Source organism: Parus major, chromosome Z (genome assembly GCF_001522545.3).
Source record: "Parus major isolate Abel chromosome Z, Parus_major1.1, whole genome shotgun sequence".
Classification (NCBI taxonomy): Eukaryota; Metazoa; Chordata; class Aves; order Passeriformes; family Paridae; genus Parus; species Parus major.
Window position 1 is genome coordinate 62,706,816 of NC_031799.1, and position 144,179 is coordinate 62,850,994.

Genomic DNA, 144,179 nt, shown 5'->3' on the forward strand with positions numbered 1-144,179 from the left:
AACAATGCATGGTGGGACCTTCAAATATCAGGATACACAATTGGCAAAGGCCACCTGGTTAGTCAACATCAGAGGACCTGCCAGACAGGCTGGCCCAGCAAAATCAAAATTTTTATGTACTGTGGAAGGGGATAAAACTCCTGTAGTACACATTAAAAACATGCTAGGGGAAACTGTTTGCATTATTCCTGCCCCAGACAAAGGCAAACCCATCAGTGGGATGATGTTTTTGCTCAAGCACTGGGGTGAAGCTTTGTGGGTAATACAGGACAATGGGGAAGTCCAGGGTATGGCCCAAGGGGATTTGATTTTGGGTGAGAATAGCTGATGATTGAAACTGAATTATGTTAATAACTACAGCACTGTGAATTACCACTTTTGTGATGACTACATGTGCATTATTTCACTGAGCACCTCATTTTTACTGCTCAAAAGATTATTATCAAGAATGAAAGCAAAAATCATGGACTACATTAATTCAAAATTTTGTGGGAGTTTCTGGTTGATATTTTTGATTTAAGTTTTGATTCATTGGGTTGTTTTGGGTTTTTTTGTGTGCAGACATTTTATGAACATTTGCCAAAGGTGTTCCGTAGACTTAGAGACTGATATTTATATGCATATCAATCAAAACAGAGAAGTAGGAAAAGTGATGGGATATTGAGGAGAGTGAAACTTGGCATGACATATATAGTATGGAACTAGGGGTGGCTCCCATCATTGTTTTTGTGATTTCAGGTGGGGTAATTTCTTAGTGGAAGCTGCTACAGTGCTGTGTTTTAGATTCAGAATGAGAATGGTGTTGACACACTGATGTTTTGGTTTTTTACCAAGTTGTGTTTATCCTAACTCAAGGACTCTTTTTCCTTATCTGCCAATAAGGAGGTACACAAAAGAAGCTGGAAGGAAGCACAGCTGGGACTGTTGGCTTGAGTTGCCCAAAGGGATATTCCACACCATAGAACATCATGGCCGTAAACCACGGCCATATATAAACTAGTTACCTGAAAGATAAACTGGTCTGGATTCAGGAAGCGGGGCTGGCATTGGTCAGTGCATGGTGAGAAATTTCATTGTGTAGCACTTGCAGTTTTCCCCCTTTATTTCTACTACTACTTCTACTACTTTTATTACTATTACTATTACAATTATTTGCAATTATTATTGTATTTAACTTTATTTACTACTATTGTAGTTCACTTTATTTTCAATTATTAAACTGTTCTTAACTCCACATACAAATTTTAATTCTTATTCCACTGGAGTGGAGAGGGAAGAAAGGAGGGTTTGAGTGAGTGGTGACATGGTTTTTCCTCTCTAGCTGAGTTTAAAATTCCTGCCTTATGCAGGCACATTCTGAGGAAAGGGTTGGGAAACTAAGTGGTACTTTTAACTCCTGCATTTGCCATGGGATCACTTTTCATCTGGTTCAAACAGATACTAATTTTTGCTTCTCACTTATATTTTGATGTGGGAGGGAAAATCAGTTCTTTAAAATTTTAGAGACAACTACAAAATAGAAAAATTAACCAGGTCTTGAATAGCCCAGCCCTGAAGGGAAAATACTTCAGAGGCATGGGTTTAATGTTTTGAAATAAGTCCTTCTGTGTCACATTAAAAAAATACATTGGTTGAAAAATATGTGCTGAACACACATGAAGTTCATGTTAAAGCAAATTTAGTTCAGGAATATCAGTGGTTCAGAAAGAAGGACAACGAGCTGTCCATGAGCCAGCAGTGTGCCCTTGTGGCCAAGAGGGCCAGTGGTGTCCTGGGATGCATCAGGAAGAGCACTGCCAGCAGCTTGAGGGAGGTGATCCTGCCCCTTTGTTCAGCCCTGGTGAGGCTCATCTGCAGTGCTGTGTCCAGCTCTGGGCTCCTCAGCACAACAGGGACATGGAGCTCCTGGAATGGGTCCAGGGGAGCTGTACAAAGAGGATGAAGGGACCGGAGCATCTCTCTTATGAGGAAAAGCTGAGGGAGATGGGGCTGCTCAGCCTCAAGAAGAGGCACTGAGAGGGGCCTTATCAATGTCTGTAAGTAGCTGAAGGGAGGGTGCCAAGAGGATGGAGCCAGGCTCTTGTCGGGGGTGCTGAGCAATAGGACAAGGGGTAACGGTCAGAAACTGATGCACAGGAAGTTCCACTTGAACATGACAAAGAATTTTTTACTGTGCAGGTGACTGAGCACTGGAGCAGATTGTCCACAGAAGGTGCAGAGTCTCCCTCACTGCAGACACTCAAGAACTGCCAGAACACAGTCCAGTGCCATGTGCTCTGGGATGACCCTGACTGAGCATGAAGGCTGGACGAGAAGGTGGTCCCTTCCAGACTGGCTCATTCTGTGATTCTGTCAAGCTCCTCGGGCACAACTACACAGTGAAAGAGTTCTCTCATTTACTGGGAGATGCCAGGCTCCAGTACTTGTTAAGTTTGGTTTCAGTTTCTCTTCTGAAGCAAATTATTGAGCTGCTTGTGATAAAAAAAAGTCCATCCTTCAGGGGAATTCATCCTTCAGGGGAAAACCTTGTGGACTTGTGAAGAAACTGCACTTTTTTGCAATTCTAGCAGGCTTCATTCCTTCTCAGCAATTATCAGTGTTTCAGACACTCTAGAAAAGGTAAACAGTATTACATGACTTCTGTAAGTTGGGATTTTAAGTTTATGCATAGAAAATATCATCTTTAGGAGACTGGGGAGCCAACCACAGGGCATCTCAAGCACTCTGCATTTTAAAGGCTAATCTTAAACAGTGTGGTCAAAACCCACTCTGTATTATTTGATCCCAGGGACCAAGGTTTCTCTGGAATAGATGAAACATGGTGTTCAGAAAAAGGAGGCTTGAGTTTTAATGGATTGTGTAATTCAGAAATACAGTGTGAATTACTCCATTCTGTCTTCAGCTGGAATAGAGTGTGGATTACAAATGGTAGACAGTGGGAAAAGTAGAGGAAGGAGTAAGAACCTTCAAAATTCCCTACAAGCCATATTAGTTGAATAGACATAATGACCTCCTGATTGACATTTTGGGCTTAAGTTTCCAGAACCAGAGTTTTCAGATTTTTAACAATCTTGTATATTCTTTTCAGCTTTTACAGGAGTTTTGGAGATGGAATCAATGGAGAAATGCCAGTACTCCAGAAAACTAAGTCAGGAGTCCAGTCAGGATTTTAATTTTCTTTTGCCTTGCTAAGTAAACATTTTGATTTACATTCCTTATTTTGGGGAAAAATAAATAAATAAATAAATAAATAAAAATGTCCTTATTAGGCTAGTGTGATGCTGTGGGAGGTGTTCTCTAGCAGGAATTTCACCTCAAGCCCAATTCCAGCCTCTGAGGTAGAAAAGTAGCTCTAAATACTTCCAAGGTCAAGGCATACTTCTTCCTGTGTATTCAAACAGCCCCACATCAGCTGTGACTCTTTTACTCATTACTGTGCATCTTTAAATATTACTGTACTACTGTGAATGAATACTGGAAATGTTAGTAAATAATTTCTACTTCATTCTGCAGTTATATTGGTAAAAGGGGCCCAGTATGCTCTGTCACCCAACCTCCACTGAGGTGCTCTAACACGTCTTCTGTGGATGCTCTCCAAGGTGTTATCCCCTCTAACTAGATCCAAAATATCTAGTCATACTGCAATTATTCCTCACTTCAATGCAATACAGGTCACTGAAATGAGGCATTTCTTGCTCTTAGATTTTGCTTACACTGAGCCACTGTGCAAGTATAAAAATTCCTCATAACCCTCTTAGCGTCATTCCTGGAGAGAAGAAATCATCCAGCAGTCTTGTTTTTTTCCCCCTTTGAAATCACCTATCCAAAGTCACCAGAGTCCCTCCAATTTGGCACTATTCACAGAACAGACCTCAAGGTTGCGTGGCTGCACATTAAATAGTAGTAGATGTTTAACTTTACCTTTCAAGTACAGATTGTTTGAAATCTCCTGCAACACAGGGTTTTTTGAAGACATTGCCAGAATCTTAATTTTTATTGACTTCTATGTATCTCATTATCTTAGTTTCTTATTTACTTTGCTCTGACACAGATCTCATCTAAGGTTTCTGATTCTCTTCTGTGTTACACTATTTTTTTACTGAATCCACCACTATACTCAGTAAAATGAGTAACACAGTGTTGCTATTAATTTATGATGAATTTTTAATTTTAAATTATTGAATAATATTATTATCAAGTCATATAACACAAATAAAATATAAACATAAAATATAAACATTTAAAGCCTTATACTGAGTTTTAGTCTAGAAATGGAATACCTTGTGAGCTGAATTCAGTGCAAAATTTTATAGCTGTTATCTGTATAACAAAAGCAGATACAGAACACTGTCCAGAAAAGTGACTAAATCATTAAGAGCCTGTGAACAGGAAATTGCTTTTAAAAGGAACAAGAAACTTCCAGATACTAAACACCAATACAATTTTACTGTTAGCAGATAATGAAAAAAGTTCATTCTTATTTATATTTCACCTGAGCTTATATTTCAGTTAAATTCATCACACCACTACACTAGTATGACTTCACTGGTCTGTTGTTTATGTAAAGGTCTGGCTGAGACCATGATTCCCAGGTATCACTGCTAAATATAGGCAGTGCTTAAGCTACACAACTACACACAGAAGTAGCTTTATAGATTTGTGATGTGGTTATACAGGCTTGAATAGGACTCTAGACATTTCTCGTACAGATGTGATAAGGACAAGCCCTGTAAGCAGTTATGAATAAACAAAGCAAACTGTTCAGATGATGTCTCAAGGTAAAACTGATGGTAAAATTGACAGTTTTACAGAAAACTGTCAGTTTCAGTAGCTGCCACCTAGTACATTTCTGCTCTGAACTTCTAGAAAAGAGTGCTCCAACAGCTCAGAAGCAGATTAATGTTCCTAAAAGGGTTGACCAAATTGAAGCTTATGAAAAATTCCACAGTCAAGCCTCTTCTTCTGGAGCATGCTTGACCTGGTGCCCATGAATTCGGAATCCAGACTGAATTTTTTCTTTGTTCTCCCTTCATTGTCTCTTTCATGGTTTCTCCTTGAAAAGGTACAGATCTCATAATAACGAGAACCTGGCAGTTTTAAACAGAATTAAAAGCATAAGCACAAATATGAGAGGTATGCTGCTCAGGTGAATAAGATGTATAAGAACTTTTATCACCAGTGGGACAGCCCCCTTTTCCTTCCTCTCTGTTAATGAATTTTAGGATCCAACAACATTTAGAAGCAGTGCTACCAGTATTCAACTAGTAGCAAGGCAAACAGTAGCTAAAGGCATTGTAGGAGCACTGAAAAATAGTAAATAAACAGCCATAACTTGAAATCCTCAAATGATCCTTTTCATTTTTTTTCATGTTTGATTGCAGATATTAATTTTCTCATTTAACTTTATTCTACCATGTTGAGTAGAGAATGATTGTAAAAAAGTTAAAAATTAATAGGTACAAAATACATTGCAATTTGACTTCAGACAATCTTCAGAACTTTATGAATTATCCTCCTTTAAGCAGTATATATTTATATTTCAGGCAGGAAATTGTGAAGAGAGACACCTGCCCACAGCAGAGATATCAGGTTTCTTTACCCCAGAATGAAGGATTTCAGTATCAGTAAGCTAAGGGCTGGGAAGAACAAGACAGCCATTCAACAGTGCCATTCCAGAGAGTTAAGGATCATGGAGTTAAAAGAAACTGTGAATGTGTTATTCTTCAAGTTATAGCAAGGGCTGGAAGGTGGGTGGAAACGGGAATTAGGAAACAGGTTCTTATATTTTCTAACACTGTATGTTCCTGCCTCCCTTCCTTCATGTGAGCCAATACCACCTATCTATTTACACATGTTCTGAAAACCTGGACTTTCAGGCAAAATTAGTTTTGCCCTTGCTTTTTAATGAGATGGAGAGTCCATCAGTTATAGCTTATCACATGCCTTAGTACATAGGAAGTTCAGAAAACAGAAAATGGTTAAGCAGAAAGCAGGGCACCTTACGACTTAATATGAATATGAGTTTCATAGAATGAAATAAACATAACAAAAAATTCTTATTAAAAATACAAAAATAGTCCCAAATGTGAATGGGAAGAAATTATAAATAAAAGCACAAGACATTCTAATGACTAATTGTGAAGACAAATGTGTTCCATCTGATAAAACAGTTACATTCTAATTTCTGATTATGTGTGAGTATTACAGTGGGAAGAAAGAACAGAACTCTGGTAATGCAAGCTCCTGATTAAAGTGATAAACATTCTTAGGAGATAATGCAACTTGAAGAAAAATGGTGTTTCGAGAAACTAACCCAAACTTCTGCTGAATGATTTGATCAAAGGAACAAACAAGCAAAGTCTGTTACAATAGGTGCCTTGTTAACGTTCTTGCTACATTTTGCTATAAGATTTAGTTTTGGAGTTAAACACTGACCAGTTTTTATCAAAAATCCCTTGAAGTCTTATTAATTAAAGAAGATATGAGCAAGCCATGCTTAAGCATTATTTATAGCACAGAAACAGAAATAGTTCAATTTTTAAGTACAATATTCAACCTTACAGTAAGTCGAGCTTTCTTAATCTTTCTCCAATAGGTCCTATTCTAAACTATATTCTACACAACAGCAAACCGACCTCTAGGTCCTGCTACTGGATGTTAAAATAAAAATAACTTTTTTCAGGTTGTGTACATACAACTGATTTTCTATAATATAGTTGATTTCTACTTTGCTGTGGGTTTATTTTAGACTAACAATTTTAAAACAACTATAAGACTTTCCTCCTGTCCTACTTTGGTTTTCTTTTTTCAGTGCCTAGCCACAAATTGAGAACTCCTTAATCAGCCTCTTGATGACAGAGATGCACACACAACCTTTGCCGTGTCTGTAACTGTGACAACAGCACCTCCAGGTCTCCCAAAATTTGACACGGTCACTATTTTCACACTGGTTGTTTACAGTTCATTAAGACACACTTTAAAACACTAAAATTGAATGACAGACACTAAAAGGATTGAAAATACTGCAGGCTCATCTTGCTCCTATAAATATAATGTCTCTAACTGCCTCTCTTTTTTACTTTTTTTTCGTTTTGGGGGGGTTTTTGGGGGGTTGGTTTTTTTGGTTTTTTTTTAGAGACAGCAAAAGTTAACCAGAAATTATCACTGAACTTCTTTTTGTTGACCTACTGATAGAATATCTGGACTGGTAATGAAAGTTAGATTACCTGATGTAAGGAAAATGAAAAGATTCTAGGAAGGACAGATGCAACCTCAGAAGAAAAACTGTTGCTACATAGAGCAATAAAACAAATAACAGTTATTTTCGATTGAGAAGTCACTTCAGATACCTCCTGAAAAATGCTACTGATAACTATTAAACAGAAAACTGAACTTCAAGATGTTTCTCAGATAACTGTAAAAAAACCCCAAAATAAATGATTATTAACTCTTGGGAATCTGACTATAACAGTTTTGATTATGTAACATAAAAGATACAGCCATAACTGCTTTCTTTACCACAAACCCTAACAACTTAATTTTGATTACATATGCTATAAATTTAAACTGTTTCACTGATAGTCAGGATTTGATAAGTATGAACATAAACTACATGAGAACTGAGCCTAAATTGGTATGCTTTCCATTATTCCAAAAGAGATTGTATACAAATAATATCTTAACAAATCCTAACCACACACACAGCATTTAAAATGTTGAAAGTACATTATAAACAGTAATGAATTGGCAACACCACTGCAGCCTTTTAAGCAACCTGAGTTAACTCAGGTTTAAGGGATTTCAGCCATAAAAGTTAGTTTTTGAAATCAACAAATTCTTATCAATGGAAACAGTGAACAGATAAGAAGGACAAGACCTGTAATTTTACCAAAAACTTCTTAATATTCTGTAGGTAATGTTTATAGTATACACTGCATTAATTTATCTGATTGTCAGGAATAAAAGTGTTTCTATAAAATATAGACTGCAAGGTAATTCACTTAACATTTCATTCATCTATATTGCAGTTTAATACTGCCACTTGAAAGAAAACATGATGCAAGAGTGATGAGGATTAAGCATGTACACACCAAAATTCTTCTGTTGATACATTAACAAATTATTATCATGGAATCTCTGTAGAACTTTTGAGAATATTTAATTCTGAAGAAAAACATGTTAAAATTGTAATCATAGAGCAATCATGTCAGCTGACTACACGGTGTTAAAATACCTTTGGGACTTGGACAATATTAAATCAGCCCACCAGTTTCCCAGGAGCAGCAAAACTTCTTCGAATACAAAAGTTCTTTTCATATAGAAAATATCTGACTTGAGTAGTCACACTCAAGTAACACTTTAGAAAGCAGCTGTCCTTGAAAAAATATAAAATGCAAGAAAATATGAGCATTCATAAAGGTAATGAAACTTCACCTAAAAGAATGACTAAAGAGTCAGCTAAATTAAATCCTTTTGATCAGTAAAATCTCTTCTTCAAATTTATCATAGGTGGTCATCCACAGAAGGAAACAGCAACTGAAGCGATTTTTTTATTCAGACACATTTCTGTCTTCAGAGAAAAACAAGAATATAAAGGCACTCCTAAGAATAAAATAATAATGAAAAAAGTATGGGGGCTTGTTAGTATGAAGGAATGGCACATAAAGCTTCATGTGACAGGCTCATTACACAGCTTGGTTAGCTCCAATTCAACTAAATTTACCATGACAAGGTGAAAATTGGTCTCCTCACAGTTAACTATTCATGCCTTACAAAAAAAAAAAAAAATCAGAAAAACAAACTCCAAAATTTTAAGATTACTTTAAAACTGTAATTAACGTAAACACTTCCAGGTTGAAGGACAGACAGATTGCCCTCCTGAGAGATCCTGATTGTCCCGTTCTGGGAATCCTAGCTTGCTAGGCAATCTGTTGGCTCTCACACTACCAGTCTGAATAGTTCTGGGCTCTGGGGATTTCATCCTCTCTTCCTTCAATATGTGACACTTCATAAAACTCCAGGATTTTACTGACAGTTCTGGTCCTGTCCTTTCCTACCACAAGGCCACTAACTGTAAAAAGCAACACAAAGGCTGAAGTATTTCCCATATAATTGTCTGCTGCACTAATTTTCCAACAATCATTAAAGACTCATCCATTGCTTTTGTTTTGGGGAAAAGTCCTCTAACTGAATTTTTTATAGAAACATGACCATGGGTTTTAGAGCTAGGGGTTTGTTGCTTGGCAGCAAATTCAGCAGTATTGTGTCTAGAATTTTCCTAGACAACTGCTTCTCAGAGACAGATATGCAAGATTACTACAGCAAACTGAACATTTAAGCATTTTTGTCTTACTGTGAAAATCTTAATTACAGTTAATATGAAGCATGTGCTAAATATCTGTACTATTTCTCAGCATGCTAAATTCTGTCTTTAGGGTACCAGACATTTGCTTCTTACCTTAATTTCCAATAGATATCAAGTTAAACTAAACTGTACTTTATATGATGCGTGAATGTGACACACTGAGGTGTGTTAGACACATAGTTCACTTCAAGAGGCTGTCTTGTCCTGAAAAAAGTTCAGTAAAAATGGTATGTACTGTATTACACAATTTTTGCATTTCCTCCAAACTAACATGCCTTGTTTTTTTCTGGTAGACATACCTGTGCCTGAAATTAACCCATGATAAGTGATGAAGTTGAAGATTCAGTCATGCCAGACATTATTTAGGGGGTGGACTTGTCCGAATTCCCTAAGTTCTTGTTAGATTGACTTGGAGACTGCTAGTACATTCTACAGTAGAACAAAGACAAAATCTGATAGACAAGAGAAAAAAAATCTCTTGTCCTAATTTAACTTTTCATTTATTTAAACAGATTTTTTAAAAATTAATTTAAAAACCCAAATATCCTCAATACTCAATCTGCAAGTGATTGAATGAAAAAATGATGAGCAATATGGCAATTTCTCCACATGTTAACACATGGCTTTACCTCTGAGTAATAAATACTCTGAGGAGAACATTACTATCTTCTAGGAGATATTCAACTTCTGTGAGCACAACATTACACCACATTTATGTTTCTCAGGAATTCACAATAGAACTAATGGAGACACAATAGGTCTTGTAATATTTTCCAACTGTAGAAACACATCCAAATAGTAAAAAACACAACCGAAATGTAAGTCACCTCTGGTTATATAGATCTGACCTTGTTTCTCTGCTGTAGTATTTTAACAGTAGTGTGACTAAACTCACTGAGTTGTGCTGATGTAAATTTGGTGTGACATTAGCTTCAGGCATATGTCTACATTGAGCACTGATAATTATTTTAGAGCTTTCAGTACTCCAAGACTAGAAAAAGAAAGATGTAGAAAGGATTTACATGAAATGCACGGACTTAAATCTTGGGTATGTGTTGCCAAATGCTGCATCATTCAGGTAATTGCTGCATGTATGAGTGGGTAGGATAGTCACAGTCCAGTCAAGTGCTGACATAATTTAAGCAAGATGTAGACAGTTGTTAATAGTGAATGGTAAGACTGCTGACTGCTCTCGAGTGTTCACATCTGTCTGGGCACTAGTGCCTGTGCTTGACAACCTCATGTCACAAATTAATTACTAGGCTGCTTAAAGAGCTGTCATCAAAACTACTGGCAAAAGAGCAGATTTTTATATAAATTTGAGAAAGTGCAATCTTAACAGAGCTCAGTGGCAAGTTTCACTGTATCACTTATGGATAAATCATACATAAGGAGGTCAGACTAGAATCCTTGTAGAGTGATTAATGTAGAGACTCTAAGAGGGTTAAAGTACAAAGGATGTGGATACAAGAAGTTAAGGGTTCAAAAGGGTATAGTAGCACTTAATCATTGACTAATTTAACATCTATACACTTATTCAAATAGATATGCTACAATAATACAGTGACTTAATTATGAATGCAAGATAAGAACATTCATGCCATAGCCAGCTCTCACACAGGAGAAGGGTTGTATACATCTACATCTGTGTGTTTAAAGGAACCTATCAAAAATTCCCCTCAAGTTCAGTCAAATGCTCACATCAAATCCCCTAGCATCTCTTAATGGGCCCTGCTGTACCTCGAGGGGTATGTGTGTGCTGGGACAGAACCAGCTGAGGCCTCATAATCAGTGACAGTCTTTCAAGTATTGCCCACTGGAGAGCTGGCAGGCTCCAAGAACCATTCCAGTGGGTTGGGGCTACTGGCACAGGTGCTGTGCCTCAGGGGAGCTCAGAGATCTGCTCCCAGAGAGGAGCTTGGACTGATGGTCATGGGGTTGTGAGACAATTTGTTTTAGTTATCGGTGATTTTCCATGCTGACCAAAACACAAGCTGGTAGCTACTGGACTTTTCCCCACAATGTCCAGTAATGATGGTAGCATTCCAGCTGGGCTACAATACATTTTTTCAAAAGACCTCCTGACACCGGTAGCATTTCACTTGAGTTACAATTCAGTAGGAGTGTTGGAGAACTAACTTTGCTAAAGCTACTGCTTACTGCTTTAGGAAGTTCCTGCTAGCACAGCATGCTAGAACACAAAATAGTAACAGAATAGAATACCTTTTGATACAATAATTATTAAAAATTGAAGGTTTCATATCATCTTTGTTGTAAAAAGAAAGCTTAGATTTGTTATCTGTTATTTTTTACAGCCTCAGCATTTGCAAAATAAACAATGGAGACGGTATACTTCAGATACTGGTTCTTTTTCATGCTCTCTGAAGTCTCAGAGGTGCATACTCATACAGACTTACAGAGCTCCTGCAGTCTTTGCAGAACAACACTTTTTATAGTAAAATGTAAAATTCAATGCTCCTGTAGTTGCTGATGAATCAATATATCTGTGGGATATTTGCTACCATGCAGTAAGATACCTGTTGAAGGTATTTTTCTGTTACAATGGGGAGTTTTGATAATAGATTTCCAGATAAACTTTTTATACTGTTAGAATATTTATTGTCTTTTAAAAGCAAAATTTATTTATTTATTTATTTATTTGCCCAAGAAGCCTGTGATAACTATCATGCATAAAACATTAATAGTCTGACTTTTCATATGTCACCTCAAAACAAATGTTGATTGAGTAATTTAAAGATAATTACATAAGTTAAAAAATAATATTTTGATGTGAATGAGAGGAATGAAAAATTCCATATTATTCAGTGGAATTCAATCTTTAATGAAAGACTGCTACATGTGTGTAATACAAGTATGCAGTAGATTAAAATTTTAATCTAGTGTAACTTCATTCACAACAACCAGTGACTTGAATGTAGTTCTTCATTATTTACACGGTGTGATATAAGTATTTCCCTTTTTCCCTACATTAGTATTATAACAGAAGTGCACATTTTCACTTCTTTTTTTTCCTCTTCTTTGGGTGTTGGATGTTACTTTGTGTAAATTGGTATTTGGAGATTGCATCTGCATATATATATATATATAGGTTTTTGAAAAACTTTTAGTTCTTCAGGCAGTTGATTTTAATTTTTCTGCATTCATTCCTATTACTGTGTCAGTTTGGAAAATGAAAGACTAATCTAATACTCTTTTAGAGAGCAGACTGGCAAAATGTACAAGTGGAGGCTGTAACTCCTCATCATATCCTCAATCCATTTTCATCCTTCCTGAGAGCAAGAGAAGTCAAATACTTGATGCCTAATCCTATGGAAATCTAGTTTCCAAAGTCTCACAGCAGCTACAAAACTCCATTTCTGGCAGCTTTTTCTGCAAGGGTATCCATGGTAAAAGCAGACTGTTACAGCTTCACTTAGCCAGAGTTATACCCTGGTGTGGTCTAGTGAGACAGGACTGTCAGCATTAGCATTGTGTAAATATGTAGTGCAATGTGTGTGGAACAAGTTTAGTACCTGTTCTCTTCAGAGCTTTGCCTACTTGTTCTGGGATTTCAGCCAAATGGTCATCACTTTTCCCTTTTCTCCTGCGTTTTCATACATGCAATTTTTCAGGTGGCATGAAACATTCATCTGGATTTACGAATGAATGCAAAGGTCTTTTTGATAAAGGGGGTGAAAAAAGTGATTGTACGTTGCATTTAAGTAAAACCTTACAAAGGGAAGGCCTTGGGAAATCATGGCTCAGGCCTGCTACTTTACTAGGCAAAAAAGGACTATAAAAAAAGTGAGTCAGCTGAATTAGAGGTAGAAAAACAAGTTATATAACCATTACATGTTCACATAATGGTGTGCTGTGGTAGGTTGAATTATGTTTGTTATGATTTGAAAGTATGTAACTGATAAAGGCCTAACTGCTTTAAAAGGCCTTTTTACAACAAAGCAGCTCTCCTTTGTTCCTGCCTGAGGACTCTGTGTTACTACAGACCCTAGCTCACCTCACAGTTGTACACTGTACAAAACCCATTCCAGAAAGATTAGTTAATTAACAACTCTGTAAATCTGATCTTTCTCATTTACCTATGTGTGCACACAGGTGCAATACAGAAGGTTCTACCAGTTGAAACTGGGAAAAACATTGACCAACTATTTTGTTTTCTTTGTGTGCTCTTAATAGATGTTTGGAACCAGAGATTGGAACTGAGTTAATCTGTTCTCTCACTATTACCTTTATTTTTTAGGAAATTATGATAGCAGAGAATGCAAAACACAATTGTCCTATACCTACACATGTATTCCTTCACAGCTCTGTTGGCTAGGTTTTAAGCCAACTAGCTTAAAGATTTCCACAGTCTGCAGTCTCCATGACAGGAACTGTTTAAAGGTAACCAGAATTTTCTTTCCCTCACTTTTGATTTTAAGGCTACAATTCACACTCTTCTTTTGCTTTGTTGAACAGCTAGTCTTAGATGCAGGTTAAAATAGAACACCTCTTGACATACTGCAACAGCTTCTCCTGAAAGTTTTCAAGAGAGATATATTTGTAGGTAAGTAAATTGTCTGGCCCATGTGGACCTGGACATATACAAATGCAAAAAGAATATTCCCACAGCTGCACTATCTACGACATGTTTCCTTACAATTATTGTGGCCATATCTGTTCACCAATGCCATATGTTAAATTCCATGGCTGTCCAAAATTTCTTAGTAATTGCAAAGATACAGGTGCTCATATGTCTGGGGCACATATATCAGGCTGTTCTGTTGCAGAATACATTTCAAAAGCTAATTTTTGTATCTCTCTTATACAGGACATATCCTGCTCCAATGGGAAAAAAAAATTGGAATAAAAAAACAAAACAAAACAAAACAAAACCCAATTAAAAAATCCTTTGTTGGTAATGAGATGATGTTAACATTTTTGAAGTTTGTTTTCTGAAAAAAAAAAAAAGATGCCAAAAATTTCCTTGGGGAAAAAAAAATAATCTAAGAAAATCTTGGTGCAATGTTCAGTCCTGCACTGGCTGAACTTGCAAGTAAATTTGCATTTGTGTTCAGTCTAAGACAAGGTGCTGTAGGTCTCCCTTTGCCATCCTCCCTACCCAGAGCCCAAGCCCAGGCAGTGTCCAGCACCCTGTGGCCACGCTGTCCCTCCCCTCGCTGTCCTGGGGATGTCCAGGGTGTTTAGGATTCATCAGGTCACACCTCAGCCTGTCAGGACTTGGCGGCACGTCCTTTGCCCTGCCGCAGCCCACTGCTTCATTTCATCTGCACACAGCCTGGCCTCCTTACGTGCAAATAACCACAGACTGCCAAAACGAGCTGGCTATTTTCTTCCTGCTTACCTGTCACATCCCCATGGCTTTTGCTAGACTATTCAGGGTTGTTATTAACCCCAGTTTGGGCAGTGGTAAAGAAGGGAGCACTACATGCACTTGTGCACATGCGTGTGCAGGCACATGCAGGCATAGGGCCCAGCAAGAGCTTCTGGTTCTGGGATGATAGCGGTGGGAGCTGGGCTACACCCCAGCCCTTGCCTCTCCCAGCTCTCTCTTTTCCCCCTTTCCTCTCCCCAAAGCACACTGCCTGCTAAAACTTCTCACACAGCTCCATGCTGCTTTCTGCCTCTCACTGCTTTCCCAGTGTTTCCCTAATTCTGCTAATGTGGAAGTTTAACTGATTCTGTATCTTTCCACTCCCTTGGTCTGCCAACCTATTTTCTTCACGGTGCTTCTTTCTTTCAACTCAGTGAATTCCCCCACCAGCCTGCCCCTCGTCCCTGTCATGATTTGGTTTCCCCTTCTACCTCTCTTTGCTTTCTGCCCCACTTTTCTCCTGCCCAACCTGAATCAATGGAGCTGACACATCCGTGGAAGAGGTGAGGTCTCACTCCAGCAGTCCTACAGCCTCAGCTGCAACCACAGCAAACACACTCTTGCTGTCCTCTCTGCCTCCTGCAGGCTCCCATCTTCATCTTGGCTCCTAGAGAAAGGACATCAGGCACAGAAATGTGGGAGCTTTGGCCAGAGTCTTCTTCTGTGCCTGGAACAAATACGTACCCTTCTAAAAACGACATTTCACATTATATGTGCACACCTGAAAATAGACTTTTACTTGCTTTATCTTGAAACTGGTTTAATTAGGGGCTGTGTTATCAAGCCAACAACTTACTGGTATCAGGAGAGTGAGAGCAGAACCAGAACAGTAGTGGGTGCTGAAGTAGTTTTGAAGAAGAAACAATAATCTAACATTAGTCCAATATTGTATTGCTTATGTTTCCTTGGTGTTTTTGCAAGACATCTTTGACTCTTGTTAGAAATGAAAGACAAATCTGTTCTCAGGCAATTCTTCTCCCCTACTTTGCAGCCTTAATGGTATTTGCATCTCCTCCCCCTTCTTCTTTTTTCTTTTCCTTTCTCCATCCCCTTTAAGTTGTAATTCAATCTCTTCCAACACATGATCTCTTTTCTTTTTTTGGCACTCCCTCCACCCATTCTCTCATTAGTTTGAGTTAATTAGGAATAGTAGGCAGCCCTCAATCTGTTATGTGTTAAAACAGAACAATCCAAAACAGAGGCGCAGACACAACTACGTGATTTCATTGTCTAAGGGAGACAGAAAACCAGTGGGGATTCTCTTATCTAGACTAACATCTTCCCAATGGTTAACCTAACTGGCTTTAAAATGTTCCGCAAATGCAGATCTGGACTAACAATCTTTCCCTGTTTCCTTTCCTTTTTTTTTTTCTTTTTTTTTTTTCATTTCATCATTGGCAAGAATGAGTGAATTGGATTGACGTGGAGGTGATAGAGGAAGAGAAATAGTCTACATGTCAAAATGACAATTTATATTACATGGTTAACAGAATGAGTGGTACGTGCAATGGCTGCGGGTATTTTCATCTGCTGTGTTGTACAATAAGGTCCTTTTTTCCCCCTGAAGTGTATCATCAAGATAACTCCCAATTCAATGCAGACTGTTTGCTTGAAGGATCTCTTTCTAACAGTAATATCATTTGATAAATGTTAAACTGAAACAAGAATCTAAGTATTTGCTTGTTTCTATTAGTGAATTGTATATATATATATATATATATATACAGAGGTCATGCCTGGTACTTTTTCTGTAGTGCTGATCACAGACATTAGGGCAGAGTGTGCTGTGGAAGTGAAATACAACACATCTGAGGAATCAAGTCCTGATTCTGAAGGTAAGGCCTTAAATTTTTTGACTGACTTCATACCATACTCTTTGGATGAAATGCATGCTTAGGAAAGGTATAGCTGTGCAACTAATACAAAAAATACATGCCTGCATTGAACACAAATGTGAGTGCTGTATTTTTGTGAGTCTATTTATATATGTATATGTAAATGCACAAATATGTAAAGTTTGAATCTTCAGAAGTTGTTGCATAAGATTCATGAGCTATAGGTAACCACTTTTATGGTAATTGTTACATTAAATTGCTAATATAGTATGTATGTGTCTCTATTCATACAAAGTTGTGTGGCAGTAATTTGTGTCAATAATTTATCCATTAATTAGCAATGCTAATGCAATAAATCTTCAAAGTTAAACAACTTTCAATGGTCTTTTTTTAAATCTGATATCCAGAATATAAAACCTATTGGAAAAAAGGAAACAGAGACATTGAAAATACTGCCATCAAAATGTCATTATACGTATTAAGAAAAAATAATTTCCTTTCTGCCCAAAACATCTCTTTATGACAGAGAAGACATCAGACTAATGAGACACAAAAGGAATGCTTAATGAATGACAAAGTATAAGCTTGATTATCAGAACATACCAGAGTGCTACAGCACTGGAGAAGATAATATCCTGTCAAAAAGATGTCCTCTGAGGCTTTACTGGGAGGTAGGGGGGCAAGAAATTTCTAGCTGGACATAGACAACATAGACAACATCTCTGTAAGGAGATGTTGCAAGAATTTTAGGAGATTTTTGCAATCTATTTTTAATATACCATTTGTTTATTAACTTCCTCAGCTATTGGTACAGTTATGTGCAAACTGCATTAAATCCAGCAAGGAGACAGTTTTGGCCCTTACATTGTTCTTCTGTTTGATCTTTGCTTTCCATAGTAATGCAAAAATGTAATGATTGTGTGGGTCTTTACACAGAATGAAAAGGAAAATTGTTTTTTTCAAAACAATCGATGTTTTGAAACATCAGATGAAAAATTGTTCTTTTTTCACCCAAGGAATTAAAAGAATTTACATTAACACCTCTATTTCAGTATTGGCAATTAAGGCAATTAATTTATACAATCTTTCTCTTTCTGTATGTGTTTTAGATTAAAGTGTAAGAGTGGCATAAGAAAAAGGTATAAATATGTACTTTAACAAAACTCAGGACTTTAAAAATCTCTAAACTAGATGACATTAATAATTTTATGCAGTGATGACATTAATAATTTTATGAACTTTTGACATCTGAGACTATATAAGTTCCAGTGGTACAAAAAAGTCATAAAACTTGTATGAACTCATATAAATCCATTTATTAGTCAGAAAGAAAAATATTAGGGGGGAATAGTAAAACTCAGTTAATCTAAAGTCTATCAAAAAGATGTCTAGAAAGTTAAAACTTTTAAAAAGTGAGGAAATCATTTCCACATGTATAGTAAACAAACTGGTGATTCTTCAAGAGGAAATATATTTATTCCTTCACATGCTTATATCAGAACCATGGTTTCTATCTTATCTTGTAGCTTCCCTCATGTAAAACCAATAGGCCTGCCCCTGAAATTGTTCCATGCCTAAAACAGCATGATTTTCTGTGCAATGCACACAACCCCCCCATCTTCCATTAACTGGCATGGCAAGAGTAGGAGCAAGATAGTGCTGTGGGGTAAGAAGTTTGCATTTTAGTATGTCATGAACCAGGGAAAGCATTTGTCACTAGCTGAGGGGAATGACTAGAAGATTGTTATGTAACACAAAGCAGAACCCACAGTCCCAAGTGCTACCAATTCACTGCTATCTCTGAAGCTCAGCTCAGACACAGTTTCGACAGCAAGCTCAGCTTGAGCCACTCTCAGTATGACACTTTGTGAAAGCTTCAAAATGCAGGGTAATTTAAACAGCTGCAGAACCAAGAGAAAAGTAACTTCTAAAATGCCCAGGTAATGCAAAAGCATCTGTGTCCTGTAGGTGTTAGTGGCACATACATATGATTTATACTTGTGGCTATCTAGCCAGGGATATTACAAAAGCACAAAGCATATTGTTTTATAAATTATCCTTTAAGAGACACTGCTCCTAGTGGATTGATGACTTTGGTACTAAAAACTGCTCTAAATCAGTTTGTCATGATTAATAGTTTATCTTGTGCTGCTAATGCTTGCATTGCAGTTGATTTAGACTCACTTTTGAGACATATAGAGGTAAAATCATAGTGATAAATATATATGTAGGATGAACCAGTGGTATTTTGACACTAGAAATGAGCATCTTTTTTGATTTTATATAGTGCTTAAATTCACTTCAGAATTAAAACTCAGATTAAGTATAATTAAATATTCATTGCCTATATGTTCAGACAAATTGCTAGAAAGTACATAAAGGCAGATATTCTTAGCTAAACAAAAAAATCCAGAAAAACAGAAAACAGGTAATAAAAGAGTAAAGGCAACAAAGCTTATAATGTTTGATCTGTAGCAACAGAATTTGTGAACTCAAAGGATTTGTTTAGCCTATATAAAAAAGTGCTAACTATGATCAACCTGAATGGTCTTGTGGACAGGTACGTGCAGAATACTAATTGGATTGCTAATTTCCTCAGAAGCCAGAGGTTCATTAGGAAATTTTGATGATTGGTAAGCCTTAAACTGTTAATAGGAATGCTGGAAAAATATTTAGTGATGGTGAGTAAAGCTTGCTGTATACAGAAATTTTTGCATCTTCATATAGCAGCATAAAAATCTATACAAACAATTTTTCAGCTTTTAGCCAGAGAGTTTTGAATCCATTTCCATTTTTATCATGGAAACAAATAACTGAAATTTTTAGGACAAAGTAGGCATATTCTTACTGTAATGGAGTTACTACCCAAATATCCTTTCAGTCTTTGCTGACCATCCCTTTTTACAAACACTTCCTTTTTAAACTGCTGCATGGCATTACACAGACTGCAGGCTTCTGCAAATGCTCACCATCAAGCAAGTAATTTCCATCATTAATATTCATTCTGATTTTTCTCTGTTGGCTGTACAGCTACAGGCACAAACCTATATGAAAAAATGTCTTTACGTAATTCTCAGGTTAGTACCTTTTCTTGGTTTCTAGTGTCTTGCTTAAAACTTGAGTCAATGAACTTAATTGGTCTTCTTTTTAAATTTCCATTAGCATTAATATTTATTCCAAAATTAAAGAAAATTTAGTAGTAAATAAAATTTAGAGCCCTGAGAAGTAATATCTTTTTAGATCAAAGAAAACAGTTTTTCTTATTTTGTGGTGAGGTCTGGGGAAAAATAAAAAATAACTCAGAGAACTTTTATTTGGAGGTATTTGTAAAGTTATGACATTTTTGCATGTTTGAAATTTTAAAACTTTTTCTGAAACAAATTGCCATGGCTATTTTTAAGATATACTCTTTGTGATATTTATATAAACTGAACAATACTAAAGCCTTCGGAATATGTTGTCAGTGTATATTATTTAACTAATTTTATACTTCAGTTCATGATGGAATTAGGGACTGGGTAGGAAAAAACGGGATGGGTTTGAAATGTCTTATTGAAACTTTACTCTTATTGACTCTTAGAGTTGTCACAGAGATAGCATGACAAAATAGCTATTTCTTTACCCTCATAAAAAATAGTTTGTGTATTTGATGTTTTCTTGTTTGTAAATGCTTTATTTGTGCAACTGTAGCTACACTAAAACAAGACTTTATAGTCCAATAGAATAAAATATTCATATTATTTTGCTTTACTTGCTATGACAAAGAGAAGAAATAGGAAAAAAAATCATGATAAAAATATTGTCAAAGCAACTTTTGTACTTTGTCTTTCAGATCTTCTTAAATTGATTGTCCTTCCATCCAAAAACTTCTATGATTAAATAGTTGTGATTGTATTAAGTAAACTGAAAATGCAATTCCTCAAGTACTGAACTTTCCTGAGCTGTGAGTACTAAAAGTATTGATCCATCCTGTGACAATTTAACAGTGCTCTTTGACTTTATATGAACTTACATGACTTTTCTGGCTAGATAAACATGCTCTCATTTAAAAATTTTTCTTCCTCTTCATTGCAAATTACAGCACTTGAATCACATGTAATTTGTCCTTAGTGAGCAGCTATTCTGTAGATTTTCTCAGAACACTCCTGAGTAGTGTTTTGAGAAAAACTAATGAGTAAAAATTTTCTTTGCTTTTCACAGGGATATGACAGTATTATTTTCCATCATTAAGTGTCCTTGGCAATGGAGGACACTTTTAAAAGAAATGTATAGAGATATTTGAGCTTCTAAGAACTTACAATGTTGGAAAATATTAGACAAATGTTATACAGATACTGCATAATTATTGCATGTACATTTTTATTGTTTTTTAAATTTGATTTCTCACAAGAAATCAGCTAAGAGGATTTTGCTGAAAGAGTTGTTATTGATGAAAGAATAAAAAAAGAAAGTTAATCTTGTGAAAAACAGACAAGAAAGTGAGGACAATATTCTCCAAACTAATGTTGCAGTTTCCTCAGTGCAACAGTGACCTGTGAGAGAAGAACGCAATAGAACATATTCTAGTGTATCTAGTATGTAGCTGTCAGCTTTACCACTTTAACTTCTAGTGTACTGCAGTGGTTTAAAAGAAGACACAGGGAAAGCAGATTTATCAAGGAATGGTGAATAAAAAAGTGAGAAGTTTCATTGTTAGATTGTGAGCCCTTGCATGCCCCCAACTACTGTGATTAACTAGAGTACAGTGGAAAAAAAGTTGTTCTGCCCAAAAAAAAAAAAAAAAAAAAAGTTTCTGCACGGAAAAGTGGAACTGCAGTTCGAGCTCCAGCTTCCAGCAGCTGAAAAATTGGACAATTGCTTTGGGAACATTTCTCTTCAAAAGATGCATCACAGAGGTATGGATGTTTGTCCACTGCAAGGAAACATAAATTGTGTGCTTCTGCTCTCACTGAGGTGGCAAAAGGAGTATTTAGGTGTCGTTAAGCTAGAATGGGAAAATATTCAGAGTGCAAACTACAAAACCGAAGTTTTCTAATGAAGTTTTGCCTAATAAGTTTGCTTACATTCACTCAGGTTGTTTAAGTAGATCGATACATACAATTCTCTCTTCTAATTCATCTCTTAGCCCACAGTAGCTAAATCTTCATCTCATCAGAACTTTATTTTGATTAGTGTTCAAGCTACACTTCAGCTCGTATGCAGTTTGGCAATCTCTTTCCTCTGCTAATTCTCCCTTCAGTCTCTCCATTTTATTACTTTCTGTAATATTAGTAAAAGTTTTCCTGCTTGCCCATGCTAAATTAATACAAATTTTCAGGGGACATTTTGAGAAAACACCAGAATTTTACTTAGTTTTGAGATGAAATTTTAAATCTTTCTTGACAATGATGAAAGGAGTAATAAAGGAGAAGTTTTATGTAAACCCTATGAAAACCAATAGCAAAACAGCTATGAATTCATGTTGGTTATGAAAGATTAAATACTCTCTTCCACTGCCTGCAAAACTTCTGTGTCAGTGGAGTCTAGCAAGATAACGAAACAAGAAAGAGAAGTAATAGTGTTGCTTTTCAAGCCAGATTTGTAACTTTAACTATATGCTGCTGGTTTTTCATTGAAAATTGGTAAGAAACAAACAGTAACTCTGCTTTTGACCACTGTCTCCTGCCTTTGATTTATTTTTGCCTCTGCTTTCTCCAGCATGATGTGCTGATCATCAAAGTAAATTTCAGGTTTTTTGCTATCATTATTGCCCCAGAATACAAATATCATCCAGCAAATGTATAATTCTGAGATTTTTTTTCAGTACTTAGTATAATTACTGTGCATAAAACTTGCATTCTCACTACCAAACCAATATGCCAGAAAATATGTATTTGGCAGGCTTCAGCAAGATGTTGAAAAATGCACTGAAATCTTATCAAAATACTTATTTATATCAGTAATAAAAAATCTTTATGTCCTCAGTCTTCATGCTTTTTCTTACACAAATTGAAAGAAACAAGGAAGTTTTTAATTATTCTACTGCCTTGTAATATGTGCAGTTAAATTAAAATACCTATAATTTTAACTTAATTTTTTAAAAATATATAAACCTCCTCCGACATTTGCTTTAAAGGTCTGAACTTTTCTTGGGACACTTTGGCAGAAGATGATGTTGCACAAAAATCATCTAAAAAAGTAGTTTACTTACATTCTTAATTACATAGGTTATTAGGGCTTTGTCCACAGATGATCAGAGCATCAGCCTAATGTAACAAAATATCAAATAACAGGAAAAACACACTGAGGCTGTAGGTTTCCATGTGTTTATGGAAAGAGAAGCAGAACACATGCCACACTTCTTGGACAAGGAAAAAAAACAACAACCAAATGTTACTCTTATTTGCTTATCAATTCTGTAACAATGAGAAAATATTTGCAGGTATTTTTTTCCCTCAGAATTACAGTAAGTTAGATAAGTACTGTAACATTTTCTTGGACTACAATGTTCCCATTTCAAACATTCTTACTCATTTGAGAAAGAATTTTCCTTCTTTTTCTTATTTTCTTCTAAGAGAAGTGAAATACATTTATTGAATCAGTCCCAAAACGTGAGTCTAGTTCTGTCTATCTGCAATAAAAAAACAAATGCACACACAGGTATCATATTCACAAACATACTTTTAATTTTAAGTGAAAAGGGAATAATGTCACACACCACATACAGGAGTATGGTTCTCACTGTAAGTTTTGTTCCTTCCAAGATTTACTGTTGCTGGGTTTGCATTTGTAATTCTGCTGGCTACCACATTTCTGTAACAAAGCTAAAACATTAGTGCCTAAAGTGTATGTTATTAACCTGATTTCCTGTACTTTGTTGTTATCATCCATTTTCCATCATGAAATGCATTCCAGGCATCTTACAGGAACTAACAATATGCTTCAAATTTCTCACAACTCATGTTCCTTTTTAAAAGCAATTACTTAACTAGATGATTACCAGGACTTAAAACTGCTCCTGAAAATTCACAAAACAATGGGAAAGCTCTTGACAGGATTCAGTGGATGCTAGAATGACCACATCTTCTTTTTAAAAACCCTAGTCTACTGCTTTAGCTGTTAATTCTCATTCAACAGTGGCACTAGTGAGTAGCATATGTACAGTAGTAAAATATTTCTACCAAGCATGAGAATTGGATTATAACCATTTGGATATTAGGAAGAATTTCTTTACAGAAATGGCAACTGGGCATTGGAATGGGCTTCCCAGGCAAGTGGTGGAGTCACCACCCCTGTACATGTGCTACTCCGTGTCATGGTCTGGGTAGACAAACTGGTGTAGGGTCACAGGTTGGGCTTGATTACCTCAAAGGTCTTTTCCAAATTAGCTGATTCTGTGTTTCTGTAATCACAACAAAGTAGAGAAAAATGGGAATAACAAGTAGCAAGATAATGTAGTCAACTCACTACATCTAAACTTGAAATTAAGACTTCAAGTACAGAACAGGGGATATTGTAAATCTTACTAATTACGTTAAAAAGAGAGTAGACTCTATCAGCTGGAAAACAGAGACTCTTTATATGTGCTGCAAAAGTTTTATTCTATATTGGAATTTGAATTCTGAGTCCTAGTCCCCCAGACCAGAGATAAACAGATTTACACCCTGGTTAAAGTTCACTTTTCATTAGAAGCAGCAATCTCTGACAGCATCCACAGAAACCTCCCTGACATTTGCAAACAAAGGCAATTGCTTCATGTTATTTGTTTGTTTGTTTAAGTTAAACTAAAAAGTTGGGAAACAGAGGAGTTGGAAGTCCATCAAAATCCTCCACTGACGTTACAATACAAGGAAAGTACTTGAGTGTCACAGTCAATTTGGAAATGCTGTGTGATTAGTCACTGTGCCAAATTTTTTATTCCTAATAAGTCACTTTCCTGCTGCAGATATGGTTCCTCCTTAGCAGTTCTAATTACATTTCAAGTATTATAAAGGGAAATTTTGACCTCAAGATTATTTATCTGTTCCATGTTTTCTAGACAGTTCTCTAGGAACTTCCTGGAAATAATAGTATAAATAATAAATAGCAAGTTAGAGTGAAGAGGGGGGTGAAAGGATAAAAAAATAGATAATCCTGGACTTCGTATTAGTTTTCCATCAGTTTAGTTGCACCTTCAGTAGGCATTTGCTTAATGCCTTCTATTAATTGCAGTTTTCAAATTCTGTTCTAGCAGTTAACTACCATGATATATGAAAAAAATGCTCATCTCTTGAGTAAAAAGACTTGAATTTTTTTCACTGCAGAGAACTCAAGACATAATACATCCTATATCAAAGGACACAAAAGTAAACCTTTCAAAAATACTGTATTTATGGTGATGTTGATAATTAATATAAGACAGTAACATGAAAATAATAAAAACTGATGTAAAGAAATTAAGGGATATTAATTCAGAGAATTGTTTCTAAATATCAAAGAAAGAGGTAGATGTTAAATATACCTCTGATTATTTTTAATTTTAGCTGTACAGCGACTTCTTTTAAATTCTCTTCAAAACTTTAAAATTAGAAAGAAAGAGGGTGTTTTCACTTTGAGTCTTTCATAGCTGAAGAACATAATTACTACACAGAGGCTTAAAAAGCACACATAGCAATTATGTAAAATCAGTTGAGGCTGTCTAAAACTTGGCTTTAAAACAAAGGCTCATGGAGGAAATGCTGAAAATTACTTGGCATAAATTGTTGCTAACAATGTAGGTTAATAACTAGTGTTGGGTCTGATTCTGATCTAACACTGAACAGCTTTTTTCGATTGATTTCCTTCAAACTATTCATTAAATTCACTGATAAGAGCTTTTATTGTGATCTGTGTCATAAATTCTTTCTCTTTATTCGTAATAAATCATTTGAGAGACCTTCAAACTATTGCATTACTTATTACTTGCTCCCTCATTTGAACCGTGTACCAAAAGAGTTTAAAAAAATAATTTTATTTTTAACAGGAAGAACAGGAATACATTTGTTCTAGTTCACAAAAAGATACTCTAAATATAAGTCAGTCTATGCTGCCAAGACTGGACTTATAGTCTCTAATAAAACTGTACTCATTTATTAACTAATGCATTGTTCTGATAATACTGTTCTATTCAGAGTTCTCCTTCTCTTGGACCAGAGAGAATTGCAAAAAAGTATGCAAAAAAGATATGAATGTTGACTTCTATCATAAAGTTAGAAATACTATTGACATTTACTAATTAAAATTGTCCTGTTGACATGAAAACTAATTTACCCTAATTGAAAAACCCATAACTTTTGTCATATGATAACTTTTTCATTGACACTTTCTATGACCTTAATGGCAAATATTTGATGTCAGGATTGAATAATAAGAAGGAATTAAGAAAGTATGGAAAATTCTATTGGTATGAGTAAAACAGAGTTGCTTATATTCCATTTCCATTATTTCAGGGCAATGTAGAGAAGGACCTCTACAAGCCAGTTATGGTTTTGTACAAGTCTTATTCCAGTTTTGTGAGAATTTTCTTCTTTCTCTAGAAATAGATACAATTTTGTTGCAGCAGACTATACTGAGTTCTTTGTATTTGTTTCTCTTTGACTTTAGTGCGTTTCTTTTTAAGATAAACTAAAAAAACCAAAAATCAATTTTAAGTAATTTCAATTTAAGGATGCAAAATCAACTACATTCTACCAAATATTCCTGCAGCTTTTAAGAAATGTTGTAATGATGAAATAGTCTTCTAATTTATATCATGAAGTATATTACTACCTGTAACTCAAATGGGTTCTATAGATAAAAGTATTTTAAAATGATATAATAATTCCTGCATTGCTACTCAATCTTTCATTGCCCCATAATATATCCAGTTCCTTTTATTTTAGTTTGATGTTTTTATGATCATATTTTAGTCATTATTTCATGTGTAAACTGTCCTATACACAAAAATAAAATGTCTGTCTCCAAAAATCAATATACTTAATTATTCATGCTACAAAAACACATAAACTACAATGACCAGATGTCCAACTAACAGAAAGAGAAATGAATAATTCTAAAAATTTATTTAGCATCATAGAATGATCAAATTACTTGTATTGGAAGAGACCTTAAGAATCATCTAATTCAACCCCCTTTGCCATGGGCAGGGAACTTTCCATTAAACCAGGTTTCTCAGAGCTCATCCAACCTGGCCTTGAGCACTTCCAGGGATGGGGCACCCACAGTTTCTCTGAGCAACCTGTGCCAGGGCCTCATCACCCTCACAGGGAAGATTTTTTTCCTGATATCTAATCTAAACCTGTCCTTTTTCAATTAGAGCCATTACCTCTTGTCACTACGTGTCCTCATGAAACTTCACCTTTCCAGCTTTCTCTTGCCAGGCCCCCTTTACTGATGGCTGCCATGAAATCTCCCCAGAGTCTTCTTTTCTCCAAGCTGAACAGCCCCAACTCTCTCAGTGTGTTTCCCTGCAGTCAAAGCTGTTGATATTCTTATCCACCAATACCCTCAAGTCCTTCTTCTTAGGGTTGCACTCAATCTGTTCTTTGTCAACAGAATTTTTGTGCTTTGGGTTGCCCTGGTCCAGATGCAGGACTGTTGAAGTTTATGAGGCTCTCACAGATCCACCTCTCAAGCCTGTTCAAATCCCTCTGGATGGCATCTCTTCCCTCCAACTCACATGATGAAATGCAGCAGTCTAAACCTACCCACTGTCACAATTTATTCTTGTACTTTGGAAATGTCATTGTGAGATGAAAGCCACAGAAGCACAGAAGGGATCTCACTGAGTTGGAAGGGACCTACAGGGATCATCCTGGCCCTGCACAGGACACTCTAAGAGCAACACCTTGTGCCTGAGAGGACTGTCCAAATGATTCTTGAGCTCTGTCAGGCTTGGTGCTGTGAGCACTTCCCTGGGAGGCCTGCTCCCAGTCACCCTCTGGGTGAAAAACCTTCTCCTGATATCCAGCCTAAACCTTCCCTGACTCAGCTTCATGTCATTTCCTTGAATCCTGTCACTTGTCATGAGAGTGAAGAGAATGGAGAAATGTATTTTTTTGTACACTCTTATTGTCTGTGTTGTAAAAGGGAACAATTTTTCATTAGCATAGTTCAAATTTCACCCTCAAATAGATATGCATCTGTCTACTGCCTCATTCCATGAGTATATATATCACAGAAATTTCATAATAAGTGAAAAACTGCTAGTTGTGCCCAGAGAAACTGATAATAAAATTAAAGGAATGCTTGGATTGGCAGAAATGCAGGATAGTCAGTGTCCTGCAAAAGGCAAGGGAATTTGCTCTGTAGCCTTGAAAACCTTGTCATTTTACTTCAGTGCTTTGCAATAGGAGTTATGAGAACTTGAACTTTCTACCCAGATTTGTACTCTCAATTTGGATGGTCCAAAAAATGAATTTCACCTTAGTTTTGCCTCTTTTATGATACGTCTGCCTTTCCACATCACACTAAACAGCAGCCACTGTTTCTGTTCTACTGCCATTAATGCAATGTCATAAGGAAGATTACCAAAGAGCCTAGAGAATTTCAGAACGATAATCCAGTGATTTTGCAAATCTCAAAGATTTTGACTTTCAAAACATATATTACTGCTTTTGATCCTTAGATCTTCCACTTATAACTTAATGCTTGATCCTGTCAGAATCAACAGATCTACTCAAATCCCTGAATAATCCCCTTTCTGAACTCCCTGTATATTCTAAATTTGAAAGATATGTTTGAGATAATCAAGATTTTTAACAATATTATTGTCTCAACAGAAATTTTTCTTTTTCTTTTTTAATTTGTGAGGTTTTATAAAGCCTAGGGATGTACCTCAACATTCAAATCTCAGTCTGAATTCAGCACAGATAATGCAATATAACTACAGAGTGCAGCAGTGTGTCTTGTGCAACTCCTATTCCAGGGAACTTTGGACAGTACTGTATAAGTCACCATGGAAGATTGTTTATCTCCAGTGTTTTAAATTATAGGAACTTTGCAGAGGTTTCTTAGGTTTCTGTCTTCCCTTTTAAAAGGCACTGTGGAATTCAGGCTGTAATTCTGATTGATCAGTGGATCAGAGATACTCAGTTTGAAAAGTTTCCAGAGCTGTAAGTGACAAAACCCAAAGTTAGAGAATATCTACTCTCTGTTTACCTGCAATAAAGTCCTTGCACTCTAACGTCCTCTGACATTAGAGGTGGTTAAAGCTAATTACATGCAATCTTATCTGATTACGCACCTTTGAGCATGTCTAGAACAAAATAAGAATTAGATTTCTTTAATGATCAAATAGATGAAGGACAAGGTTTTTTCTATAGAAATCTATGGGACAGATTTTCTTACTGCTGTGATTAAAATTTCAGCTTTATACAAAGATTAAGTCCATTGTCTGCTATTGCTGGAGAATGGAGGTATGTGGACTGTGGTAGTTTGACGACAATATGACAGTCATTGAAAAAAATGACAAAAACAAATAAAAAATAAAGGAAAATAAAAGAGAAAAAAAAATGTTTAGAGAAAAAAAAAAAAAGCTTTTGCCTACTTATGGGGTGTAAAATCCCAAAAGTTTATGGCCTTTACAAAAATGAAAGTAACTTCTGGATAAACAAAATTCTTCTACAATATAAAGTAAATATTTTTCTATGAAATAGTAGAAGGTCATAGAACAAAATCATGGCTTTCAGACAGTATTAGCTCAGCATACACTGATATAAAAATGCCAAGTAAAATCAAAAATTGCTCCTGGACTGATATCTCAGGGCAGCTAGGAAAGGACAAGGCATTACAGACGGAACTAGCACTGTGTTTAGGGATAAGAGTCCAGTCACAGGTCACATCTCTGACACATTGGTTTCATTAGTTGTCTTTCCAGCTAGCCCAACTAGAAGCTCTGCCTTCATCTGTGCACTTCTGGCTATTAAATTAAATCTTATATGATGAATATGGGGCTGCAACAAATCTTAATATATGCCAAATAGTTTGCTCACCGAGACTACAACGAACACAGTGAAAGTGTTACAACATTGTTGATGTCCCACTGTAAGGTCAGATATGAGGAGAACTTGTAATTTGGTGTGCTGTATTTGGTTCTTAATTATTTTTTTTCAGTCTTTGAGAAGAGACACATAGAAAAACTATTTACAACTTTTTTCTAGCATAAAACTTTTACTTAACTTCCTGACACAGAGTGACAGAAGTCAGACCTAAAGTTCATGCAGCCATTGGTCTTGCACAGTGGACCTATACTCTTGTTCCCCTCTGAACTTGTATTAAATAGGGGAATTCAGTAGCTTTGAACAGGAATAAATGTTATGCTTTGGAATATAGGAAGCACTATCACAGAGTCAGAAAATACATCATATACTTTGCCTGGGTGTGGAGTCTTTAGTGTTCCTGCCTTCAGCAGTGAAAAGGTAACAACTAATGACCAAATTATTGATCAAAGGAAAGGAAAGAATTAGATAGAATACAACATTTCCAAGAAAACATTAACAGCAAAACTATGTAAGCTTCAATTCAAGTGTTGCATAATTCACTACTTGAAATAATAGTGCAGTCCTAGAACTAGTTATAGTTCTTGAACTGCATATCATTATTTAGGTGAAATGTGAAAGAGTTTGTGACTCAGGATGGGGGAAAAAGTCCTAGAATGAAAATAGCAGAAATCTGCAATAAACAGGAAGATGTCATATGAGGAAAATAAAATACTTTCTACACTAGGCTAAAAGCATTCCTAAGATGAAAATAAATAGGAAAGTGAAGATGATTCATGAAATCCAAAGGTGAAACAGAAAGAAAAAAAGGAGGCTAAAAACTAAAGAAAAACTGCAGAAAACTAAGCAGTGATTATCAGCATGTTTGGAAAAGTTGAAAGTTTTCATCCGGCATCTTTAAAGCCTGCCTGCTGAGATTTCAGGTTGTCCTTTATAGATATGGAAAAAAGATATATGTTATCATTTTCATAAGAAGCTATAATAATTAACTGCTAGATTAAATGGTTGCTTTAAAAATTAGGAATACAATGGTACCTAAATGAGAACACATTTAAGCCATTCTCATCTGTGTGAAAGACCTTTGTTTTACCTGAAACCAGAGAAATCCACTGATCTCTGTTTTGTATCTCCAGTTTGGCAAATTTGAGCAATTTGCAGGGGAAATAGAGAAACTGTTTGTGGTTAATGGAGAAGTTAGTGTCAGGAAGATTTCTAGAGTAGACTTTAGTGTCTAAATCTAGAAAAAAAGAATTCTACACAAGAATAGGACTGAAAAGTAATATTCCAAATAAAAATAAACAAACCCTATTTAGATATTCTGTTTTCTACATGAGACATGATTCTCTAAGGCAGACAAACACTGTAACCCAAAATATTAAAGTTTGAGAATGCTGCTCAAATTCTTTCAAACATACTGTTCTGTGTTCAGATGCCTTCAGCCAGACAGAAAAGGCAGAAAAGCTGACAGATTCATCCAAAAGTAGATAAGTGAGCAGGTAACCTTCATTATCACAGTGTTTTTAGCAATGGGAATGGGTGCTCTTCATTCACAGGATAAGGTGAATGGCTGAAACTTGTTTCAGTCCACACATCTCTTTACGTCTCACTGAGAGATGACTACTGTGACAGTAGAATTCTCTGTTATCTGGAAATAACTTAAACTTAGCTAAATTTCAGAAACTGTTGCTAAAACCATGTGTCCAAACACAAAAATCACCAATAGCAATTATGGCATGAACTTTAATTCGGAAACCACGTGAAACAGAATTAATGCATGGTAAGCTCATGATATGTCCTACCTCATCCATCAGTTAAAAGTCCTTCATTGACAGATGGTTTAGATGATGCCTGACATGTGAAATAACTGTGAGCAGTGAATTCTCCAAGCATTTATGTAGCCTCAGTGAAAGCAATAAGATAATTTTATTCAATTTCTATGGCATGGATCCACTGTGCATTAATCAGAAGCCCAGCATATAAAAACAGGTTCTGTGAGATCACTAAACAGAAAAGGCAGAACTTGAAAAAAAAGGAGTTTCTTGTATCTTATAAAATTATTTGCCTGTGCAAGATATATGATTTTCTTTGAATAATCAAAACAGAAAAATGAGTTCCATCCAGGGTAGAAAATTCTAATCTATTGAACAATTTGTTTTGGACTTAGGTATTCCAAAGGGCACTGTGTTAAAAACATTGTCCTTAAATTTGTGGTGCTGTCTAGAAGAAAAATAAAACAACAGTTTTTGCTTAGTTCTACCCACAGAGAATTTTTTTCTGGATTGATCATTTTTTTCCACCTTCACATTTCATGAAAAACACATGAAGGATTTTCTGTCCTTATTTTTTTTATCATCTTTCCTTAAACAAGCATTAATTACAGTACTTCTAATGTACTCTGACCATATTAAAATGTAACCCAAGGTGGCTTTTTTCTTAATGAATGTTTTCTTACTCTGGTAATTATTCTCATTAACCTTCTAGTAAGAAGGGGCTGGTTTGTTTTCAGAGCTAACAAGTGTGTCTTTACCTTCAGAATTGCCTTCAAGTACGTGAGGAAGTTCCCCTAGGCTCTGGGTACCTGCCTGCTGAGAGAAAGCAATTTTACAGGTAAGATGAAATGGCCTTAAACTCTGTTCCCCAGTAAGGAATCTGTGGTGTCTGCCTAGGCAGATTGTTTCAGCAGCATGTGCTTCCTCGAGGTCTCAGCTCACTGGAAAGGCTGTAGCTTTTGGTCATAAAAATAAGTAGTGTCATTTTCTCTTCGCGATGAATTCTTTCATCCAATCATATTCCCGTATGCAAATATACCACGGCTGGTTCAGATAAAAAAGCACAAATAAAGCCAAGAGCTCAGTCAGGGCAAAAATCACTGTATTCCCTTTATACCTTTTCTCACCTGTGTTTCAGGAACGTCTTCAAACTTCTCAGCTGAAAACATGAAGAAGCAAGGCTCAGATGGCAATCCTGCTCCAGTTATGCCAGCCCTGCCAGAACCATTAAAAGATCTGAAAATTAAGTATACCAAGGTTAGTAACACTTGCTTTTCCTAATCTTCCTTATGCATTCACTTCAGACAGGAGGATGTGCTGATTTTAACTTTATATGAACTATGGAAGCCACTGTAAATCAATGCTTAAATTGTTTATTCTGGCTGAATTCTGATTTTACACATGTTAGCAAGTGATGTTCGATGATCCTTTTAACCTAATTTAAAGCACCTATATGTGCATGCATGATAGAATAGTTCCATATTTCACTTGGTGTGGGTGTTGTTTCTCTCCTGAAGCAAATTTTCATCAATTATAAGTTTTCAAAAAGTATAAATGGAGCAAAGAAGGAAATGTTTCTACTTTTTTTTTAATTATTATTAAAATGAATTAAAATAGCAAATTAAAATATTAGCATATTGCATTTTGTTATAATCAGATTCAAATAATTATACCAGATAAACTTACATGGAAAGGGATGTGTGAAAATGAAACTAAAATAAAATTAATTCTGGTCACGTATTTACATTAGAGAAAATGAATCTGGTTCTGAATTTGTTTTTCAGGTAAACAAGCAGCTTATAACTAGATATAGTCTACCAATCTAACTATGCAACATTACCATAAACTTCTTGAAACAGAAAATTCTTTCCATATAGAGTAGGAAACATACAGATAAAGAAAGTCTGGATCCAGACTTATGTTTTCAGCTTTAAAAGACTCTTTTGCTGGTTGTATATCATAATATTGTATGGTAACACACAGATATCTGCTAGAACTTTGAAAAAGTGTTTCCAGAAACTTTGCCCTCTGAAACATGCAGGTTTGAATTGATCAGAAGGGACCTCTTAATTCTGGAGTTTTTTGGTTACTGTTCTTTTATTTTTCTTGGTACCATTGCAAGGGAAATAATTTTATTTTCTAGAACCACTGTTTAGTTTCATTTCCTAAAGCAGGTATTCATCCAAATTAGGTCTTTTAAATTTCATGCTATACTTTTTTACTAATGGAAAAAACTTAACCATGTTCCACTACATGTCTTTCTTGAATAAATCACACAGGATCTTACTTTGTAAATATTTAACAGAAAGATATGTAGTTCTGCCATGCGATAGTCTGCTACTGCTCTTCCTGTCGCAAAAAAAAATTATTTTACTCTGATTTTTTTTTAGTTTTCCAGTAGAAAACAACTAATATGAGAAAAACACCAACTGATGTAACTGAATATGCAAGACACAAATTCCTGTAAATATTTCCATTCTTCTAAAATATTTAATTATTAAAAATCAATTCTATTAGTACAAAAAATGCAACCACAAGACATTACTGAAAAGTCTAGTTTGTAATGTGCAGTCAAGGAGAGTGTCACATAATAAATGTCTCTTTTGCCTTGACAATAGCTGGCATTTCCTTAAAAGCTGCATATTCTAACTCTGTAGACATGCAATGCATTTATTTACAAGATCTAGCACATGTCTGTGGAGGCTTGATATTTGCAAAGCTTTCCTCCTCTTTCAAATATCACATGGGATTTTTCTGAAGCCCCAGCAGTGTGCTGAGGGACAAGGGAGTTGGGAAAATAGAAATGTCACCCCATATGCAACACTCATCCCCCAGTTTAATAAGGCCTTTGCACTCTTGTGTTCTTATGCATCCCATTCCTCTTCTGTCCCATACAAGTTAGAACATGGGATGTAGGTGATCAGCAACACTGGAAGGATCAAGATGAGGGAAGCACTACTTACTGCTGATGTATTAACCTTTCTCTCTAAATCATCTAGAACCAGTCATAACCTCCAATTTCTCTTTTTTCTACCATTGCATCATACCAACAGTCAACACAAAAGGACCTGAAGAGAGCTCTGCAGGAGATGTTCCAAGGACTCTCTTTATTTAACAGTCTCTATATTTTATTTTCTATGATTGGGATCATTTGTGGCTTTTCACAGGGGTCACTTAACTAAATGAGATTGATATAGCTATATTTCAGAATAAAATACTTATGCATAATAACACTCTTCATGAAATTTGACTTTCAGGCATCAAATCAAATGTATTTTAAACACTGAAATTTGCCTGGATTTTGAACCATAAAGTAATCTGGTATTCATTTCATGTATGAACCTCCTTTAAAGATATTTCCATTAACTCAATGAGTATTGGTAGCTAGCTAAAAATGTGTTGGTAAATATTTTACCTAGTCAACACTGAGGAATTAGACAATGATTGTTTGACAAATGCTTTCTGTCATGATGCTTTCACATTCACTAAACCCTGTAGTACTCCTTTAATCAGAGAAACTCAGATTAGTTAATTATTAGGTTGTCAAATTACATCAGGGGGAAAAGAGGGCTGAACATTCTCTTGCTAAGTTACATGTGGAATATCAGGAAGTGTGGAAGGGTAAGACACTCTGAGTAAAGAAAAATTATGGTTGAACATTAAAATGCTGCAGCCACTAGCTTCAAGAACAAAGGCTAGGCATAAAAGCTAAAAAAATGTAATTGGAATATCTGGGGAAAGGTAATAAGCTAGAAAGGTATTATAGAAACTTACTCTTTCTAAGATCAGCTCACTTTGTGGACACAGAGTGACTTAGTGGAAAATTAGGAAAATTACATAATATTTAATAGAACGAATATGTTCTCTAGTTATTAGTTCATTGCAGCATTAAAATGTAATTCCTAAATCAATAATAGCATATTTCAAGAGAGGGAAAAAAAAGTTGCATGAAATATTAACCAAATATAAAATTCTTGTTAGGAAAAACCTGAGGGGAATAAAAGAAAGAGATTTCACAGCAGCATCTGTATTGACATATTTGTTTAAAGCTTAAATATTCATTCTTTGGTAGTACCTTAAGAAATGCCACATATTTTAATTTTGCTGCTCAAAGAACATAGTGAGATTCCATTATATAGTTTGAGACTGGTAAATTTGAACTTATAGCACTTGAAATGGGCCTCCTCTTGGGCTACAAAACTTAAAGGCTTGGATGTATCTATAAAATTTACTGCCAAGTAAATTTTTGGTGAGTTATAGTACTCAAAAATACCTGAATGGCTGTCACAATCAATATAATCAGGACTGAACAGGTACAACAGTTATTCAGCACTGTGCACCACACCACACAAGCGATGCTGAGCTGCCTCCAGCAGCTGTCCATCCTCAGCCCTGGTGTCTCCTCATTGCTCCTGGCCTGTAAAAATGTACTGTTTGTGTAATTCCCTGCTTCATAGTCCACACAAGAATGCTTGAGAGCAGCCAGATGAGCAAGGGTTCAAATCTGGTGATCACTTTCATCTATGCAAAACAGGAAACTCTTTTGTTCATTTGAACTGGGCTCATTTGAAGAGCATTGTCAAGAAAAATTTTGCTATAGCCAGGGGCAGATTTAAGGTGGGAGGAAGTTTTGGTTTTTTTCATACTTAAAGTTTGGAAGAGTTTTTGATATCTAAACAGAAGATAGCTTAGACCTATAGTTCCATGTTTAAAAAGCTGTCCTTAACAGCTAAGTTAGGGAACATCCACCTTTTAGTTAGTTCCATTATCTTTCTTGACTACATCTCTCTATGAATTACAATGTAAATCAATATTAGTGAATTATATAAAAATTCCTCCCTAAAAAACAGTGAGTTTATAGAAAGATGCTGAATATGGGATCAATGCAACAGCAGAAATTTTCTTTTTAAGCTGTACTTTTAAGTTATTTTACAGCGGCACTGAAGCCTGAAATCCTGTACAGACTGCATGATATAGAGCCCACAAAAAAAGGCAATCCTTATTCTAAGGAAGATTAAGCAAAAAGTTGTATTTTATAAGATGATGACACCTAATGTAAAGACCAAGAAATTTCTTTCAGCAGAACTATGGTGTTGGTTGTCTGTACAGAGGTAAATTCTTTCTTCCCTCATGCAGTACAGGCAGAGATATGGCACTTCCCATCTAGCAGAAACTTCAAAATTAATTCACAATTCACTCAAAGTACTCCAGAACTGAAGGAGAAAAAGCCACTGGGAAGTCAGAGAAAAAGGCAAAGTTCAGGTCTTGTGTGTCCATTCTCTGCTCAGGTCATCTGAGTGAAGAAATCAACTGTGTTAACAAGGACAGAAATACTGTAGTCTCGAAAGTTACTTAAACACCAAATGGATTGTATTACATCATTTGAACTGAAATCAATCGTTTCAGAAATGTAAGATTTTATTCCCCTATGACATTGAGGAATAAAAACATTTGAGGGTTTTTGACTGATGTTGTCTGTGCTTTATTTAAAATACTAAGCTCTAACAGTGTACAATCTCATCTACTGGAAATCTGTATTTCCAGTTCTACTGCGAAGAAATCTGAACAGTCATTCACTCTTGGGGTTGTTGAAATAAAAAAATCTTCTCTCCTAAAATTCCAGCGAAGTAACAGTCACAAAACATTGTAATATTTCCAAATCTTTGCAAAATACATTTGTGGCCCTAAACCTCGTGGGCCAGAGTCAGTCGCCACAGACAGCCTCCTGCACAGCACTTGCCACAGAGGGGTAGGTCCTTTTCATTTGTGCCTGAAGGGCTGTCAGCAGAGTTCTGACTCACTGACAAAACACTGTAACCTACTGCAAGATGATCCCAAGCATTGTTTTCCTCAGCAGGTCAGGGCTGTTGCTAGAGGCTGCTGTTAGCTGGTGCTTCAGAGTTGCCTGGATTTAGACATCCATGTCCTGTTTGTAGCAAACACTCCACAGCATTTTACGAGCATGGCTGCATGCACGTTAATAAGTAGAGCTGCCTGAAATGTATTCATGCAGCTTACATGAGAGTTTAGACTTTTTCTTTCCTGTCTTAACCCCATTCTGCAAGGCTGCTTATGAAAGACATCTGTGTAGTTTGATTTATGCAACTCTGATGCAATATTGTATATATATTTAATATAATGAAGTTATGTTTTAAACAAGAATGGTATTAGAAACATTAATAAGAAATATATTCTAAACTAATATTATGGGTGATATTGATTGGTGCAATAAATGTAGTATTTAAACAAGCACTTTAAATATTTCAAAAAATGCTATGTTTTTCTATTATTCCTTTCACAGACAGATATGAATTTGGCATACTGTAACATCATAGCAGTGTTATGTTAATATTTACCTTTTACTTTGTCTCTTTTCTTGGCAATAGCTTTTTTCATATTAACCATTTAACTGCTGTCTTCGTCCTTTCACCACAATTGCAATTTTATGGGGATATTCTTAAAACTTGCTTCTTCACCACCTATCAGAAATTTCCATGTACTTAGATATTTATTTTACCAACAGCTTTTGTTAATTCAGGAGTTTGCTGGTCAGTTCTGATAGTCAGAGATGACAATGGCACTGTATGAGTTGCCTGCATAAAGACAAGCAGAAACATACAGAACTATATTAATATCATACAGGAATATATTAATATATTAAGATATTGTTGCCATATCCATTTAGAGATATTAATTTAATCAATCTTGATGGTTATTAATAAACTATTCACCAACTATTAGCAACTACTCTACAAGTTTTAATACTATGCAGAAAACTTTTCTGATTTGCTCTTTCGAAGTTCCTGCTACCCTAAGCAGCAGCACCAGGTTCTTTGTCCTAATGGAGAGTGCTAGCTGGTATCACTGCTAGACTCCAGTGACTGACTGTGGGGCAAGATGCCTCGACTCTAGAGTAAAAAAACATGTCCTTACAGGTGAGTACCACGGAGATCTGTAGATCTCAGGTAGACCTACCTGAGATCTGGCAGACCTAGAATGCAATGGCACAGGAAGAGAGTGAGAAGGGAGGGCACCAGCCCACCAGCTCACCAGCATCAGGAGGGTGGGCTCAAGGTACTGGGAGGATGACTTAGGATGGCACACCCATTTCAGCACTGACCTGAACTCAGACATGACAGAGGTTCAGGCAGAAAAGGACAGGTGCTGTTAGCTTTGGACTGTATACCTTATGATGTCCACTTCAAGAAGCAGCATACAAAACACTTATTAGCAACTTATCCTCCCCTTTTCAACAGCTCTGCATTTATCAGGTCTTTTCAATGAGTATTCCTTTTCTGCTTCAAGGTTAACTTACAACTGCAAATAAAAAAAAATTAAAACCACTTTGACCACTTTGCCAGCACTGGCCCAGAGATGGCAAGCTTTAACATAGTACAGAAGTTGTGCACCCACAGGTAAAACCCAGGCTCTGTCTTGCATTTGTGAACAGAGACAAGTACACCTCAAATTTCAGAGGTTCTTATGCATGTCCTAAGCACACAGAACCATCTGGGTGCAATTCTTGCAATGTGATCTACTATGTCCCCACTTGAGCACTGAGATTGGACCATATGACCCTACTGTGGTCCCTTTCAGCCTTCTCCATTCCATGATTCTTTAACTCATTCAATTGACTATGACAGGGCTTTTTGTTCAGTCTCAGATTCAATTTCAAAAACCCTGCTATTGGTTTTGTTTGTTTGGGGGCTTTGGTTTGGTTTGGTTTTGGCTGGGATTTTCTTAATTTGGCAAGAGAGAATGAAAATAAATCACAGCAAAGCTAAATACAACAGTTGTCTCTGAGATATTCTTAATGCAGTATACTATATTACTAATTACTAAATTATAACTACTAAATCCAAGGACTGGATTTACTTCTCTCAGGCTGTGTAACAGAAGAGCCCTTCACTCTTACCAACCCTGTGAGCAGGAGAAACTCATGTAATTTTTCATAGGTCATATAGGGCTGTACCTCCCTTGTACTTCACAGAGAGGAAGGACCCCTTTACAATAGCATATTTTTATGACATGAAACAATAAAAATGCAATGTAGAGAAAGTTTGCCTCTCCAAAGGTAGTCAATTTTAAAAATCTGATCCTGGTTAAGTGTATATGTGATTCCTCATCTCTTCAGAATAATGTAGCAGCATCTATCCAGTTTTAGTTCAGACATCTATCAATCTGGCAGCTCTCAGCTATGAGAGGTAAGTTTATTCACTAAAGCATATAAAAGACAACAACCATATATGTGTTACTAATATTGTTGCATGATTTCTTCCCCTGCAGATATTTATAAACAATGAATGGCATGATTCAGTCCAAGGTAAAAAATTTGCAGTCTTTAACCCTGCAACTGAAGAGAAAATCTGTGAGGTTGAAGAAGGTGACAAGGTAGGGTTTTCTTTCTTGCTCTTAACTGTAACTTTAATTTCAGTGTAACTTAAAAGAAGGAAGGCATGCAAAACATCACCTCAGATGTACCTTCTTCATCCTGTGTACCTACTTTCACAAACCCTTTTTAATAAGCCATAACATTTTTCCGTAGAGACACAGAAAAGCTGCTTTACCTTAGCCTCATATGAGAACTGTTCTGAAGGAATACTTTTTTCTGATTTGTTCTACTAATATGATTGATTCTTTTTCTTATCTGTGTTCATTGATATCTAAAAATTTAGTCAGGATTTTATTTTATTTTTTCTGTTTTCTTCATTACAAAATAATACAATCTTGTTCATTGCATATTTATATAAGGTTTCTCCTTATAGAAAATATAAAAAGGACAAATACTTATCATTTCCTAAAAATTTTGTGAAGATGATCACTACTGTGAGTATTTTTAGCTAAATGTGTTCTCAGAACTGTCTCCTTCAAATATTTTATTTTGTGAAAAACATATTGGAACGTAGTCCTAAAAATTTTTTTGAAGCTGAAGGTAGCTTATCAAATAGTCACCAATTCCACCAAAATTGACATCCTTAAAGCATGTTGAATCAATGAAGAAGATGACTAAAAAAATTGTTAAAGACTGTAAAGAAACATTTTTTTAAATATATTTATGATATTCTGTAGTGGAAAGTTTCAGATAGATGCCATGTAACCAAACAGATAAGGAAAACCAAGACCTAATCTCTGTATTTTTGTTATATTGTGTGTTTTTCTTACAAACAGGATTTGCTATGCTACTATATAGTTTAAATGTAAGGAAGGTGGTTGTTTTTTTAAATAGGACAGGCAAAGTGCTCAACAGCATTAAAAGTGCTGTCCAAAGACAGTTCTTTTATATATTTATATATATATATGTATATTTAAGTATAAATATTTACTTCACAATATTCTTATAAAGTAAATACAAGATGGGAATATTTTATTTCCAGTTCACAAGATGATTGTAGCTGGAAATAAAGCAGGTTTTATAATTACTGGTTTGGTTCTTGCACATATTTCATTTTCTATGTTTCCACTTCAAAATCAATCTTGTATCCAAAGGTGAAAAATTATCCCCATTTCTCAAAAAAATTCATTTTAATCAAGAAATATGCATCTCTAGAATGTTTTGTATAATAAGCATTTTTTAAGTTTAACATCAAAATGCTAAACACCTTTTTATCCAGTAGAACTAATGTAAAACTTTTGTCTGTGTTATAAGTTAACCAAAAAATTATTGTCAATATAATAAGCATGTGCTTTTTCAGATTTTTTTTTAATTTACTGTGCAGAAATTCACACTGAAACAAAATTCTCTTTTGAGAAAGACACTAAGAATAATCTTCTCATTAAAATTTTCTTACTCTGGTTTGTAATCTCATGATGACTCTCCTAATAATCTTTGTCTCTGTAGTTGTCTAGTACTTGAGTGATAGTTACCACAAACTACTAAGGTCATAATGAAGACACATTTTAAACATTTTCTTAGAGAAACATTGCTGAGAAAATCTGACTTTTAATTATTTCACCTGGAGTGAAATAATCTTAAAAAATTTTAAAACCTGAATTTTTTCAAAGTTTTTTAATATCAGCTATCTATAGTGTTGAGACACTCATAATTTATCATCCCCAAATTAAATTACTCATAACCTGCAACTGTTCAGTTACCATTCCAAATTTTTGTAGCTTTCTTTCCTTACAGGCTCTCCAAAAACTCATTGAACAAAGAGGTAATACTATTCAATGCACAAGTTTGCTTTCTCTTCAATAACTTTGCAAACTAATATGTAATGACAACTGCTATTAACTAAATTGCCTAGTGAATTGTGCAGATCTAGTAAATTACACAGCCATTATGAACCTAATATGGCAGAGGCTAGACTTCAGATAACGAGCCAAGAGATTTTAGGAATTTAATTTGTGCATACAATAGGGTTGACAAAGGGCTGTCCACTGCCTTGCAGTGGTATTTTAAAAAAACAAGAGAAGATTACAAAGAACAGACATATAGGTGGGTGGGAACTGTTTTCTTCCAGTTTGATGGCTCTTTCAAGCTACATTCCTAATCCTAAAGGCCCCTAGTAATAGTAAAACAGCTCACCAAATGGTCAGCATATGCAAACTAAAAGTACTTCTGTAAAATAATCTAAACTGGACCAGAAAGGAGTCTTTATACTCATAGTGTAGATGTAAGTAATGAAATTAAATTTCATACAATCAAATAAAGAACAATCTGTTTTATTACTTTTTATTCACAGCCTATATTACTCTTATACTATTTTTTCTCTGTTATAATTATTTCTGCAGTTCTAGTAGAAAGAAGACAACGTAGTTTTAATTTACATCGCTTATACTCATATGACATTTTATTCCTTCTCTTTTTCCAGTTAAGACCAAGCCACAGTGCTAGAATCCTATTGCAGAGATGTAGAAAATTTATGATAAGGATCACAGATAGTGATGAGGTGCTTGACAACATGCTGACAGATTCTGAAGAAAAATAATTCTTAATTTGGTAGATTTCAGCTACCTGGTGTAGGTGATGTAGATGACTGGTCAGTATTACTCTGTAGTAATGGCTATGCTATTCATATAGTTCCTTCCTATCTTTTCCCAATTGCCTGGAAAAAAGTTTTGGAAGTTCTGTGGCCTTCTGCATCACAGGTCTGTGCTGGGCTTTCCTAGCCACTAACACACCCCACTCACAGCTTCTTAAAATTAGTTGATAGACACCAACATCAGTTACAGATTCAAGGTCTGGTTCATGTTTAAAGCAATTGACTATAGAGTTGACTTAGTTGAATTCACTGACTTTGTCAACCTTGATAATGATTTTCCTGAAGGAGATATTAGCAAACAGAAAATGTTTGAAAGACATCCTTCAAACATTGCATGCAAATTTCTCTCAGAAATTTGGCATATATGATTTTCTTTTTTTTTTTTAAATTTTCTGTTTCTGACAAAAAAATAGAATAAACCTCTATTTATGTCACAGTTTTCATTATGTTTTTGTTTTCAACCAAACAAAAAAAAATAAAAAATTCTGTATTTTTAAATACAGAAGGATGGCAAGCACAAAAAGACTTTTTTCAAAAAATTGTAATTGTTTTTCCTGAAATCCTGAAACACCCTTTGAACAGAATAGTTTCATTGTATATTTTTCTTCTATAGTGAAAACCAAATGATAAATAACAAAATATGCAATAAAAAACCTTAATGGACCGACAAATTAGCTGGTACATGCAAAAACAGTCCTTAGACTTCAAAACATAAAGGCTTAGCTTTTTAAACCTGGTTTATTTTTAATTTTTAAAGTAATTTTATACATAAATATTTCTTAATACTTTCAAAAATAAATGTATTGGTTTGTCTTCCTTAATAATAAGTTTGCATTCATTTTGTGAAACATCCTAAGGAACAGGCTTTTCTAACCTGGTCTTCATTGCACCATAAAATGCTTTCAGATGATGAATAATTAAACATTTACCTTGCAGACTCAGGCATCTCTTTGTAAATAAAAGAGATTAAATTGTATTATCAAAGTAACTGCTTGGTGTATAGAAAGGGCTTAAAAGTCTGATTTTTAAAAATAGAATTCTTTTATGTATTTTTAGTTTGGAAACTTTGAGAACCCATCTGTTTCTCATAGAATTTTACAGTGCTGAAATAGCAACAGCAGCATTTGAAAGAAAATAACCCATGTAGCTAACATTACTGATACTAATTTTCATTAGATTGGTGTTGATTAAACTTTTTGTGAAACTTTTTGTTAAACTTATGCTAAACTTTTTCACATTTAACAGCAAAAAAGGCGTATGACAGAACCAGTTATTGATGATGTTAGTGCTTTTGTTTTCCCCACAGGCAGATGTAGACAAGGCAGTTAAAGCAGCGAGAAAGGCTTTTGAGCTCGGATCAACCTGGCGCACGATGGATGCTTCAGAGAGAGGAAGGCTCTTGAATAAACTAGCTGACTTGGTTGAAAGAGATCGTCTGATTTTAGCTGTGAGTATGGCACATGAACTGAAGGACAAAGGGGAAAAGTCCTGATTTTTAAAGAAAGATACAAGCAAGTTTAACATTGCTGCTCTTTGGAAAGCTAGGCTGTCTCAGTCGTTGGTTTTCCTCTCTGTAGCCAGTGGACTTCACTAAGCTGGCCTGCACTCTGATGTACTCAAAGTATTGAGTATTTGGTTAGCTTTAAAGTGATGCTTAAGCTACCTACAACTGCAGTAATTTCAATAACTAATTTTTAAGGGCACACTAGCATTGATCACTTGGTTAATGCTTGTCTAAACCAAAGTCTGAATCAAAGCCTAAACTCGAATCAAAGCTTGAATCAAGGCCTAAACTCAAAGCCTGACTCCATGTTTATACAAGTCAGAACTGTGAGAAATTTTGAATTTCATGACTCTCTATTTTCTTATCACCGGTCCTCCGTTAACTCCAGCTTGCAACTAGTAAGCAATGATAAAGCTTAACCAGAACCAAAGGCAGCATTGGATTATTTTGAAAAGAACAATAACATGAGTGGTGAGGAATTATGTCCTTTCTTTACAAACTCCACTGTATATTGGGTATTTTACCACATTTAACAGAAGACACATAAGTTGTAATGCTTTCACCTACAGATTGAACACTAAGGCAAGCAATTACGTGTAAAATAGAAACACACCACCAGTTTGATAAAGGATAGTTTCCTTTCCTCCTGTTTTTAGGCTCCATGTATGGCACTACTATTAAGGTGATTGCTCTCCTATTTCAAGCACATTCTGTAATTAAAATTTAGGTGGGATAATTGCTTGTGGTGAAGATTAATCCTGGTTTTCTGCAAACAGCATAAAAATTTAGAGAAGGAGGAGTATCCAACATACAGGATCACCACTCACACTGATCTAGTTATAGTTTGAAGTATTTAGCCATTAGCCATAAAACACACTGTAGATAAGCTCATAAAATTTAAACCTTCAGATATGTAAAATCTGCAAAACATCTGTTGCCCATTATATATCCTTATGACTGTAGTAGAGTTTCTCAGGAGAAACTTTCTGTGACTAGAACTTATGTCCTTTAAAATGCTACATTTGAATTGCGAGAGACAAAATTTTAAGAGCTACATTGTAAATAGAGCACTATGCCCTCTTGTACATTAAATAATTGAATGAGCTGGACTTTGTTTTTTTATTATACAGTCTAAGACATTACAAACGCAGAGGATGAAGATACAATCTTTTTTCCACAGGAAAGATGAAACATTGAATTAGTTTTTGTTTACATTTGCCATTTTGCATAATATGAAAGAATTGCTTTTGTCTGAGGTCCCTCCCAAGTCTCTATTTTACTGCCTTATTTACATTTCCTACAACTTAGTCACCTTATAACTATTTCCCTTTTCAGAAAAGGTGTGTATGAGTAAAGTGCTTTCCAGACTTTGATGAAGAGAAATTTTCTCCACTCACAATTTATCCTACCTGTAAAATTTGTACCATAGAGTAATACACACTCCTGCATGCTAGAGATCAAAATAGATGTCCAAAGCTCATTGCAGGATCATTTACCCATGTTCAAACATTTGACCTGGATGAAAAATTATTCCATTTCAGTGCTTTATTTATTGATAAGATGCAGCAGACCAATTAATAGGCTTGCTTTCAATGACTCAAAGAGTCAAAGCAAGGTAGTGAAAGAGCCACTGAAAATGGTGTTGCTTAGGATTCAATCTGTTGTGATGTTGAAAGCTAAGAGCCATCTTGGTGAACATCTTAGGTTGTTCTTGTTGCTAAGAGCCATCAAGCATTTCTGTCTTCTCTGTTTGTTGTTGTCTTCCCAAGCAAGATATCTGAATTGTGCCGAGTCAACTAAAAATGTGGACTTCACAGGGGAGTTTTTGATGAAAAATTTCTTGGGGGATCAGTCTGTTCAACCAACCTGAAATGCTAAAGAATGCCAATCTGATTACATCTTGGAATTATAGTTTAGATCTTAAAGCTATATTTTGTGCTCTTACTGCTGAATGTCATAACAGGATTGTTCATAAAGTTGAAGGCCCTCAATCTTTCTGTTTTGGAAAGCTTGAGAAAAATATTCTTGAAGTGTCAGAAATACGTTGACACTGTTTAAGAACTGCTCATGGTCTTTATGTCCCAGTAGTTTTCCCAGTGGAAATTAATCCAATGGAAATTAATCCAAACGACATTCCTTAGATTTGGCTGGAAAGCAACCTTATTTAGGGACTCTCTTCTCTATAAGCATGTATTTTTACAATGAATTTTTCTCACTTAAGAATTCTAGATGTCTCATATCCTTCCTTTGCACATCAAATACTCAAAGTGTATTTAGGCTATTTTTTACAAGACTTGAGCCTTGCTGATACTTGAGGAAATCCACTCATTTTATGTGCCTCAGTTATTTGCATTGTCTCCTGCCTGATCCCTTGATCTGTGATTGCAGAATATTTGACATAAAGTAGAGCTGTCTTACTGATTCATATGGGAGATATTTTTTGAGCAAATCTTACCATTACAAATGCATCATAATTACACTATCTGCATAGCTCAATACAAATAAGCCATCATGAAATTTTCTCACTTGTAAATTGCTACATTCAGTTTTTCAAAATGTGTTCTTTGGGGGGGAGTTAATCTAAATGCTTTTGCTGAAGCTGAAATCCTCAAAGTGAACTACCAAAGGCTAAATTACAAAGGACAAGCAAAAGCACCATTATCAGTATTTGGTATTAACTTTTCAATTGCTGTTGTCTGCAGACAATGGAAACGATTGATGGTGGGAAGCTCTTTTCCACAGCCTATCTAATGGATTTGGGAGCCTGTATCAAAACTTTACGCTACTGTGCAGGCTGGGCTGATAAAATCCATGGGCATACTGTTCCAATGGGTGAGTAGTTCCGAGATAACAAAACTACAGAACTGAGGCCAACACGAGCTGTAAATAACCGACTTCTACCTAAAAGTTGTGCAACACAGAAAGTATCTCAAATGGAAAATATTTTAGAAAGTTTCTAAGACAGGTTATTAAAGATTTATCATAGTTCTCAGTTTAAACATTTAGTGTAGGTCTTCACATTTATTTCTTGTTCTATACACTACTAACAACTATTGTTTATGGACCAAAAACATTTAACCTGTATGTACAACTAAGAAATGCGGTAGGCTACTTTTCCACAGCAATGTATAGTTTATACAAGACTACAGCAGTGAGACCTGGGTGCCTACATATTTAAGCAAAGATTAGCACAAAGCAGAAATATTTACTTCAGTGATTGGATAATGTATTAGGAAGAGTACTAAGAGATAGGAATGAGGAAACAGCATTTGCTGAATTTCATTCTATTCCCTTTCCCATTAAGCAGCTCTATGAAAATATTGTCTCTCTAGCTACCTTCTCTCAGAAAGACAAAGAAAAGAATGGTAATAAAGAAGGAATTAAGGAAAAGGTAATAAAGAAGGAATTAAGGAAAACTAGAGTGATAAATACTTCCAACTTTTTTGCCTCATGTAGATCTCTATACTAGGTTTAATGGAACACATATTTATTTGAATCAAAGAGAATTTTATATTTAATGGATTTGATTTAAGCTAAGATCTAATATTAAAAAATGTCTGATATGTACCTAGGATTTAAAAGAGAATTTTTTTTAAAGAAAAAAAAAGGTGATAAAAGAAAAAAGAAATGAGAAATGCTTATTTCTTATTGGCTGTGCATACCATATTGAGAAGCAGGGTTGTCACTGTAAAAAGACAGTCAGACTGGAAAAATCAAACCTTGGAGCTATGAAGAAAGTAGACATTGAATCCAGATGTACTTTATGGCTTTTCGCATAGTTAAGATTTTGAAAATATCATTTATAAGTAAAATTGTATGCAGCTAAGTTTGGTACCCTACTTTATCATCTTTCTGATTTAACTATTTCTCACAAATGTTTAATCTGAATGCCTGATTTATTTTTTTTTCCCTTAGATGGAAACTTTTTTACATTTACAAGACATGAGCCTATTGGGGTGTGTGGCCAAATTATTCCAGTAAGTTGGAACCATTTATGTAAACACAAATGTTCCTTGTTACAAAGAGAAATGCTTTAGAAATTTTGCCTGTGCAAGTGCATTTGTGAAACATTACCAACCACAAATTTTCAGGTCCTATCCCTCAGGTTACCATCCTGAGTACTGTCATTCTGATTCATCAGTTTGTGATGAGTCGCTTTGGTCCAACCTTGTCCCTCTCCTCCTGTATATGGAGAGAAAATAAATCTGAAAAGTATGGTTTATTTAAATTTAATAATTTTAAAGATGGAATTGTGTTTTGTTGAAACTGAAAGAATTAAAAGTAAACATGTAGGACAGTGTAATATTTACAGTCTAATGTTTATGCCTATGAGGCTATAAACAATAAGTTCTCTTAGACCTAGAATATCTGTTCTGCTCCACAGAGCATTTAGACATTTAGATTTGCTGGATCTTTGTTTATGGCTAAGAATCATTCACCATGATGGTGGCACAAGTTACAACACAAACATGTCTAATAAAGCTCCTGTCTGGCACACCTAAATTCCCAGTTTTGAACTTGCTCGTTTTAACTGAAGTTTCAAAAGGCTTACCTGAGTCTGATCCTTCTAAAGATTTGAGGATCTCAAGTGCTAAATTTATTTTTGAAGTCCATATAGTTTTGGTGGGTGTCTGTGAAAATAGTTGTATGCACTAGGCTCTCCTAATCCACCCACCCCTCACACAGGGTAATTATGAGCAGCCTCAGCTGATCTGCTTGACAACTCAACAGATTCTTAAAAAGTCATCTTGTCCATAAGGTCTGCTCAGATGGGTGGGTCCTGCTCATGTTCCCGATGTCTTTAAGCTGATCTTGAAAATTTGCTTTATCTTCAGAACGCCGTATTGATTTGGAGAACATTGCTTGAATATGTTTGTGTCCAGTCTCTAGGAGAGCTTGGGAAACTGCTGGTTTAGATCCTCTTGTATGTCAGATACAAGACATTTCAAGTAAAACACTCAGTCAAGCTGTGCTAAAGAGCTAGAAATACTAGATGTGGCCATTTAAAATATAATTATCTCCTGGAAGTCCAAGCAGCAGTTAGAACAAACACTGACTTCCCTTAAAAAATGTTAAGTATTTCTGAATATATCTTCATTTTCTCTCTGTTGAAATATGAACCAACAAATTGAATGTTTCTGTATAAACCAAAACTGTGAGGACTGTGTGTATGTTGCAAACCACTTTTGATAGCTCATCCTTTCCATTTCCTTTCATTTATGCAGCTCCACTTTTAACAATGAATATGCAGAAAACCCTTTAATCCCTCACTTTATATTATTTATGCTCCCATTATTTTTGAGGCTGAGGTGAGTCAAGCAAGAGACAAGGAGAGACAAAAAGAAGTGTTGCATGTATGTTCCTCCTAGCCCTTCTGATTGTAATACAATTTAAGATTAAAACTTAACTGCCTTTTTCCCCATTTCAGAAAGGTGTCTATTGAGCTGAGGCTCACGGCCTCAATGCTACCCAAACTATTGTAAATATTCTCAAAGCTGTTTTCCCCTGGTCATGTTGTCCCTCACACTGCAGAACATGGGAACCAAAGCATTTAGCTGCTCCTCAGTCTGTCTGAACAGCCCACAACAAACAGCTGCCAGCGAAACCTCCAGGGGAGAGGGCAGGTGCAACACTATGTCCCATTACATTTTCTCCCTTAGAAAACTAAATTGATGATGGATGTGACCATTTAAGATAGCAAAAATCCCAACTGCACCACTAATCCAACAACTGCCTGTAATACTTTGTTAAAGGAGTACACTCATTGTCTCTTGAGCTTGTAACTAAAACCTTGGATCCCCTGGACTTACACACAAAAATCCCCAGTCTTTGTATTACATGGTTTGCCAATTTTTTTCAAAACATCTTCATTCTGAAAGGACTTCAACAAAAAGTTCAGCCACCCAGTTGAAAATTTGCACTATAATAATAGAAAAAGCTGAGGTATTTTGGTGATGTATTAGAAATAGGATACACTCTTTCGTCTATCTTTCAGTGGAACTTCCCATTGGTTATGTTCATCTGGAAGATTGCCCCTGCCCTTTGTTGTGGAAACACGGTGGTTGTCAAACCAGCAGAACAAACTCCACTCAGTGCCCTTTACATGGGATCCTTAATTAAAGAGGTAAGTCACCTACAACAGAGTTATTTGCCCCTCTCAGACATGTAAGAGTATACTGCAGCTGAAATGCCACAAAGGTAATATAAGACAGGCTCACTGCATGCCCAGCCTTGCACTGTGGAACTTACCTTGCTGTAAACCAGTGAAGCCAAACCAGAGCAAAAGCATGTTTATCTTTCAGCCTAGTACACACACAAAAAAAATCCCACAACAGCAACTCAGTGGACTCCATTCTTTAGCAAGTATATTTGTATTACTAAAGCACAGTACCTTTCAAAGTCAAAAGCAAACAAGGAGTCAAGTGCAGAGTACTTGGAGGTGGATGGCAATGACTTTATTAGCATAGTTATCACAGAAAAGGACCTGTTTGTACAGCTTTTTTTTTTTTTTTTTAACTGAAAAAAGTTTTTATCCAGCTAGGTTTATTATTAACAGGAAGCTGTAAAATCGAACTGGTGACTGCTTCCAAACCTGTGAATTCTCTTCACACAGAAACTCAGAAGACACTTTGTGCTCCTGAACAAGAGGTGTGCCAGTTCCTTCAAAAAGTTAGCATCTCCAAAGTTAACTATTGTGCCCAGTCCAGCAAACACCCAAAGAGAACAGTAAAACAGATTCATTTTCTTTCCAATAAAATCAACAAATACAATCTAAGATGTTTCAAAGGTTGGCACAGATGTTAATAACCACCAGTGCAGTAACCTTGCAGAGTTTTAATGGAAATGACTTGGCACATTTTATAATTCTGCTTTAAAGCCATGATTCAGCAAAGCATACTGACTGGCTGTGTGTTAATATTACACAGAAACTAAATTATTATCAGAATGGAGCCAAGTCCTGCTGTTATTGCATCACATAGTAAATGCTATTAGATAATACTAGGAAGGATGAATAGCTTTAAAAAATATCCTCTATTAATTTTTAGCAATGAGTGTCTGAAAGCTTATTCTTCTGAAAAAAGTAACTTTACAGGAAAAGTAACTCAATTTTGTTATGATCTAATGAAATATCTGTTCTGGTATTCTGATTATTTGAAAGAAGTCAGAAGTGGGACTGTGATAAGTATCCAGAATATCTAAAAAACATTGGAGCCAAATCCCTGCCAGTAATCTTCAATAGCTGCTTTAGATTTGTGAAAATATCTGAAAGTCTAATTTAACTTTCTAGTTCCCAAATGTCCACTTTAAAAAATATTTATATATACTCACTTCTGGTAACCTTCACTATCTTGCTTCATAAACCTTACAAGGCTCCCTTACAAATATAAAGAGAAGAGATGTTAAAACAAATATGGAAATTAAATTCTCAAAACAAGACTTCTGTCACAAATTAAGAAACACAATGGTAAGCAAGTGGAAAGAACCTCATTGTCTCATCAACTTCAGGATAAACATTTCTCTGGAAAACTAAATGAGCATAGGAAGCATTGACAGGCTGTATCTGAGCATGAAATTGTAAGGAATAAAAGTTTCTTGAACAAAAGTAACAACCTGATATCTAAAATGCAGGCTATGAATTTTAGAAGCTCCGACTCACCACCTGAAATTCAGTTTTCCAAAAAATATGGACCTTCTTCATGCAATTCCAAAGTCCTGTTTAGTGTTATAAAGAGACTTATTTAAGTGATAAATCAGGATATGAACCTATTTGATATTTTAATTCCATGTTTCCTCCACAAGTGTCACTGAGATTATGCAGCTGCTTCATAATAATAATAATTATTTTTTATTATTATAAATATATAATAATAATAATAATGTCATCTACTCTTTGCATGTCCTTGGAGTTTGCCTGACAAGCTGCTGGAAGAAAATAGCTTATTTTGTGAAAAAGTAGCTTATTTTGTATTATGTGAATGGAACATATTTAATACGGATTTATAGGAGTCAATGCACTTGTTTTAAATATAGAAAAAGCTTATTTACATAAAGAATGTGCAAGATGTTGAAACTGTGCATATCTCAGCCTGCTTCTTTGCTCTTGGTAGCTGATCTGCCTTTTTTTTTTGCTCTAAACTCATATATTGCCCACTGTAATTTCAACCTACATCCAGAGTTTCATCATTTTTCTTAAAAGAATTTCAGTAGAAGATCATTAATTAAATTCCATCTAGCATGGATATTAATGTGCAGAAACCAGCAAATATATTTGTTGATTCAAACAGCTTTAACAAAAAATACGTGAAAGTAAGCAATATTTCATTATACATCTGAGTGAGAGAATTTTTAAAAAAATATACTTATTCAGAAAAGGCACTAACAAAGAACTAAAGTAACATGTTCTTTGGGAAAAAGTAAAAAAAAGAAGTAGTTCAATAACTTAAAAGACAGGTAAAAGAAAGAGGTGTAAACCATGTGAGAATGAAATCTTCTGGGGGCTCTAGGGCTGAGCCCTACATATGGCAAAGAAAAGGTGGCTGGAGAGCTGAAAAGGGAAGTAAGACCGTGTGATACATGTTCTTCTAGTTATGATCCTCCCCCAAATTTACAGGACTCTTTCTTTCAATTCAGGCAGGATTTCCACCTGGAGTGGTGAATATTGTGCCAGGCTTTGGACCCACCGCTGGAGCAGCAATTTCTCACCACATGGATATAGATAAAGTATCTTTCACAGGCTCTACAGAGGTAATATAATGAATGCAAGAAAATATAAGCAGGAAATGTGCCACTCTGATTCCCAGCAATGATTTAATGCTTTACTTATTCTGTGTAATTATTTTAACTCTTTTTTTCTTATAGCTGGTGGTTTGTTAAACAAAGTCTGTTTAATGATTTGTTGGTTATTATTAACTTTAAACATATTTAAACAATGTTTGTTGCTGGAAATTGCTGGGAAGACCTTCAAACAAAGGCAGTCCATGAGATACAGTAGGTTCTAATATAACAAGTGTATTTTAAGTCTTACTCATTTAAACCAAAACTTTTTCATAACATTGTTTACTCTCTTTTTAAGAAGTTCTGTTATATTTAATAACAGCAGGACAGGAAGGTACCTAGGAAATCTCATTCTTCAGTCTGCATACGTTTGGATGTAGTGACAGATTTTTGGTATTTCAGTGATACTTAGTACCATCTGGGTGGTCTTAGAAGACTGTTTGAATATATATCTGTTTAAAAGGAAGGTCACTGTTAATTTTCCCTAACCTTCACTCAGAAGAACTCTCAGTGCTATAATTGGAGATTTCTCATTGCAGGCTATGTATAGGATTAAGAATTAGCTATATCCTTGATACAGTCCATTGTATTGTCTGCCTACATGCATGCAAAATGGAAAAGCTGCCATCTGGTCCCTTAACTTCTTGGATTTAAACTCCAAAGATAAATATCGTTGCCCCATGTCAGGTGATCAGTACACACTGAGTGCAAGAGCTATGTTCACTCTCAGAAACCTTCAGCTCTGATGGGAAATCAAAACAACCCAAAACCCCTAGAAATCTGAGAAATATCCCACAGCTGTTCCCAACAGACAGTGACAACTAGAGTTCCCAGCTCTCCCAGTGACCCTCCACAGGCAGATGGACCAGAAGGGTGTATTCTAGAACTCGGTGACTACTGTCTTCTAGCAGTGGAATTTAGCAATGAGAAATGATGGCAGGAAGGCTGACAGAGGGAGGAAGTTTGCCTGATGGTTGATACACACAGGCTGTTAGAGACCAAAGCCACAAGAGCTACAAGCAGATTTTTCCTTCACAGCTTTTCCAGGGCACTTCATAGTAAGTAATTCCTTTAATCATGTCATCAGTAGAGAAAAGCAGGGTAGGGGCTCTAGCTTGCAGTGTCCACTTCCTCCTCTTCATTCATCTAAGAGAGAAATTGAAACAAGGAAGAGTGTCCATGCAGCCAGTGCAGATTGTCTCATAAACTTTGTGCAGTTAAAAGCCTTCTCATGCATAAAACAGAGGGATTTTAATCTAATGGGAGTAACTGGTGCAGCAGCAACCTGTGCCTCCTTTAGATTAGAGATGCATGAAAGTAGAGTGGTAGTAACCAAAAAAGCACCATGTATCTTTGGCAATTACTATTACAGGGGGAAACTCTTACTAGAAAACATTTCCATCTCATAAGGCACAAGTACCCTGCACCTGACTCTTTTCAGTTGTTTTATTTTAACTTATTTTACATGTTATTACTGGGACAGTAGAAATCTCTTAACCGATCTTTGCTTTTGTTGGAATCAGAAAAATATTATAGAGGTCGTTATGAACATTTTGGCATTCAGCTGTCCTCTCCCTATCTTTTAGGTTGGCAAACTGATTAAAGAAGCAGCAGGGAAGAGCAATCTGAAGAGAGTTACCTTGGAACTTGGGGGAAAAAGTCCTAACATTATATTTGCAGATGCAGATTGTTAGTAGCAATTTTATTTTATTAACTACTACACTTGCAAATCCAACTTGCTTTTCCCTTTCTTTTTCAGTAAATAATTTGAACCTTCTCAAAAAAGAAGTAATTTTTAATGTTTACTGATAATGCCATAATTTTAAGTTAGATTGCCACCAAAATTGATGGTTCTTGAATAGATATGGACCTCTGAAAACCTGTTCACTCTTAATGTAATTACTGTTCACCCTAATGAAACATGAATGAAGTTTTAAAAGCAGATAGAAAGATCTTAAACAGGTTTATTAGCTTTTTTGTCTGAATACTCTTCTTGTCACTCCTGACAGGGCAAATAATGTCAAATTTCCCATAGAATGTCTGAAGGTGTGTTCAGCTAGGTGTACCATGATCCTCTTGAGAAGGGTGGTTTGGACATAAACAAATGGTTGTATTTCTGTGTTTTAGAGGGCCATAAAAATAAGAAATGCTAGAAAGGGAAATTAGATGGGTGACAAAGGATAGTAAAGAATTTATGAAGTGACAATTCAGATTTATGATCTGACAAACTCTGCATTTCTTTGCAGTGGATGCTGCAGTGGAATTTGCCCATATTGGTCTGTTCTACCACCAGGGACAATGTTGCATAGCAGGATCTAGGATTTTTGTGGAAGAGCCTATTTATGATGAGTTTGTTCGACGAAGCATTGAAAGAGCAAAGAAGTATACTCTTGGGGATCCTTTGAAGCCTGGTGTACAGCAAGGTCCTCAAGTGAGTAATATTACATGTTTCCAGCATAATTCTGTCATGACATCACAATTTAATGTCTTTCTAAACTTGCTGTTGCAATAGCTTCAAGTCTAAGTACAGTTTTGTAGAGGTTAGTCTGCAGTACAAGGAAGAAATCAGAGTGATTGCTGTTTGTGGCAATATCATCGGTCTAAGGTCTCTTTCTCTTTTCTAGTTCTTTTTATTATTGAGGGGGAACAATTATAAAAAATTGAAATGCTTTGAGAAAGCTCCAATGCAAGATCTATAAAAGTGCAAGTACAACCACTCATGTCATGCTAGAGCTAGCTAGCTTTTCATTCATAGTGCCACTCTTACATGACTGGCTTGAAGAAATAGGAGTTACAATATCTTTTCTCTTTTTCAAGGTACTAGACTTTCATTATGCTGCTCTCAGTTTTAGAATAGTACACAATTAAAATGCAAGGGATTTTTTTCCTCAAAGATTATGCCAGCAGCTTTCCCATCAAATGAACATTAAAATGCACCACTAAAAAGTATTGCTTTCACAGTGCTGTGAACTCAGTAGATCAGAGCACAGTTACAATAGTTCTCATCTAGTCTTATTCTCACATCAGTTTATATTGTAGGATATGGAAAAAAAGCACGGAATAAAAAGCTGAGTAGAGCCAAAGAAAAAGTAGGAGACAAAACCACTCACATGCATTTTATTGAGTAAAATATTCTTTATTGGTTTTGACAATCATTTTGAGTAATAAAACACACCTAGTAAACCGGAAAAAATGCACTCCAAGCTGCACAAAATTTGAGAAATCAAAAAATATGATTTCAAATCCTGGAATATTCTCTGATGCAAGATAATAAATTCAGCTGAAGAAATTTAAAAGTCAAAGGGTAGGAAGATTCAAAGAAGTAATCTCCATTTGTCTGGTGTACAGCTAATATAAAATTAACAGACATCCTCTCTCATATTATTGTGGCTTTACTGAGTTTTAATTTCATGCTAACAATTTAAATGAGACATGTAAACAAACTCCTACTAAAAAATTAAGGAATTTAAACATGTGAAAAAAGCAATAATGAAAATATTTGAATGAGCATTTTTCTCTTCCAGTCTCATAATTTGCTTTTCTTAACTTATTTTTCTCTTTAGCAGCATTTAGCTGAAGGTTTACTATTTTATGGATTAGAAAAGTTACTCCTTTCAGAACTGGTATGACCCCATTTAATGGAAAATTTTAATCATGGGGTGTAGCTGTATTTTTAAATGGTAATTATGTTAAATGTCTCTCTTTGTCTTCATATATCTTGTTACATTTTGAGTAATTTTTCCTAGAAACAGAAAATGATAGCCTGTATCAGCTCTATTCACTGAGGTCTATTGCCACAGAGAAAAAGCCATATTTTTCTCCAGCTCACAGGGACACAGGTTTAGGAGTATAAACTAGAAGACAAACTGTTATCAACATGTGTAGTTTTCATTCCTGAAATATCTTTTCATTTAGATTGATAAGCAGCAGTATGAAAAAATCCTGGAGCTAATTGAGAGTGGGAAAAAAGAAGGAGCCAAACTGGAATGTGGAGGAGGTCCATGGGGAGACAAGGGCTACTTCATCCAGCCGACAGTTTTTTCTAACGTTACGGACGATATGCGCATCGCCAAAGAAGAGGTAAATAAATTTTCAGCAGTCTCTTCTCTCAGTGGAAGTCATCTGTTTAAATGTCTGTACAAAACATCCATTTAGAAGGTCAAGTGACTACATGAAAAATTTCTCATTAAAGATGTTTAAACACCATCCTGGTGGTGTTTAAAGTGCTTGTGTTGTTTTCTGGTGCCTGTTTGCCAGATTGCCCAAGGAGGGAGAGGAGTATGAGGCTGCCCTGCCAACAAAGGCTCCTGCAGTAGATAAATGCTGAGGTTTGGATTTTTGCATTGCTCCATACTGTCTCCCATATCAAAGTCACAGTGACCTTCAACACAGATGCAAGCCTTGGAGGCACAACTTGTGAACATTTTATGCTGCCTAAGGACCCCCTTGGTGCTTGTATGCACCAGGCAGCTACTTTGCAATATGAGAAACTGGTTGGATTGTGCTTCCAGAGGCATTTTGTTGGTGGCTTATTGTTTCACCCCTGTGGGGTTATTTAACTTAGATCAGTTTGCAGATGTGTCTACACATTATTGAAGAGTCTGCTACTGTCTCAACTAAGATAACTATGCTAGGCCACCAGTGATTGTCTGGAAGGAACCCGAGATGTTTGGGAGTGCTGAGCTGCCATCTCAGCTAGCTCTCTACATAAAGGCTCAAAGTCAAGTCATGACCTCTTCACTGTGTCTTTTTTTACATTTATCTTAATTAATAACCAATGCAAATGGGCTGCAATTAATGCCCATTATACTACATACTAGAAAACTGCTGCAGTATGCTAAACGTACTTACTACATCCACCAAGAGTCAACAACCTGAGTAAAAATGACCACAGCACATTTAGAATTAATTGTGACAGGGAGAGGGTTGTAAAACATGACAGAGCTGTATGAGACAGAATCTGGATTGTTTCCACCATACTGAGTCAAGTAGGAGACAGCACAGAGTTCTGATTTTTGTGCAGTCAGTTCTATTAGTTACCCCTTTGTTAGCAGTACAAGGACTGCTCCTCACATTATTTTAAGTGTAATGAACAAAGAAGCTACAGATAGCCAAGACAGTCTAAAGAATTTCTGAGTTTTGAAGCTCACAACTTGAACACTGGGGGAATGTTCAATGTTTTTCTGATCTTTGAGAATCAATCCTTACAACTCTATCTAGGAACCAGCACAAAAACCTCAGTCAAGTAGAAAGCTCGCAGTCTATAGAAATAGAACAAGTTAGATGTTGTAATGCCCCTCCAGCCTTGTGTTCTGTGATAGGCATGGGCACCTCTGGGTGCCAACTTTGGACAGTGGTAGCAGGAAAGTCAAACCTGAGGGACTATTCTCTTACCTGACACCCCTATGGAAAGCAGAATTAGTTGTTTCACTAGGAGTACATTCTCAGTTGTGCAGCTAACTGCAGGGATAAAAGTCTAATAGCAAATATAGGTGAAGGAAAAATTGAATGTTTTTCTCAACTTTAAAAATGGAGCTTGTCCATAAAACATAAGTTTCTTGGTAACCAGTATAGATAGCTAGCGCACTGTGAAACCGTGTTAACTACCTTCATGATGGGTGCCATTTAATCATTGTTTATTTGTTTTCATTGTTCATTTATTGTTTTATGAACTATTTACTGTAGGTACTCTTGACTTCATAATGAAAACATCTTTATGCAAGTTTAGACTATTTTTTAGAACTTTATTCCCTCTTAACTGAATAAATCTGGGAATAAGGCTGTTTAACAATTCATAAGTTACTTCAAATAGTAAGTTATTCCAGTTCACTTCATATGTTTACATGTGTTTGATACAGATATTTGGACCTGTTCAACAAATCATGAAGTTTAAAACCATAGATGAAGTTATCAAGAGGGCAAATAATACCACCTATGGCTTAGCAGCAGCAGTTTTTACCAAAGACATTGATAAAGCACTGACATTTGCAGCTGCCCTTCAGGCTGGAACAGTATGGTAAGTAATGTTTTTTTAAATTATTACTTCAGATGTGCAGGTGTCCACAGCACTAATTGTAAGACATATTCACAGTATTTTGCATTGTCTTTTGTTTTTGTATTTATTCCTTGTCATCTTTATAGAGGTAGATCATTGTAGTTTCTGTTTATCCTTCCAGCAAGTTTCCCTGTTTAATGTGTTACCAAATTATTACTTCTTGTTGGTCCTCATACAATTTTCCCACAAACTTAATCAAAAAAGGAAATTTACTTACTAAAAGAAAAGGAAACAAAATAAAATGCTGTGAGAGTGCCCCTTGCTTCGAGATCTGGGGATAACCCAATAGATAATTTGAGATCAGTTTTGGTATTGTGTGAAGAAATTAGTTATCTGAAGTTCAGTGGCCATTTGCCTTGGCAGAACATCCATCCAACAAGATTGATAAAATGTGATTGAACAAATAAAGGATATACAAGCTGTGAGAACTACTAAAAGGACAACTATTTCCAGCAGTGGAAAAGAAGAGGCAACCTATATGGAGCTAAGAAATTAAAGAGTGCAAGCTTGGAGGCACAGCAGGGTCCAATGACAATCACTGATGAAGTTCTGCATTTCCCTACAGTTATTTCAGTGCACCAGAAGGAGAACAACCAATTTTATTTGAATGCAAAACCTGTGTCAAATTTACATTTTATCCAAAAGCACTAGAAACCAGCACAAATTCCTGCCCAGGTCCTGTGATCTAAGAACATATTCTTTCAAAAAAATATGTTAACAGTGTTGACTTCAGAGTTGGTATTCTTTATATGGAAGAAAATTTGGAATAGAAGTGGAATACTTGGGATTTGCTCTTACATGATTGGTGGTCTCAGAATCCTTAACTATGAACAGAATCTCTTTTGTTGAAACCAGTAGACTAGCAGGAGCATAGAATATAAGATATGAAAATAGAGAATATTTGGTTTGACAAGGTTGTAAGACAAAAAGAGCTTCTCAGCTAGAAAATAGGATGTGCATTCTGCCAAAATTCTTCATGCCTAAAAATATGCCTGTGAAATTCCTTTCTTATTCATTATTGTGTCTTTGTTCTCAACCACAATAACAGAGTAAGGTTTAACTGAGTAGAATCAAACAAAACTTCCTAAATATATAGGAAGTTTATCTACTAGAATGATAAACTCTTCTGCAGAACATTTATCTGTGGATAATCTTTTGTGAGAGAGCTTATGTTCAAATTGGGAATTTTATTGCAATGATCAGAGAAAGATATGTCTCTCTGCTTGAAGACCCTTGCTGAGTTTTAGTACTCTGATAATATCTGTAGCTGGTTTTGATGCTTCATCGATCTGATCTCCAAACTACATATATTTTTGCAAATATATGCTTAGATACTGTTTGTGATTACCACTATAGGATTTTTAGAGGTGACAGAAAAACACTAATTTTTCAGAAGTGAAAAAAATTGTTTCACTCTGTCAAAAGTAATATTCCTATTTTTCCAGGGTTAATTGCTATAGTGCATTGTCTGCTCAGTGTCCCTTTGGAGGTTTTAAGATGTCAGGAAATGGACGAGAAATGTAAGTAAATATTTTTAAAATTGTAGATTCACAGGAAATTCAAAAGGGAATTCCAAACCCCAACTTAAAATACGCATAACTAGGATGTCCAATTTGAGATTTTGTCAAATTAGTCTCTAGAGGGCTTAGAGGCATCATGTTGCCAGAGGCAACATCAACCAGCAATTCGTCTACAAAGTAAATAAGAAAATTTCTTGGATGCACACTTTTTCAGTTGGCAGCCTACTGTGGCTGAAGTATGCTGGTAAACAAAACTGACCATTGTGTTTATGTTTATGTAGAGAAACTGTCATTTTCCTGAAGATAAATCTGTGGGTAATTTATGAAACCCCCTTTAAATGCTAGGTTTTGAAAACGTCCAACATCCTTGATCTAAGATTTTTCAATTAAAAATTCGTGAAACTAGTGTTTTACAGTGTATGCCAGCCAGGTCAAAAGTTATGGTGAAAATAATCCTCTGTAGTTTTGGACTTTTTTTTTTTTTTTTCCCCAGAATAGAAGCTGAGTAACATACAAATATTACAAACAAAACAAATTTTTTCAAACTTCTAAGTTTTTATTAAGTTTCAACTTGAATTATATCCTGTCTTTCTTGTTTTCAGTCTTTGCTAAGAATGTCATATGTATAAGAACAAAATATTTTTAAAGCAATGACGAAAAATCAGTACATGTAAGCCTTCTTTTTCTTATTCAGACAAATCCATAACATTTCTAATGAACCATGGAAGTGATTAAAAAATATAAGTGAGGCACTTCAGAGCTTCTTTTTATGTAGTTTCTCCAGAGATAAAGCCTAATGTTTTCATACTTGCTCATCACTGGATACAATCTGCTTCTGATGGCAAAGGTCCCACTGACTTCAAAGGAACAGTCAAGCCAATGTTGAGAGCTTTAGAAAACTGGAAATTGAAAAACCTTCAATAATTTAGGCCATTTTTATCAAAGACAGTTTTGCCTTTGTTGGGTGACAATAATTGGGAGATAATCAATTCTGAATGACAGCCTTTTTCAGAAATATCAATTGGATTTATTTGCTGGAAATAATAGACTATTAAAAATGCTTTCTATAACAGTACATTTTGAAGGAATAAATCTTTCATGCTAACAAGGTTTTCAGGTTCAAAGTCACAATTATCAGACGAATAAAAATATTCCCACTAAAGGTCGAGGAAAGAATCATCACCAGATAGATGTCTGTCATGAGAAAATCTTAAAAATATGTAACAACCATTTTTACTAGAAGGGGAAATATCTGTGAAAAGCCTACACTGAAAAAATTAGGATGTGGTTATGTTAAGCCACTGACTTCCTTGATCCACAGAATATAATTCTCTGAATAATTCTTGGAGTGATAACACCATTACAAATTAATCTACTGAATGTCATATATTAACAAAATTCATCTCCAAAATTGAAGGGAAACAGTGAACATTTTCAGCCAGTACAAGTGTCCTGAGCACAGATTTCTGCCTTGCTTGTATGTCTATCTAGTAAAACAGCAGTGAGGACTGCGTAACATTACGCTGTAGCAAACCCTTGCTCCATAGAGCAATTAGTTATGTCTAAATAGTTTATCAGATGTCAAATATTTAGGAACACAAACAAACTTCATCTCATCACCGAAAACGTAAAGGTGAAACGTGCTCATAAGACGTGAAAGATTTTAACTCTTTTTCACTGAGTTTTCATCATGGAATAATTTTGTCCCCATTTACTTGAGATGAAGCTCCTATTCTTTGACTCTGGAAAAAGTTTTGACATCAGAAGAGCTTTACAAATAACTTGCTGAACATACTTGTGATGATGTAACTTGTTCTTGAACTGCTGTACAGAAATACAATTTAGAAATGCTTTAATTTAAACACCACTCCCAGAAATAAAACTGCTGCCTCTCCCATTTTTCCTTTCAAAAGGTTTCCAGCAGCAGTCTAGCCGCACAGCTGCCTTCCAAATATGTCCAGTGTACGTGTTAGATATCTGGCCAATTGCACACTACCACTGAAAATCCCATCCAGAACAAAAATCATATAAAAAGCATTAGCATAAATGTTGCTCTTTGTTCTCTTTTATCTAGGGGAGAATACGGACTTCATGAATACACAGAAGTTAAGACCGTCACAATCAAAATCCCTCAAAAGAACTCGTAATGCTGTTTGAGGTGCAGAAATTAACATCTTCAAATGAATCTGAAAAGGCTATCTGAATTCTTAAGTGTTTTGTTGTCCAAGTGATTCATTACATTTTCTGCTTTCAGACTGTATAAGAGATACCTTCATACATTAACAATATAAGGAATAGCATAGAAAAAAATTAACGTGATTTATTATGAAAATAAATCTTTAATGTCTGGTTCACAGTTCATTTTAAAATTCATATCCAGAAAGATCTACTCTTGTTTGAAGTTGTAGTTCTCTGTAGTGTCATGAAAATTCTCCTTCTTCAGTATATTCTACAAGTACAGTTTGAATTTATGTGCTCTTTTAAGTGTTAGATGGCAAATTCTCCTTGTATTTTCTTTGTGGCCTTAACAAAAGCACTTAAGAGTAGTTAGCAGATATCTCTATGTTTCTCTAGATATATTTCTTAGACTATTAAAATTGTTCATCATGCTACATGAATGTAATCTGTATAATGTTAAAAGGTATTAAAAGTCACCTACAAAACCTAGTGCTTCTCCCTTCATTAGCTTTTTCTATTACACCAGTTAATCACTGGGCAATATGTACCACAGAGACACCGGTGGCGTGTTCAGGTAGTCAGAAATAAACTACATCTTCTATATGGGGGCTAAATATATTTTGCCAGTATTATAAGTGGAAAAACATGAACACACACAACAGTAGACAATTTGCAAAGAGCCAGCACTTGGCTTTGCAGTGGTAAGTGCATAACAAATCTTAACAGACATATGAGCAAGAAACTGTGAAGAGAAAGAAGAGGAGGAGAGGAAGGCAACCTCCTTTCTGATTTATACCTGCTACATTTTTCCTGTACTCACCTTCTTTCATGTAACTTTCCTGTTCTCTTCCCTCTTATTTCCTCCTCTAATCCATTGTCTCTTTTCATCCTTTCTCCTCATCTTTTCGTTATAACTGCATATTCTCATAAGGACCCTCTTTAAACACCTGTGTCCCAAGCAGATCACTAGCTCAGCTCTGGCATTTCACAGTTGTCTGGCAGCTCAGCCTCTGATGGCCTCTCAGCACCAGCAGCCACCAGATAAACCAGATAAGCAGATGTGTACTGCCCACAGACAGCCAGTACACAGCCTGCTACTGACAGGCTCCTATCTTCTCAGGACTGGTTCCAGAGCCACGAGTCAACTCTTGTTAGACAGGCTCAGCCTCAGAAGAAACCTTTTATGCAGTATGAGCTCTGCCATTAGTAAGAACATGGCACAACACAAATTTTTAAGCAACATGCATGGAGAATTTTCTCAGTAAAGAAGAAGGTTTTGTTCATTTGGATACAGTGGACATTTTTAATTTTTTTTTCTTTTTAATAAGATAAAACAAAATACAGATGAGACTTTCATCCTATGACTCTTCTTAGAATGTCTTTTTCCATGAGGAACTTGGACACAAAGTTGGCGGCATGGGTATTTCTCTCCACAGCCTCTACATTATCTATTTTTGAAACATACCCATGCCAAATCCCATATTCATGCCTCTAAAGCAACTTCATTAGACATAGTTTTCAAACAAATTGAATTCTGATCCCATTTAAGAATCAAGCTAATGAAGAAAAAGAAGGAAGTGTACTGTGAAATAATTAGCAGAGATTTTTCTGCAGACAATAGTAGACAGAAGAAAGCAGAGAAATAAAAACATATGCCATATGAAGTCAAAACAACAACAACAAAAAAATAAGCCGCAGATAAGAAAAGAATTACAAAATTACCTGAAAGACTTTAAAACTGGGACATAGTATTAGTGAAAACACAGATACAGTGAAGGTTTTCATGTTTTAAAATAAATTGAAAGATATTTATAGAGTTGGTGTGGGTCTCTACAACCTACAAAATCTCTACCATCGAAATTCTGCTTTTGCATTCGAGAGTAGAAATCTCAAAGCAGGATATATAAGCCAAATTGCATTAAGCCTACATTTGCATTTTGTCTTGGATCGGGAGGGCAATTCTAAAATTATATTCCTGATCTTCCCAACTTCCATTCTTTACCTGGAAGAAGGATACAAGGGAGAAAAACAGGGTTCCTTTTTGGTGGCATTAAGCCAGCAGGCTCACACGTGGTTTCTGGTATAGTCCAACAGCTGTCACCATCCAGGTTTTAGAAGCAGACTAGGGCTGGTCTGAAGCAGCTCTCCTCTGAATGGGTGCTATGCAGGCAGCTGCTTCCCTTCTCCTCAGAGTGTGCTTTGGCAGCACAGCACTGCAAATCCAGTCCCACCCATCGTGCCTGTGACTGCAAGCCCAAGCAAAGAATGACTTTGGAATATAATGCAAGGAAAGGGAAAATACAGCATAGTACAGGTGCAGGAGGAGAACCAACTGGACCCTTGTATACATGTATATTTTTCTCCTTAGAATGTCTAAAATATTTTAATAATGTTCCCAAAAATATTGTAAATATGTATTTTAGTTCCCATTTGACAGTCTTGATGGGTAAAAGAAAACTGGCAATGGTCTTGTTCTGTCAATTTTATTTTTTCAATGTGATCAAAATGTGACATCTAGTAGTGACTTGAAGACATATTTCAAATGCCTTGAGTCAGAGAAATGTTTTCATGTGTATATTATGCATGGTGGGGGCAAGGGAAGAGAAAGAGAGAGGGAGAAAGGGAGGGAGGCAAAGACTCATTCAGCCGAGGTTTAACACCCAAAGTTTTCATCAGAATCAAGTATAGATTTGGATTGATCTGATGATGCACTGAGGATGTTCCCAAGGAATGCCAATGTAAACAGACGCACTCTTTGTCCTCCAGTAAGCTTAAGGGATTCAATATGTGTGTCAGTCCTTTAAATAGTTGAAATGTGTTTAAAGTAGGCAAACAAGGGCTCAATTTTCAATTTCATAGTCCAGTTTGACTTACATGAGCACATTAGTTCACAGTGTATGATGATGTCCAGGCCAGAAAAAAGGAAGAATATGGCCCCATTTGTTCCTCAGCTGCCAGTTTACTGACTCAGAGGTCGGGGTGGATTTCTCTCAGAAATGCACACACCATTTGTAGTGTTAATAAAAGACATGTCTGTCTGTTAATAAAAGAAATGTCCTTTCAAAATTAGGTGTGTTTGTAACTATGTTCATAGTATTAGAGTCTCCATCTGATGGTGAAATATCTTTGCTATGTCTTTGAATTATATCTGTACATGGGTATGATGATTTGTGATCTGAGCAGGAATAAATGAGGACTTAAACTCTGCAAATGTTACACAGGTGATTAAGGAGGCCCTTTCTTTTTGGAATTGAATCATTATCATATTACTCCCATTATGTTCCAAAGCAGCACCATTGAAATTTACTGGAATGAAACATGAGAAGAGGACTAACTGATCTCTATGTAAATATTGCTTATAATGTCAGTGAAGTTGTAGTCAGTATTTCACAGAGGATGAAATTTAATGAGAGAAACGAGCTTGTTGCATGTCTTTTCAAGGCCCTGAAAACTGACTGCTAGTTGACAGCAGCAGTAATTAAATTTTAATTTTATTTTTGAAACCATGATACTTTTTCCTGCCGTTCTTGAAGGCAATGGCTGTCTAGGTAAATAATGTAGAGCAACATTCCAGCAGATTAAAGTGGGACTATTTATTTTCCTAGTGAACTCTGTTTCTATCCCCTTAACACTATTAAAGGCTCACCTTTAATATTCATGGAAGTATGATAAAGAACATGATTTTGCAGTCTTATTGGAAAGTTCTCTGTTTCAAGCAATTTTGCACCACACAGAAAAGCAAGCTCTAGAAACATGGACTCCTTAGGCCCATTTTCTGGCCATCAGTGAGGTGATGCCTGCCCCCTTCTCTGTCTCTGACAAACTCTTTGCCTTTAAGGGAGGGGAAGCTTTTGAATGGCAACAGAGGGATAGAAGGACCTATAGGCTATTTCAGTCAAAACAGTGAATTTGTAAGGAATTCTCATTCTGTTTCAAGTAAGAAAATTACTGATAATCCTTGACTACCAGATATGCAGGCCTTAAAACAGACAAGGGAAGATATGGGAAAATATTCAGAGCAAGAAAGGCATCTGGCTTGGATAAAAAGAGAAAATTCCCTGATGAAATAGGTTTTAGGGAGGAATTTGAAAGATGTGAACTTGGCAGCCAAAAGGTTTTTTGGGGAGAAGAGTAGGCCATCTGGGACATGAAAGATAAATGCAGAAAAGACATGTACAAGAAAAAAAAGGAAAAAGGAAGGGAGCAGTGACAGAAGTAAAAGGAGTCTGATGAGGAATGAAAGCAAAGGATCACCCTGAGATTCTGAAAGATCTCACTGTAAGATCTCATTATAATTTTGAAAGATTTAACATGAACTTTAGTAGATGAAGTGTTCTTCTCCAGCCCCTCTATCACCATGTTTGCTGTCAGACTGTTTTTGAACTGCCTGATCCATCTGCTCTCCCTCTTTTCATTCAAGTCATGGTACAAGTCTCTCACTATTAGTATTTTCTATATATTCCCTCTTAAAACTGAGACTTAGATAAGTCCTTATTATTAAAAGTCCACTGTCAAATAAAAGTAAAAAAAGTAAAAAAATGTCTCTGGAAATTTGGAAATAATACTTCCCTGTGAACTCAGTAGGAGGTCTGAAGGACTGAAGAATTACAACTTTTGATACGTTGAAAGGAAAACAGTGACTTCGTGAATATAACTCTCTGGAAACTAAAGTAAAAATTCTGGAAAACCAACTCAGTCAGTTTAATGTTGCATGAAAAATAGGGCAGGCATAATGATCCCATAAACAGAACTGTGTATTAGGTCTTTTGACTGTTGAAATCCAGCTTGTGAAACAGTCCTCAAAGAACAGCAACAAAGATGATACCTACACAGTCTTTTAAACTGGCCATGGAAGAGCAAGAGATCATAGCTGCTTTTGAACATTACTAGCAGGCAAAGCAGAGAGATTTGGCAGAAATATTAACCAGAACACCATAAGGTTGTCCATGATGGAAGCCGAATAGAAGTGGCCAGTTCTCCCAAGTAAAATGGTTAGTACCATGTCTTGATAGGACATTCATGGTTGTGTTGAGTTCTTCTTCCTCTTGGACTGAGATTAATGAGAGAAAGGCAGTTTTCTCTTGTTCAGACTTGGTTGTTTATTCTTCTCCTCTATATTACATATATATACAAGGTACAAGGAGCTACATGCACTAAGATAGAAAGGTGCAAAATGGCTAACAAAGATCTTCAAGGTCTTTTATATGTTCATTTACTCAATTAACAAATGCCAAGTAAGTTATTTTTCTTAGTGACCCAATGACCAGCACCTGTGTGCTGCACTGAGGCATTCTCTATCCAATCACTTACTACTACCCAAAAACCTCTAGAAGAAGAAGATGAAGAAAGAAAAAGGACAAGAGACAACACTCTAAATCTTCTATCTTGTCTTCTGTTTTCTAAAGTAATTTAAACTCCAAATTTTACCTTTTTCACCCACTGACTTAAGAAAACTTTCTAATTTACACACTAACACTTCTAGTTTTTCTATTTAACAGTTGTTTTCAGGACATTATATGAAATTCAGTGCTTTCTTGGATGTCAAAGCCAGGTATCAGAGATAAGGGCACACTCTCTGTGTCTCTGACTCCAACAGTACTGAGGATTTTTTAGAAGGAAGAAAGCTAGAACAGATAACAGGAATGAGAGGATTTGTTTTAATATTTTAGTTCATATTGTCATATTGCTAATATTTCTATGTGGAGCAAAAGATTATGACTAAATAATAGCTTGACAATTATCAATCCAAGATGCTAAGGACATAAAGAGCAATTTGACAAATTCTGACAAGCTTTCAAGTTATTAAACTACGTATTGCACCTGGCCACCTTCCTTTCACTATCAGTGCAGAAAAACCCCTTACTTTTTCACATTCTCTATAAGTACAGTTACATAAACAGCTAAAAAGCTTTGATAATACAGCATGGCCAATAGAGCACAAACTCTGCTGCAGCAAACAAAACAATGCCTTTGATCATCAAACCTTGCCAAATGGTACAAGCTGTCAAGGCCTTGTCTGTGGCCTTCTTGCATGTTGGTGACCTCAGTATTTTGGATTCTATATTCATTCTGAGTATAGCCCCCTATAATATGTAGTGCCCTATGCTTATGACTAAGGAGTACACTGTGGTGACAGCAAGAATGAGACTGACAACATTTGAGAAATATTAGAGATGTATTGCCCTTAGAAGAGAAAAATGTCTGACACAAAGATAAGTGACTCAAATGAGAAGCAACACTGTCCGCAATTACCTATATTCAAGAACAAGAAAGACTTTTTGGGAGTGTGATGAAACAAAAGTGTCATGTGAACCTTCTATTTGGAGCAGAAATACGCACAGACATGTTAGCACTACTTTAAAACCCATACTATGGACAAGCATGTGGTATTGCTAAACAATATGTGTGTGTTAGAGATCTGACTCATGCATAAAGGATCTTCAGCCCTTCTTATCCTCTGTGTTAATGGCAATCTTTTAATGGCAAAAGTTCCTGTGAACAAACAATCATGGTCAAAGTAAGAGTAAGGAGGTAGAAGAGAGAAGTACTCACAGCTCACAAAAACAAATTCCATGGAAGAAAAAAACCCCTAAACATGTAGCTTTTTTGTTAGTCTTCCCTTAATATGATTGAGAAATTAAATTTTGGAGTTCTTTACATGCAAATTAGCCATTATGGAAGAGTCCCCTCTATTGAGCTAAAGATACTTTGAGGTATGATAAACAGGTTGTTTCATGTCCTATATTTTTTCTGATTTTGTGATTGTTTCCCGATGTTTCTCTCTAGACATCAGCAAACAAACAGAAGAAGACAACTGAACACAATGATCTTAGAAGTCTTTTCCAACATTAATGATTTTATTCTACTTAAAAAAAAAAAAAGGGTGCCATTAACTCTAAAGAGAGGTCCAGCTCTATGAGAAATTATCTTAGGAGTCTAAACCTTACACTCAGCAAAGCAGGACATGTGTTTTTCTCACAATAGGTTTCTTCAGTCTGCACTGTGTAACTGCACTTATTACATTATCTTCACGAAATTATGTATAAAAGAAAAATGTCCGTGCATTCACTGATACAAAATAGATCATGTCTTACAAGATGTGATTATCTTAAGAACCACTTAGACAGTGTTCTTTTCTGAATATGATGTACCAGCCACCATTATCTAAGACAGCCCTTCTAAAACCTTCATTTTATCTTTCACTTTTTCCTGCCTCTGAGAATATATAGGCTTTATAGATAACTTTTTTAGTGCTAGAAATTGGGCTGTTTAAGTATGTGGCTTTATGGACACCCAGAGACCACCTTTAAATTTTTTTATCCAAATGAATAAATTTTATTGAGATTTGTCTGTTGCAGGTGCTATTTATTTTTTATTTTTTTTCCTGTTTATACTTTATTGTCAGAAAAACCTATATTTAAGTAGGCTTCATTCACAGTGGCTTCATTGCCTCTTTCTTTGCCCACTTCCCTAGCAAACAAGCAACTGCCTGTGAGAAGAGCGGGGTGAGTCAGTTTGATGCAGATTTTTGTGGGGGTTTATGGCACTAATGTACTAGGAAAGCATCTGGAAAGAAGAGATTCGCAGCTCATTAGGAATTCCTTCATGTCATATGAAAACCTGTATGGGACAAGCCAGTTGTGTATTAAAGTGATTGACTCCTAGGGTCCAAAACTTTCCATCATCACCAAATCTAGCAGAGCCTGATATTTTTCACTGTTAAATCTATTATTCAGAACTGTCCAAGCTGACACTGCTTTGTCAATAACAGAGACCACTTTTGAAAACTCTATAGTCTATACAAAATTTTCACTCCCATTTACTAAGAATTTTTAAATAGAATATTTTTGAGGAATTCCAGCTTTCACTAGCATTAATTTTGATGGCTCCAGGTAACCATGCAATTCAGACAAACATCTCCTATGAACATTGATATGCTCTGTACAGAAGTTATTCATTGGAATCTGGCATTTTACTCCCTCAGGACTGCTTGCATGGTGTTACTGCTTAAACTTCCAGAAAACACAGTTTCATCTGAAAGGTGCACTTTAACTCTTTTATACTTAAAGAAAATGCGCATCTTTAAAACTAATCTTTGTGTTGAATGGTTCCTGGAATAAATAATTTTGAAGATGAGACTAGTAACAGCGGTATTCAGCCAGGAAAATGTAAAAGGAATATGGCGACAGAAAAGAGAACACATCAGTTTAGAGAATCCAGAAGTTAAATATTTAAAACTAAAATTCTTGCTGTATACATAAGACATCACATAATTAAACAAAAAAAAAATCTGTCTACTTTTTTGTGTTCTCTGTGAGAAATCTTGCTTCTTTAGCTGATGCACAAACTTTTGAATGTGTGTCACACATATATGACAGTAAACTACAACCACCTGGTAAAATCTACACAAAGAGTACAGACAGATAATCCTGCATAAGTAGTAAAATATTTCTAGCAAAGATGCTGTGAAAAAAAATTATCTTGATGGTGAAAATAGTGAAAATTATGGAGAACTGGCTGAATGGTAGATGTCAAAGGCTGGTAGTCTGTGGGACAGGGGAGAGTTGGAGGCCTGTGATTATAGGTAACAGTCACACTCCACTTTTGGGCCCAGTATCAATGTCTTCGATGAAGGGGCAGGTGCCTCCTCAGCAAGTTCACTGATGTCTCCAAGCTGGGAGAAGAGGCTGACACCCAAGTGCTTCAGAGGATCCTCAGCAGGCAGGAGAGATGGGCAGAGAGGAACCTTCTGACATTCAGTGAGGGCAAATGCAGGATCCCACATCTGGGGAGGAACTACTTCATGCACCAGCACAGGCTGGAGTGACCTGCTGGCGAGCAGCTCTGTGGAGAAGGACCTGGGGATCCTGGTGGACAATGAGCTGTCCATGAGCCAGCAGTGTGCCCTTGTGGCCAAGAGGGCCAGTGGTGTCCTGGGATGCATCAGGAAGAGCACTGCCAGCAGCTTGAGGGAGGTGATCCTGCCCCTCTGTTCAGCCCTGGTGAGGCTCATCTGCAGTGCTGTGTCCAACTCTGGGCTCCTCAGCACAACAGGGACATGGAGCTCCTGGAATGGGTCCAGGGGAGCTGTACAAAGAGGATGAAGGGACTGGAGCATCTCTCTTATAAGGAAAAGCTGAGGGAGATGGGGCTGCTCAGCCTCAAGAAGAGGCACTGAGAGGGGCCTTATCAATGTCTGTAAGTAGCTGAAGGGAGGGTGCCAAGAAGATGGAGCCAGGCTCTTGTCAGGGGTGCTGAGCAATAGGACAAGGGGTAACGGGCAGAAACTGATGCACAGGAAGTTCCACCTGAATAGGAAAAACTTCTTTATTGCATGGGTGACCATACTCTGGAATAGATTTCCCAGGGAGACTGTGGAGTCTCCCTCGCTGGAGGAAGGCTGTTTAATAACCATATGGACACAATCCTGTGCCATGTGCTCTGGGATGACCCTGCTTGAGCAGGGAGATTCGACCAGGTGACCCACACCGTCCCTTCCAGCCAGAACCATTCATGTGATTCTGTAATGCTGTGATTCTATGATGATGTTGAGTTTCATGTTCACACTTTCTCAAAATTTGTTTTCCTGATTTGCTGCAAGACTCCCATACTATTTTAGTTTTCTTGTGACTTACAAAAGACAAAACAAACTAACTCCACTTTGCATAGTGGCCGCTAGAGCCAAGATTACTTGGGTTTGTTCTGGTTTAGAAGTTGCCTGGATGGAGTATTGTTTCCTGGTATATATTTATTTATTGCAATCAACTGAAAAACAAAGTGGGAATTGGATATACCATTTTGCATGGCACCTGACTGTTTTGCCTTAGATTAAGTTGACAACAGAATCCTTTCTGCATTTTCATAATTGTTTTGTGTTAGAGAATGGAAATGTAAAGTCTGAAGTATTCTTGAACTTATTCTCTCATAATGTGGAAAATGAATGGATATGTGCCTTCATATACCTCCTGAAAGAGATGTCTCAGATATTTAAAACAATATTGTATCTACCTCCATGGACAGGTCATGTGAGGCAGGACAATCCCTCTTCCCTATTCTATCACTGCTTATAAAGGCTGTGGATTTTTCTTTAATCATATCTTTGCTTGTAACCTCTCATTCCTGTGGTGTTTCAGTCATTACAGCTTCATCAGTACATGATTCTTTACGGAGCTGTTTGCTACCTCTGTACAAGGAGCTACAGCTCACAGTTTATCTGAACATCTTTGCTGTGAAAAATATTTCCCAAATTATCCTCCATAAGACTTATATATCTGAAAGTTACTAGATATCTATACATTTATCCAGGAAAACAAAAATCAGTACTTAATCAATACACAGTTATTTTAAACAAGACATGTAAAACTGAGGGCATTATTTTTTTGACCAAATAAAAGATTCTGAAATGAAAATTTATTTTGTTGAGTTTGGTGTTTGCCTTTTCTGTATATTTATAAATAATGTTAAAATAAGGCTTTTTGAACAAACATCACAAGTTGTTAAATTTGTAGTGAGAGAATGATGGTCTGTTTTGGTCTGAAAAATATCTATAGGTCAGATTATGTGATTCAGCAATGTTGATTAAAAACAAAAATCAAAAAACAGATTCCCAAGCAGTTACAGTACCAGTTATAATCTCTACAAAACACATTAATGCTGGAAAGGGTTTTTTCCCCTGAATTTTCCCATGCACTAATTCAGATGGCCTATCAATTTTTTTATTTCTTTTAGATAGCCACAGAACAGCAAACATGTACCACTGGCATCAGCTGAAATATCATATCAGTAGACTTCTGGCACACTTCCACGAATTCCCAGTTGATCTGAAGCTATTTCCAGCCTTAATTCTGTTGACTTTTATGGGATCAAGAAGGAAGGATTTATTCTTTCCTAAGGCAATTACTCACACAGATGGTGGGAACTATATTATGCTGTTCTGACCTCTACTGGAGAGAAGACCAAGGCACATGTAATTTTTATTACTACTACTACTATTATTATTATTATTGTTATTAATAATAATAATAATTAATTTTTATTTTTTATGCGGAAAATGGAAGGAAAATAAAAATTGTTTTTTCTTCACTGTAAGCTTTTAAACCATTTTTTATTATGCATACAGGTAACAGCTTGATGCCTATCTGATGGCCCGTATCAATGTGAAACTAATGTTCAGTTACACACACATCTAGATGCTCATTTATTAGTAGGTCCTTGTAAGATTTGGAGCAGTTTTGCAGTGGGAGCCTCACAAACAGATAAAAAACCTAAGCTGCCTCAAAATGTTCACATGTAGTTCAGGACATGATGTAGTCAGAAAATTTTATAGTGTTAAATGTTGGAAATAAAGAAGTGGGTAGGCAGATGAAGGTAATATGTTTGGGTTTTTTTAATAAGTTAAATTTAAATTAAATTCAGCTGTTAATAAAGTGAGGACATCAGGCATTCTTCTGCAGTCAATGAATGTAAATACCATACTATCATCTTTTTACCTCTATTTTTAAGTGATAGAGTGAATAGGGTAGAAACTAAACTAAAAGTGATGTCCACAGTTAGCAAGTAAGAAAGGCAAAGAGCAAGACTTCAGGAGAGAGAGAAAGACAAGGAAGAATTGAGGGACAACTTTGTCAAGTTCATACACTAACAAGAAAAATGTGACAAATTTGTCCTTCTTCAGTTAAAACTGGTGAACTACTGAGACAAACTATTTCCTAGTTCAAACACTCTGGAATACAAAAATACAGAATGCATTTGCCAACCAAATTTAATTGGGGTGAGAGACACCTTCAAATAAAGAGACAAGGTAAAGGTGGGATCTAAAGAGTTAATGAGTGTCTTTTAGAAAATGTTAGAATCCTGTCAGGATACCTTATAATCTTTAAAAGTAAGCATAGCCAAACTGGGTTGACTCAGGCTAAATACCTAATTGTCTAATCATCTAATATCTAACAATCACTAAATAACCATATGTATAACTTTTGACATCCTAGTGGTATTCTGCAAAATTGCATATGTAACTGATTTTAGGACAATGAGATAGACCCATACATTAAGTAAGCAAATAAAATTTTAGCCTCTGACTTAATTAAGAGCAAAAGCAAGAGTGGTGGGACTTCTCTCATCTGTACATCAGAGTAGGAAGTAAATTATGGAGCCCATGTGTAAAAGAAGAAGTCCTAGAGCCAGAAAAAGACTGCCTGGCTGGTCTGTGCTTTCAACAGCACTGGTTAAACACAGAGCCTCTCCTCCTGCCTCAGCCATGGCATGCCCATCCCAGCACAGAGTCTCTAGTGTAATATGCATTCCTAACACACAGGATTGCCAGTTTCACAGAAAGAGCATGGATATGTTTCATTAACTGAGAAGACAGGCAGATATGCTGTGCCTTTTCTGTCCCAGATATGGGGCATAAAGGAGCAGCAGCAGCAGGTCTGGAAAAGGACAACAAGCCTCTCATGCAAGAGAGGATGGCAGCTCAGGAAAAAAACAGATCCTGCTTCTGCAATGTCAGATTGGGACATGAGACATAGCTGGACCAGCTTGTCACCAGGGAAATTAAACTACAGCCACCACCACAATGCTGCACAGAAAAGGGAAAGAAAATCACTTCCCTCTTATCAGTGTCTGCTCTTCAATGATCTTGCTTCCATGGAAATGTTACTAAAAGCCTGATTCAAAGGGAAAGCAAACCAGAGACCAAGCCAAGGCTAGAGACAGCTCTATACTGACAGTGACAGGTTTGTATCTCTGCTGAAGGAATCTTCAGGAGATGGCCCAGAGATTTAAGTCCTCCTTGATTTCAGGCATTATTTAGAAGATTAGGGTACACAGGCTGTTGACCAGGATTCCCATTGTCTTGCAGTAGCACTTAGAAGACATGTCAAAATATGGGGTGTGAAACCCCTTGGAGTCCCTCCAATAGGGCAGGTCCAAGGGTGGGTTACCAGAACAATCTGTCTTCTATTGGATGTACCTGCTAGTTATGCTAATTAATTAAACACATTAAAAGCTCAAGGAAATCCAATACCATGCATGCACAAACAGCTGTATTTGTGCACCTGAAGGCTTCCATTAAAGAACTGCTCATTATATTACTATTTTAACATTGTTTGGAAAATTTATCTTGTGATTCCAGGCAACAGGACAATTGCCTGGACAATGTGCCTTAATCACAGTTTTTTCATTTTTTTGATCTAGGAGGCAATACTGACGAAGAGGAGAGCAGATTTTTACACAGAACATACCTTGGGAACTAGGACATCAGCTGTTGATAGATAGATAGATTAGATAGATAGATAGATAGATAGATAGATAGATAGATAGATAGATAGATAGATAGATAGATAGATAGATATTCCTGGTCTTGTCTGATGATGAGAGCAGCATCATATTACACAGGCACTAAAATTCTCTGTTATTTATAGTAAATTGTCATCGTGCCCCAGAGGATCTCAATTCCAATGCATGTGGTGGCACTTCCCTCTGTTTCTGGAAACGACAGAATATTGGCTTTCCACTGTGAAGCAAAGTTCATTTGAGGATAGGAAACACCAAGTGCCAGATTTTGGCAGATAATGTTAGAGAGCACAGTTTACAGAGAATGCCCATCTGCGTGAAGCACACAAGAGCAGCAGTGACACTGACAGAACTGTCAGTCTGCTTTATGTGGCAGGATTGAGGCTGATATATTGACAGTAAGAAACTGCTTGTTAAAAAAACACAAGAAGCAAACATTTCTCTACTTTTATTCTAGTTGCAGCTGGAACACAGCTGATTTATCACAGCTTCAGCATCATTGTTGTGTGTGGTCATCAGAGACATCACAAGGTGCCAGAATGGTGCAATGCACTGGCAACAAGAACATGCCTTTAAAAGGGTATAAGAGATTTTAGAGTCTTTCAGTGCTAGTTATTTACACATTAAGGACTTTAAAAACATGTTTTGCATGTCTCAAAACACTGTCAAATCCACAGAAGGAGTGTGCCATAAGATAGACCACCACAACAGGAACTTGAGATAAAAAAATTATGACAGGAAGGTACTAATTCCAGGCCTGGGGAGGTGAGATCTAATTATCACATTATGGCTAACATATCTGGACAAAAATTCCCAGTGTGGCAAACTGTGGGATAGAAAGCAACTGCTCATACACATACCACACCAAGTTACAAGAGCAGCATCTGCTACTACCCCACAGATACCCAAAACTTGGAATGTATAAAGGTTCCCTTGAAGAACAATTCTTGGATCCCCACCACTGAGATGCCCAGGGTGAAGAAGAGCTGGTGGGATGCCCCTGGATCTATGGGTGGTGACTATCTTCAGCTTGATCTCTCTGTCTTTCTCTCTCTCCCCCCATTTCCACCCTGACCACCTCTCTTCTATAAATTTTTATGTCTGTACCTTGCATTTAGTGCTCAATAAAGTCCATATTCTCAGCTTATTCTGTGATTCTGAGATCTTGTGATATTTCAACATATGGTCTCATTTGCTTTTTAATTGAGAAAGGCATCTCTCATTGGTCAGATCATAACAACCAGCTTACCAGGCTTGCCAGCTTTTGGGAAAAATACCCTTAGTGTTTTAAATCCTTTAAACAAGGGAGTTTGCAGACTTTCTAAAATTATCTTTAGTCCCAAATATCTGAACCCATGGCTCTATCTACAGAGCACTTCTTAGGTGATATAATAAAAAAAGGGTTTGGAATATCACATTTACTTGCATCTATTTAATCCCATGTTAATTACAATGAAATTTTGCTACCTATTTTCACACCAGGATCAGATCGTTTCTTTATATAAGTTATGGTTTAGATTGATATCATCTTTCCAGAGGTTATTGGTATTTTGCTCAAAAACTGGCCTTCATGCTTTGGGAACTTATCAAATTATTTTAGAAGATTTTGTTTCCTGTAATTATTATTGCATATCACCTTTTTATCTTTCTTCTACTAATTTTTCCAGGTCTTAAAAAAATTATTTTTATTTATTTATGTGTAAAAACCCAAGACTCATTCCCTATCAGTGATGCAACCTAATTGTCCCAGTCTTCTGCTAGCCACTTCTCTCTCTTTTGGATAGCTCATTTAATAAAATAAATTTTAGCTTGCAGATCGATCACTTGAGATAACTGTGTAATGTTTTGTAGTCAGAAAGTTCAATATTTTAAAATGGAGTTTTGATGGCTAAAATTGCTATTAATTGGAAACTATTGGCTCCAAGAATTATGGAAATTAAATATTTCCAATACAACTGTTATAACAGATGCAGTATTTGAGACAACTGGTTATAGCTATTATTTGCATCAAATTACATAATGGATTTTTTTCTTATCTATTTCTAAGAAAGAGATGAAAAAAATGTTCTTGATCTATTTTTTATTAAGTTTTTCACAATGGATTAAGAATGTGAAATATTAAAAACTCTCCACAACTGTGAAGAGTTGGCAAGGGCACAGAGAAAGGAGTCAAATGGTAAGTGATGATCATTATTTACTGAACATATCATTCGTTGTATTGTATAATACCAATGTACACATATAAGAATGGATCAAAGTGGAAAATCAACCACAGGTACTGGAAATTCTCTTTTGTTTTGCAATTTCCAAGCTAAATCACCAATATTTTTGAAAATTTACATACCTGTAACATTAAGAGCAGAGACTATTATGTAAAAATGCACAAAACATTTCAACAAAAATTCAATGACCAAAACAAGCCTCAAAGTGTGTAATGCTATTTTTATTATTTTTCTAAGACTCCTACAGATGTGATTCATAACTTTCTATGAGTATGCACTGCAAATGAGATATTACATCTCAAAAGAAAGCAAAATATTGTGATGTCATATACTAGATACCTTCTTTAAATTTTCATACTAAACAGAATAAAATAGTCCAACCTTTTTAGTGCAAATCATTACATTCAGCTGTTCCCCAAACACCTATGGAGATTATATTTATTTCTTCCTTGAATTATTAATTCCAAATATATTTCAGCTTTTTACACTAATCTAAAACCTTCTAATAATGTAAGTACAAGCAAATACTTCACAGAGGATGTTTACATCCAAATATGACACCGGTAGTGTTTTTGCATCCTAACATTAGCAATATTTCCATGCTGTACTGAAATCAAAGAGTCACAAAATAGAGAGATGAAATACCTCTACTTGTAAGTACCAAAGAATAAAAATAAATATCTCATTTTCATTCACATCATCCTGATGAAAAACATCTAGATTTGCTATTGTTATTCATATTGGGTATTACATGCTTATCTCTGCATATACCTGTATTTTATGAGAACACACTGATTGCTGAGAATCAGAACAGTGTACAGACATAACAGAAAGCTCCCCAGGACAATTTCAGCTGGTGGATTTTGCTTTGCTCTGTCTCTCTTCCGTTCACAATGTAAAGCAATCCCACTGAATAAATCCCACTGAACCCATTAACAATGAGAGTCTTTAACATTAACAGAAAATTTTCACTCCTGACAGAACAAGGACTCCTTATTAAGGTCTGTATACGTGATATAAACATTGCTCTACATTTTAGGGAACTAAACTGCATCAAAAGTACTTTACAGCTCTAATTTACTCCAACACTTCTTGAAAAAATCACCAAGATATAAAATATCTTTATATTTCAGCTTCTTCACCTTTCCTATTAAAAAATCATCTATTTTCTGAGGAATATCCAGAATTTTCTTATTATGAAATGCTAACAAACAATGAACTAAAATCTCTGTGTAAACCAATATTTTCCTACAAGCCCAGCATGCAGGAAATATTTTTTTTGCTGAAAGTATGAAAACATTACCATACTGGGTCCCATGCTTAGCTTCAGTAAGACAACTGACAATCTTTTGTTTCTGGACTAGAGACACATGCAGCTTAAAAATTAATCCTGTTGAAAATTTACTAATTAATAAATAGTTGTAATCACCATACTTTTTCCATGAGTCTGACGTTCATAGATGAGAGAGAAAGATGAAACAACTTGCGCTGCACTTATCTGTACGTTTTCTAATTTAAAATATAACACTCACAGCACCCCACTTGGAGATAAGGCTTGTGGATGCTCCTGGAAACAGTACAACAGTCAAGTCAAGTATAAAATGAATTTTCCTTTGGTTAATCCTTCCAGCTCTGGCAATTGATTTAAAGACTGCTTGAGCTGAAAGTTGTATCTGGAGCACTAGATGTGGTTTATGGGGATACATAGACTATGCTGGGGGGGTTTGTGAGCTTTTTAATAAGATCCAAAATTTAATTAGGTGGAGGTTGTTTTGTGATGTCACAGATAAGTTTTTTTACTAGTATATGGTTATGATTTTCTAGTATACAAAATTAATCTCTGTTATACAGAAGGCCCTCAATGGAATTACTTTTATTTTTTTGGAAGTGAGTAAGTTGTTTAATTTTGTTGATATTAAGCTTGTGAGCCTTAAAATAATTATTAAGACCAATATTATGAAAAAGGAAATAAGATCAGAACAAAAAAAAACAACCTGTTTTATTGGATTAGGTAACATTAACTTCCCCCTGGGTTTATATCTATCCTGTGTTTCCACACAACCTGTCAAAAATATAAGCTGTTACACCTTGGACTACACAGAGATTAATACAAGTATCCAGTCTTAAACTCACAGAGAAGATTGTGCATATTCTTACCCAATGTTAAGTGTATCCATACTGCTAGGGCATTTAGGAGAAATTAATCAATAATTGTCTTACCTCTATTCCCCAAATAATGTGTTCCTGCACAGGAGATATTTTTTATCATTCTGATGTTTTAAATTTCTTTCTAGCCTTTAAGAATGTGATAAAACTATTACTAGCTGAAAGTGGTAGTGCAATAGGAGTTAAATTTTCTTCATTGTTACAGGTAAACTACTGCTTCTTTTTTCCTTTTTAACACTTTTACAGAGACTTTAGATGGAATGGTGCAGCTTTCCCTAATTTTGGTCCTGGCTGTCTCATGTACAATCTGAAATCTTTGGCTAAGCACATCTGACCTGCAGAGGACCAGACATATGCAGAGTTTTACTGATTCTCATAAACTTTATACACAGCTGTGTTTTCAGTGAAATATTATTATAAGGAAAAGGTATTAGGGACAAAATTTCAAGCTTTTAAGGAAAGTCAACTGAGTACAAATTGTTTTCCGCTCTTCTAATAAGTATCCCCAATAAAAATATGCAATTTTAGCAATTTATTGATACAGACAAGACATTTTCACAAAGCCTACAAACGCAAGAAGACATATGCCGTGTTTCCTTCTGAAGCTCCCACGCTGCAGAAAACTGACATGGGTAACATGTCAGTCAAAAGTAACATGGGTTAATTCCATGCAAGTGAAGATTTACAGCAAACATTGGGAGGTTCTGCTCTTACAGGAGTGTGTTTTGGTTTAGGACAACGTCCTTCAGTGTCACGTTATACTATTCTTAAGGCTCCTTATCTGTACATGGGAGGGCCCCTGGGCATTCCTGGATGCATCCCTGGGAGGCATGGATTTCCAGGTGGATAGCCTGGTATCCCAGGCCTCCTGGGCCCTGGTGGCCTTGTGACAGCTATGGATGGTGGAGGAAAGTTTCCTCCTCGGCTCTGTGGAGGATAGTGGCCATTCAGGACAGGGCCAGGATGCTGGAGCGTCTGAGAGGAGCTGGCTTCTTGTGGCTGCTCTTTCTTTGATCCATTGCCATCCTGTCCTTTCTTGTTATCTGAAATGTGTTTGGAGGACAGAATTAACAAATGATCATGAAATTCCAAAGCTCCCTGACAGGGAAATCCAGCAGTTGCCTGACTATCCTAGAGTTCAGAGTAGAAAGTCTGGGCCTCCCCTGCTCAGACCTGGGTAATGCATCTTCATGACCTTTATGCTGTATTTTCCATCCATTTTTTCCTGCAAGGCTCCCATAAGGGCAGATGGGAAATTTCTCAAGTTGCACTTAGATATCTTCTATCAATGATGATGAAGGCAGCAATTACATGGCTCTAGCAAAGACAATCATCTGTCACCTGGGTTTCCCTCCTAGGCTTTTAGTGGCTGTAGGGCATGCGTGCATGATGAGGGAAAGTAAACAGCCAGCAAAATCCCTTAGGACAGACTGACATCCACCTCCCCCAGCCTGGCTTTCTGATAAGAGTTGCTTACTGTGTTCCCACTACACCTTCCCTAGGTGAACCCAGCGCAGGTGACAAATACTTTCCTACTTAGTTCTGGGTCAATAAAAAGCAACAGAAGGGTAAAAGATTTAGACTTTGACTGCTGAGTGATAGATAAGAGGGATTATTAACACTCAGATCAGGTTTTAATTGCATTTTTTCAGCAGGACTGTGACTTTCAGTTCATTATAGTTCAGCTTTTTACTTTGGTGCTGCCAGGTGTGGAATAATGTTGCAATATTTCTCAAACAAGCAAAAGAAAGAAAGGTGAACTTAGTAGTTGTGATTCAGTATTGTGAAGATGTTTCAGGACATTATAGCAGTGGAACAAGCCAAGTCAGTGAGGAAGACTAGGATCACACATACATGAATTCCTCATCATGAGACATTCAAACCAATTCTTACCTTTGTTTGGAGTGGATTCATCTTGCTTGTCTCCTTTAGGCTTTGCTGGCGGTGGTTCTGTCTCAAATGGGTTTTCCTCTTGTTCATTTGATTTTTGTGCCTTTTGTTTATTTCTTCTTTTATTTTCTTCTGCTTGCTAATTATAGGGAAAGAGAAGGCATCTTTCAGTCATCCAAACAGTCTCTGTAATATTTAGTAAAATGCAAAAAAAATCAATAATTCTCTATTCTTACACTTTGTAACTTCTTTTTAAGTTCCAAGTTTGCTTCCTTGTAGGATTTGGATGTCGCGTTGAGATAATAAATGCTCAGGCTAAATTTAAAAAAATAATATTTTCTTGTTAGACAATTATTTAAATATAAATAATCAGAACATTCCTTTAGCAGCCATTACAGTTGTGATAATATAAGGCCTGTATCTTTTTCTCATTTAATGTGCTTAGTCAGTACTAATATTTTGACAATGAACAAAGTGCTTCCTTACGTTATGAAGAAGGCACTTTTATGTTGGGGGAGAAAAATGAAAGAAATTGTTTTCTCTATTAATATTCTACATTCAGCCTTATAATATTTAAGAAAGATGTTTCATTAAGTAGTGCTTAACTGTTAAGTGACTTCTATAGAATAAAAGTTGCATGACATACCTTAAAAATTAATAAATCATATTAATGAAAGCTTTCAAATAAATATAGTAAGCAAGCTGAAATACTGTCAAGAAAACAACCAAAATAATATTCCTTTTTTAAAAAATTATCACTTCCTTCTTCTATTAAGAAAAAACATAAGAAAATTTCCTTTTTTTAGTGTATAGAATACTATTGTGACAACTCTATAAAATTAATAATTTTCACTATCCTGATTTAATAAGAAAAAATCTGCTATGAAGTCTTTAGTTGACATAAGCAGCAAATAATTAATCAGCATGTACTGTTTCCTCTGCTTTTCTTGGTTTTGCCTTGTATTTTTCCTCCTTTTTTTTTCTTCTATTTATTTCTGGTGTCCTTCTGCCCTTTATAACTACAGGTTAAAATAGATTATGGCATTAAGTCAACCTCGGCAAAATTTCATCTCAATATTTCATATTGCTCATATAAAATCCTTTCATAATTTCTGTTGTGTTCTATAATCTTCCCTATTTATTTGCAGTTCTGCAATGCAAAATCAAATCCCAGCTTACCTCTGTTTAGAGTTAACTTTTAGTTCAGCAGTATGCTAAATAACCCAGTATAATAACCTAATCAAGCAGGTTAAAATTCATTGATAAAACAGGACTCAATACAATCTCTAAGAGCAAATATTCCAGGGTCATTTTTCTTTACCAGTTACTGAGCCACTCACAAAAGCCTCTACTAGCCTTGTTTCACAAAGTCTCCAAAACCATGTCTCACACTTCTGTCCCAATAATATAAAGTACAGTCTTTACCAATTAAAGGCACTGAATATCTGATTCACTGAAAGTTACTGAGGTTAACTCTGCTCCATGGTGTTCATGTTTCTATCGAACATGCTAAGGATTTATGATGTGTTGTTCTGCATACTGGACAAGCTGATCAATGTCATAGCATTACAGATTCCCTATGGGCCTTTTGTATCCTAATAGTTTTCTATCTTTCATGGCAGAAACATTTCTTAAAAGTATAACTAAACCCTAAAGAAAGCCATTGAGCAAAAAGATATCAACCTTTCTGCACATGCACATTAAGTATGCTCAAAGACTCATTAATTGTTCAAGTCACTCATCACTGGACAACCAGCACTACCTTTCTCAGATATTCAGTGATGACTCAGAGTGAAAGAAACTTAGCAGATCTTAGATACATCAAGCATTGAGTTAATATTTTATACGTACACCATCAGCAATATAAAGGGTAGGATAAGTCCAGGGTTAGAGGCATAACCAAATACCTTCCCAAACCAGGAAGGAAAGTCGTGCTCCAGAGTTTCCGATATGACTTCAAACATTCTAGTCTTCCCACTATTAAACAGAAAAGTTGACAATATATCACATACAAATATTATGAATATATAAGCTAATCACATCATATCAAACCTGGAAAAAGGACAATATATGGTATGTTAACATTAAAACTGTACACTGAAGGGGATATTGTCTAAAGTAATATTTATGTATTCCAAGGAGGGAAACAAACACCAAAATTCTCATTGTATGCTAATAGAATTTGCCAGGTTACCGCCTAAATTACTCCTCAGTGAATCAGTGTATGAGCTGTGAACTCCATATCATCGACCAACAAATGAAACATTATTTGTGATCTATGAAGACATGGCAGGAAAATCCAATCCTGTTTTTTTATGTTTGACAAGAAAAAAATGGTCCACTTGCAATTGTTTTTTGTTAAGCCCCATTCTCCTCTTTGGTGTGTACCAACGCTACACAAGTCACTGGCTCTGTTTCAGGATATTTTTGTTGTTGCAGCAATCTAGTCACCTCCATATGTCATTGCTCCAACTTACATAGAAAGTTATTTTCTTCCTAGACTATTTTCCATCAGAAGTGTATCAATAGATGTTTTAAAAAACCCTTTCTGTTTATTTTGCCTTCTGTGCCTCATGGCCCAGAAGTTTGTCATTTTTAACTTGGACAAGACCGGAAAAATGGGTCTCTGTGTATCAATTCTAATTAGTAGTTTTAATTAGTTGTAGGAATTGTCACCAAATTGCCACCTGACTGTCCAGTCATTGACATTTCCTGTCACTGCTTTTCAGTTGTGGTAAAGGATTTCTTACAAATGGGTCTTTTTCTTAACTCATTGTCAATGTTTACACCCTTTCAAGTAATACAAAAATTTTGGAGGCAGAATTCTTCAGAATTGTTCTTTCTTTCTAGTTGTCCTACCCACTCACAATAAATGAAAAATTCCAACCTCTGCTTTCCTCATTCTCTCCAGTGTGCACAAAGTGCACATTGGATACTGCAATATTGATAATTCTGTCCTGTCTTCCCTACTCCTCGCAGGTCTCTGGTGAATTGTGTATGTTGCTTTAATGAATGAACTAAAATTAAACAAACATAAGAATAAAGGGGGGGAAAAAAAACAAACAAAAAAATGAAACCCCAAAAGATTCATGAGTTTCAAAAAGGACAGGACACTGAGTTACCAAGAGGAAAATGTTATGTTTTTCAAATGTATAGGCATACTCTACCAGTATTTATTCACTGGCTGCTCAAATGTAGCATCCATATTCAAATGTTACCTATACTGAGGCTGAATGTACTTTCATCAGTCTGAAGTGCTCCCTGTTGGAAGTTACATTGAAGGTTTCACTTTTTGATGAAGAACAACATATCTCTGCACATGACAGAGAAAAAGTGGGAAGCATCATCTTTCTCATTTTGAAGAGTAATCTCACCATTTAGTTAATACCCAATTTAATAACTGCTGCCACTCAGATCTGACCTCAAGTATTTCCCTCAATATGTTTTTGCTAGGATTCAAAAAAAAAAGAAAAATCTTAATTTATATCTCCTGTTTTGATGCAAATTCTTCTGTAAATTCAAGCAATTTTCTGTCTCATCAGAATTTTTGTCATGTCATGTGAGTCTTCCTTTTATTCTACCTATGACTTCCTACTATGAAGGAAGTCTACCTATGACTATCGTGATGACAATCCCTGACATTTTGCCTTTAGCCTTCATTCAAATTTTTAGCACTTTTGCTTCTTTAGAAACTGCACTGGGGATCATACAGATGTAGTTTTTTACTCACAAGAGTAATGTATTATTTAAACCCTTCAATGCAAACAGAATGTCTCTTCTACCATTCTCCTACTCTTGCATGGCTAATATTTTTGTTCAATAACAAGGGCTAGGGACTTTTAAAATTTTTAATTTCTTGTCTGTTTTTATGTGATAAAAGTCATATATTTGTATCTCATGTTACCTGGCGAGTAAAGATGATAAAAATGATCCTAGACTTTCCAGGTACTGCACACAAAAAGAGAAAGTGTGACAAAGTCTAAACTACCTTTAGTGCAAGACGTGTTTGCAAGGCAGGCCTAGGTGTTTAGAAAAGATCAATGACTATGGAGGCCTTGAAGACTTCAGACACAAATTCAGATTCACAGTGGTAGTACAGAGATATGAAATTCTGTGAACTGGAGAGAGTCATGGCATTCAAAGACTGAGCCACACTATATTTATCACACCCTCACACATTCTGATCTGCCCTTCCTACAGGCCATATAGACATTTCCTAAAAGCAATCTCTTAAAAGCACAACAGGTCACTGCTCTACTCCTTAAGAATCATTTTTCTTTAGTGCAGCTGTAATGATAATTTTTTTCTATTGAATTAGACAAAAAGAAAAGATTTTCTATTCTACATCTCAGATAAAACTTTCTAAAGAATCAGCCACTTCTCCAGGATTCCAGCTTTGGGAATTATCCACAATGAGAAATACATCACAATTAGACACTCAGCATATCTGGTGCTAGTTATAGAGGCACTTTTTCATTACTGCATAATTCACTGTGATGTGCAGAAGTAGATCATTACAACAATTGCAAAAGATGGAGGTAAAATGCAGAGAACCTGAAAGGACCACAGTCAAAAGATGGTGGGATGGAAACAATGGTGTACACAGCAGGCAGTGTGGAGAGAAAGAGGATGAAAAGCAGCATGGCCATGTAGAAGTTATTGGATCTGGAAGCCTTGAAGACCCGTTCTTGGGGGACATTGCAGCACATCACTGCCCAGCATTGCAGGTACATCGACGTGTGGAGACGAAACACGTTGATTGCTGGGAGACATGGAGCATAAAATGATCCCATCCTAGAAGTGAAGCAAATAAAAAAAATAACCACTATATTATAGGACTTCTGTCTTTCCAGGAATGCCACACATTCCCTGCATCAATGTATTTTGCACACTGTGCACTCAGAAATCAATGTAGCAAACTTTATGGGTTTTTTTAACTCTTTTTTGAAAAACATTGAAGGTGTATGAAGAGAACTATCTGTACGAACTTTATGTTTCAAATTCCTCTTTCTCTGCATATTAAATGATGACTTGGTGAAAAGTAATTCACTTTTAATTTTTCCAGGTAGCATCTTGCTTGTGTTGTGTGGAATATGATAACCATAAAAGTAGTTACTACCAATTCCTACAGCTAGGTATAAATAAAATAATTTCATTCATAATTTATTATTTTTTACTGATATTATAACACATGTTTTAGGAAGAATATTTTTGCTTCAGTGACATTTATTTTAACTGCAGTTGCCAGGGTAATTTAGGGCTTCATTCCAACAATCTGTTTATTGATTCTGTTATATTTAGTTTTTTCCTTATTATATATGGTTACATTGTCATGACACCCAAATAGTTGGCAAGTTTTTATTTTTATCACACCTTGTTTCTTGTGTCATGCTGACTGAAGAGCAGCTAAATTCATTTTCCTGGCCAAATGGTACAGAATACAAGAAATCAGGAAGCTGCTTCTCCTTAATCCTTGCCCTTGTGGTCAGGTGACAAAGCGATCAAGCTAAGCTGCTTTGCCCCTGAGTGCCTCAGACATTCTATTTAGAAAGAGGAAATATATTTACATTAGGGTTGGAAAGACCTTCTGAGCACAGAAAAATGACAGGCTTTAGTATATTAGTTTAGCTCCTTCCTCTTTTTGTGTATCTTAAATAAAAAGATAGAAGGCTTTACAGAAGTGACAGTTTTAGCACACAAAAATCCTGCTCAGCCAAGTCATATTAAATGTAAAAATTAGGCCTTAGCAAGAACTGAGAAGTCAACAGTGCTTGTAGAGAGCAGTTCCTGAGGAAGACTGAGCATCTTGCATGAAGACTCTACATGCTGGTGTTCTTTACCAGCCATGTAATGTCCAAAAATGGAATGAAAACCTTTTCTCCTCTACATCTGAGGACTAATGCTGCAACCGTAGTATTGTTTACACATTCATTTCATTGCACAGATAAGGATTGATACATTTGCTTTAAAGTCTTTTTTTCAGGAACATGGGAAAAGAACAGTAAAGTATGCTGAAAGGCTAAATTTCAAAGCAAAGCACTACAGCAAGCAGTCAGCATAAACATATGCAGATTTTTACTGGTTGGTTTTACAAACTCAGTGCAAAACCCTGATGTATGTGTTCCAATAACCCCAGCCCATAATTAGTTTTGAATTGCTCCAACTGATTGCAGTGTACCAGTTTGGTATATAGTGCATATACTTCCATCAACTTAAAGAACTGGGACATGATCAGGATTTCAGAAAAGTCCTTCACAGATGCAGACAAATCCCACCATCCTGCACATACAACTTGCTTTTCCCCACCTACCAGATCATGCCTTGGTTAAAGATCAGTCCCAGCACATTTCCACTTATATCAAACTCAGAATATGATGGCTGAAAGAAATGATATGGATGTTTTCATTAGGTTTGCACAAAGAGTTTTAAGATGAGTTAGAGTAGATGAAAACTAGTGGAGAATTACAAATCATTCTGGGTACTGGGAAATTTAAAAGCAACAATACAGAAAATTTCTATTTGAATGGCTAATGATGTCAAAACATTGTGTTCTCCAGCCCAGCACCAGCAGTAAAATTTAATGTGATGAATGTGATTTAGTTGACAAATACACAATTGAACTCTGGCATTATTTTTCTCTTTTTTTTCATATTTTAGCTATCTCAATTTTGAAGTTTTCCTTTCAACCTTGATAGAGGTTGCCAATCATTTTCTTTGTTTAATATGAAGATCTTATTTCTAATTTGAGTGCTTGATTCTAATTTTTCCTTTAAGATTCAGAACTTTAAGAATGCCATGGGTCTCATTAAGTCTTTGTTTGCTGAAGAAAGCCCTCTATCATACACTTTTATTTCCAGTGTAGATGCATAAATACCACAAAAATTGTTTAGCCATTTATTTCTGAACTAATAATTTGACCCTTCTTTCTGTTTTTTCAAATCTTTAATCACTTGCCCATCTCTTCTTTTACCTTAATTGCTAGTTTCTCATTTATGAACATTTCCATTTATAAACATTGAATACACTGAATTTAAGCAACAGCTGAAAGGCAGCACATGCTAATTTGTGTTCATATGCAGCAGATCAAAACTTTCTGCTAAGAAATTGGTGGCTTTAAACTTTTAGTTTATACCTGAATATCTGTTTCAAACATATTATTTGTACATTTATAAATATTATTTATATATTTTTACACTATACCTGGTGTCTTGCATGATTTGCCATAATGATGGACAAAAAAAACCATGAATAATGCATATCTTCCAGGTAATAATTATATCGATGAGGGCAAGAGGAAAATGAGATGCAAAAATAACAATTCCCTTATGGCCCAAACAAGACAAAGTCATTCTACTGAAATCTTCAATTAAAGCCACAATTTTTGTACCATGCTGTGCTTTTGGAATATTTCTAGTTCCTGCACTCTTTCCGTGTAAGTTTATGCACATACATAACACACACAAACACACACACACACACATATATGTACACATATATTTATACATACATGCATATATATATATGTTTCAGTGAATTTATATATTTAATGTCACATGAATCTGCTTGCATAAGGGGAAAATTAAATAGATTACTACTATTACACTTGAAAAATAGTTGGTTAAAGAGATCTGTATACGCTAGAATATTAAAATATTAATAAGATCACACAGAATCAAATGATGCATGACTGCTTTTTTAACATTGGTGCTAGCAATGACAGATTAAAAAAATCAGAAATACAATTATTAAACAAATTTAAAAAAGAGTCTTCCCACACAACATGCAAGCTAATCTCTGGAATTCTTCCCTACTATGATCATCAAAAAATATTTTTCTTGTAGCAAAAGGCTGAAAATTAATGGATATATATTCATGTCCACTAACCACAGAGGCATAGGTATAGCTACGTCCTAAGGAAGGTTTTCAGCTGAGCTGTTTCCAGAAAGTCAGTGATTTCCAGTTTCAACTTCCAGCTTTTGTTTCAGAAAGTTTACTGGACCTGGGGGCCATAATTTACCAGACCATTACAGACATTCCTATATACTGCCAAATAAAAATGTCAATTATAAACTGGTTTCAGGATCTCCTACAAGCAGATGTGTTGTTGTTAGTTTCTCAGCTCATGCTATATTCAAACTCCTCCATTTGATTTTGGTGTTGTAACAGTTATTACCTGTTTGAACACAATCTGACTAACTGGTAGTGTTTGTCTCCACTCCTATATTAGTCCTGTTTGAGGCAGAATGTAAAACCTAGAAATAATGTTGAAATTTCATGGGAGTCAGCAAGTAACAATGAGATTGCTGTACCAGAAACAAGATGTTTTTAACAGAAAACCTGAAAACTTTCATCTCCTCCAGAAAACTGGGATTTCCCAAAATGCAGTTCTTATCAATGCAAGACATTTTTACATGTATGAAGACAAAATTTTAACAAAATAATGTGAAAATAACAGCTACAATAGCTGCTTATGCAGGAGTACCCTTGATAGCCTTAAATCACATAGCTCTTTTCTGTACTTCTCAGTAAGTGCAAAAGCAATAAGTACTCAGTAAGTACTTCAGGAGCTTCACAAGTTTTAACAATTCCATGACTACTACTTAAAAGATGAAAAACAGCATCAGATCCCTGAAAGCATAAGTAGCTGGCAAATTTAACCTGGATCAGGTCAGTTGGAAGTCCCAGCTCCCAAGTGAAGGCTTCTGTGCCTGCTTATGTTATGGGCCTTACTAACTTCACATCAGCTAAAACAATTTTGTATATATATATATATGTGTGTGTGTGTGTGTATGTATGTAGTAATATTTCTAGAACAGGATTTTTCATATTTTTCTCCACATGAACTTTGTGCTAGAAGACCCTACCCGACCAATGAGATTGCATTCTGTGAAATGGTCAAATAGTAAATGTGCGAAAAATGTGTGTTATCACAAGAAAAATAAAATTTTCTCTTACTAAATAAAATAAATTAAAGAAGTCCTAAAGTTACCAAAGCCCAGAGAAGGAGACAAATATTAAGGCATAAGCAAAATGCAAGAAAAACTAACTTCAAGGGATTTTGAAGTTGTTGTATCTAACCTAAAGTTAACTCTGTAGCTTTGAAAGCAAAATGAACATTGTTACTTAATTGTGAAGTGATAGCAAAGACATTTAAAATAAGATACTTACAAATCCATACTCCAAGTCCCAGCACCAGCAGTAATTGAAAAACCTAACAAAGACAGCTCTCAAAAAATCGCCAATTAGAATTGTTATGTATGTTGTCATCATGTCAGAGACTGTCAGGCGCACAAATTCCTGTCAGAGCAATATTCTCTTTTAAGAACATATTTAAGCAGTTAATAGTTACAATAATAATTAAATACTGTACTAGATCTGTAACTGTGCTTATCCTGCTTCAGCATGGACAAAACTCAACCTTTCTATGTTCACTGAGTCTGTAATGTGCCAGAACTACTGCCCCTCATTTTCTAGAGCTATCCTTTGTTCTAATTTGTGTTCATATTATCAGATGAAACTTCCAGAGTATGATTAAACATGATTAAACTGAGAAAGGCTTCTAACCAAGATCACTGCTACAACAGAAATCTGTGATGATACCTTAAACTGCTTTTGATCCCTTTGATTTGAGAAGACTATTAAAAAACAAACAAACAATGGTGAATGCCTTCTCTCAAGCAGTTTCAATATCCAGTGGATAGAGAGGAAGGAAGAAAATCCTAATGCAAATAGTCATGGCTCTACTTTTATTTTAAGCTTTTTATGTTTCACTAAAGCCTGCTATAACAGGCCTTACCCCAACAGCCCAGAAAGCTCTTACTTTCCCTGATATGAAATTAGGGGTAAAATTATTTCAGTTATGAGCTCTTGGTATTCTCAGCATTTTATTTAGCATCAGTGAGAACAGAGGGGCCGACTTTTCTGCCGATATGCTCCCTGCTGGTGGTTTATTCTTTCAGGATGACAGATTGTCAGGGTGATGGAAGAACAGCAAAATTGATTCAATATTAAAATTGTTGTCATGGACAAATCAACAGCAGTGTAGTAGGATCAAATTGACGGAAAGGGTATGCTAGAAAATTATTTGGAAACCACATTTTATGATGGTGGGTCAATAAGAATAAATGAGAATAAAAAAAATAGGAATCAAATAAAATATCTGTGCAGATTTTCCAGTAAGTTTTTATTGTTCTTTTGCACTATTTTGTTTGGCTGAAGACAGAGATGCCTTCTCAAAAGCATACTGCTGTAAACTCTGTCTTATATACATGTCCCTTTTAAGATAACACCTTCATTTTTCCAAAATGGGTAGACAAGGAAGGCAAAGATGACATCAAGAAGATAAATCAAGAGGATAGAGGAAAGGAGAGGGAAAAAAGAGATGCTTTCAATTCTGTCAACTAACAGAAGAAAGAATTTCCTGTTAGACAGGATTCAAAGAAAATAATTTTTTTAAAACTTTCATTCAAGAGAAATTATTTTAGCCAAAATAAAGAGGATTTAGATACCATATCCTGTACAAGACTGTATAACCCATTTTCAAGTATGAGCTCCAAGCAGCTGCATTACCTGTCCTACCATTGTTTCCCAGCATGGCCCTCTGGGGACATCAGCAGGATCCACCTGTATTGGAGGAGCAGTTGAATTCTCTGGAATCGTACCATTGTACAGACTGGCTTCCCATATTGTCATGTTATACTTTACTATCTTTTCTTCTTCCAACTAAGGAAAGAAATAAATTGAGAGGGAAAAATCAACATGAGCCTGTTACCAACCCTTTGTCTATTCAAAAATTCCCATTGCTAGCTTAGGCATGGATGTAATTTACAGCACAGAAAAAGAATGTCTTTCTCTGGTATGTCTGTGACTGGCTGGAGGTTCTCAGTGTTGTCCAGATACATGCTAAACATAGTGAAGGAAAGTAAATATCTTGCCTTGAGGTTGATTTCATCCATTAGGGCAATAATGAAAGTGTAGAGATTGCCAAGAAAAAGAGCAAAGATTCTTCCCAGCTGCCATCTTAGAGCTATTCGAGGGTGGTAGTTTTCCAGAGAACTGATTACATCAAATAAAGTTGGACAGAACATTCCTAAAAGTGACATAACTGTGTTCACCTGAGGAGAGGGTGGAAAAAAGTTTACAGTGAAATGTTAGAAATAAATTATTTTATTGATCTGGGTGAAAAATATTTTTTGATTACTACTTTTATTTTTATTTTTTATTTAATAAAAACCAAAATCCACTCTCAGTGTCTGTCACAAGTTGATGAAATCCACACACCATCCCCACTAATCTCCTTCTCTCCATGACACACTAGACAATTGTATCTGAACTGTGTTCAGACAGAACTAGGTACTGCTGATATGGAGAGGGAGACAAAAAATTTAAACGTTAAGAGAGAGAAGTAGGGTCAGAGAGAAAAAGTTTTTTCCACAAAGTCATCAGCAGCTCTTTATTATGCTGTGAACTTCTGGAAGAGATGACAAAAAATGTATTTACCATGGATATCATATAATTGCATGTAAACAATGTTCATCCCCTTAATGAATCTAGTCTAATGAAATTTTCTACAAAAACAGCTTAATACTTTTAGGAATAATGTCAATTTTTAAATATTGCTGCTTGCCTTGTAGGTAGAAGCTGCACTTTTCTTTAAGTTGTATATTAGGTGCTAGGAATTTTTTCTGAGCAAATCCTAAATTCATATACTAATGATGCAAACATCTCCAAAATAAGAAAAATGTGTGAATTTCATTCAGAAGCCAAATATATTTATGCAACTAAATATTAATATCCAATGGAGGGCAATTTTTTGTACTCACAAATATGTTAATTACCTGTCAATAGGAATCTTTTTTTAGCTAAATAACATCAGTGTTGTTTTACCCACTCTCTTTTAGAGACACACTGCTCCAGATCTTAAAAGTATAGAAGCATAGACCTTAGAAACACATTTTTATTACAGATATAAAAGTAAAATTATGAGCATAAAGACAAATATTACCTACTTTCCAGATTATAACACAAACTTATAAAACAGCCTTTGGTATCCCAGTTCTTATTAGTACAAATCTTCTACCACACCTTTAAACTGAGAGACAACTGAATTCCACCAAGTTTTGTTGTCTCAGAGCTTGTGCTGCCTTAAATCAAGATATTTTGTACACAATCATTCCTTTTCCCATAAAACTAAAATGTGATAACAAGTAACTTAATTCACTCTCAACAGCTCTATTTTTCTGGATTCCAGAGGTGGATTATTTCACATTTTAATGTTACTTTCCCAGTCAGGCTTTGGTATTGAAAATTCTGCATTTATTTTCCTTGTTCCATCATCACCATTATTAGCTTTATGAGGCTACCACCTTTTTGCCTTATTTAAATAAGGTATGCATTTTACACTCCAGCTCAGAAGATGAGTTTCAAGTAACAAACTAGTTTTACAACATGCACAGTAGCACTTTTGCTAAGAAAGTAAAACCTTCCCAGGTTTTCATACAGCACACTGATTTCAGGTGCATACTGTGCGCATAGCAAACAAAACACCTCTGTCAGGCAGGCTGCATCTGCTTTTGAGGGCAGCATTAGGCACAGATTAGGCACAAAAAATATTGCACAGGACTCTTGGAGAGGGCAAGTGGAGCTAGAAGGCATCAGTTTCAACCTGTTGCAGCATCAGAGTTACACCACTGAGGTCCCAAATAACTTCCTCTGTGCCCAGAGAGCAACCACTCTGCTTGGGTCAGTCTCAGGAGAAAAGCAAGAAGAGAGTGGGTTCCATGAAGAAATCTCATGAAACCACAGTGTGTCTGGAAAACAATCCTAAGAGCACAGAGGAGGAAATGTAAAGGCCTCAAAGGAATCTAAATACTAAGTGATGCTTGAAAGAAGCAAAGAAGAAATTTGATGAAGTAGGAATCAGAAAGACATAAGTAATTCTTTTGCTAAATATTACCCACCCACACTCAGATTTAAATTACCACCTGGTAATATAAATTACCAGGGAAGAAAGGCAACATGCAAAGCAGAGGAACACAGTTTCAAACCACATCTATTATAGAAATGCACTAGCACGAACTTCATTTCTTTCCCACCACCCGTAGTTCTCCAGACCTTCCAAGGCAAATTTCTGGGATCTTCTGACAACAAAAAAGATGAGGTAGCCACTTCCAGCAAGTGTGCATAGGGCTAAGAAGTTAGCAAGAACCCTTAGGAATCGAGTCAAATGAATATTTTCTTCCTTTCGGCTCTCCTGCTCCTCCACGATTGCTTCCTGCACTTGTTAGAAAGAAAAGAGTATTATGAATACTTTAATGGTCAAGTGCTTCCTCAATTGTTAGAAATCAGTTAAATAAATAACAAAGATGCAAATGGACATCTGGGTTTCATGTTTTGAGATGAATGTACATTATCTCATAAAATCTTGTTCAGATCCTGGCAGATTCTGGAGTTTTGGCTCCCCAGGATTTCCTCAGCCTTTTTTGAGTGTGTCCCCAATGAGTCTTGTTACACTTGTACTCATGTGTCAAAAAAAAGCTGCATGTTCTTTCAGCTTGCAAGGTGATATGAGGTTGAGTGATACAGCAAAATAAATGTGTGATTATCTGTCAGAAAAGGAAATGTCATGCTTTAAAAATGTGCATCTGTGAGAAATGAGGAAAGCATTTTACTCTGAAAGTCAGAAAAAAATTAAGATAGTTGAGATGTATGAATCCAAAAAAAAAATTGGAACGTGCAGAGCTTCAGACTGCAGAACAAAATGTTTGCCCCACATCTACCCTTGATCATAACTGATAAATATTAAGACTCTAAGTCAGCTATGAACTCCTGTTTTTACTTTTGCCAGGTGAAAAAGCTTTTGGTCTGGAGTGTCTCCATGAAAAGAAGTTTTGTCAGAGCTTCTGACTTTGGTATAGAGATCAGCTGTCCAGAGGGGAAGCTGAACTGCACTGTAATAATTGCCTTTTGCAGCTCTGCTCCTTTTACAGCATGTGTCTATCGCATAAATGACTGGAGACAGAAGCAGCTTTCAAACAAAACTTCCACGGCCTCACCCAAGCCAAGACTTCACTCTTTCTTTCTGAGGTTCCTTGCTTGTTTGCAAGGATTACAGTAAAGTTTCATGGGTTTATTTCGTGAAATTAAGCCTTTTTCTCAACTGATTTGTGTTCTTTCCCAAATAGTTTTCAGCATCTGCTCTTAGGAGGCAGGCAGAGAAGCTGATACAGATTCAGCGCTTTCAACCCATGTTTCTCCACTATTTGCTTTTTTGGAATCTTCTCTGTATGGCTTACACTTGAGGGCAGTTCTCTGCTATGCCTGAAGCTGAGGAGTGGGCAGGCTGAGGGGGTGTGGTGGCTGTTCCACCACTGAGGACAGGAAAGATAAAACTGAGCAGAGCAGGCAGTGCTCCGTGCTCCAGCTCCTGTGGTGTCACACCTGCCAGTGTGACTGCAAGCCTGGCATCTTCCTCACTGCCTCACAACTCTTCTTGGCCCGTCTATTCCCTGTACATCGAATGTTAAATCTTCCTTTGCCTGCTGCACTGGTGTGTCCCAGCCACCCGAGAGCACAAACACATCCTTTAACATTCAACATACAGAATATATCCCCTTCACTGTTTTCGCAGCCCTGAGTCTTAGGTCTTGCCCCAGATTTGTTACAAAATTACTCTTGAAATCAGATTTACTCTTAAAACCAACATACCCTATACACTGGAAAGAACACTGCCTTGCAAACTGGGCTATATTTTGTAATTAATTTGAAAATAAAAGCATTTTCTTACTGAAAAACAAGTATAAACTCAAAATTCTGGGGCCAGTTCTTCTGATAAACAACCCTATACAGATTATTGTATAACTTTGTCTTAATAATATCTTTTCTTTGCAACAAGAGAAATTGACAGTGTGAGGTTGGCAAAAGGGGAGCAACATTTCAAAAAAGGGTTTTCAGACAAACACCATAGAAACTGGAAGACATCAGAGATAAGAAAAAGTAAAATACTATTTTTACAGTAGAATCAGTTTTCTAAAACTGGGATTGTCAGCACAGAGGATACAAAAGATGTTAACGTTATTTCTTTCGTGATTAAAAAGAAAACAAATCTAAAGGCAAAACACAGAGACCTAGAAGAGTGTAAGATGACAGCTGGAGTATGAACCTCAGCACATGTAACTCTTGTCCTTAATTCCATCTGATTCCCACCAGTGTGAAGGCCAAATTGTGGTCCCTCTCCTTAGTAAACTCCGTTTTACCTTAAAGCTTGTTGTGATGGAGGCAAACTTATTATCTGCTGTCTCAGGATTGCCAATCAGGTAGTCCCAGCTTGTGAACATTTTCCAGCTGAAATTAAAACTGGTGTCATCCCCGCCACCATCATCATTTGCATTCTTTGCCATTCTACAAAGACACAAAGACACCGGCAGACCTTGTTGGCAGTAGTTCTGCTTTGTGGGCATGACTTTTAAATGGTTCCTAACTTCTAACTTTTTTTCTAAAAAAAATTCTATATCATTCTTGATGTCAATTATGCTTTACTAAATCTTTTTTTCTGAAACAAGTGTATAAGATGGAGATTTTCATATTTAGACACTTTGTGAGCTCACCATCCACATTTTTATGAGAAAGAATGAATTTACTTCATTAACCTCTCAGAGAAACCCTGCTGGATAAGAAGCTTAATAGAAAAGCAATATTGAGAACATCTCTTAAATAGAAAGGTGCAGGGCATCCTGAACTGTAATAGACTTTATCAAAGAGTTCACAAATAGAAAAAGAAGAAAAAATCTAATAAGAAAAGGATTCTAAAATAACAATAAAAAAAATAAATACATAAATAAAACAAAAGAAATATAACAAAGAGTATAAGAAATATTCTAAAACAAGACAGAATAAAATGTGGTTATAACATATAGAATAGCACTCATACAGCTATGTTCCCTATCATCTCCTATGCACATACAAAAATATTTACTACAGTGTCCAGAAACATCAGATTATTTCTTCAGAGAAGTATTTCTTCAGATTAAACTTAATCTTGTCTTCAAAGTTCTCTGTTTAAAAGGGGTTTCATTCATGTAATAACTGTGGTATCGTTTTGCATACTTTGTCACCTAATTCAAGACATTAAACACAAGGAAAGAGTGTGCTGATAAAGTACAAATCACATAGTCTTCAGTATTTCTGGTCAGCAAAAAGTCAACACTTATTTTAAATCTCAATAATACAACAGAATTGTTATTAATATTAATACATTCTATGTAACACATTTTTAAAAGTCCAATAAAAGACATGCTCTGAAATCTAGGATGAGAATAGTAAGTAAATAATACTGAAAATCTTTCTGAGATGCCAAAAATCAATACCAGGGTTGTTCATATCCAGAGGAGTCAGAGATCAAAAAAGATTCTTGAAAAAATCTGTCCTGCTTCTGGTTCATAGACTGAGACATTTCCTTCTCAAGAGTTTCTAATGAAATAATGAAGATCCTTGTGGTTAGAATATAATTTCTTTGAGATCAGAAATGTTTCAATTTTATGTTATACACTGCAAGAGCTGAAGAGACGAGCCCTACCTCAAAATATTTCCCCTAAATAAAATAATATTACTTATAATCCTCACAATCTCTTTCACACAGAACTTTCTGAATTCTCAGTCAACAACAGAAAAATAATAGAACCTCCTGTTAAACTGCTTTTAATTTCTGTGCTCACTGTGCTTCTTTCTGGAAAAATAGAAGAGAACAAAAGACTGCAAGAATTCCCATATGATTACCTAAACACTGGTCATCATTAGTGTCATATGGCCAGACGGAAACTTAGAACATACAATGTATCTTTTTCTCAAGGATATTCCATTGTTTTGGAAGGTTTGGGTTTTTTTTGTCTGAGTGAGAGTCATTGAAATAAAATTGTCTAAGACTTTTCTAATCTTGGCAGTTGTTATTACATTAAATATTAAAACTATTTTAAAATACAGTTTTCAACTAAATCAGTTGCTGTTTTATTGTACCAGTTTGTTTCCTCCCCAAAAATACATATATGTGACTGAAGACTTTGGGGTTTTTTTCTCAAATTTTTCTCAAATTTTTCTTGTCTTATGCAGGAGGCCTTTCAATTTGAAAGCAGAACATGAATTAATCTAGTGCTCATGCAAGTGAAAAATACTGGCTTCAGAACAAAACAAGGTAAATACACCAGCTGTTTTTCTCTATGTTTAAAAGTGTCTTTGAATCTTGAACTCCAAGCTTATCTTTTTTGCTACCACTGCTAGAGCTGACTGTACTACTGTGTTAGGTGATCATCTTCCTTGAACCAAAGCTATCAAAGATTATATTACCTGGCAGCATTTACTGTGGACTGTGAGCTACATGCAGAATTATTTTCCATATGCTTCTTTTTTGTGTTCTTCCTTCATGAAAGTGTTTAACTCACATAAAGAACCACTAATTAATAATTACTAAATTTCTTGGATTTTAGCTGAAAGTCTGCTGGATATCAAGTATTATGAAAAGATGGGCTTACAGATCTCTTCCTCACTTTATCCATTCATTTTTAATTTTGAATTTCAGAAGAGAAATGTTTCGTTATTTCAGTAAAGATTTTTTCCCACTTTCACAGCACTGTTACACAGCTTCTGGTGAAGATGAACAGATAAATACAGGTTGAAGGTGTCTTACATAACTTTGACCTGGCACTTGATCTTGCATTGTCCTGTCCTTTGGATTAGTGCATTTTTTTAAAAAATACTCCAGGATAAATAGTAGAATGACCTGTCTTCCTGAATGTACTTTTGTCCAGAGCCAAGGAGAACTTACGTTCGAATGACAATCATAAAGCTATAGCCAATAGACCCAACTCCAACAAGGAAATATGAAAGAGGCATCCTGAACTTGAGCCACCCAATTGTCCTCTGGTTGTTGTAATAACCATAAAAAAGTACAGAATACTGTGCAAAGCCCTGAAAAGTAAAAAAAAAAAAAAAAAAAAAAAAAAAAAAAGTTACTTTTCTCAATTATACACAATCAGTAAATTAATCAATAGCGATGTATTAAAACATTCACTTCAGTGAATTCAAATCAGTTGCAAATAACACTATAATAAAGCTCACAGGACAGAAAATGTGTCTCTTTATTTTAAAAAGATATAGAATATTTCATAGCAACATCAAAATCTTTTAAAACTGTTCATTAGCAATCTGTCTGTAATTCAATGAATCAAAACTTTTTTATCAACATGCTTCTAGTAAAAAGAGAAATATATTATTTTACAAAAATTATTTTTCTGTTACTTGCAGATAAAGTCCCATATTTTTAACTTAATTTTCACCTTTCTAAAATGTGTTTGCATGAATTTGATATGAAAATCTCATATGCCTTTTTTGTCTAATAACAGTTGTCTGCTGTTCATTGGGCAATTGTTCAGTATATATGATAACCTATAGGTAGGGACATTTTATGGGTGATTATTAAGTATGTAGATCATTTGCACACTTAGACTCGACTCCAAAGCTCTGTCTTTCTCAGCAATTCAAAGTCTATCTTCTTTTCTAAATGTCTTAATATGAATTGCCCTCTCTTCTACTGGTCAGACAGACCGTTTTTCAAAGTTATTTACTAGTACCTTATTAACTTAGTAATTAGTAAGAAATTGCTGCAATCTACATGGATCAAATACCTAAAATTTCCTGGTAATTCTCAGTGCAAGAGCTCATCTCCTAGAAGAAGACCAAAGCCAGAGCCTATACCAGGACAGCACAGAAGTGGCAAATCTCCAGCTGGATGTATGAATTCCATGTGCAATATGGAGTATTTGACTGCATAATTGGAGGATAGACCATACATAATCTTGACAGTAATACAATTAGATGAAGGGTTGGTGAATTAAAAAACCATTTGCCTCCTGTCTTTCGGTTGCCCACTTTCCTTAAAATTAGTAACATCTTTCTCTTACTTGTTTTTTCAAAACATGTACTTGATTTATTGAAGCTTTTACTGCACATGAAGTGAGTCAGAGGCTTATTTGAGAAACCTAATTCACAATTCTAAGCTGAAAATCAAATATTAATATACAGCACACATAAATATTATTCAAAATATCTTGATCCACATATCTCATTTTTCTTCATCTCTGGCTAGATTTATATGCTTATGCATAACAGATAAAAATATGTTCATCTCTAATAAGGCAAGTATTCTAATAGAGCACATTTTTTGCTAAGTACTAGTAAAACATCTTCACCAGTCAGGACACATTCAAATTCAATATAAAACAGTATGTATATTGCATATTTTGGTCATTAAAGCATCCTATAATTCCATTTTACCCCAGGTTTCAATACAGCCTAGTGCAGCTCTGGAGAGCCTTTTGGGTCCTCAAAATTATTAAAATGCTTTTGTATTCTCTGTGTTCTGGAAGTCAGGGATAATTCCTGCTCTGTGTATCAGCAGTTTGTTGATTCCACAGCACCTCACCATAAGATTAGAAATAACTTCAACTCAGTAAAAGTAGGCATGCATGGAAGATCTCTTTAACTCCTTTCTGAGTCTAACATAAAAGACTACCGATTGAATGTGCAATAAGACTTGAGACTCTAATTTTATGACTGGATTTTAATCTGAAAACTGTATGTTAAAACTGAATTCCAAGTAGAATATATCAAAATTCAGATGTGCTTTGCTTTGCCATGTCAGTAATGTGAATACAATTTGAATACAAAAGAAAGCAGAATAGGCATACTGTGCTCATCTTCTTTATTTGTTTTAGAGAGTGGTGGGGTGTCATGATCCATTTATAAAGAGATGTCTCTGCCCAAAATAAGGTGACCATACTCTGAATCATCAGTAGAGGTTTTATTTAATAGTGAGTGTGAGGGGGAGAGAGACACAGAGAGAGAGAGAGAGAAAGAGAGAGAGAGATGGGAGAGAGGGGCTGTAAGAGACAGAGACAGAGAAAGAGAGATGGAGACAGAGACAGATTAAGTAGAAAGATACTGCCAGTAGAAAGACACCACTATCACCACGAGGATTCATGTGGCATCCTGCCAGCCTGGCCTTCTTCACTCCACCACTGGGTGGGGTCCCAAGATGTTCTTCTGTGGTATCACCTTTAAACAGTCCAATTTCCAGGTATCCATTAGGATATTCCTGTAACTTGGGATGGCATATGGATAAGCACTTGCTTATTTTCTCACATTTTTCCACAGTGGGAATTTGTCCAGGTGCTAGCCAAGCCTTCACCCCTGTTAGGCCTGGAATTAACTCTTTCCTACTGCAGCATCTGTGCTTACCTCAGATTCCATTATGTTGGCTTATTTTATGGGGACAGTGTTTCCTGCTGCGTTTTTTAAGTCCTTACATAGGACTAGGAGTTCTTTGGGTTTTGTTTAGGATAAAATATTGATTGGTGATGCATGATTATTATTTATTTCTAACTTATCTGGTAGCATAGCATTGCTACCAGATGAAAGGTACTATTTACTGTATTGTTTAAACAAAGCTGTCATTGTCTTCAGGGAATATTTGTCAATTTGACAGGCCTCAAGAAAATTATTTTTTTCTCTCAATATTTCAGGGGATCCATCTCTTTCACTGCCTTATTCCGTATTTATTATGCTTGCATTTGCTTCTACATTGTTATTGTACCTTCTTCTTCACACCTGTCAGTTTCTGATAGTTATTAAAACTTTCCCTGTCTTTCCACCATGCCTTCTTCCTTCTCTCAAATACATTTATTTTGCAAGCTTTGTTCTTATATTCTAATGATATACATATCTTTATATATATAAAAGGTATATACATATTTTATGAACAAAGTTCTTCTAACCTATTCTCTTTACAAAATCTTCAAGTTACTATAATACCTTTTTTTCCAATATCTCTCTGATGTTTTTATTTCTCATTTTATAATTTCATTATCATTATATAACTTTCCAGCCACATGTTTACATTTATTCTGTCACTAAAATCTGTAACCTCTGATGCACTAGAGGCAACGTCATTTCATTAAGTAGTCACTGCAAAATTTTATATACATAGATTTTTAGAGCAATCTTCCAGTCCTTTTATTATCCAAGGAGAATCCATTGTTTGTATTGTATGCAATCAAAGGGATAAAATGTAGCTCATTATTACTTTTAATTTACTTTCTTCTTTTTTTCCCTAATTCATACTGCATTTTAAAATTCAGTATCTTAATTGTATAGAAGCAGAAGACCAAATTTACACTTAAGAAATGGAAATACAGTACCCCAGAATGGCAAACCAGCTTTGAGATATTTCCCTATGTGTCTTTGGATTGCTACATATACTGAATACCAATGCTTGTGAATATCAAGCCTCATTATGTGTTTTGTCTGAAAGAAACAGCTATACAGAGAGCTTGTGGAAAAAAAAAATTAAATTAATTCTCTTGTGAATTATCTCCTGAAATACTTCATATTAAATAAGTTAACATTAAATATGAAGTAATTGTGGATAAAAGTCATGTAGATATGCAATATTGCAAGATTATGCACTTACACTAAAATCCCAGAGAGTAGCAAAATTCATAGCAGTTGCTTCTTCAGCTCTTGGGACAGTTTTTCTAGGCAAAGAGCCATATGGCTTACCCATCAAAGCCTGAAACCAAAAAATGTGAGAGATTTATATTTTAAAGCAAAATAGCAGCAAAGGAAATGGACAGTGATCTGTCATTTCTTTGAGAGACTGGTTTTATGCTCCTAAACTCTTTAATGAGAATGACCTAGTTCTACAATTCCTTTCACTGCTCCTCACGTTACTAATGGAAACTATGCTTAGCATGTGCATTCAGTGGTGTGTTCTAAATTTAAAGTTCCACTAGTATCAATGGACTGCCAAACTTTGCCTCTTACATTCAAAGGCAACACAGAAGTCCATCCATATTTCCCTAAAGAGGAGTGTTTATCTTACAAAGACCAAAAATATTAAATTGTCGTGCATTATGGATTTTATTGGGAGATTTTTAAATTAAATGTATGAGAAGATGTTAGGGAATCAGTTTTTGGATTCTGACAGTTCTCATGCTGCTGGCAAGATGCTTATTCAGGCACGGTACATCTCCTCATGGGGTCCTTTCCAGGCTCACCCTAAAAACTGTTGGACATTTGTTCTATTTTGGTTTCTACTGAAGATTGCAGAATGATAGAATATGCCGAGCTGAAAGGTACCCACAAGGATTACTGAGTCCAACCCCTGGCCCTGCAAAAGATCATCTAGAAGAGACACACCATGTGCCTGAAAGTATTGTCCAAAAACTTCTTGAATGCTGTGAGACTTGGAGCCATGGCCACTTCTCTGGGGAGCCTGTTCCAGTGCCCAACCATCCTCAGGATGAAGAACCTTTTTTCTGATGTATAAAATAAACCTTGCCTGACACAACTTCATGCCATTCCCTTGTTCCCAGTCATTGGCCCCCACAAAGAAGAGATCAGTGCCTGCCCCTCCTCTTCCCCTCATGAGGAAGCTGTAGACTGTCTGAGGTCTCTCCTCAATCTCTTCTTCTTCATGCTGAGCAGACCAAGTGACCTCAGCTGCTTCTCATACTGCTTCCTTTCAAGGCCCTTCATGATCATTTGGATGCTCTCTAACAACTCAGTGTCTTTCTTATACTGTGGCACCCAAAACTGCCCCTCACACTTGAGCTGAGGCTGCCAGCTCAGAGCAGAGCAGGACAATCCCCTCCCTTGCCCAGCTGTGGCTGATGCTGGCCCTGATGCCCCCCAGGACATGCTCGGCCCTCCTGGCTGCCAGGGCACTTCTGGCTCCTGTTCAGCATGCCACTGACCAGGACCCCCAGGTCCCTTTCCACAGCACTGCTCTCCTCTCTCTCATTCCCCAGTCTGTGTGTACAGCCAGGGCTGCCCTTCCCAGGTGGGCAAATTTCAATTTTCCCATGTTGAACTTCACATGGTTGGTGATTGCTCAGTGCTGTAATTTGCTGAGATCGCCCTGCAGGGCCTCCCTGACTTTGTGGGAATCAACAGCTCCACTCTGTGAACTTGCTTAGTATCCCTTCAAGTCCTCTCTCCAAGGCATTTATGAAGACACCGAAGAGCACAGGGCTCAGATGGAGCCTTGGGGAACCCCCACCAGTGACAGGTCACCAGTCTGATGTCACCCCATTCACTGTCACCCTTTGTTCCTTTCCCATGAGCTGGTTCCTCACCCACCCCATGATGTGTTTATCCAGCTCTGTGCTGAACATTTTATCCAGAAGGATACTGGGAGAGAGAACATTTACTGAAATCCAAAAAGATTACATCCACTGGCTTTCTTTGATCAACTGGTTGGGTTACTTTGTTATAAAAGGTTCACAGGTTTGACAAGCAAGACTTTCCTCTCATAAAGTCATGGTGGCAGTGAACCACTGCGTTGCTTTTCAGGCATTTTTCAATACCTGACAGAAAATTCTTCCTCTTAACTTTACTAGCCATTGAAGTGAGACTGACAGGCCTGTAGTTTCTGGGGTTCTCCTTCTTGTCCTTCTTGAAAATCAGAACAACATTGCCAGCATCCAGTCAGTTTGGACACCTCCTAATTCCCAAGAACACTCAAAAGTCATAAAGAGATGTTTTTGTAATGACATCAGATGATCAATACCACCAAATCCTATAGATTTGTAGGGATCAAGCTGGAGGAATCATGCTACTGATTGGGCTGGGGAGTTGTTGGAAATTCCTACCTGACTCTTTTTTGTCTGCTTACTACAAAATGAGAAAGATAAGAGGAATACAGGCTATTGAAGTCAGGGAGATGGCACAATAATTTTAATTCCATAAAAGCCCTGCATTCTCTGGTGGGTCAGAGAAACTTGGGAAGTATTACCTTTCATAGAAGTAATTTATGTCTGAGTCAAATATCTGCTCTAAGTACTTCTTAACAGAGGTGTTACACAGAGGAAAATATGAGAGATCTCTCCTGACTTTACAGCCATGTTATGCCTTATCAGCATGTGAGTATTGGATCTGAAAGGATCCTTTGAGCCCCAGGACTGCATCTTTCTATTGTACTGCACATTTAGTCAAGACATTCCCCCTGGCTTTTGGTTCCTCTACTCTGTTATGCACAGAACCACGAAAAACAAACAAACAAACATACAAACAAACAAACAAACAAACCCACCCCTCCAGACAACAACAACAAAAAAACCCACACCTAAGTAATCCCAGACTTCAAAAACCATTTCAGAAGATAACCCTAAATATATTTTACATTTTCTTGTCCTGTCTAATTCAAGACATATCTCTGTAGAGAAAACTGTCCACAAAGGAAGCCCATCTTTACAGGCTTAGTACCATCTAATACTTGCAAATGAAGCATAGAGAGACAGAAAACTTGTTTAAAGCTCCAGTCCTATGAAACATCACTGCAAAGACAGAAATCCACATGGCAATCCTCAAAGATAATTTAAAAGACTCCCACCTCAGGCACCATTACAAGACCAAAGGTCAGTCCAAAGAGAATCATGTTTATTCCATACATCCAACGCAAGAATATGAAATAAGATGCTACTGATGAGCCAAAGTGACCTGTAAAAACATGTGATGTGATCAAAAGTCAGATGAGCTAGTACTTTAATGTTATTTTATATAAGGATGTACAAAATTTATTTTTAAAAAGTAAAACCAGGAGAGGTTTTTATACATTTGATTGATTCTAATTTTAAATTAATTAAAATTCAAATTAATTTTAAATTTAATTAATTTTAATTTTATTTTTTCATTATCACTATAATTCTAATAATTTTTTGCATATTGCATACTAGTATATCTTGAGCTGGCTGAGAAAACAGGAACAAAATTATAAAAGTATTTGTTAAATGGAGTATTTAAGGTCATATAGAAGCTGGTGTATTTGCTTTTATTGAGTAATCTCTAGAAGTATGTTTCAATTATTTTGATATTTTTTTCTCTCTGTTGTGGATTTTAAGCTTTCTTGACATGCTAAGTCAGAACCAGCCCAATTTTAATAGGAAGCAGCTCAGAATTAGTCAGTTGGTAAAGTCTCTCCAACACAATAAAACACTTGTCAGTACTGTTGTAAGAGCACTCACTAGATTTTTTTCACAAGAGACAATAAACATTATCTCCAAGTGTTTATAGCCTTTCTTTCTCTTTCTATTCTGTTTATGTGCTCTATCTGCAGCCAGGTGTGCAGGCAGTCCCATCTCTAGGTGTAGGATTTGACCTCACACACTCAAGCCCCCTGACCCAGACCTGTGCACGGATTAGAGGCTGCAGGGGAGGTACTGAGAACCAAGAGCCTGATTTGACCCACACTCTGCAAGTCAAGGCAAACAAAAATAAAACTCAACTTCAACCCCAGCTTGCTTCAGCATAGTTCTGCTGACTATAGGAGAGCTGCCAGTTAGAAAAGTTCTAAATTTCATATCCATTGCTAGTCATTTGCAGGGGGAAAAATGACCTTTTAATTGTTTTTTCACATAAAATCTAGTTTGGGAGCCTGAAGCACATTGATAGCAAATAAAAAGTAAATCTCTCTGTTCAGAGAGACTTACATTGTTATTTCCAAGCTCTTTTGCAGACATGTAATATGTTCTTTAGGTCTGTAATATTAAGTTACTATATCTTGTGTTATTTGGGATGTATATATTCATATTTTACTGTAACAGCTCAATCAGTAGAAAATTTTATACACTTAAACATGTATAACCCCAAAGTATAAAAAGAAGCTGGTTAAGAGACACAGCTCTGCAAAGGGAGGAACAAGCCATTCTCTCAAGAATTCAGCATTTTGAATCTGTTTTATTCACCGTTCAGAATTAAACCATCATTTTGAAGTTTTGCATGAAGTGGCCAACCTTCGCAGTGACTGACATACTGAGAAGAGGCATAAATCAGAGACTCGAGTTAGCCTATCTGGTTCTGAGATGCAGTTATAACCAAACTACACCTTTTGGGGGGTGCTATGGACCCAAAAAATACAGTGCAGGAAATTATGAATATTTCTGATTTCAGGTTACATTTGTAGACCTCTCCATGCCCCATTTATTTTGCTCAAATCCTAATATCCCTATTGTATTGGGAATGACCTCTTTTCATGCACTGAGTACTTGAATCAGTTATCCTGATGAAACCTCTGCAATCCATCTGCATCCATCCGGAGCATCTGCAGGGATGCAATGCATTAGCATCACCTGCACCAGAATAGTTATTGCAAGCCAATGCACAGAATTCTCATGGGCATTATTCTTTTTCACCAATCAGGCAAGAGCAGACACCTCTGGTAAGTAAAAAGTTAACCATGGATGAGGGTAATTTAGCCATGACTGTCCTCAGCTGCATTTTCACAGTGAGCAAGTCCAATATAGGGACCTGCAATGGGGAACATGGAAAATGTCACAAATGGACTACACTAGCTGTGAACAAAACCAGTCCAAGTTTCACCAGTACTTTGAAGTCACTCTGAGGTGCAACATGCTCTGTATGTGAATAAAATAGTTTTAAGTAGACTTTAGCCATCTTTTCCTGCATCCACAGCCTCACCGCACTTGGCATTGGCATGCAGATTGGTGTGCATTTTATAGATTTCATCAGTGGAATAGGAGTCACCCTATCCCAAGAGAGGTCTGTGTGATTCCTATAAAGTCCTTTTGCACAGATAATACTGAATATCTATTCTGTAAGAAAAAGAAACATCTGTTTTCTAAATATAAATACTTCATACATGTGTTCTCTTTTAAACATCAAAGCCCCAGCATCAGATTCACCTGTTTCCAACTGAGGATGCAGCACAGCAGAACCTGATGACCTTTGCTCTGGAGTCTGTCTCCTTGTGCTAGAAGGGTCTTGCATCTTGAAGAAGGGAGCCTACCTGAGATATCCCAGTGCTTCAAGCTGTTACCTGATTTTTCTAGACAGCTGGAGGACTGGAAGAGTCAGGCTCAACTGGGAAAGGCTCTTTATGTTGCACTGAGAAGCATTTATTGTCAAGGGAGTCTAAGTGGCAGACCTTCCCTTAGGTATCCACAGACATAAGTCAAATCTCCTTCAAAGAAAGGGCTGCAGTTTAAAGTTGATGCTGGAACTGCAGCACAAAACTGATGTGTGACAGACCCCTACTCTCAAAATATACCCCGAGTATTAACTATGGACACTACATAGTACATGCCTCGTTTATATATGGGGCATCCAACACCAGTACTTGTTCTCTCTTTGTTTTATTATGTGGCTGACAATGAGAGAAATACAACTTACATGAAGCTCAAGGTAATGAAAAAAGAGGCAGAAATAATTCTGTATAGCCTATATAGTATAATTTTTATAAAATAAAAATAGACAAAATAAAGTGGAAGTGAATAAAGTCAATGGCTAAATCCCAATTACACTTTTCTAAGATTAATTTCAACACTAGCTTTTTAACTGTTAACTGTAGGACAAGTTTTATCTGTAAAGTGATACTCTCTAAAGAAAATTTTCAACTAGTTCAATCAAGCTCAATACGTATTAATGAAAAAATAAATACTCACTGATTTTAAACTATGCATTGACATATTATAAACATCATTGACATGACAATACAGACACATATTCTAAAGAAATTTATCACTTTAGCAGACATAGAAATATGATACTACATCCTATTCTTACTCACTTACTTTCAATCTCCTTAATTTTCATTTCCCAGGGTATGCAGGCTGTCTTAAAATTTTCAAAATCTCTTTGAAATTTCATCCATTTCTGAAAAGAGTCACAGAAAAGAAAAAACAAAAACCACACCATCATCTCAGTGCCCAGATGCACAGTTCTTCCTTGTGCTAATGTAACCCCTTAATCATCCACAAAATCCACTGGCAGAGTCCAAAAGTAATTGTTTGTGAAGAGGATTCTCCTTCTGTATTTTTTTTAATATATCTTCTACTGAATTTGTGTGAAGTTCCTATTTCTATCACAGTTATACAAGAATTATTAGCTAATTATTTGCTTTCATGACAATATTTTTCCTCTTTTTTCTTTTTTCTCTTTTTTTATTTTTCTTTTTTTGTTTTTCTTTTTTCTTGTTTCTCTTTTTTTTTCTACTTATCTTTTTTTCTTTTTTCTTTCTTTTTCCTTTTTTTTCTTTCTCTTTTTCCTTTTTTCTTTTTTCCTTTTTCTTTCTCTTTTTTTTGTTTCACTTTCTCCTTTTTCTTTTTTCTTTTTTTCATTTTTCTTTTTTCATTTTTCTTTTTTCTTTTTTCATTTTTTCTTTTTCTTTCTCTTTTTCCTTTTTTCTTTTTTTCTTTCTCTTTTTTCTCCTTTTTTGTTTTTTTATTTCTCTTTTTTTTCTTTTTTCTTTCTCTTTCCTCTTTTTATTTTTTCTTTTATTTCTTTATTTCTTTTTTTTATTTTTTCCTTCTTTTGTATTTCTCTTTTTTTCTCTTTTTTTCTTTCTTTACCTTTCTCTTTCCCTTCATCTTTTTCAGAGGGATGTCTCAAGGGAAAGACTGAACTTTGGATTCAGTCCACACAAATACTTAATCTACACCAAGATAAATTAACTTTCACAAGATACTGAACTCTTGCAAACTCCTGTAAAACAGCTGACTTTTGTTTTGATGACAAGTTTCAAAAATCAAACTGCAAGCTTTCATTAGAAGTATTTTCATGAAAGAATGGTGGAATAAAAGTTTTAAATCCACAGGAAGACAAGGGACACTGCTGTGGGAGAGGAGTACCCATGGCAATATTTTTCAGGTTTCCCATCAGCTTCACAGGAAGTTAGTGAAACTCAATTTACCTTAGTCATCATCACTTTGTATGCATAGAATTTTTTTCCTTTTCCTTTTCCAAGAGCACCTTCAAACTTTTCAACAAAAAGCTGTGCTTCCCTGGAAAATGGGGGCAGAAGAGAGATAAAGATTATGTTACAACACATTTTACATTATCTCTATCACATTAATTTCTTTACTCCTCATAGAACTTTATAAAATCCTGTTCCCTTAGTAATTCTAGGAAAGGAAAGCTCTGAGATTTTTGATTTTGCAGAAGACTATATATGTAATGTATATGTAATGCAAAAATACAAGCAACTTCAGTCACCTGACCTAATACAAACATATTTTTGGAGCTCTGAGACCTGCCAATGTGCAATCGAGGTTACCAAATATGTCCAGTCCCAGTAAGTCAGTAAACTGACTTTTGCAGTTCAGCTATTGTCCATTTATGGGATGCACAGTTACTCCTGTTATTCCAACAGTTACTCTGACAGAAGAAAGAAGGATCTTCATGGGGTGCTGCAGATTCTTGGTAGTAATCACCTTTCTTGCTTTCTCTAATCCTTCACTTTTTCCTACTCTTCTAACTTCTTCCTTGTTCTCTCCTTTGATAGTGAATAAAAGTGAATTACCATTTTGATCACCAACATCTGATCTCATTTGTGTCTTGCTCTGGATATATTCAAACCTCCCTCTCTGTGTTCACAGCCTAGGACACATTCCCAGGCTGGGAGGGATATGTGTACACTAGAGCTTTGGTTCCCTACTGCCCACCTTCTCAATACTACATTTTAATTAGCTCTTCTGAATTTTTGCATACATCTTCTCTAGCTGTACTATTCCCAGAGTAATTTCTTTGAAATGCAGCTTCACTGGAACCCAAAAGGCTAAAATTTTGCCAATAGAGATATATAAGTCAAACAATATAAAGATGAAAGGAAGACTTTTAAACTCTTTATATGAAGAGATGAGATCAAGTGCATACTAATACTAATGTTTCCTCCATTTAATCCAATTTCCATTTATGGTTTTCCATAATGTCTCTCCTGAGAAAATGTGTTCTAAAGGCTAAATGCCCTAAACCACTGGAAAACAGACTAAGGATTCTTAACTGTCACTGTATGCACAATGCTGTTAAATGTTTTGTTGTCACACTGGACAGCTTCAAAGCACACAATTTACAATGTAATAATAAACAAAAATTATGTGTTTATTATTGTTTTGTATTGCACAAAGCACCTGGGAAAAGGTAGACAACTGGGGAAAGTACTAATTCTGATGCATAAGATTGTGATGTACGTTTCTTTTTTTCCAGAACTGCTACAGGTAAGTTTATAAGTTTACCAAGTGAAATTAATTATCATGCTAATATTTTCTGCTCCTATATTTTATACAAGAAAGGAAAAAGATAGAGTTAAACTGCAAAATCTGGGAGTGTTAATGGCAGTATAGCAGTTTAGTTGAGATAAGGGAGAATTGAAATTACATCAGAAGATGGCCATTAACCATGTGATAACTTTTCTAATTTAATGACATTAAAAATCTCAACTTCTATGAAAGTAACTGTGTATTTTTAGTAACTGCAAAAGGTTAGGGTGATCTTCAATCTGAAGTTCTATCAAAACCTTTCTCAAAAATTTAGCTTGCAGTACCAAGGATCCAAATAAGTGCACGCGTGGGCTCAAAATTGAGTTACTGAATTCAATTTTCAGTCATTGAGAGCTTTCCTTGAGAGCCCTCTGAGCACTCTCTCGTTCCAAGTGTTTTCACCCAAACCCAGCTGGTGAGACATCAGGGCCAGGGCAAGTTCACCTGACCTTCTCAGGACTCCTGCATGCCTTTTCCAAATATTTTAAATTATGAATACTAATCTAAGCACTTCTTTTTTTTTTTTCTCTTCATAGCACAAGGAGAGCTAAGATTCAGATTAGAAAGGATAGAAATACCCAGCCACCCCCACAGCCACCGGACCCACCTATTCATCACCTCAAAAGTGTTCCCTGAGGATCAAGTCAGTGTCCTTCTAAGGGTATAGATCCTTTGCTTCCAGTCATGTGCTTCTGGATCACATTTGCATTCTGTATTTTTAAATCTGATCTTTTTGTATTTAGCTAAATATATCGACACTGACTGGGGATTCTTTATTTCCCAAGCCATTCTAAGTCTTCCAGAGATTTTACAGCACACTGCTCACATATCATTTTTTCATTTTGATTCTCAGAAAAATCTACAATTAAATTTCAGCCCTCCCAAGTAAGTCAGATAAACTAGATTGGCTCAGCTTCAGGAAACCTGTGCCCAAGGGTCGCCTTTAAACCCAAGCCTCAGGATCCAAAATCTTGCTGCTCTATCAGCAGATATAAGGGAGTCCTGACAGCAGATGGCAGCTTCCTCCTAAATTCAGCAGTCAGTGCTGGAAGAGTGCCATAAAAGCAGTCAGACTCAATGAACTGCACACCTATCCCCAGGTCAGGATACTATATTTTACTACCAACTCTATCACTGAGTAACTCAGGCTTGTTCAGGAAAATTTTCTGAAATCAAAATCTACAGAGTAGAAAACTTGTGTTTTCAGTTATTATTTTCAAATTTCAAATTTATAAATTTTGAAATTTTGAGGTTTTTTCAGTGAAGGGATGTTAGAAATTTAAGGTCATAATATAAAAACAGCAATAAATACAATAAAATGTCCTTGATAGCAAGTATGAGTACATTTTGCATCTATAAGTGAAAGACTCAAGGTCCCCACAAACTTGTTCTGACATAAAATAAAACTAAGCCAAAACAGAAAGGAATTTTCCACTCTCAAATTCGAAAAAAATATTTATCTTAAACCTTTTTTGACTTGTTTTAAATTAATTTTGTAAGGTTTGATACTAAGACTATTTTTTTTTTATTCTCATCTGCCTCCTGGACCCCCACCAAGCAATCTCTTAAGTGTTATAAGCATCTAAGCTTTTTTTTCCAGGACAAACCAAAAAAAATGCTTTATGAAGGTGGTGATCTGGATTACATCCTGCTGATGCTCCCAAATGCTTCCCTGGATTCTGCTTTTCCAGTGGCTGAAATTTCCTCTCACTTTGCACCCCTTCTTCCCTAAATGTTTTGTAACTTATTTTTCTGATTTATAACCTATTTAACTGATTTTCATCCTGTTTCCCTGCACTGGACTTAAGTTCATCTTTGCATCACAATCAACCACTCCTTACTGAGTGGTTACAGGTGCAGTCAACTGAGTTGCACAATGAAGACTGGACCAAAAAAACCTGTTGGATCCATATGTGCACAATAATTATGAAGTAATTTTTTGTGTTTTATCAAAGAAGCATGAAGCAACTCCTTTCACTTTCTTAATAAATTGCTTTCCCATAATTAAAAGTTTGTTGTATAAATCCTGAAAGAAATCAGCTAAGTCCAAATGGGGGACTTGCAGAATTATTTTCATTCTCATTTACACTGATTTTTATTCTGATCTAATAACAATGCACTTGAATTTTTTTTTTAATTAATAGAATTGCTGGCATTAATGCATTGACCATTAATGCACACTGACCATGACAAGAAGATGTCTCAAACATGCATTAAAAATTGTGACAATGTTTCCAATTCTTATAAATTAACAACCAAAATAATCACATAGTTAATAATCACCATTTAATTAATTAAAAAAATAAAATATAGCACATGTTATATGGCCAAAAGAGTGGTAGTGAATAGCATTAAACCCATCTGTTATCCAGTCCCAGCGGCACTCCCCAGGCTCAGTATTGAGGACAGTCCTGCTTTATTGATGATCTGGAAGAGGGGATCAAGACCACCCTCAGTCAGTTTGCCTCCTCAAAGGAAGTTGTAGTGAAGAGGGAGTCAGTCTCTTCTTCCAGGTAGAAGCAACAGGACAAGAAGTAGCAGTCTCAGTTTTTTCCAGGGGAGGTTTAGATTGGATGTTACAAAAAATTTCTTCACCAAAATATTTTCAAGCATTGGAACAGGCTGCCCAGGGAAGTGGTTGAATCACCATTCCTGGAGGTTTTTAAAAGATGTGCAAATGTCGTGATGAGGGACTTGGGCTAGAGATGGACTGGACAGTGTTGTGTTAATGGCTGTACTCAATGATCATAAGGTCCTTTTCCAATCTAAATTGTTTTGTATTATTATTGTATTATTATTATTATTGCATTATTATAATTATGCAATTGAAAGAATTTTTTTTAATAAATAAATTATTTTGAAAGACTAGTGAAAGTATATTTTCAGTGTTGGAATAAAACTTTGCTGGAATAACAGAACACCTTTGATGTTCTACAGGTATATATTACATTTTGGTAATTTTACAAATAACATTCTATATAACATTTTCATATTGCTTATGATGCTGGAGCCATGAAAGAGAATATGTATTCATTCTCTCCTCAGCTTTTCTTCCCCCACCAGCTCTGCAGCTGGTTAGTCCACTGACTAATTACTCCACTGACTGCTTACTCCTGACCTCTGTTGTTTGTTACTTAAGTTACTTAAACCTCCTGGCCTTAAAAGTTCAGCATCAACTTGGCACCATTCAGTCAGGGACCAGGCTTGCCATGTCCTTTCCATGTCTGTGACACACGTCCCTGTCGAATATAGTTCAACAGATTACTCAATTATGGTTTCTGCCTTGATGTCTAAACTATCTAAATGAAAGACCTCTATTTGTACATCTCTGCAGACTTCTGTCAAACTTTGTCTTTTCCTTTTGTGCTATAGATAAAATGTGGAAACAGGAAGAATGAACAATTCTTGGAAATACTTTAGAAACCACAGCAAAAACCAAAAGTACAGATATACATATTCATGCCCACTTGGAAGTAATGAGACTTCACAAACACAAGGATGTGTCAAAAACCAAGCAGACCAACAAAACCAAGCTTTGTAATCACTGGTATCATGTGTTAGAGGTAAATTATCTGTATCACAAGATAGGCCAAAGTGTGCCCCACTAGCTAACTGTGAATTTAAAGAAGCTTTAGAGAAAGCTTATTAATTGAATTACAGATGCAAGAACTGATAAATGTTTCAGGGGGCAGGCATTATTGTCCCAGATAAGCCTGAGTTAATTATTAATGCAAGGTGTGGAGTTACAGCTTCCAAAGTGCTGGGTGTAAGGTACCTCAGGCACTTCTGTGCTGCAGACAGGATGCATTACAGCTCTTAGAGCTTGTTGCTAATGAATACAATTTGGGTGGATTGATCACATTTTTCACTAACAATTCAGGAAGGTTTCAGACTCTAAGAACTAAAAGCTCAATAAGAGGAAATGTTGACTCCCCAGGACGTTTTTAAGTCTTAGAAGATTGGCTGAAACCAGGCTCCAAAACAATTTTTGTCAGGCACAGCTCACTTGAAAAGCAGTTCAGTAATAATAGTGGGCAAATTATAGTGCTATTTAATACCCACCTGGCCTCCAAGACAGCCAGTCTGGCCTCTGAGGCTGTCAGTATGTTCACAGTAAGAGAGATGAAATACTGATTGATGGGAGTACAAAGAGTGCAACAAAAGATGAGAAATTTCCACCATCTCACACATGCACCTTATACATCTTTTGGTTTGTATGCTTATAAAATGTCTTATTTCCAATTCTTTTGTCTTGATGGGCAGTCTAAATCCTGTAATAAAATTAATTATGCTACAAAAATACTTTTAAAAATCACCATAATATATTCTGTCTGTAGCATGTGATCTGCTATGAGAGAGTGACCATATCAGAGGAAAAGGGAAGCACATCAACCTTTTGGAGCTATTCCAAAGGAGAACCACAAAGTTGCTCTTAGAGTAACTTGGTTAGAAGGATTGAGCCAGCCTCCTATGAGGAAAGCCTGAAGGAACTAGGTTTGCTCAGCCTGGAAAAGAGAAAGTTTCAATCTGACCTGATTACAGCCTTCCAGTACCTGAAGTGGGCCTGCAAGAAAGGGGAGGGACTTTCTATGGGAGGATGTAGTGATAGGTCATGGGGGACTGGCTTCCAACTGAAATAGAATAAGTTTGTATTAGATATTAGGAAGAAATTCTTTACTGTGAAGGTGGCGAAGTGCTGACACAGGTTGTCCAGAGAAGCTGTGGATGCCCTATCCCTGGACATATTCAAGGCCAGGCTGGATGGGGCTCTGAGCAACCTAGTCTAGAGAAAGGTGTCCCTTCCAATGGCAGGTGGGTTGGAATAAGTTTAATTTTAAGGGCTCTTCCAACCCAAACCATTCTATGATTCTAAGAACAGATTCTGCTCTGCTCTGATTTTCCTAGGGGGAAAAAAAAATGTTCTCGCGTTTGTTTAGAGAACACAGTTGGCACATCTCTGGATTATTGTGTTCAGTTCTCTAATTATATGGTACCTTAATAAGATTGCTGTTGGATATAAACTACCCAGTTGCTAGTGTACTTTGTGTTTTTATAGCGCAAAATTTTGTCTATCTAAAATGCTATAAGCACTAGTAAGGGAAGTGAGATGAGTATACCAGAGGCAAGCACATTTAAACCCTTCCCTTTTTTCATATTGGTGCAAAGGTCAGGCAGAAAAATGCACAAACAGGGATGCAGTTCCCAAAATCCAACCCTCAGATCTAAACTGGGATAGCTTTCCCTGAAGGTTTTCCAGTTTGCAACAGCTGAGGCTCTGGCCCATTAGTTTTATTTCATTTTTGCACCTTTTTCTAATCATAGAATCATAGAATGGTCAAGGCTGGAGAGACTTTTAAGAGACCTTACATGAAACCATCAACCCAGCACTACCACTGTAACCCCAAAAATACTAAACCACATCAGCAAACACCAGCAAACATCCAGATGCCTCTTGACTGCCTCCAGGAGTGGTGACTCCACCACCTCCTGGGCCAACCAATTCCAATGTATGACTACCCTAATAATGTTGATTTTTTCTAGTAACTAATCTGAATCTTCCTTGCCTCAGCTTCAGGCCATTTCCTCTTTTCCTCTCACTGCAGGCACCACATCAGCCATGGGCCCCCACCTCACCACAGCCTCCTTCAGGGGAGTTGTAAAAAGCAATGAGATCTCCCTGAGCCTCCTTTTTTTGAGACTAAACAGCTGTCCCTCATGAGAGATGTTCTTTAGTCCTTTCAGGAGCCTTGTTGGCCTTCCCTGGACAGGCTGCAGCCCCTCAATGTCCCTTTTAAAGTGAGGGGCCAGAACGGAGCGCAGACTTGGGGTGAGGCCTCCCCAGTGCTCAGCACAGGGGCTCAATCACTGCCCTCATCCTGCTGGCCACGCTGCTCTTGACACAGGCCAGGATGCCACCAGCCTTCTTGGCCACCTGGGCACACTGCTGGCTCACTGCTGTTCACACAGCAGCCTCCAAATTCCTTTCTGAATAACAGCTCTTGAGCCACCTCACCCCAAGGCTGTAGCACTGCACAGGGGCTGCTGCACCCCAGTGCAGGACACAGCACTCGGCCTTGTTGAACCTCCTGCAGTTGTCCTCAGCCCATTGACTGAGCCTGCCCCTCTTCAGAGTCTTCCTGCCCTCAAGCAGACCAACACTCCCACCCAGCTTGGTGTCATCTGCAAATTTAGTGAGAATGACTCAATTCCCATGCCCAGATCATCAATAAAAATGTTAGACAATACTGACCCCAAAACTGGGCTGTGGGAAGCACCACTAGTGACTGGCCATCAGCTGGATTTAGCTCCATTCACCACCACTCTCAGGGCCCAGACAAACAGCTAATTTTTACCTATTGAAGAGTGCACCCATCCAAGCCAGTTTTTCTGGAAGGATGCATTGCGAGACTGTGTCAAGCACTTTATTGAAGTCTAGATGGGTGACATCCACAGCCTTCCCTTCATTTCAAAGCGGGTCACTTTGTCATAGAAGATGATCAATTTGGCCAACCACAACCTGCCTTTCTTCAGTCTGTGTCAGCTGGGCTTGATCTCCTGATTGTTCTGCATAATGGCACTCAGGATAATATTTGACATATTATTTCTTGCCCTGAGAACTGAGGTTAGGCTGTTAGGCCTGTAGTCCCCCAGATCATCCTTCTGATCTTTCTTGTAGATGAGTGCTACATGTCCTAATTTCTAGTCAGCTGGAACGTCTCCTGTTAACCAGGACTGCTGGTAGATGATTGAGAGTATTTTGGCTCTTTCACCAGTTCCCTTATTCCTGTGGGGTGAATCCCACCAGGACACACCATGTGCTGTGCATGTCTAATTCGCATAGGAGGACACTAATCACCTCCTGGACTCATTTCCCTGTCACCAATTTCCTACCAAGGGAGCTGGGTGTCATGAGGATAACTGGTCTTGATGACTGAGACAAAGGCTCGAAGTACCTCTGCCTTTCATTCCCCATCCCTACACTACCCTTCTCATTCAACAGGAGATGGAGATACTCTTTGACCTTCCATTGACTGCAAATATTATTTATATTGTCTTTAAAAGTAGAGGCCAATCAGGTTCTTGTAGCATTTTGGCCATTCTAATCTTCTGCCTACATGAACTTGAGACGTCCTGGTAGACCGCCCAAGTTGCCTATCCCTCCTTCCAAAAACAATAGATTCTCTTTTTTTGCTGAGATCAAGCCTAATATCTCTGTTTAACCAGGCTGGCCTTTCTCCCTAGTAACTTGTTCTCCTGCACATGGGGACACCGTGTTCCTAAATATTTAACAATTTCCCTTTTAAAGAATATCTAGCCTTCCTGTGCTCCTTTGCCCTTCAGGGCTGACTCCCAAGGGTCTCTGTCAATCAATCAATCAATCAATCAATCTACCCCTCTCTCTAAATCTCTGTCTTGCAAGTAATAATTAATGGTCATTATCACCTGGTTGCTCTTCAAGTAAATTTCTGCTGACCTGAGTAGTCAGTGACAAGAAGAAAGGCAGTGGACAAGTTCTCTTCTCGCATAGAAAGGCAAAGCAACACTCTTCACAAACCATGGAAACCAGTAGAGGGAAAATTACTAGAACAAAAAAACTCTTCTGAATTAGAACATTTGTCTTGGAAATGATAAAAAGTCGGGACTCTAGGCACACTAATATATTCAGTAGAACAGACCAGTGTGTCCCCTGCCCTAACAAGTCTATTGGTAGGGCCTGGGGGAGTGGGGATTCTGTTATCTTTTCACTCCTCTCCATGTCTTCCTCCTCTTTTTCACAGCTGCAGACCTGTGAAGATCTCACCATGATGTCTGAAGGTGAGTTTAGAGTCTGACAGTATTGCTACAGCTCAACTTCAAACTGCAAAGGGACACTGTATCAGGGCAGTATCCTCATCAAGCCACAGTTCTTCAGAGAATAATCACAGGCTGTTTGACACAGGGCTGTAAATTAGAAATTAGAGTTGATCTAAATTGCCAGTGTAGTTCTATTAAGAACGCCATTTTCACAGTGATCTCTCAGCCATGTTTTGACAGAAGGCACTTTATGCAGAGTCATTAGTTCTACATGTTCTAAAATTACTGTTCATTCATTCATTTTCCAAAGAATGAAGGAAAATATTTACCATTTTACAAAGTAATCACGAGAGTTAAGTATAAATCATCTTTCCCACCCTATGCAGTTTAAACCATGACAAAATGTTCTTTTGAAAATGCTTAAACAAAATGTTTTAATGATTTTAAATGTCTTGTTTTTTAAAAAACACAAATTTCAGTGGAAGTTAAATCTTTCCCCAAAAATTGTTTGCTCTGACAACACTTTTTTGAAAAAACAATATTTAAAATTAAAAGTCCTAATTGATTCTAATATTAACCATTCAAAATAATATTAAAAAAAAACAGGTTTTTTTTGTATTTTCTTGTCATGTATAGGAGCCTTACTGGATAGCACTTTTTTTTCCATTTTTGGAAATAAAAGATGATAACACAGAATGAACATGGAAGTGGGGGGTTGGCTTATATAATTATGTAACATTTATCATAATGCTGAGAAGAAACCTCCAATGAAGTATCTCTCAATTGTGAAAGAGGGAAGACAAAGAGCAGGCCAATTTGTTCTCCCACCTATAAGAAGATAGTTTTGGTTTTTTCTCTGCACATCCCATGATATTCTAAATCCCTCACAAGGAAAGAAGCAGGCAACAGGGGGAAATACTTGCTACTAAGAATGGTTCACCAGGAGTTTCAAGAGCCATAAATGTTAACACAAGGTTATTCAAAATTCACATTATTGATTGAAAAGTTTAAGGCACTTACAGCCAGTAAGTGTCCATTCTTCATATGTACAAGAATAATGCATATAAAGCATATCAATGAGACTAGTGATTCTGTTATAAATCTTAAGTAACTTGCTAAAATACAGAATATAGACACCTTAAAATATGCTGATGCTATCGTAACTGTAATCATAATAGAATTCCCATTCATAAGATAAAATTTTTACTTTAAATGGCACAAAAACCCCAGGTCTTGTCTTAGAACTCAGTTGAACTTAGGCTCCAAAGAAACAATTACAAAAGCAGGGCTCTAGAAAACATACTTATAATTGCATTTTGGTATGTATGTCTTGGGATCAGAAAAGCATTAAATGGTTTAGGCTGGAAAGAACCTTACAGATCACTTATTTCCAGACCCTCTGCCATCAGCAGGGACACCTCTTACTAGGTCAGGTTGAACAGAACTCCATCCAGCTTGTGCTTGGACACTTTCCAGAATGGAGCATCTGCAACCTCTCTGGGCAGCTTCATCCAGTGTCTCTCTACCCTCACCACAGAGAATATCTTCCCTATATGTAGTCTGAATCTAAATTCTTTGGGTTTATTACCATTTCTCTTTAAGGTTTTATTGCTGCATCTGATTACCACATCCTCCTGTAAAAATTTGTTCCCATCTTCCTAAAAAGGCCCCTTTAAATACTGAAAGGCTGCTATAAGGTGTCTCCAGAACCTTCTCTTCTCCAGGCTGAACAACCCAACTCTCATAGCCTGTCTTTGCAGGAAAGCTGTTCCAGTCTTCTGACCATTTCTGTGACCCTCGTATGTACCAGCCCAAGCAGGTTTCTGCCTTTCCTGTACTGAGAACCCCAGATCTGGACACAGCACTCCAGGCAGGGTCTCACTAGGGTGGTTTAGGGGAGCAGAATCCCTTCCCTCTCCCTGCTGGCCACACTGCTTTGGATGAAGACCAGGACACATTTGGTTTGCTGGCCTACAAACTCACATTGTAAACTTTTCTTTGACTTTCCATGCACCAGCACCCTCAAGACCTCCAAAGGGCTGCTCTCCATCTGCTCCTCCCCCACCCTGTATTGATAATGAGGGGTGCCCAACAAAGCTGGTGCATTTGGTCTTGTTAAAAATAATGAGATTCCCAGTTTCCCACTTCTTGCACTTGTCCATGTCCCTCAGGATGGCATCCTGTCCTTCAGGTGTGTCAACTGCACCACTCAGATTGGTGTCATCTGCACATTTTCTGAGGGTGCACTCAATCCCTCTGTCTATATCACTGATGAAATTATTATTGATGAAAGTCATCATTAAATTTCACTGGTCCCAATATGAATGACACCATTTGTTAGTGATGTCCAAGCAGATATTGACCCATTGAACAGCAACTCCCTGGGTGTGACCATTCAGACAATTTCTTAGCAACCACCCATTTAATCCACATCTTTACAATTTGCAGAGGATCTTCTGGGACGCTATGTCAAAGACTTTACAGAAACCCAGCTAAATGACATCCACAGCCCTTTCTATGTCCACTGATGTAGCAGCTTAATCACAGAAGTTTTGGTCAGGCATTTCTTTCCCTGGTGAAGATGTGCTTATTTTCTCAAATCACCTCTCCATCTTCCAAGAGCCAGAGTCTTTATAGGATTTTTCCTGTGAATTTTTGTATTAATAGACTGGGTATATATGTTTCTCTAATTATCATTGCCCACAACTGGAAGTACAGAGGGAAAAACAACCTCTGCACCAGCTTTCCTAACCAGATATCCCAAGGCCCAGAAGAATCTCTTGATCATCCTTGTGCTTGAGCTACAAGTTGTAGAGTCATCACTGCCCACATGGAAAAGCAATAATGTTTAAAATAATGTCTAAAAAAATAGTCTAAGGGATATACCAAATCATGGACATACCAAATCATGAAGTTTCCTTAGATTTGCAAGGAATTAAGGGATAGAAGAATGGCTGTAAAAATGGAAGCTTTCTCCATAGGAAGACTACAAACAAATGTTTAATTTATGTTTGTCTGGGGATCCTTCAGCTGTAAATTATCCAAAATTTAATCTGCTCATTTATTTTTTGTGAAATTCCTCTTACCTTCACAATGCTTCTAATCTACATCTCCTAGATACTGTTCCTTTACCTTCTTTGATTCTTTGATCTTTGATTTTTATCATTATCTCTTTGCAAGTTCACCTTCTCCTTCTAAAGGATAAATCTATAGACTTTCTACACTATATTTCATATCTGTGTTTACTGCTCATATTAAAAACTCTCTGCAGGACAGACAATTCTTTCTCTTCTAGATATATTTTGTTGGTGTCTTGATATTGCTGCAGCAAATGAGTTGCCTAAAACAAGGGAGCATAGCAGTTTTGTCAAAAGAATAAAGTTCTCTCTATTTACCCAGTTCCTGTGCTTGGTGGAACTTGAAACGTAAATGAATACTTAGTTTTTGCTTTACAAGTAAATATAGCAATAGGTTTGCTAGGGCAAAATAGTTTTTTATGTGGCATAAATAAAAATACATGAAAATAAAAATTCTGCTTTCGAAGAGTTTGCTTTTTCATAAATTATTTTCTTTTCCTTTCCTAAAAGTCAGACTAGGGAGAAAAATCCTCTCCGCTCTCTCTAGCAATCTTGAGGTAATCCTGAATTACATTATTTTTCTGAGAGATATTAATAAGATATTATTCTCACCAGCAGATAATGAGATAATGAAATATGAGTCTCTTATAATCTGCATCCACATAACTGAAGAAAGGATTTTACACTATGTTGTAATGGAAATTACAAAAAGAAAAATATATTAGTTTTCCATATTTGATTTCAGCTTTACTGGGACAAGAAATCACTGATCTGCAACACCGTTTACCTCCATTTACTGTGAGAATACCTCCTGGGGAAGAAAAATTAGGGGTGGTCTGAAGTCAATTTGTGAGTAGGTGCAGAACTAAAGTGAGAATTCAGAAAAACAGGGCAAAGCAAAATAGCAGATACTCATTATGGAAGCCAAACCATACTTCAGGACAGACAACTTCTTTTTCATCTTCCATGGTTTGTTTCGTAGCGTGGCAATCAGTTTCTTTTTTTCTTCTACTTCTTCTTTCAGCTTGGCCAACTCCTCCTCTGTAATTGGCTCCTCCTCAGATTCAGAATCAGAGCTTCAAACAGAAGCAGGAACAAAAAACATCAGATAGGATAGAAATTTTCACAGAACATACTTTGTGTACTTTCTGTTAAATTTGAGACTAGATAAATGCCTTCACATTTGCACAGAAGGGAAGACACACTTTTTTAGACTTGTTATTAATTTTTGTATGAAAGACAGAGCCTCTACACAAAATGCAGAGCTGCAGGTGAACCAGCACTACACCTTCAAAATCACAGGAACAGTGAGCAGCACTCTTGTGGTAAAATCTGACAGTCACTTTTTGTTTCTGCAGCTGTAATCAGCCTCCTAAGAGTCCAACTCAAAATGGTCAAGTGAAGATGTTATAACTGCAGCCATAAAACTGAACTCCTTCACCCTAGTGTGTCACAGTAGAAAGAGACACCACAGCCTCAGCTAAGACAAATTTAAACAGCAAATGACAACCCATGCACTAACCACAGCTTCTCTGAGCAATTTGATTCAGTGCTACATCATACTCTGAGTAGAGAATTTCTTCCTAACATCTAATCCAAACATGCTGTCTTTAATTTTAAAACCTTTCCCCTTGTTCTGCCACTGTCTGGCCATATAAAAAGTCTTTCTTCCTCCTTTTCATAAGCTGCCTTAAGGCACTGGAAGGCCTCAGAGAGATCTTCCCAGAACCTTCTCTTCTCTAGGCTGAACAATTCCAATTCTCTCATCTAATCCTGTAAGAGAGGTGCTCCAATCCTCTGAGCACCATTGTGGCCCACACTGAATAGACTATCACCTCAGAAAGTTGTACCCATCAGTCTTACCAATTTGGGCTTCACATGACAAAAAACAGTATCACAGAAAACTTCAAACTACATAAAGAAGAGCTGTTACTTAACAGCACATCTATTTAATGTTATACCAATATTGTGAAGAGCAGGTTGAGAATGGTATTAAAACTGAAGTTAAATGGATAAAGGATAACAAAGTGATCTGTGCATAAAATTTTGAGGGAGAATGCAAAGAGAGTCATGTCTTCATGAAGAACAGAAGGATTAAATGATCTGTTTTGAAAGAGCTCAGAATCCATTGTTGCAATCAGCTGCTTCCATTTTATAAAGCGGAGTGGTGTACCTGATATTAAACATTTCCTTTGATGGAAGATTGCTGGGTTATGCAAAGTTGGAATTTGCTGGTTTTACAAAGCTGCAGTGAGAGGGTGGGAAATATGAGGGGTTTGTGCTAATGCAGTGAGCTTACTGAGAAAAGGAAGTTTAACAGAAAGCAAGAGGTCAAGCTGGCATAATATGGGCTTTGAGCCCTTTGCCAACTACTGCTTTGTTTATGAACATGTCTCATCTTCCATTCTTCACTTTCCTTTGGAACCAGGAAAATAATAAAAAATTGAAATTTCAGAGTTTCTTTAAGAAATATATATTTTCTAGTGTGTTTACATTATGCAGCCAAACTTGGTGGAGTAACAGCAGACTTTTCCTTTATCTCAAGTGGTGGAACACCATGTTATTCAAATCAGGAAATCAAAATTTTGTCTTCTGCAACCATAAGTCTTAGCCTTTCATAGAAGGTTTTTATTCACACATTTGAAGGCCAGAAGGGTTCATTGTGACCTGCAGGCTAACATAAAGCATCAAGTGTCAATAAATATCTTGACATCAAGCCTCCATCTGCCTTGGCTCAAATTCAATACACATCTAAGTCAGTAGAGCTCTTGAAATCAAGTTACACACATAATTAACTTCTTCATTCTATTCATCTCTGGTTTTATGACCTTATTATACATCTTTTTTTTATTTTGGTTTTAGTTTCATGTCCTCTTTATGGATGCAATCTACTTTTCTCATGATTTCTGTGTTTAGCATTAAAAATTAGGATGTAAATATTTTCTTTGAGCTAAGTTGTTGCAGGATAAGACTGGTATGACTTTGAGAGTATAGCATGACAAAAAAAATGTGACTGAATTTGAAATCTTTCTTTCTAGTTTTTTGTGTAAATTCTATTATACAGATAATCCCCATAACATTGCCTGTCAGTAAATGCTACTCAGAAAACATTAGTGTCTTAATCTGCCATGTACCTCCAGGCTTTCCCTGAAGTTTTATACTCTCAAGCAAAGCTAATAAAAGTCAGTACATTTACTCGCAGATAGAGCTATGCAGCAGGAAGAATATGATCCCATTGCTAATTTTTTTTGCTCATGTGACTGCACAGGGTTTCTAAAATCAATCAGAAAAAAAATGAAACAAAGCAGTAAAGAACTAAGCTGTTTTTTAACCCATGACCATCTCAGACCCCCACAGGGAGACTAAAGGAGCAATTTATCATTGATGTTTTGGTGCTGATGATTATGAACAGTGTAGAGCAGGCCCTCCTCACACTCTCAATAACTGGTCTCAATAATCAGCCTCATCAACAACCATTAACATCTAAGAACAGAAATTTTAAAGCTCACCCAGAAAGAACTCCTTCCATCATGGCATTACCCTGGGAAACCCAGTACCACAAACTAACCAAGAGTGGAATATTAAAAAAAAAAAAAAAAAAAAATCAACTAAACTAAAAATCAATGCAGAGTTCTTCTAGGATTCCCTTATGTCCTTGATGTAGAATAAATAGTGCATGAAAAGTATTTCCTGATTTAAATGAAAAGTACAGAGGGGGAAGAGGGCAATTGCCCTCTACTTCTACTGAGATTCTACTGAGTTGTCCTGTGACCTCACCAAAATGGGCAATGTTACTAGAGTTTAGCAAAAAGCCACAATGACAGCAGTAAATACAAAATCATCTCTCTATCAAAAAGTTTCACTTTTTGTTTAAGGAATTTTTTTGTGTGTTTTCTTTCTCAACTTCTGACTTCACTCTTTTCATGATATTCCATGCTGAAACACCTTGGCAATTTAAAAATTGCATCAGCAAAGTCTATGTCTAAACAGTAGAGATCATTTGTTGTGATTTGTTGTCTCATGGACTTGCTAGACAGGCTATATTTCCATACTGCCAACCTTATTTTCCATTCTGAAGCTTTGCAAACCCTTTATCTCAATCGCAGACAAACTGATCACCAGCCTGCTATCCTTCATTCTTGCATTTTTTTGTTTTTCTTTTGAGAATATTTTAAACTATTCTTATTCTGCAATCTTTTAGCAGCTCCTGTAAATATAAAAATATAATATTCTTGAGTTATCTTTGAGAGTATCCTCAGTTTTTCCTCAGAAGTTGTTAGGCTTTACTACTTTAAGATCAAAGTCTTGTTCCAGGTAGCAATTTCAAGTTATTTAGTCCAAAATTATGTATTTCAGTACTGAGAACTTTGGAAGATAATTAAAAACATTGTGCCCATGTTCAACTTTCTATTTACAGTAGTCTTTTTTAATTACGACTGAGTAAATGTTTACAATGAAGACAAAAGTAAGGCAAGGAACATAGGTTTACACAGTCAGGACTGCTGTTGTGTGAGTATGGAGAACTGCACTCACGAGTATAACTGCCAGAGCCAGCAGAAAGAAAGATTTTAGGCATTCTCATTGGGAAGAGAAATGAAGTAAAAACGTATATAAATGGGATCACAAAAAAATTAATATAAGAGCATATCTCACTGTATTTTTTCCTTTCCTTTTACTCCTGCTGTGCTCTCCAGTGATGCCTCTGGGAACAAAATCATCTGTAACAAGTGCTGAATGAGGAACAGGAGTTTCTCTCCCTCTCCACTGAGACAAGTATGCCTAGCTCCCTTTGCTCCTTTATACATTGCTCCCAGTGGTTGCTTCCTTTCAAAAGCACAAGAAAGGACAAGGAGCAAAGGGACGCTAGGATGGCAAAGAAATAGAAATGTTTTTCTGAAGTGCTCCCTGTCACTGGCGTCTTCTAAAGATCCCAGGTGGCATTAGATACTTTGGAAAGTTGAAAAGTGACATTTCAGAGGAAATGAGAGGGAGACAGATTGGAAAATCCCATCTCAATTTTTTGTTCTGGGTTCTTGAGATTTTGGTGTTGATCTTAAAAAGCTGTCTCAAAACTGTCTGGGCAACTAGAATGTGATTTTCTGAGAAGCACTTCTCAGATATGATCCCATTATATAGACTTTTAGTTCTATGCAGGAAATAAAACTTGGCTTTCTTGGAGGGTTAGCAGCTTGGGGTTTGAGGCATTTTTATTTTGTGGAAAGAAAAAAAGCAAGGTAGATCTCACCTGTTATCACCTCCTTCTACCAATTTCTCTTCATTTTTGCTCCCTTTCTCTAAAAACCACCTCATAAGCTTGGGATATAACTAAATACAACTTTCTGGAAAGTTTCCATTTCACTCAGCCATCATTTCCTCATTGCAGAACAAAGAATATCTTTACAGCTCTAATTTTACTGTCACAAATAAGGGAGTCATATTGACTTCTGGTATTTCACATCCATAAGTGAAAACAGGTTTAATGTAAGATAACTATGGTTTTATCATAAGAAAAAAAAAAAAAAAAACTTAATTACCCTGATCCTGATTTCTTTTTGTCTTTTTTCTTCTTGGCCTTCTCTTTTTTCCCTTTTTTATCAGACTTTTTGTCCCCTTTCTTCTCATTTTTACCTTTCCCGCTTTTACCCCCTTTCTCATCTTCCTTTTCTTCATCATCTTCCTTGGATTTCTGATTTGCCTGATTCTTCCTGGCTTTTGCAGGTTCCATATCAGAATCACTGGCGTCATTTCCAGCTGCTCGCCCTCGTCTACGGCTTCTGTGCCTGCGATGCCCACCTCTCCTTGTCCCACCTTCATCATCCTCATCCTCCTCATCACCCCAATCATCCCTGTCATCCCCATCATCTCCTTCATCCCATCATCTCCATCATCCTCATCCTCCTCATCACCATGTCTGCCTCTCCCTCTGGCATGTGCCCTTCGGGTTTGTGGAGTCGCTCTCTTCCTCTCTTTATCTGTGATTGATTAGAAGACAGGAGGGGTATATGTTAGAAGGAGACCCTTTCCTCCTTTGTTCTTACTAATAATCATAAAGCATCTGTGTCTGGCCTCAAAACAACCCACATTACTGACCTGTTCCTTTGGCAGTTTCTTCATTCTCAGCTGCACTGCCTTCCTCATTGCAATCACTGCCATCTGTTAAGTGGGAAAAAAAGTCATGTGAAGGGTAGGTCGATCATTAGGAATTCAGGGGTCTCAAGAAATTCTTGGCAATTACTGCTTTGTACTTCTTTAAAATATTTTATGAACCCAGTGTTTTGGAACATGGCAAACAGTTTTCAAGAGGTAAGATGAAGACAGAAAAAACAGTTACACTTTCCTTCAGATAAATAAGCCTTAAAGGTACACCAGGAAGAACTCTTCCTTATGGAAGCAATATATAGGAAAGGGGGATGCTAAAAATACCCCAAAAATTTGGAGAACAAGGATGAAAATTCTTCTCAGTTCTCTGAGATTTTCTTAAACATGAGATATAAATAACTGGCTTGGATTAAAATGCTAAAAAAATCATTTCCTGATTTGACTGACTGGAGATCCAGACCTCCAGCACAGCTGAAGAGTGCAGTTCCAGAAGAAAGAGAAGACCTACTCTCAGTTCCAGCAACCAAATCTCTAAGCACAGGGACAAAATTTGATCCAGCTCACTTGTATGCTCTACCACATGCAAATTCTGTTCTACCACTCTACCACTTGAGATGTTTTTAACATTGAGGACTTTAGAGCAATAGTTTATAGAAGATTGTAGTGTTTCTCCTAAGGAACATCTTTGGTTTGGAGTAGATCTCTTGCTTAATTTTTCATTCTCAATAAGTTCAGTAAGAGACAATGTCTGCGCTACCCATCAATAAGCAGAAAAGTGTCCACGACATTTGCCTAGTACACTTTGAAACTGCAATCACAGATTTACAGAGAATAAACTAAATAATAAAAATACTTTCACATGTATTATATCCATCATATTATCTAATTTATATCTAATTAATGTGTTCTTTGAATACATTGGGATGAACATATTACTTAACATGTATCCTATAACTGCTTCTGAAACTGCTACTGATATTCCTTAGAAAAGTTTATTCAGAAGCAATACTTGAGAAGCCAGGTTCTAATGGGCCCTTTTAAGGTATTTTTGAGCTTGTGTGTGTGGGAAAACACCTTAGATACATCAGCTGTATTTATAGAAATAGATGGTAGTAGGAAATTAATGAGAAGACTAACAGAGATTACCATGAGATAGTACATGTAGGTCGCCATCGCTCCATTTCTATATAATCTCTATATTCCCTGTGTTTATTGTCCAGTTCCCCCTCTGGACAGGTGATAGTTGCTGAGCCTTACAGTTGCATCTTTCTGGCAAGAAACTGCAGGTATCCTCCTTTTTCAATCATCTCTAACATTTCTGAAATTTTCTTTCTATTCTTTCTTCACACATTCCCTGGTTCCCCTGTTTCTTTTATAAATTTTACTAACCACTAGCAACTCATTGAAAATTTATACACAAATTGATTCATTTAGGGACTGCTGTGGCTAACTATGAAGGGCAACTTCTTGGCTTTGCCTAGCATCAAAGAAAAGGAGTAAAATATGTCAGGCTTCAAACAAGAAGGAATCCAGGGTCTTATTTCACTATGCACAGTAATAGGCAAAGCGTTATTAACCAGAATTTAACTGGCATATTAAAAAGGAGTCTAACTTCCCTACACAAAACATCTAATTGTAACTAACACTTTCTACCACTTCTACAGCATCTGCACTATAAGTTCTAAGATTATGCAAAAAATATTGTCATTTGATATCATCACTGGAATGTGACAATAAATGCTCCTTTGTTCTGCCTGGACACATGCCTTCTGCTGTTGACAGTAACAGGATCTCCTTTGATAAATACCATTGTGCTGCCATTGAAAGCTTGCAAAGGTGAAGACAGACACCTCTAAAGAGATACTTCACATGCAACAGTAGGGCACTATCTCCTATTAAAACAAATGCTTTGGCTGATCTCCTAAAGCCAAAGAGAAATTCTCAGAAAAGCACTTTATTGGTTAGAGATTGGCCTCAGTGCAGCCTGATGAGCCCATATGACAAGAAAACAAATAGAAGTTTATCATACATACAGAAACATGCACCAGCAGTGAAGTCTACCAAGCTTGAGTTGACATCATAGTGACATAACAACGACAGTGACAAGGGATTGTGATACACAGAGACTTATACAACGTAGAAGACAGATGCTGGAGTCTGTTTAATTCTAGTAGCATGAGGACAGCAAATTCACTACACTGAAAATTTCAGATAAAATTCTAAGCTGACTTAAAGATTTCAGACTGCTTGAAAAGAGCATTATAAAGACTGTTATGGGTGAGCATACCTGAGTATTAAGTTCTGTATGTTAACAGGGTTTTTTCATTTAAATTATCAAGTACCTGAGTGATCTTTTATTTTTTAAAAAATAAAGAAAAAGCCTAAAATCAAACAGAAATAGATATTGCCATAAAATAAACCTAGAAAGCAAGACCAGTGATTAGATGGGATTATCATCTAGAGGTGGGTACTATAAACATGGCCAGAAAGCACCAGTGCACCTTCAAAATTTATGTCTTCAAAAGTTTAAAATTGTATCACCAAACTGAACTTCATATGGAGATAAAGTATGTTAATATGAAGACTGTTCTGTCACAGCTGTGTCCTTCTCATTCTGGTGTATCTACAAAATAGGAGACCTCTTCCTGTTCCTTGGGTATGACAGATACACACAGAGAGCATTTTGCTGAAGCTCAAGTAAGAACTAAAAGTTATTGATTGTGACAAGTGTGATAGCAGTTGGTGTTGTTTAGAAGAGAAAAAATCACTGAGGAGAGGGAATGGAAGGACTTTGTCACCCCTGAGAACTGTGCTGAATCACATATATGCATGGGTTCATGTAAGCTACACAGCCACCCCACACCATACCCATATTGCAGCTACCCCTGGCAACTTGTATTTCACTTGCATTAATAACTTTGTGTGTCTGATTGTTTTGTACTTATTATTGAAAGACCAGTGCTGATAGCTGGCTGGGTATTTGAGTAATAAGAGACAAATAAACATTACCGTATCATTAACATAATATTATTGTTATTGTTATTATTGTTGTTGTTATTGTTATTAGTGTTGTTATTATTCAGCTATTTTAGATCATAAACTCCATGATACTTTTCAAAGAGGAAAGGAGCAGGTTAGGCAGCTGAAAAGGCAGCAACTCAGGTGTTTCTATAAAAGCCTGTCTCAATGAATTACCAGAGAAACACTTCAACAATATTCAAACATAAATTGCTCTTCGTGATAACACTGTATCTAAATGCAGTTTAACACTTAATTTAAATGTTCTGCTGTAAACCACAACACAAACAAACAGTAGAGTGCATTCCTAGGCACTGTATTAGCAACCTCCAGGGAGCCAAAATGTATTTTTTATGCTTTGGTTTGTTAAAATTAAATTGTAGTATCTGTTGCAGGAAAAATCCTCACTATATGGGAAATTCATATACTAATCTTGGGAACTTCTAAACAGATCATGTGATCACTTATCAAAAGTTCAGTGAATTTCCCTGTAAAACCAACTAAGTGCCACAAAAGCACTGTCTAGAATTACTGATTTTTCCAGGAAAGGGTTGATAGAACCCCTTATCTTCACAGTGTTAATATTCATAGGGCTAATAGCAGCCTTTGACCCAGCTAATTTGAGTTGGTGTGACCCAGGGCAAAAGCTCAATTGCGACACCTTCCAGGATACATCATCTAGTCCTAAAGACAGTCTATTTACATATGTATCATTAAGTATATTTGAAGATATAGTCCATAACTCCTTTTAGTCCAGGAAATCCAATCACTTTCTTATTTTTTTTTCCGAGCAGTTTAAGGGAAACTTTCTCATCTTTCTAGATTAAGGGCAGTGATAGTGTAATCCAAGCAAGCTATCGTTTTACCCTAAGTCTTATTTAGACTATAGCCATAAATAAGACTACAAGACTTAAAGAAGGTGTCCTGAATATGGGCTCAGAACAACCTGGAGGTCACACACACAAGGCAGAATATCAGACAGCTCAAGAGAGGGCTCCAAACACTGACATGTTGGCTTCTGAGGAAACTAAGGGCAGAAAAAAATGTGTAACACCATAGTCTTTGTTCTATGAGGTATCTATTTAGCAGATCATAAGAATTGTTTTACCCTTACCTTGTTTTCCCAAGTTGTTTGTACACCTTCTATCAGAAGCTATTACCCAGACTTCATGCTTTGGATTTTTTTTTAAATTTATTCTGACATAGTCTTATGGATCTTTCACTGTGAGAGTGGTAATACTTGAAACTAACTCATAGAACATGAGCCCACTCTTGTAATATCTGTGACCCCACTGCTACTGCGTAAAGCTGACTGCTGCCAAGCAATTCTGCATTTTGGTGCTACAAAAAATTCAGTGAAATGCAAAGGTAACCTATATATCAAAAAATGCTGATTTTTTGGTATATGTTATAAAATAAATTTATTAATTATTTTAAAATTAGGTGTTAATTCAACAAAATGGATCATCTGCCAACAGAGCCCTGTAAGTAATTATTGTGCTTTCCTCTGAAATGGACCATGTCTTTCCAGTGCTAGAAAAACATCAACCTAGATAGATAATAAACTAAGTGTTCAACAAGAGGAAATGTCAGAAATATAAGATTGTATTAGACAATAAATGTCTGGCAAGTACTAGTCAAAAAAAATGAAGTGTTATGTTATACTCAGTTCTATATATTTACATACATTTCCATATTATTCTTTCTAATCGTGGATATATGAGGGCATCTCACAACGCTTCTGTAACAATAAGTATCACAAGAAGTGACACCTGTGAAATATACCAGAAATAATATATCAAGATATCACAGAAAATCTTTTGGAAAAGTGAATTAGTGCAGACTTCAACATCCAAGATTTGAGACCTTAACACTAGAGACCCCATTCTCTTAATCTCTTTCCAGATGTTGGGAAGAACACCTTGGTCCACCTTGGGCACAAAAGAAGAGAGCTTGACACACAGAAACCCCAAATAAAAATTACATTTATAGAGAAACCATAACACTCAGTATTTCAGACCATGCTTTAGTTTTTCTCTGTTTTTCCCAGTAAGTGTCACAAATTTTACTTCCAATGAACAAACATAAAAATAATACAACTCAAAAAATGTATGCTGACCATCAATAGCTATGAATTTATAAAGTAAAATAATAATTACTATTCAGTTGCAAACAAAATGGGTAATATATTGCTTCTTTTTCCCATCTAAATTGAAAATACCATAAATACCAAAGTAGGTAGAATATTTATGCTTTCATGTCACAAAGACCTGGCTCTTTGAAAACTCAATGTACAGTGTTGTACCCTGCAGACCTGAATATTTTCCAGAAATTGTCTCTGGGGCAATGAGTTTTCCCTCTCTGCAGCAGAGAAAATTCACCCACCTAATATTTGAGATGTTTGAGATCAATATTTGAAAACTACAGCTGGGGACCAAAGGGAGAAAATTTAATCTATTCAATCCACATCCATAAGTAGCTCATTTCTTCTCCATTGGTAAGAAAAAATTAATGATGTTCTAGTGAAAGGACAGACTGAGCTCACATAAGTCATGTTGACCCTGTAGCTAGCATGCAGTACATCATCTGATTGCACTCTCCTCTTTCTGGTTTCCTTCTGGAAATGTATGCATGGCAAGGTTTGACAGCTCTCTCTCAGTTTGGGGATCAGGACTTCTTCTAGGCTAAACCCTCTCTTCAGGGATAAATAAGTTGTTTATTGCATGATTTCAGTGCAAGGATTCTAAAATCTGATATTATAGTTATAAAGCTTGCAAAAGGTAGAGATGGAAGACAGTTCAAGGAGAAACCCCTCAGTATTTCATCCCCTTCAGGAAAACATGCATAAAAGTTCCCAGGCCTCAGTACCTTGCTCCATCTCTGTGGATACACCTGTGTTGTCCTACCTGTGCCCTACCAAGATCTAACCTTGGAGTGCTTTGCCTTATCCAAGGCTAGAGAGCTGGCTAGCTTACAGGGTACATTGGGTACTGTAATAAAACAACAAGACAAAACATTTGTGTTTGGTCTTCATCACACAATGGGATAGCAGTAGGCAATTCTCCATTTTCGTTGCAGTCTTTACTGCAAGAATGAGGATCAGAATATTTAGCATTCAGTGCACCCTGAGAAGTCTGTGACTGCAGCAAACCATACCAATCTGGCCTTTTCTGGCTCTGGAATGGGATTTATTTAGCTCATTGTCATTCACTAATAATGCTGCTAAAATAGGAAGAATATGTGATAATATGGAGAAAAGAGTTTATATTTAAGTTAAAAATGAATGGTTCTGTGTGGATGTGAAGTCAATTGTATTTTTTACTATATCATGAGGAGAAAGCTCTTTTTAAGGTTGATAATTAGAGCTGACCTGCTCACCACATATTCTTTTTACTATTAAATTAGAGGGTAATAGGTACTTTCTAACTGCTCCCTTTTAAAAATCCACCCTGAATATTTTTGCCCCAGGTGGTCTTTTCCTGTATGAGATGCCAGGAACAATGAATTCACGTTCATAAATTCAGCATAACGAACCATATATCTCCTACTATCTTAGAATTTGCAGCAGACATGCTGTGAAACAAGAATTGCCAAACTAAGAATGGTTTCACAAGAGATAAAGGTACTAAAAAGGAAAAATGCATTATTAGAAACTGTTGCAAGAAGATTCCTTAGGACTGTCAGCAGTGATGATACAAAGCCTCTTGTAAAGAAACTGCAACTAGATTAGTTCCTGAGCTCTGTGCTATATACCTCCAGCCCATGGACTCTTCCAGTTAGAAGCTGTTTGAGAACCATGTTCTGGAAGTGTCTCATAGTTACTTGTAATGGAGGTCCAGCTTTTCAAACATTCTGAAATCATAATGCAGTCCTAAGTTTACACATCTCCAAATACATACATAACTGTCATTAAGATTGTTAGGTTTTATTGTAAATTATATATACAAGATAAACTTTTATGGGAAAAAAAAAAGTTCCAAAGAGTGATCATGATTCAGCAACAAAAATCTTTACCTTCTCCAGGTAAAAAGTGTGCAGTGTTGGCTTGCAATGGGAATGATATCCACTATAATTCAAATTAATGATAAAGTCACTGAATCACAACACAAGACAATTCAGTCAGGTATTTTCAAATAAAAGGCATATGTTTATGGCAAACTTAGAACCTTGTTAGTCTTAGAATTTGTTAATTTTTTATAAGCATTATATATGCTTATAAAAATGTATAGGTTCTATGGTCATGCTCAAAATGTTTCTTATGGAGACAAAAATTCCTTGGGAGCCATTAAGTGTTTTGTTTATGCTGCATTAAATTCTGTCAGTCTCTTGTGTTAAAATTAATTCCATTGGCATATACTGCTTGAAAATTAAATTAGCCAGTAAAGGGTGTTGTAGAAAAAAAAGTTGAGGCAAATCAAAGAGGAGATCAGACGATAAAAGGAAAGCAAATTGGATGGACTTTGAAAATGAACCCCCTGTTATATTCTGTCAAAATGCTCAGCAGTCCCTTCTGATGTTTTCTATTGAAGTAGAACATATTTTATTGAGTCTTACAACTAGGGATTAAAAATCTAGAAAACGCTGTTTAATAGTACCAGCCCTGGTACTTAGCAAGACCTAAAGAATAAGGTCCCTGGCAATTTTCTTCCATGCTGAAGGGGAAAAGCATCATGCTTGTTGCATACAATAGAGATCCTTACCCCTTAGAAAGGGTAGCACTGCTCAGGAGAACTGAGAGCACTTCCCAATTAGACTTGCCTTGCACATTGCCAGAATAAGCCATTAGGCATTATTATCCTATGAAAACATTTCTCAGACCCAGAACTGTGCAGTATTAGTATAGAAATACTGTTAATCTTACTGTGAAGAATGTTTGGCATTTCATAATAAATACTGAAAACACTAAGAAAAGGAGGCATTGTTTTTGTGCACCTTACAGAAGATACAAAATAGCACTGTTTTCTTAATCCTGCCTACAAACTATATATAAGCGTAAGTCAAGTAACAGGACTAGTCGCAATCTTTTGATTTCTAGTCACTACCATGCTACAACTAGTCAGCCTCCAAATAAAACACATTTCTGAACAAAAGCTAATGAATTGTGACTAGCAAGATTTAATATTAAAAAGATGGAGAAGAAAACAGAATTTTCACTCTGTTGAGCTACATGCAGAAAACAAATATGTGCATAAGTTGCATAATTATATTTGTAATTACCATTTCCTTCTGTTGACTTGTCCTGTTTAGTCATTGTGGTACTTCACAGAGCTGCTGCAGGTGCTGGATATACAGGAGAGTGCCTGAAGGCTGAGTGGTTCAAGATGAAGCATACCACAATATCTTCCTGCTCGTCACTGAACGGATGGCGCTGGTGAAGTTTCACTCACTGAAATATAAGAAGATACTAATTTCGTAAGTGATAAATCTTTCATGAATGTTTAGTTTACTAGAATTAAAAGAATCAGAGAAGTTATTCATCTTCTTTATTATTATTCCTGAAAAAGCTCTTCTGCAATGGACTTACTTATGACTAACACTAATGTTTAAGTGCTTAAGTGCTTTACTGAGGAAGGAGTGTCTGCATGGGTATGCTCTCTTGATGCATACACATCTACAGTTCTGCAGGTGGAGGAAGTTACATAGACTATTCTTCTGTCACAGAAGTCAGATTTTACCATAGACATGCTTAAATCCCCCAGCTTTAATAGAACAGCCTGACACTGATTTAAAAAATCTTAGCAAAATGAGACAAATTCTGATATATCTGCTGGTTTACACTTGCACCTCCTTGCGGTTCTGTTAAGACTCTTGCTTCTGCATTTATATCCAGATATTACACCCTAAGTTTACCAGTTTTACCCAGATTGATCTAAACTAACAGTGAAAGAAAACCAAAATATAGTTTACAAGACAAGTCAGGTTTGGAATTAAAAATCTGAAAGAATATTTTACAAATAAAACAACAATAAAAATACAATTCTTGCTTTAAGTACTTAATTAGATAACTCCATCGTAACTCCTCATCTGAAATTCTTTCAGTGTGACCCAGCTAAAAACTACTGTAAGCATCTTAAGCATCTGTAGAATAGCCTACCTTCTCAGGTGCTCCTGAGCGATGTCTGGATCCTCTTACACACAGGGCTGGGAAAGCCATTTTTATTTTTTTTTATTTTTGGGAACTCATTCATTTGTCTGAAGGAAGTTTTTCTGGTTATTAATCCAGTGAGGCTGACTACCTTACCTCTTCATTTTTAAGTTTTAGCAAGGAGCTGGGGTTTTTTTTGTTTTCTTTTGAAATATGTTGCTCTTTCTCTTGGAGAATTAACTTCATATGTTTGAAATATTCCCCAAGAGATTAAGTTTGCCTTTACAATTGTAAGAGTCTCGGTGCTATAAAACATGTTTTCTGAACATGTTCCCTTTTGCTGGATTCTTATGTTAGTCATTGCATAATATCCTAGATCCACTGGATTTATATACTTGAGAAAGGCTTTTAATACAAAACAAGAAATATAAGAAAACATTCAAGTAATCTCTGAATATCCCTAGTTACACTATGTTTCAATTATTCAGAAAAGTAATAATCATGTTCTAAAGATTCAGTTGGTAGATTTCTGTGCTTCTTTAATAACAAAAAAAAGGACATCTTGGGAAGAATGCTGAGCATGGATTTGCAAGTACTTGCAAAAAGAAGCAGTCAAAAAATTCTAACTAGGTATTTTGTAGCTGCAGTCAAAATGGGACCATAGCACTGGTCCTATGAGCCTTCTTCAGAATTAAAGTTAATAATACCTCACTCACATCTATTAGCCACATTGGAAAATATTTTACTGGATATATGAAAAGGGACAAATATTGAATGCTGGCTTATCAATCTTACCCTAAAAACCTGCAAAACATAAAAATCAGATATGCAAAAGCAATATTTAAAAAGATACATAAATAAAAGAATTATACATGCAGTCTGAATGTTGTCTGTGGACTGATATTTGCTATGACATATGTGAATTGCACATTCAGTTCTATTTGTTTCTCAAGGTCTCCTGACTCAATCAGCAATCAGATTTCATTAAGCACTTTTATCACAGTACAACTTGTTAGTGTTCCCAGTCTGGCTTGTAGTTTATATTTGTGGCTGAAGAGTTAAATGTTTCTTTAAGTTTCCCTTCTTGCTGCCTTCATCAGTATGTCGCTGTGAGGCTGCAATGCAGACAGGATCACTAATCAAAGCAAATAATCAGTTTCTTAAATCAGCTTAGTGCAGTGATCCCATCCACAGCACAGTCCAGAGACAATTGTATTAGCACAAGAAGAAACAGTCAAATTTTGACATGATGTGGAAAAGGGCAGCCAGGGTCAGGAGACAGGAAGAGGCTGCAAACCTTTGAAGAGAGACTTGCCACTGGAGTTAACATGGCAAGGAGATACGTGCTAGATTTCTCTTTACCCTGGGAGTTCAAATGCTCAGAAGAGTCACAGACTGAGAACAGTTTTCATTTACACTTGGTTCTCTTTAGAGCACACAAAGCTTGAAAGGAAAAAAACACAAACAAACAACCATACCAAACCAAGCCAAACCAAACCAAACCAACAAACTAGAACAGAGACAAAAAAAAAAATCTCAAACCACTTTAATTTAGCTCTATACAATAACAAATCAGAGCAATACAAAATTCTATTAATAAATAAAAAAATATCAAAATAGTCCCAGTGCAGACATGTTTAGAGAGCTGGCCTTAGTCCTGACTTTGTTGAACACAGTGAAAGTTTCCATTGTTGGCAAACATGTCACATTTTATTCCCTTTGTTCAAATCTGCATCTCTTGTCCAGAAGCACTTACTATATATTCCAAGAGCTGAAGCATGGATGGTAGACAAAAGCTGAGGATGGCAATACACAATTATCTCTATCTCAGCTGAAAACTCATAATGAAGAAGAAATGGAGTCTGGTCTGCATACCTGTCTGCACCCTGCTGAAGTGATAGCCATCTGCCAAACAGATAAAACCATCCCAGGAGAAGAGCAGTGACACCAAAGAATGATGACTTAATCATGTTTTGTATAAACATTGACGTCTCAGTAAATCTCCAAACACCAATTTTGCTTGTAAACAGCTTTTAAGTTACAGTGCCACAATCTATGCACAAAGAACCACTGTAATTTCCTTCTTCACACTTCCACATAGCATCTGAAAACCCTTTCTACAACCACGAAATGCACTGAATGTCAGTTTTTACATGTTTGAAAGTGAATTTTTCCTCCATTTCTAAACTTAATGCAAAACATAGGGCAATAAATTATTTTCTAACAGACTTTACTAAAGGTTACTCTTTTCAGGATGGGATTTTAAAATGCTATTTTGTTTAGAGGCATGCAAAATTCTGCCTGTTGAAGGACATGATAAAATCAGGGAGTCCTGGAAGCAGATACAAAAGCAGACTGAAGGCCCAGCACTGTCGCCGTGCTAGCAGAAACGCCTTTTTCATTCTAATGTACTACTTAATGTCAATCTTGCCCTAACTCTGCATTCAAATGACTCAGATGAATCTGAACAACATAAACTCGTGAGTCTGCGCCTACTACCCTCATTATCCCACATCTTTTCACAGATGAGTGGACGATTTTGCCAATCACATCTGGGAGCAGCAGGAGGCTGACGTGGGATGGGGGTCAAAACCTCCCCTTGGGGCACCAGCCTGCAGCAGCGCTGGCAGAGCAGGGAGGTGAGACAGGCACTGGGGGTCCCTGGTAATGGTGAAAGGCACAGTCAGATGATAAATCAGATTGATTCATTTTATGCCAGAAACTTCCAAGAGCTGACTTGTATATATATTAATATATATATATATATTAATATTCTTTTAGAATATTAATTCTCAAGTCAATGAGTTCAGCTGTTGAACACTAATTTGGGAATGCCATAAACAGGAACACAAGTAACATTCTTCTGATGCCTCACTGGTATTGACAGAAAACAGATAAAGCTTAAATCTACTTGTAGAGAGAGCTTTATTTGTGTAAAGATCTGAACCCCTTGTGGAAAGGAAATCTAGCAACTAAGAAAAACTGCAGGGAATGTCAACACACTTTTACAATTACTGTTTCCAAAGCCATTTGTAATTTCTCTGACATTTCTGAAATACTGTACTTCACATTTTTCTAAAAAACAGGAATTTAATCTAGAAGTACAGCAGGATGTAATTTTCATTGGATTCTCATGGTAGACAAAAGAACTGGTTTCAAAGAAAAAAACATCAAAAGTCTTCCAAAGAAGCCATTAAAAAAATTCTGATCAATTGATGTGAATAAAGATGTTTGGGTGATATGATTTAGAGAAATCTATCCTAATTGGTTTTGGTCAATGAATCTATCCTGCTCTATTAGTAATTGGAATGTCTTATTACCTCAAAACACACTTTAAAATCCTAAATATTCACTAAAACTCTCCTAATTTATTGTTATTATTATTATTATTATTATTATTATTATTACTACTACTACTAGAAAAGGAGATATTTACCAGAGTTTCTACAGATCCATATGTTCTGCTCTTCGCACCATTTCTGAAAATTTTAACTGGAAGTGTTTGGGAATTTCATGTGAAGATATGCATATATATATTTCCTGTAATGATAGTACTACTTAGAATCATAATAATTCTACTTAGAATCATATTCTTGTGATTCTTCTAGCCAAAATTAATGGCTGAATGAATGATCATCAATAGACCTGCTTTCTTTAATAATATCCAGCAGTAAGGCAATTTATTTAATGTTTAGCAATATCCACACAACGGCAGCAGAGACTGCCTGTGTGACTGCTTACAGCATGTGCTCTGCTGACAAATGGACACACTGCTCAAATAACTATATTTACTACTAAGTTGTGGCTGTACCCAACTGAGGAACTCCAGATTTATTTCCATGACTGAAAAATACTACTGCGCTCAAACCCTGGACACACAAACTGAGGCTTGAAATACATGCTTGAAACCATAAAACCATATTATCCTCAAAATCAAAGCTATAAAATTAAGTATTCTTAAAAGAATTATTTGCAACATAAAAGATCCTTTGAAGGAAAAAAACACCAATAAATTTAACAGACACTAAACCCTGCCTTAAAGTTCCTATGATTTGGACAAAATTCAGATTATCAGCTAACATTCTAAAACTCTTACCAAAGACTACATCATTATGACATGCTAGTGAGCTTTTCTTCACTAGCTTTTTGCTGGAAAACAAAGGCAAGACTTTTTTTCAGAATCTCCTAGTCCATGTGTCTTAGCACAAAAGTATTGTGTCATCATTTAGCAGCACAAGATCCTTGGGAAAAGCACCACCTCATGTTCCTGAGCACAAAGATTTCCATCACTATAGTCATAAAATGCCTCAATCAACATTTTAAATCTGTGGTGTTCCAGGTCCTCCAAGTCCTGGCTCAGCCTTCTAATTATCCCCAAGAGGAGGTGAGACAGCCATGAGCCATGGAAAGAACTTTCTTTTCTTTCTAAAGTTTCTTGGTGTCTCGGAGGTTTCAGTATCCATTTTCGGTGGGAAACATGCCATGTTGCAGAGTCCTGGCCTCTCAGTCAAATTCTGGGAAAAAAAAATATAATTCTATTAACACATACTTGTTTTCATTATGTGATACAACACTCATTAATTGAAGTTTTACACACACACATGTTCATGTCTGTCAAATTATGTTAATTGGCTTAATGCTCCTCATTTATGCAGAAGTGGAGAAAAATTATTATTTTATTATTTCCATCACTCTTTGGCCATACATACATACATTTATACAACACAGAGTCAAACCAACACAAATATGGATTACAGTTTGGTGGGAATAACTCCAGTGAACAGACACAGGAGTAACAGAGCAACATCAGACACTGGTAGAGTCACTAGACAGGAACTGCAGGGCTCCATCCTCGGCCCTGTGCTCTTCAAGACCTTCATTAACAACTTGCATGCAGGACTCAAGGAAATACTTGCAGATTACACTTAATTGGAAGGGATATCAACTCCTTCAAGGGAAGGAAGACCTTGACAAACAAGAGAGCTGACCAATCTCCAACCATATGAAATTTGACAAGGACAAGTTCTGGATTCTGCACCTAGGATGAGACAACCCTGTCTGTACACACAGACTGGGGAATGAGAGAGAGGAGAGAAGTGCTGTGAAAAGGGACCTGGGGGTCCTGGTCGGTGACAAGTTGAACAGGAGCCAGCAGTGCCCTGGCAGCCAGGAGGGCCAAGCGTGTCCTGGGGGGCATCAGAGCCAGCATCTCCAGCCAGGCAAGGGAGGGGATTGTCCTGCTCTGCTCTGAGCTGGGGCAGCCTCACCTCGAGTGTGAGGGGCAGTTTTGGGTGCTGCAATACAGAACAGACATTGAGCTGTTAAAGAACGTCCAAAGGAATGGAAGCAAGGATGGTGAAGGGTCTGGATGGGAAGCCATGTGAGGAGTGGCTGAAGTGCCTTGGTCTCTTCAGTCTGGAGAGGAGGAGACTGAGACACCTCATAGTGGTCTCCAACATCCTCACAGGAAGAAGTGATGGGGCAGGCACTGATCTCCTCACTCTTGTGACCAGCGAGAGGATTCAAGGAGACAGCATGACGCTGTGTTGGGGAAGTTTAGGTTGGATACCAGGAAAAGGTTTTTTACCCTGAGTGCTGCTGAGCACTGGAACAGGCTCCCCAGGGAAGTGGTCACAGCACCAAGCCTGACAGAGCTCAAGGAGTGTTTGGGCAACACTATCAGGCCCACAGCATGATTCTTAGGATATCCTGTGCAGGACCAGGAGTTGGACTAAATGATCTGGATGGGGCTCTTCCAGCTCAGCTTATTCTGTGATTCTGTGACCCCTCCCGTGGATCTGCAGTTTCAGCTGTCAATAGATGGCAATGCATGCACACCAACTGCACCTTAATGCAAGGGCTCCCCTTGCAGCAAAAGCTGCATCAAAGGAATATCACAGTCTCATTACTTAGGAAAACAGTGGACCACTCAACAGATGTTTTGCTTAAAAGCAGCAAAAGAGAGAGCTTGAAATTAAACTGCATTAATCTTGCATTGTGTCAGTTACGTTTGTTCTTTCCATGACTTGTTACATCTAAATTAATCAACTGTTTGGATGGTAGAGATA

At 36.4% G+C, this 144,179-nt stretch overlaps 2 protein-coding genes across 2 annotated transcripts; one reads left to right on the forward strand and one right to left on the reverse strand.

Moving 5' to 3' along the window:
- Positions 1 to 32,175: 32,175 nt before the first annotated feature.
- On the forward strand, positions 32,176 to 62,858 carry ALDH1A1 (aldehyde dehydrogenase 1 family member A1). The gene is made up of 14 exons (XM_015652293.2): positions 32,176 to 32,193; positions 32,494 to 32,612; positions 39,642 to 39,746; positions 43,644 to 43,784; positions 46,544 to 46,673; positions 47,757 to 47,818; positions 49,837 to 49,965; positions 52,473 to 52,586; positions 54,203 to 54,305; positions 54,863 to 55,047; positions 56,532 to 56,696; positions 58,475 to 58,632; positions 60,117 to 60,191; positions 62,266 to 62,858. Exons 2-14 carry the CDS (start codon positions 32,523 to 32,525, stop codon positions 62,336 to 62,338), a joined length of 1,530 nt encoding a protein of 509 aa, XP_015507779.1. The 5' UTR covers positions 32,176 to 32,193; positions 32,494 to 32,522; the 3' UTR covers positions 62,339 to 62,858.
- A 17,969-nt stretch (positions 62,859 to 80,827) lies between these two features.
- Positions 80,828 to 137,277, reverse strand: TMC1 (transmembrane channel like 1). Its single transcript, XM_015652292.1, has 21 exons — positions 137,244 to 137,277; positions 129,000 to 129,062; positions 128,816 to 128,881; positions 128,444 to 128,771; positions 123,845 to 123,985; positions 110,694 to 110,784; positions 109,576 to 109,657; positions 106,380 to 106,486; positions 103,458 to 103,556; positions 99,756 to 99,898; positions 97,195 to 97,339; positions 95,019 to 95,213; positions 92,875 to 93,054; positions 92,510 to 92,662; positions 91,109 to 91,237; positions 88,251 to 88,318; positions 86,495 to 86,734; positions 83,792 to 83,917; positions 82,177 to 82,255; positions 81,944 to 82,079; positions 80,828 to 81,093 (listed from the first exon to the last, which is right to left on the reverse strand). Exons 1-21 carry the CDS (start codon positions 137,275 to 137,277, stop codon positions 80,828 to 80,830), a joined length of 2,871 nt encoding a protein of 956 aa, XP_015507778.1.
- Positions 137,278 to 144,179: the final 6,902 nt, after the last annotated feature.

What these genes read in the sequence shown, in the direction of transcription:
- TMC1 (XM_015652292.1), bottom strand. Translation starts at nt 137,277, where the DNA reads ATGACTAAACAGGACAAGTCAACAGAAGGAAATG. An exon ending in TTAAAAAGAAGTTACAAAGT is followed by an intron (nt 82,080 to 82,176) that starts GTAAGAATAGAG and finishes CCCTATAATTAG; the next exon opens with CAAGCAGAAGAAAATAAAAG. An exon ending in TGAATCCACTCCAAACAAAG is followed by an intron (nt 81,094 to 81,943) that starts GTAAGAATTGGT and finishes AACACATTTCAG; the next exon opens with ATAACAAGAAAGGACAGGAT.
- ALDH1A1 (XM_015652293.2), top strand. Translation starts at nt 32,523, where the DNA reads ATGAAGAAGCAAGGCTCAGATGGCAATCCTGCTCCAGTTATGCCAGCC. An exon ending in TGAAAATTAAGTATACCAAG is followed by an intron (nt 32,613 to 39,641) that starts GTTAGTAACACT and finishes CTTCCCCTGCAG; the next exon opens with ATATTTATAAACAATGAATG. An exon ending in GAGATCGTCTGATTTTAGCT is followed by an intron (nt 43,785 to 46,543) that starts GTGAGTATGGCA and finishes TGTTGTCTGCAG; the next exon opens with ACAATGGAAACGATTGATGG.